The sequence below is a fragment of the Haliotis rubra genome, unplaced genomic scaffold (genome assembly GCF_003918875.1).
Source record: "Haliotis rubra isolate DU_JTF1 unplaced genomic scaffold, ASM391887v1 Scf1055, whole genome shotgun sequence".
Taxonomy (NCBI): domain Eukaryota; kingdom Metazoa; phylum Mollusca; class Gastropoda; order Lepetellida; family Haliotidae; genus Haliotis; species Haliotis rubra.
The window spans coordinates 167,866-312,044 of record NW_025764954.1 but is presented as its reverse complement, the minus strand read 5'-3'; the positions used below and the strand labels follow the sequence as shown (position 1 = coordinate 312,044).

At 40.5% G+C, this 144,179-nt stretch overlaps 2 protein-coding genes and 2 long non-coding RNA genes across 4 annotated transcripts; all 4 read right to left on the bottom strand.

Annotated features, from left to right (window-relative positions):
* Positions 1 to 34,699: 34,699 nt before the first annotated feature.
* On the bottom strand, positions 34,700 to 36,341 carry LOC124277094. The gene is made up of 2 exons (XR_006898746.1): positions 36,291 to 36,341; positions 34,700 to 34,880 (listed from the first exon to the last, which is right to left on the bottom strand). It is a non-coding gene; the product is annotated as an uncharacterized LOC124277094 (long non-coding RNA).
* A 23-nt stretch (positions 36,342 to 36,364) lies between these two features.
* LOC124277100 (BPTI/Kunitz domain-containing protein 4-like) lies at positions 36,365 to 139,997 on the bottom strand (the record flags this gene model as incomplete). The annotated part of the gene is made up of 7 exons (XM_046712759.1): positions 139,925 to 139,997; positions 138,393 to 138,611; positions 42,767 to 42,898; positions 42,055 to 42,153; positions 39,113 to 39,217; positions 37,720 to 37,809; positions 36,365 to 36,507 (listed from the first exon to the last, which is right to left on the bottom strand). Coding segments are annotated over exons 1-7 (825 nt in total), but the record flags the coding sequence as incomplete, so codon positions are not given.
* Positions 54,747 to 84,257, bottom strand: LOC124277082. Its single transcript, XM_046712733.1, has 9 exons — positions 84,166 to 84,257; positions 81,865 to 82,016; positions 80,145 to 80,244; positions 79,211 to 79,276; positions 79,036 to 79,068; positions 78,010 to 78,511; positions 75,404 to 75,423; positions 57,401 to 57,436; positions 54,747 to 56,464 (listed from the first exon to the last, which is right to left on the bottom strand). Exons 2-9 carry the CDS (start codon positions 81,961 to 81,963, stop codon positions 55,503 to 55,505), a joined length of 1,818 nt encoding a protein of 605 aa, XP_046568689.1. The 5' UTR covers positions 81,964 to 82,016; positions 84,166 to 84,257; the 3' UTR covers positions 54,747 to 55,502.
* Positions 139,998 to 141,254: 1,257 nt separating the features above from the next.
* On the bottom strand, positions 141,255 to 143,489 carry LOC124277087. The gene is made up of 3 exons (XR_006898744.1): positions 143,404 to 143,489; positions 142,701 to 142,799; positions 141,255 to 141,361 (listed from the first exon to the last, which is right to left on the bottom strand). It is a non-coding gene; the product is annotated as an uncharacterized LOC124277087 (long non-coding RNA).
* Positions 143,490 to 144,179: the final 690 nt, after the last annotated feature.

Sequence of the window (144,179 nt, the reverse complement as noted above, 5' to 3'; positions counted from 1 at the left end):
AACAACAGGAGAAGAAAAGAATTAATTTTACCTCAGACAATGGAGAAGACTACAATCAATAATTTTCAATGCATGAGCTACGTACTGCCCTTGAGCAAGCTCATGATACTGCAACAGGGGCTGATAATATACACTATCAGCTCTTAAAGCATTTACCTGAATCACGTTTGGAAACGGCTTCTAAATATTTTTTGATGCAATATGGACTTCAGGGAATTTCCCATCTTCCTGGCATAAAGCCATAGTAGTCCTTATACCAAGCCTTGGCCGGATTTATTCCGATCCATCTAATTACAGACTCGAGTCTTTTAACAAGTTGCGTCTGTAAAATCATGGAACGAATAGTAAATAATAGATTAACTTTGGTATCTTAAAACCAACATTCTCATAACAAATATTCAATGTGGTTTCAGGAAAAATCGTAGTACCATTGATCATTTGGTACGTTGAGAAACCTTTATTAAAAATGCTATAATACATAAACAACATGCTGTATCAATATTCTTTGATCTCGAGAAAGCACATACGATACCACCTGGAAGCATGGCATTTTAAAGGATTTACGAGATTTCGGTTTAAGGAGTCGTTTACCTCTTTTTATATCACAGTTTTTAACAGACAGGCAATTTCAAGTCGGAGTGGGTTCAACCCTGTCAGCCCCATTATAATTAGGATCAGGGTGTCCTACAAGGCAGTATTTTGACTGTCACATTGTTTAGTATTAAGATCAACAGTTTATCCATGGTTTTAAATGATTTAATGGATGGGTCACTTTTTGTGGATGATTTTAATATTTCTTGTCGCGGAAAAAATATGCATGCTATAGAACGACAACTGCTGTTGTGTTTAAACAAAATAAATAAATGGTGTCTTGAAAACAGCTTTAAATTTTCTAAATCAAAAACTAATTGCATACATTTCTGCCGTAAATATAAACCACATAAAGACCCAGAACTGTTTTTGAATGGTACTGCCATCAAAGTTGTCAAGGAGGCCAAGTTCTGGGTCTCATTTTCGACTCTCATTTAACTTTTCTTCCGCATATAAATATCTCAAAATAAATACCTGAGGGCACTGGACTTGTTGAAAGTCGTTTCCAGTTCTAAGTGGGAGGGATCAAACAACCCTCCTCCACTTATATAGATCATTGGTGCGATCAAAACTTGATTATGGCTCCATCGTCTATGGTGGGGCCTGCAAAAGCAACCTACAACTACTTGATTCTGTCCACCACCAAAGCCTAAGACTCTGTCTTGGGTCTTTTAGAACTTCTCCTGTTGACGTCTCTATGTTGAGGCAGATGAGCCTTCTCTTACTCAACGCCGTATAAAACTACAATATATTACCAAACTATACTCCAACGAGTCTAATCCTGCATTTAAATGTGCCTTTAATCCTCTTTATGGGGATTTGTACAACAAGAAATCTTCTCTTCTTCCGCCTCTTGGGCTCAGAATTAAGCCATTCATTACTGCTGCCGGCATTGAGCTGGTTAATATATCTCCTTCCCGTCTTCTTTCTTCTCCTCCTTGGAAATTGGTTAGGCCACAAGTCGACCTAACATTAACTACATTTAAAAAATCAGGAACTAATGAATTACAATATAAACAAGAATATAATCAATTAAAAAGTAAATATAGTAATTACAAATCCTTATTTAAAGATGGGTTCAAGGATGGCGGCGCAGTAGCTTGTGCCGCTGTCATTGGATCCAGAACAATATCTTTTAGAATACCGGATAACAGCTCTATTTTTACAGCAGAAGCAAACGCCATATTAACGGCTCTTAAATATATTCAAAGACACCCTAAACATAAACAATATATAAATTTATTCAGATTCTCTTTCTTGCCTTCAGGCCATTAAAAACGTATCGTGTAAACATCAACTTTTAATAGAAATTATTGAACTATATAATGATCTTGCTACTGGCCAATACGACATCGTCTTTAGTTGGTTACCGAACCACGTTGGCATTTCCGGGAACACAATGGCTGATCTTGCTGCCAAGGCAGCACTCAACAAATCTGTGACACCACTTCTTATTCCACACACTGATTATAAAGCTACCATTAGATCTTATATCCGTGATCTGATGCAAAAGAAGTGGGACATCCAAGAAGGTATCAATAAATTACATGCAACAAACCCTTATATTGGCTATACCTACTAGGGTTGTCAGTCCAGATTGAAGAGGTCATCACGCGACGATGTCGTATTGGCCACACACGATATGTTCATGAATACCTATTGAAATGTGAGGATCCTCCGTTTTGCATACTTTGCGATGAAAGAATCACAGTCAAGCTATCACAAGGGATAACTATTTTAAATCACGACCTATGACTGAGTGAGTGAGTTTGGTTTTACGCCGATTTTAGCAATATTCCAGCAACATCACGGCGGGGGACACCAGAAATGGGCCGCGACCTATGAAGGATCTTTTTAAAAATAGCAGGAGTAGTACAGAAACATTCATGGAACTGTCAAGGTGACAGCAATAATCCAATATTGTATGAAGCATTGAAAACTCACCAGCAATTCCATTGAAAACAGCTGTTGAAAGAGCAGGGGTGGTCAGTCAGTCTAGATTGGAAACGAAAGTCTCCACACAAACGTTTTAATAATAAAAAAATGTATGAAAAATTGTTGTAAGCAAGCAGCGAGGTATGGAACTCGTGTGTTACTATTTTAGGGAGGGAATCCACTTCGTGTCACGTGATTCAGAATGGCGCCGCTCATATGCGAGCGATCGACTGAGATGTTTGATGGCTTGCAAATATTTATTTTTGAATATTTTGATAACGAAAATAGGGCGCACATATAGGTATAAGTCCAAACAAGCCATTCATATAAGTTTTTCGTGCGCAATAATCGTTACGAGTGGGCGAAAGTGCGACAAAGGATTTCCACCATTGCGGCCAATGGAGGTGCTGCATAGCGTTCATGTTACTGAACGCTATGTGTCTTAGCTATATATGTAACAGCCTCACTGATGAGCCGGGGCGGCGGGTAGCCTAGTGATGAAAGTGTTTGCTCGTCACGCCAAAGACCCGGGTTCGATTCCCCACGTGGGTACGATGTGTGAAGCCCTTTCTGGTGTCCCCCGCCGTGATATTGCTGGAGTATTGCTAAAAGCGGTGTAAAACTAAACTCACCCACTCACATTTCTGAGTAGAGGTTTTGTGATAGCACGTGGGTCAACATACAGTAACACTGTACATCACAGTGTATAAGGATTTATGCTCATGCATACCAGAGACCATATACCGATATGGTCTCTGTGCATACACACATTACTGAATAATTCATCCAGAATCATACGTAATTGAACTCTCACGACTAATTAGGCTACTGTCCCATGTTTCGTGGCCGTCAATCAAATAGAGGGAAATCCGATATGATGTTAGCATTCCTCTCCAACACCGAGCCTCCTGGTGACAGTCCTTGGTGGTTGTCCGTAGCCATAGTAACCGTCAATCAAAAAGAGGGAAATCCGGTCCGATGTTAACTCTCCCCTCCGAACATTCGGATACTTCTGGTGACAGTTCCTGGTGGTTGTCTGTATCCATGGTAACCGTCAGCTCGTTCTCTTCATGTCTGATTTGCCCCAAGGCGACGTAAGAATATGTACATATAGACAGGTGTCAGGCAGTTTACCACGTCGACAAGAGATGGCGTTGGTTGACACAGAGCTATGAGACGTAAATATTTTCTTTCAAAATCACCTGTTTTAATATATATATAGAAGACGAAAATGAGTAGACATAAAATAAAATTTAGTAATAAAATGTAGTAGTAAAAGAAGCTGACAAAGGCGGAGCAACAGTGATAATGGATTCAACGAACTACAAACACATTGCAATGGACTTACTCCTGGACAAAGGTACTTATGTCCCGTGCAGTGAAAAAGAGTCAGACAGTGTACTTCGGAAATTAAAGAACCTAACCAGTCTGTACTCAGAAGAGCTCACATCAAAGGAATTAAATTATATAACACTTTTTGACTGCAAATCGAGCAATTTCTATTGCTTACCCAAACTTCATAAAAGTAAGGAGATCATAAGACATTGTGAAAGTGCTAAAAGCAGGTATGTTGACATGGAACACCCGGGAGATTTGAAACTCCGACCTATAATTGCAGACCCAACGTGTGCTACACATAGACTCAGTAATTTAATTGATATTTTATTGAAACCAATCTCATCAAATGTTAAAAGTTTTACTCGTGACACCATGCATTTCATTTCCTCTTTACCACAAAACGTTAAAGAAACAAGCAAACTTGTAACATTTGATGTAAAAAAATTGTCTTCAAATATCCCACATACCCTAGGGATTAAAGCGTTGGATTATTGGTTAAACCGTTGTGAAGAACACATACCTGAGAGAATTTCAAAATCATTCATTTTGGAAAGCGTTGAATTCATCTAAAAACCAATATTTTCCTTTTGGACGATAAGTACTATAAACAGATTAAAGGAACAGCATGGGAACCAAAATGGCGCCGACTTATGCGACGCTTGTCTTAGGATATCTGGAGGAAAAGTTTGAGAGGATGTTGCCCATTATTTCATGGAAAATTGGAAAAGATTTCTAGACGACTGCTTCATAATTTGGCCATTTTCTGAGGAGAAACTAAATACATTTTACGGACTATAAAATAGCATGGACGAAAATCTTGTTTTCACTATGGAGGCAGATGAAACTAAAACAGCTTTCTTAGACACAGTGGTCATCAAATCGGGGCGGAAATTGGACACAGAGATCTTCTACAAACCTACAGATACGAAACAATATTTAAACTTCAAATCTTGTCATCCGAGCCACACCAAAATAAGTCTTCCATATAACCTGGCACGAAGAATATGCACAATAGTTTCAAACCAGGACACCCGCAATCAAAGACTGAATGAACTTAGGATGTTTTTACTATTACGGGAATATCCAAAATCTCTTGTTGAAGACGGAATAAATAAAGCTATACAGCTTAATAGAGAAGATCTTTTGACAGGAACGATGAAACAAACCAATGAGGAAAAAGTAATTGCTTTTGTATCTACCTATAATCCGTCGAACCCAAATGTGTTCCAGAACATAAAAAGAAATATGTGCATCTTAGAACAAGATGAAAAACTGAAATCAATGCTGAAATCTAGAAAAAATAATAAGTAGCAAAAGACAAAATCAGAATCTTAAAAAGATACTAACAAAAGCCAAATTTATTTTAAAGAAACAGAATTTATCAAATCCTACTGTTTCTAGATGCAACAGAGGTAACTGTGGAACGTGTCGACATATTGTTGAACGACACTCTGTAACTTTCACGAGACACGGAGAATTCTATGTAAAACAGAATTTTGACTGGTCTTCCAAAAACATAATATATGTCATAACATGCACAGGCTGTAATGAACAGTATATTGGTCAATCAGAAAATTTAACAGCCCGGGTTCGTGTCCACAAACAACAAATAAAGTGTCCTGAAACCCAATGTATCCCACTGAGTGAACATCTAGATGTCTGTGCGAAAGGAAACGATGTTAAATTTACAATATTTCTTTTTTATCAAGTTCAAAATTCGGACACAGTAAAACGAATTCTAAAAGAACACTACTTCATAGACAAGTTCAAACCAATGTTAAAACATTGCAAGCTGTTACCTTGTCGCTCTAGAATGTTGTCCCTGTTGTGACGTCACAATATATATGTAATGACGTCATACTGTAACCGCTACAATCTCCCTGAAGAGTAAAGAACGAAACATGTTGGAGAAAAAGGCATTCTGTTTTTATTTGTGCGGCGTTTATCAACCAACCAGGAATAAAATAAATCGAATTAATTGAATAGAAGGATTGAAATGAATTGAAATTAATGGAAATTGATGGAATTTAATTAGATAATTGAAATTGAAATGAGATGAAATGAAATGACATAAGGAGATGAATTGCAATGAGTTGAAGAGATGAATTGAAATGAATTGAAGAGAGATGATTTGAGATGAAATGAAATGGAAACAAATAAAAAGAAGGCAAAAGAAAGAAAACGAAATGAAAATCATATAAAAAGAAATGACTTGTAGAAATGAAATTAATTGTAGAAATGAAATGAAAAGAAATCAAGTACAGAGAAGAATTAGTGATAGTAATTGAAATGTATTAATGAGATTATTTTAAATGAATTAAAGAGATGAGATTGTAATAAATTGTAGAAATGAAATGAGATCAAATGCAAAAAATGACATGACATGACATGAAATGAAGAAAAACAGTGGTGTAGACTACAGTAAATTGCATTCTGATAAGATTCAGTGGAATTTCATAACACTGTGTAATAGTTGTCACTACTTGTCAGGAATGTATTACTGTTTAAGGTGAGCAACGATGTGGAAGTCGCCAAATTTATATGCTTTGGGGGTGGGGGTGGGGTGTGTGTCAATCGGGATTCAGAAAGCTAAGATTAATCATGCCCTGTGAACACACCTGGATATCAAATCTAGGCCAAGTTGGAAGCTTGACCACAGATGCTGCAAGGTGAATGTTATCACTGGCCTTATTGCTGCTACCACACCTAAATTTATACTGCCTATAATCCCAGTGACGTGTTTACTTGCCGTCAAATGTGTAAGCTGTAACTTGTACTGATTTGTAACCTTAGTCAATTTTACAAACAGCATATATATAACATTTCTTTAACACATACAGATGTTTTGGTTACCTTCTGGCTTCAGCAAGGGGGGTGGGGTAGCCTAGTGGTTAAAGCGTTCGCTCGTCACACCAAAGACCCGGTTTCGATTCAACATGTGGTTACAGTGTGTGAAGCCCATTTCTTGGGTCCCCCACGTTGATATTGCTGGAATATTGCTGAAAGTGGATTGATTTGATAGGATTTGTTTAAAGTGTTTACCTGATAATAGCGCACTAAGAGTAAATAATCATTTCATGTTTTTTCTTTCTTCTGAGAAGTGAAGTTGAAATAAGATTAACAAAATTCCTTCTGCCTGATCTATTAAACGATTCTAAAGAGTCACATCCGTGTAACCATTTATGAGGATGCTTTGAGCATTAAACAAAAATGTTATCTCGTACACTTAAACCTTGCTTATCCGGACAATTGCATTTTCTGAAATATTGCCAGGATTAACGAATTTCCAGAAGACTGAATGACTTACGTCTAAGCTTTGCTAACCCAATTCAGTGGAGAATAGATATCAGAAACTAAGACATAGTAATAATATAATTAGAATTTCATCTGTAAGCACTTACGAAACACGAGCAACTCCATCACTCTCATTACTCAAAGGTCTTTATATCTAATTGACCACTCATCCATAAATCCTTATTTGCTTTCCCCCAAGAATCAATTTCATGAGTAATTGATAACTCATCGATCGTCCAGATCAATGGGGATTGGCTCCACAAACACATCTTCCTCGTATGAATTGATGGATGCCTTGTCACAGGCTTGTACATATAGGCATTCGTGACAAATTCCTGTTATGGAAAGGGGCGAGTGGTGACGAATGAGACATGATCCCGAAACGTCTAGTTCCTGTGTGTTAATGTCGCATGTAGATCTTTGTACATAGAGATATTATTATTTTTATACTAAATCATATATGTATCAGCAGGATGGTTAAAATATAGATCGTGTGTCCCTCAAGCTCTTAGCAAACCCAAGCCATGACGTGCTTAACTGATTGGCCAAACTAACCCTCCAAGTTAAATTCTTTGTTAAACAACTTGCACTCAGTCTGCACAAAGTCACTACAGAGACAAGTTGACAGCCCAGGTTAGTTCCATATGTCTCTATATATTTATATTATTGCATTTATATATTGTAGTACATCCTACCCGTCAAGGTCCGGGTTAGAATATTGATCTTCGGCAACCTATGCTTGTCGTAAGAGGCGACTAACGGGATCAGGTGGTCAGGCTCGCTGGCTTGGTTGACACATGTCATCGGTTCCCAATTGCGCACATCGATGCTCATGCTGTTGATCACTGGACTGTATGGTCCAGACTCGATTATTTACAGACCGCCGCCATATAGCTGGAATATTGCTGAGTGCGGTGTAAAACTCAACTCACTCACTCACTGTAGTGCATTCAACCTGGGTAAGAGTTCCTCCCGTAACCCCCGCCCTAAATGTACTCTATTTATTAGGATTATTTCGAGGGGTTATGGTTTAGGCTTTAGGGTTAGGGTTACTTTAGGGTTGGGTTTAGGGGTAAGAGTTCCTCCCGTTCCCCCCATCCCAAATAATGTTTATAAATTACTATATATCAAAATTATTAACACAACATTTACTAGAGAACTCACAAAAATAACTAAAAATTCAAAAATTAATTACAACATATAGGGTCGAACCACGTTGCGAAGTCGGGGAACGGAAGGAACTCTTTCCGAGTTTTCGGCGTGACGAGCGAACGCTTGAGCTACCCCACCGCCCCCCTTGAAAATTACATTTGCAGTGTTTAAGACAGGTGACTCTTTTAGGACCTCAGGACGTTTATAGATTTGTTGGTGTTGAGACTATAACCCCTCCTACACCCCCCTCCCCCATTGACCCCCGATCCACCCTACACGCCACACGCGTGTATACACTGATATCACACCCACCCCACCCCTTCACGACATGCCCTCTGATATCATACACCATCCATCCCATCCCTTCACGACACTCCCCTCTGATATCATACACCCTCCACCCCACCATCCTTCAAAACACATCCCTCTGATATCATACACCCTCCATCCCATCCCTTCACGACACACCCCTCTGATATCATACACACTCCATCCCACCCCTTCACGACATACCCCTCTGATATCATACACACTCCATCCCACCCCTTCACGACACACCCCTCTGATATCAAATCTCTTTATTCCATTACTGAAGAGGCCACAGGCTTATAGTACAAAATATAAAAACAATAATGGCATACAATCACAATGTTTGCAAACATTGTTTTCTATGTTCAAAAGCATGGTGGATATACATACCAAGTTTACGAATATAAGTTGTATTATTAGAGTTCATTATCAAATTAAATTTAAACATGGTAGGATGTGAATAGTAATATAGTAGAAGTTATTTTGTCCTTTTGTCCCTGTAAAGCGGCACTATTACCATGATCATACCATGATAAGGTATTGGCAAAATGGACCCCCTAGATATTTATATCCTTAAACAACTTCTAAGTAGTCTCCGTTATAAAACCATTTTTCTAATTTGGACAGTTTAACGCAATTCTTAAAGACAACAACCTTTGTTTTATTGGCATTTACATTAAGCTTAAATTCACGGCAATGGCTTTCCAGCAAGGTAATTTGTTTTTGTAGACCCTTCACTGTACTTGAGAACATGATGACATCATCAGCAAACAATAACAAAAAACACCTTAACAATGTCCGGGTGCAACTGAATACCATCTGTACAATTTTGATACACAACTGACGCTAATTCATTTATAAAGAAAATGAACAGAAATGGGCTTAGTATACAGCCCTGGCGTACACCCACATTGCAATCAAACGTTGATGACATAACACCGTTGTTACGCACACATGCTTTCACATTGTTATATATATTACATAATAGTTTCCCCATTTTGTTACTCAAGCCGTTCCGGGTGAGTAGCTTCCATAATTTGTTCCTATCAACCGAGTCGAGTGCCTTGGCAAAATCTACAAGTAAAACATAAAATTTACCACCTTTACGTGAGATATAACCATGTACAAGGCTTTGGAGATGAACATATTGTCAGTGGTGGAGTAGCCCTCTCTAAAGCCCGCTTGTGATTCGTGAATTTTATCTTTCGAATCAGCCCAGAAAATGAGTCTTTTATTAATGATATACAAGAAAACTTTACTAAAAATACTAAGTAATGTGATACCGCGGTAATTATTTGCTAATTTTGGATCCCCACCCTTAAACAGTGGAATGATAATACCAGTATCTCATGCTTCTGAGAAGGCTGCATCTGAAATTCTGAAACTCTGATATTGTTGCATCTAGAATATCAGTTGTAATTTCATCTTCAACATCATTGTTCATAATAAAATCAAAGAAAGGCCTGAACACGTTACCATTAGCTTCTTTCTCAGGGTCTGAAACATTAAATAAAGTTTTGATGATCGTACCACTCATGACTTGGAATAGTATTATCTGTAAAGTTGGATTTTAAACTTTCTATTACTTCCCAAAAACGTTTAGGATTTTCAAGTGACTCTTCTAAATAGCGAAGTTTGTGTTCATGATATTGTTCTTTTTTAACTTTACAAACTGCATTATACTTATTTCTAGCATCCACGTATTCGTGGAGGGAAACGGGTTCCTTATCTTTTCTGAATTTATTCAAAGTCCTGCACCTTTCTTTCTTTTTAAATTCACATTCAGCGTCACACCACTGTTTACTAGTTCTACGTTTATTACCAATTCGTCGTTGCATTCCATCTGCTGCCGCACATAATCCTTTACACATGTAATCTATACTATCATTAATATTTTGTAAATGCAACAACGAAGATTTTTCGAATATCCCTTGTACAGTATCAGAATGTAAATTATCTACAAATGATTGTTTCCTAGCTGTATCCCATATAAAAACTGGAAAAGAAAATATTTGAATTATCCTCGTCCGAACGAACACAAGCACAAGTGTGAGGAGCTTGTAAAGATAAAACAAGTGGAAGGTGCGATGATTCTGCACGAGAAAGTACATTAAACGTTTCACACTGTTGAAAGAGCTCCGGGGAACATATTACATAATCAATCAAGCTTGCCCCATTATATCCAATGAATGTAAAATCACCCACACCCTGATCGCCATCACATCTTCCATTCATTATATAAATGTTTAAGACTGCGCATAGATCAAGTAAACATTTTCCAAAACGATTTACACATTTGTCTACTGAATACCTTTTCATTGTAGAAACATCCGATAAAAGCTCACATGATCTATTATCGGTACCTTCTGTGTTCTTCAAAATACCATTCCCTTTAAAATCAGAATTTGTACCAGTGCTGGCATTAATATCTCCACCAATACATAAATATACGTCCATTTACTTCATAAGTATATCAAATAATCTTTCTTGAAAGATAATGATGTCATTATTACATTGTATTTCTGTTGTAGATCCTTCAGGATGTACATACACACACGTGTATGATATATCCTTATTAATATAAAACGGGGTTTATCAAACAATACAAATATACAGCTTTCAAACACCTCAATATATTGTTTATCAAAATGGTCTTGCATTTAAGTCTTTGCATAACACATAGATTAGTGAGTGAGTTAAACGTTCACATCGGCAGTGTTCAGCAATGTCGTGACTATAGAAATGCAAGGAAGGGGGCATATGATTCCGTTTTATGATCAGCATTTTTTGAAGCGATGCCCCGATGCCCTGATCCCGAGTGAGTGAGTGAGTGAGATTAGTTTTACGCCGCTTTTAGCAATACTCCAGCAATATCACGGCGTGGAACACCGGAAATGTTCGAAATCCAGTAGAAGCATTCCCTTTTTTTCAGTCTTACGAAAATTACGTATTATTGCCATAATATCATTTTGCCGTCCATTGTCTGATCACCTTTTCTTGCTGCTGCTGCTGCTACTACTACTACTACTACTACTACTACCACTACTACTACTACTACTACTACTACTACTACTACTACTACTACTACTACTACTACTACTACTACTGCTACTACTAGGCCTGTGAAGGTCCCGGTTAGAGTATTGGCCTTTGAACAGTAACCCATGCTTGTCGTAGGGGGCGACTAATGGGATGGGATGGCCTGCTTGACACATGTCATCGGTTCCCAATTGCGCAGATCGAAGCTCATGCTGTTGATCACTGGATTGTCTGGTCCAGACTCGATCATTTACAGACCGCCGCCATATAGCTGAAATGTGCGGCGTAAAACTAAACTCACTCACACTCACTCAATCACTGCTGTTGCTATTACTACTACTACTACCACCTCTACAACTACTACCACCTCTACTACTACTACTACCTCTGCTACTACCACTACTACCTCTACTACTACTACCTCTATTACTACTACCTCTACTACTACTACCTCTACTACTACTACTTCTATTACTACCACCTCTACTACTACTACCTCTACTACTACTACCTCTACTACTACCTCTATTACTACCACCTCTACTACTACTACCTCTACTACTACTACCTCTACTACTACTACCTCTATTACTACTACCTCTACTACTACTACCTCTACTACTACCTCTACAACTACTACCTCTACTACTGCTACCTCTATTGCTACTACCTCTACCACTACTACTACTACTACTACTACTACTACTACTACTACTACTACTACTACTACTGCTACTACTAGGCCTGTGAAGGTCCCGGTTAGAATATTGGCCTTTGAACAGTAACCCATGCTTGTCGTAGGGGGCGACTAATGGGATGGGATGGCCTGCTTGACACATGTCATCGGTTCCCAATTGCGCAGATCGATGCTCATGCTGTTGATCACTGGATTGTCTGTTCCAGACTCGATCATTTACAGACCGCCGCCATATAGCTGGAATGTGCGGCGTAAAACTAAACTCACTCACACTCACTCAATCACTGCTGTTGCTATTACTACTACTACTACTACTGCTACTACTACCACCTCTACTACTACTACCTCTACTACTACTACTACTACCTCTACTACTACTACTACTACCACTACTACCTCTTCTACTACTACTACTACTACTACTACTACTACTACTACTACTACTACTGCTACTGCTACTACTATGCCCGTGAAGGTCCCGGTTAGAATATTGGCCTTTGAACAGTAACCCATGCTTGTCGTAGGGGGCGACTAATGGGATGGGATGGCCTGCTTGACACATGTCATCGGTTCCCAATTGCGCAGATCGATGCTCATGCTGTTGATCACTGGATTGTCTGGTCCAGACTCGATTATTTACAGACCGCCGCCATATAGCTGAAATGTGCGGCGTAAAAGAAAACTCACTCACACTCACTCAATCACTGCTGTTGCAATTACTACTGAATTGGGAACCGATGACATGTGTCAAGCAGGCCAGCGAGCCTGACCGCCCGATCTCGTTAGTCGCCTCTTACGACAAGCATGGGTTGCTGAAGATCAATTCTAACCTTTCGAATATGAGGCACCATCCAAATAAAACAGGGTCTAGATATTCGAAGCTCTCTTAGCGCTAAGATAGTCGTAAGTGCCATACATTAATATTAACTTACGACTATCTTAGCGCTAAGAGAGCTTCAAAAATCTAGGCCCAGGCCCCTTTAACTCTAATAGTCCTGCTTGAATGTCAGCATTTGTCGTTGCTGAATGAAACACGTGCTTCGATTGTAATCCTGGAAACAGTTTGTGAAATAACCACTCGCCCCCCAGCCTGTGGCTAGTACAAATCCAGTCGGGCCAGTAAATCTCCACAGTCACTGGCCCGACTGGCTAATGAAATTTCATGTGGTCATTTTGTAAATATATCACTCTCTCCGACTTGTTGAGTTATAATACACTTTCAAATCATGCAAAATTATGGTCTGATAAAGATGTTCATCGTATTAGCAGTTTTAAGTTATTTGAGCATAAACAAAATATTTAAGAAATTCAGACATGTGTTCTTATTTGTTTTTGATAGTGTTTTGATGTTATTTTACCTTTTTGTAATCTTTCACTTAGTTTTACTTAGTTTCTACATTCAAATATCGGGCTAGTGAACTAATTTGTGGGCATAGCTACCCCGAGTGGCTAGCAAAATATGGAAACTTTTTCGCACAATGCCAGGAAACAGTGTTGAAAGCTGGCAGCAAAGTGTATGTTGTCTGACATGTAACCCCTCAGCACTTGACAGTTAGCTAAGACGCAGGTCAGACCGTCTTGCTCTTTTATAGGTATAGCTAACCTTCATTTGCTTCCCGAAACGCCCTCGAATCACGTAGAGAAACAGCAACCGTATAGAAACTCATCACAGCGGAACTCTGTGTAAAAGAGTGGATGACGAATGTGTAAGGCGCTGTGATGGAGTTTGCAGTAAACAACCACCACTCAGAGAGGTCGCGCTAAACTGATATCGTCAAGGTAATAGGTGTAAGAATTGCTCACAATACAAGCATGAAACTTGGCACGCATGTTCATCAAAACCTACTGAACAATTTCAGGGCTGGAGCCACTCGGATTTCAGTGTTGCATAGCAACGGTTGCATCAACGATGCAGTTTCTGAACAATTGTGAGGTGCTATGATTCTGCATCTTGATTCCTTGTTCTAAAATCACTGTAGAAATGCTTAAAGAAGTTATATACTAGCAATATGTGTGATACTGACTCATCTGATGTCATTAAGGCCACCCAAATTGTTGCTGTAATATGGAAACTCCGAGTCAAACTCATCGCTTTCGTTCTTGTTGACGACATCACAGCTCATGTGAAGTAAAAATTGCTAAGAAAAGCTGGTATATCACAGCCCTGCCTTTATTTTAAGTGCAGCACTGCAAGATTGCGACCCCCGAAATCCAAGATGATCATATCTTAGCAAATACAGAACATGAATTCTGTACGCGTTAGTGAAAACTTATAAATAGAGTGAATGTCCGCAAACAACCAGGTCACAATGGTGACATCACTGCTGTGTAACTCAGCATAGGGTTCAGTGTCAGCTGCCCTAGATACTCGTACTAACGGTTTAGACTTGTAGTTGCAGTATAGTTTAGTTAAGTGTCCCAAATGTTGGTAGTTAGTAGATGTAGAGTCGAGCCAAGGGCAAAAGGCTTCTGATGCATACGTTGCAAACAACTCTGAAGATTCCACAGACAGTTTCTCTTTGTCCAAAGAGGCTTCCACTGTTCTGGACAAGTCCATCCCCGAAGGGGCGGTGGGGTAGCCTAGTGGTTAAAGCGTTCGCTCGTCACGCCGAAGACCCAGGTTCGATTCCCCACATGGGTACAAAGTGTGAAGCCCATTTCTGGTGTCCCCCCGCCGTGATATTGCTGGAATATTGCTAAAAGCGGCGTAAAACCATATTCACTCACTCACTCACTCCATCCCCGAAAAGCTGAAAGTCCTCAGTTCATGTCCTGGTACACGAGTCTTGAGCTGGAACTGCTCTTGCTCACATTTGTGCGATCACTACGTACAGGTGACTTTCATTTGTACGTAGGTACACTGACAAAACTGATGCTTTGTTCCTAAGTCTCAAACACACCCACTACGCTGTGAGAGACATAAGCAGCCTAATTCAAACGCATCCAGATGTTGCCCATGAATTTCAGCAAGGAAAGTTTGTTGTGGCCAAAATCCCAGAGAAAATTCTCTCTCATAGCTGGAGTAATGAAGGATGAAGGAGGGATCATAGGACTTACCCAGGATGCACACTCCCTCTTAAGATGGGCAGTGGCAGGACCAGAATTTGTCCGGGCCATCTCGGAGTTTGAAGCAACAATGGTTGGGAAACAACGAAGTTCTGGCCAAAGGAACCATCATGAGCAAACCAGTTCAGCCCAGAGGTTATTTGCTGGACAGGTTCATGCAGTAGTCAGTGTAATGGAGGACACGGGGAGCCCATTTGAGGAGGAAAGCCAGGACCTTCTGAGGCTGCATTCAAAAGACATCACGGACGAGCAGTCCATTGAGTGTCTAACCACTGTAGTATCAAAGGGTCAAGACCAGAATGCAATGTTTGTGGAGGAGCGGCTTAGAACAAATGCCAAGCCAATTACAGCAATGATTTCCAGAAACAAGGTGTACTGTTCAATGTTCAAGCCCAAAGATCTAAGAAATCTGGGGATAAGGTCAGTCTCCTCAAAAGCGAATCTTCATTCTTTGCAAGTCTGTAGGTTGCGTGCCAGACAAGAGATGGTGATTTAGACAATTTTTTCAGTCATGTAAATCACCCTTTCCCTCCATCTCTCTCTGCCTATTGGAAGTTACGTCAGGGGAAGAAATCTGACCTCGTGGCTTGCCTTGAACAGAAATTGGAATCATCAGACGATGTGACACTAGAACTGAAGTGCAAATCATGGATGGTGCGAGACTTTCTAACTTCCTGAGACCTGAGGGCTGCAAGACATTTGGAGACTACGCTGCAAAGGTCTTTGTTCCATACACAAAATAAGGCTCTGAGAGTGGATGTTGTTTGGGATCAGTACTTTGATAACAGCCTCAAGGCACAGACAAGTGAACAGCGTGCCAGTGGCCCTACTCAAGGCAGACGAGTTGGGGTGTCTAGCCCCACAGCAAAGAACTGTCAGCAGTTCCTTCGCCTGAGCAACAACAAGACTGACTTGTTCAAATTCCTGAATAATGAACTAATGGCAAACACATCGGTAGACCAGCACCTTATTGTTACTTATGGTGCCTATGTACTATGCTCACCCCCACGAGACACAAGCAGCATTGCTCCCTGCAACCATGAGGAAGCAGGTTCCAGGATAATGGTGCATGTCAGAGATGCTGTTATGCAGGGCTTCCACGGGTACTTTGTTCTAACGGTAGATACTGATGTGGTAGTATTGGCAGTGGCAGTTGTGCAGCAGCTAGCGCAGACACAACAGATAGAACTCTGGATTGTCTTCGGTTGTGGAAAGGACTTTAAGTACATTCCAGCTCATGAGCTCATGAGATATGTGCTTCACTCGGTCCACAAAGATCCTTGGCATTTCCAATGTTTGCTGTGATACTGTGTCCAGTCTTGTCCAGGTTAGAAAGAAGACTGCACGGAAAGTCTGGGAGACACATGATGAATTCACTGCAACTGTAACTGGGTTAATGACAATTTCAGTTGCTTTGTCTTCGGTAGTAAGCTGAAATGTATTGGTTTTACTGTTAAGAATAGCTGAGTTAGGTGCATTCAATTTAAAGAACAATTCCTACCAAAAATAAAATTAAGACAGGGCTGTGACATACACCTATTACCTTGACTAGCTGTAGATTGCCAATATCTGCAGGTAGATCACCATGTCAAGGACCAAGGGACTTTTCCTACCTGCATGGACACTAGCTGGATTTACACCATCCCTTTAGTCTTTGGCGATTGTAACACAGTTTAGCAAAACATTAAAAAACACATATTCTACGATCAAAAACACGTAGTATGCAGGCGCGTAGCAAGCCAATCTTTTCGTGTATTGAGGCCCGATAGTATTGAGGGCTTGCCCAACTTTCATGGTGATCTGTAGTAAAAGTTGTGTAAAAGCCCGGGCTTTCTTTCATAATGGTAGCTACGCCCCTGGTTTGAAAACAACTTTGAATTAAATGGGACTTACATACCTTCTCAGAGGGACAATCATTTTCAATTACTGATCTGGATGTGCCAATGCCTCGGCTGCACAAGTTGTTGGGAGGCCGAAGTGATACAAGTCTGAGACCTTTACCACTTTGGTGCAACGTGTGCAGGGGTTAGGTAGGGACAAACCAAGAAACATAATCTGGGATAAGTAATTCAGACAAAAGGGATGCGACAGGGATGCAAAAATGCACAGGAAAATTTCCCACGATCTGACTACCGGTGTCCACTGAAGCATCGCTTAGAACACTCCATACATATTGGTCAGGTATAAAAAACAATCTTTAATAAATTTCGAGACGAAATACTTTTTTAGTTTTGGTTATAAAGTGGCATATTCATTTTGAAACTAGAAACCTAAATCATTAAAGGCGCAATTTCACACATTTTTGACAATATTTTGGCCTATTTTATACATGTTAGGGCATTTGCACTCACTTAACCTGCTCCGTACACCGCACGCGGTGTTGTCGCCGTTTGCCGAACTGGTTTCAATCGCAAGTTGAGTTAAAGGATATTCGTAAAGGGACATAACTCTATGGGGTTTACTTGAAATAATGTTCTGCCGGTAGAGGGCACGAAAGGTGATTTAATGCAACGTTGCATTAATTCATTCGAACTTTTTAATTTAATATTGTAATCTAAATTCGTAATTTTGGGGGGAATGGTAAATGTATATGGTAACTTTCCTCAGAGTTGATGGTTAGTATTATTGAGAGAAATGCATTATCTATCTTTAGAGAAGTGTGGTGTGAAATAGTGCCTTTAAACTGGTACTTTGAACATATACAGTCAAAACCCCTTTTTGTCGAAACAGACAGGTGCGACATAAATGCAAGCTGTTCGATAAGTTATTATCTTGAAATTGATAAGTCAACATCTTGAAATTTCAACTTCAATCTTGAAATTTCAACAACACCTATCTTGAAATTTCAACAACAACAACAACCCCCAAAAACACAAAAAAAACAAAAAAAAAACAACAACAAAAACAAAACAAAAACAAAAAAAACAAACAAAACAAACAAACAACAAAACCGTAGATGGGCCTATTATGCCACCATAGTAGCGAGCTTATCGATCTTCAAATAAAATAAAATGATATTTTGTACATTTAACATGGCGGTAAGATAAATGCGTTGTATGCTTCTCCTTCGTGTAATACCTTCTGATGTATGCCTTTTTGTACTTCTACCGGCTCGGGTGACACTGCTACAAAGAGATGTACATCAGACCGTATTACCCGAGGGAGAAGCAAGCAACTTATAACGTCACTGGGTATGGTGTTAAACAGGAAAACGATACCTGACAATCCTTACAATACATTTGTAACATTGACTGCCTTGAATTCTGTCTTAACATTTCTGTGATGTTTGTTTCAGTGTAAGGAGTTATCGGGTTGTTCTGCCTGGCGGGTGCTGTGGGCTTGTACAGTTGCCTCCAGCCCCTGTGGGAGAGAGTGATCAGGTCGGACTGCAGGTGTGGTGTTTGTCTCCCTCGCCTACCCTCAAGTGAAGCATACATCTTATAGTGCAATACAATTTGCTTTTTTTTTGTAATTGTGCTGTCTCACACTATAAGTTGTATGCTTCTCTCGAGGGTAAACCGGTCTGATGTACGCCTCTTTGGAGCAGTGTCACTCGAGCCGGTATTACCCGTGGGAGAAGCATACAACGTATATATACTCATGCCAATAATGGTTGTCACCCCCTTCAATTTTTTAAATTGGAGAGGGGGTGTGGGGTGTGGGTGTGAGGTGTGTGTGGGGGTGGGGGTGGGGAGGGTGACAACTATTATTGGCATGAGTATATCTTACCGTTAAATGTACAAAGTATCATTTTATTATATTTTGAAGATCGCTACCGACTATATGACATGTAAGCAAACTGGCGTCTATCTCTCGACTGGATTTTTAAAATCATTGAAACATATTCTGACAAGCTTAAAACTGCTATAAAAATGGTTAATTGTATTTAAATTGATTCAATGTATAAAATAGTTTTTAAAAAGCAGTGAAAGTCGGTCAAATAAATGTGTACACGGTAAACTCAAAAACAGTTAATCGAACGGTTTTCGATCTCCGTGCACTGCATGCGTCATATTATGACGTCATACGATTGTTAGCGATACAGCTTCTGGGCGGAGAGTCTGGCGATTACCGCGGCAGCAGGTATTATTTTTTCCAGTTGCCACCCTTCTGGGAGGGGTGACACGGAAACTTGTTAAAGCGTCATTGACCAATGAAATTAAAGTATTTTACATGAAGTTAAGATAAAAGTATTTGTAACAATATACCAGCGAAATAATTACTGACCATTTACTGTGCAATTCCTGCTCTATCATGAACAAGTCTTTACGAATCAAATAGTGGTGATACTAGCTGTACACGAAAATGTGAGCGGATCCTGCTCCACCTGTAGCATAAACAAATGCAAAGGCTAGTCAATTGTTTACTGAAATATCACGGGTACATATGGTACAAATCATAATTGGGATTGTATCAGACATCAGTCAACTTTGGAAATGTCCTCATTGCACCTTTTACACTGTATAATAACTGTATGTATACTATTCCCCAAAAGAAACGCATAACCCAGAAATCTGTTTGCGAAAATGTATTTTCAAACATGTATAACTCGTCCACAAATAGACTTTAGTACATGAATTTGTTACATCAGTTTAGAAGGAAACGTCTATACAACCGAGTGGATAATTTTAGATAACGGAGACGTTGAGCGCGATGGTGACCACGTAGCATGGTCCCGACGTCGGGTCTGCTGGCTCTCAGTCCAATCTCTCTCAACCTGTTCTGTACAGTTTGACAGGATATCCTCCGAAGTCTAGACACCCTGGCTGCTGTGCTCTCACCCGTGGCAGTACGATCACACAAATGTCGTACCCGGATGTACCGATCTTGGGCTGCAGTGGTGACTCCACTTGGAGGTCTGCTTGTACGAGGACGGTCATTTGTCATACCTGTTTGGTTGTAACGAGTGCAAGCAGTGATATCGTGCTCAGACTAACATTCAGACGCCTGGCAACAGAAAATTGGTAATCTCTAGCGTGCATTCTTTCACTGGAGATGTTCCGTATCGCAGCGTCAAGACTTGGCGTAGTGATTTGACCTTGAAACTCCTTCAAAACGAATGCTGATTTCCGAAAGTAATCTGGATTTTTATAGCGAGACAGTGCATGCTCTTTGCTGCACAATTTCAACTGGAAGGTGATTTCTGTTGCGTTGTGGCGATGCCTTTTTAATTCTTGTAAGAAATCTCATCAAAATCAACATTTTCAGGTAAAGTCGATTTTTCACTTGTGCAATAATGTATGAAAACAATTGGTAATTAATAGATTTAAAAAAAATACAAAACGCCTATGCGTTTCATTTTTAGGATAGTATATGTTATCAAAATTACTTCAGCGACAGTAACTGAGCGACAATCTAATGTCACGTGAAGATCCGGGTTAGAATTGATCTTCAGCTACCCATGCTTGTCGTAAGAGGCGACTAACGGGATCGGGTGGTCAGGCTCGCTGACTTGGTTGACATATGTCATCGTATCCCGATTGTGTAGATCGATGCGCATGTTGTTGATCACTGGATTGTCTGGTCCAGCCTAGTCTGGATTTTTTACAGATCGCCGCCATATAGCTGGAATATTGCTGAGTAAAATAAACTCACTCACTCACTCACTCTAATGCTACATTGGTAGTATATCAGGGATATCGTGACTTTGTTTCTTTTATGAATATACAACTGTTAAAGTCACAACTTTTATAGACGATATATATACATGTCGACAGAAACAACTAAAATATCACAGATTTACACTTAAAACTGTCATGCAATCATGAATTCTCTGCGCAGCAATGCCATATAAAAATGGTCCAACTGAAGCTAGATCACTAAACCAGACACCGTGGAGCCTTACGGCGCTATTGCTACCCGCATGGACACTAGTTAGATTTACACCATCCCTTCAGTTGTTAACGATTTTGACAAATTTAGCAATGAATTAAAGGAACACAAATTCTACGATTAAAAACATGGTACGATTTTTTAAAATTACGCTTTGAGTGACGCGGACATAGGTACCCTCGGCCAGATTTTACGATCTGTAACAGATCCGCATAATTACTATACACAGCATGCTCCAGCGAATATAAACATCAGAACGATGGTATGGTTATCATTTGCGGCAGTCGACATTTCTCGCCCCGAAGCCATGTCATCAGTCATGAAGCTATACACGACACGGGTTTTATGACAACAACTTGAGAGTTATGATTGAGTCAATTAATAAATCGAGCGCAGTTCTGTCGTATAAACGACAGCTGAAATGGAGGTAGGGTTAGAAAAGGTGACTGTGATTCCAATTGAATTAATGTGACCTGAATTTTTACCTATAGTCCGTTTGGCTCAAAAGCGAACCGATGAATTGCAATCTAGCTCGAAAACTAATAAACATACTCAATGAAACGCTGATCATAATCAAAACATCATACCCACTCATACGCCGCTTTTAGCAATATTCCAGCAATATCACGGCAGGGGACACCAGAAATGGGCTTCACACATTGTACCTATGTCGGGAATCGAACCTGGGTCTTCGGGGTGACGATTAAACACTTTGTTCACTGGGCTACCCGACCGCCCCTTACCAACCTGAAATATAAACACAGACGTAAATACAGATACATGTATTGCACCTTGGATCAGCAAGTCTAACTCTATCTGACCTGCACGGTATGAGATAATGATGCCGTATTTTATCCGACCATCTTTACCAACGTGGCCCTGGACATGGTTAAGATAGTTGATGGTCTGCGGTTCCATACCCCGGGAGATAATATTTAACCACTAGGCTACCCCACTACCCCTCAAACTTAATGAATCCCCACAAGTGTAAATGGGCAAGTCCACTGTGTTTAACATTTGCATGACACGTTATCTATGCCGAAGTTACGTTGGTTGGTTGCTGTCATAAAATAAGGAAACCAACCCGATTACCACCCCCCCGTCCTCCCCAATAAAAAACAACATAAACAAAACAAAAGCAAACACACAATAAATCCAAAAATAAAAAGTATACAAATAAATAAAAATAAATTACATTAAACAAATCAATTATAAAAAAATCTATGAAAGAGAAATATAAAGAATGACGGAAAAGGTTACGCCTCTGAACACAACGAGTGGTTTAATCCATGCACGTGCAATGTATTGCAGGTAACACTCAATGCGAGTGTAAACTGGTTCATTCAAGTTGCAACTGAACTAGGTGAAAAACACATTTTTCACAAGCTTATTTCTTTACGAGGTCATTAGTGAGGTGAGGTGAAATTGGGTTTAACGTCGTGCTTGAGAATATTTCGCTCATATGACGACGTGCATGCGTGTGTATGTGTATGTACGGCTGCTTGTACTAGCCCAGACTTAAGCTGGTTTTATAGTGCTAGCCCACCGAGATACCATGCCGCAGATAAGCATGAATACCCCACTCAGGCACATTATACTGACTCCGAGCCGACCAGTCCTTGTTGTACCCATTAATGCCGAGCGCCAGGCAGGGACCAACAAGTACCATACTTTAACGTCTTTTGGTATGACGCGGTCGGGGATCGAACTCGCGACCTTCTGCTCTCCGGGCGGACGCTCTAACCACTACACCACGGAGGCGGACTACGAGGTCATTAGTGAGTGAGTGAGTCAGTGAGTCAGTGAGTCAGTGAGTGAGCGAGTTTAGTTTCTTGTCTTATTATTACCAATCAGTTTCTTAAATGCCAATCAAAGAAATATTCTGGAAATCGCAATGCATTAACACAGGTGAGTGAGTTTAGTTTTACTCCACTTTTAGCAGTATACCAGCAATACCACGGCGTAGAACACCAGAAATGGGCTTCACACAGTGTACCCATGTTGGCAATCAAATCCTGGTCTTTGGCGTGATGAGTGAATGCTTTAACCATGAGGCTACCCACCTCCCACAAATATTCTTAACCTCGGCCGGTCGGTAGGGTAGCCTACGCTAGGGAAGCCCGGGTTCGATTCCCTAACGTACAATATTCGAAACCTATTTCTGGTGTCCCCGCCTTGATATTGCTGGAATATTGCTCATAGTGGCGTGAAACCTTACTCACTCACTCCTCAACCTTGACACAACAACGTAATACTACATATAAACCTCTCGAAAAACTATAAGCAAAAATCTTTAGACATTACAAAATATTAAGGTCTTTTAGATTTAGGAGATAATTGCAATTATATATCACTGCTATTTATATTTTTGAACAACAGCCAACATCAAATTAATTAGAAAAAAGGGGGACGAGGATCGCCACTCTTCACATGCTTTACCTGGTAACTTTGACATGTCGTAAATCATATATTTTTTTCACTGTGTGACAAAGTAAAAGGAACTGTTATTTTGTTTCACATGCTGGCCATGTTTGACGAAACACGTGGCCTGACATGCATGATATATGAATTGCTCGCTATGTCCTATAAAAGGATTTGGTGTGTTACAACTGCCGTGGACATTTACCATGGCTTCCAATGTGGTGTACGTTCTGGCAATGGCGGCCTGTTTGTCTGCGGAGAGTGTCAACCAAGATGGTAAGTCGAATTATCAGAAGTTCGTGGAGTGCCACTGACAGAAATTGATCAGGGTAGTATGATATTATCATTTTTATTATGGTTTACACCCGTGAAGATCCGGGTTTGAATTGGTCTTCAGCAAACCATACTTGTCGTAAAAGGCGACTAACGGGATCGGGTGGTGAGGCTCATGCTGTTGATCACTGGATTGTCTGGTCAAGATTTAATTATATACAGATCGCCGCCATATACCTGGAATAATGCTGTGGGCAGACTTGGTGAATGACTTCACCTGGTTTACTCTCATCGCTCTACCCTCCAGCTATCAACCTCAAGCTCAAATTTGAATCTTGACATGCATCACCAGAGGATCATCCGATCAATAAATGCATATTAATCAAACCACGACCTCCAGAATTGAGTGGCATATGTAAACGATTGAGAAAGGAACGAGGATGGTGGGCTCTGTTGTCAGACATGTTACTTCTGGTCAGGCGGTCAAGACTCTGGATGTCAACTTTTGTCAACAACTCCAAAGGAATAGGAAAGGACTGGCACAGCAAAAGTATTTGTAGCCTTGACCTGGTTTCAAGCACTTAGCTCTGAGCTCCAGATTTTCTTTAAGCGAAAGTTATACTTGGCCCGAAGTTTGTCTTGAATCTGGGCATTCAGGAGCTTGTCTCGAACTTGCATTCCAAGAACGTGTAGGCCTGATCTTCCACAAGATACTCAATAACTCCTCCCACTTGTAACTTGACCGATCCATCATTAATTACTTTGTCACGTTTCAAATGAAGCAAATGTATTTGTCGAGACCAAATGTCATGCCAATATGATCAGAAAAAGTACTCGAAAAAGCGAACCTGTTGTATTACTGTTATTATTATAATTATCATCATTCCCATAAAGCGTTCACGTGAACATCATGTCACTACGTCCTTAACGACACCATCTGAGTATAATATTAAAATGTGTCTGCAGAATCCCATTGCAAGCCGTTCATGATCCTACATGATGTCTACTCATGCCAATAATGGTTGTCACCCCCTTCAATTTTTTTATTGGAGAGGGTGTGTGTGTGTGTGTGTGTGGGGGGGGGGTGACAACCATTATTGGCATGATTATATTCACACACCGTCGTCACACAGCCGGGCTATTGACGAGTGAAGACGCACACGCACACCTACACACAGAGGCACACACATATACACATACACTCACACACATTCTCTCTCAACGTCACACACACTCTCTATCGACACACACACACACACACACACACACACACACACACAGAGAGTCTCTCTCAGTTATACACACGTTCTCAACCAGACACAAACATTCTCTCAACACACACAGTCTCTCAGTCATACACGTTCTCGCCAAGAAACACATTCTCACCCAGACACACACACACACACACTCTCTCTCTCTCTGTCATAGACACACACTCTCCCACACAAATTCTTTCTCACACATACACACACATTCTCACTTAGACACAGACTCAACGACAGAGACAGCGTCTCTCACACATACACACACATTTCCATCCAGACATCCACACACACCAGACACACACATACTCAACGACACACAATCTCTTTCATCATACACACAATCTCTCAGCGACGCACACACACTCTCAGTCACACCCACACTCTCTGTGCCATACACAGAAAACACACACAGTCTCTCTCATAAACACATTCTCTCTCTCACACATACATTCTCTCCCCCTACACACACACACACACACTCTCTCTCTCTCAACGACACATAAATTCTCTCAGTCATACACACACACACACACTCTCATACACATTCTCATCCAGACACACACACTCTCTCAACGACACTACAAACTCTTTCAGTCTCACACATACTCTCTATTGCACACATACAGACACACACACATTCACACAAACTCTCTCACAAACATAAAGACATGCACTCTCTTTCACACACATACAAGCACGCTCTCTCACACACATACAGACACACCAACTCTCTCTCACACATACACACACATTCTCACACACATGCAAACGCACACACTCTCACACATACAGACACACAAAATCTCCCACTCAAATACACACACACTCTGACACTCAGATAGACACACACACACACTCACACACACTCACACACATACATTGATAAACTCTCTCACACACATACACACAGTCTCTCTCACACATACAGACACACACACTCTCTCACACATGCAGACACATACTCTCTCACACATACAGACACACTCACAAATACAGACACACACTCTCTCACACATACAGACACACACACACTCTCACATACATACACACACACACTCTCGCACATACAGAGACACACTCTCTCACACACATACAGACACTCTCTCTCACATACGTAGACACACACACACAGAGACACACACTCTTTCACACACAGACAGACTCACACACATTTACACAGACAGACCCATTCACACAGACACACACACATTCACACAGGCAGACACACAGATACATACACATACAAATTTATTTGGTCGATATCTAATTAAGAAATACAGTTCGCTCTACCACCATGCATAGTGTAATAAATCACACTTTCGCCTTGAACTATTATGACGTTCGAGTGCTTAACGTCATAATAGTTCTGGGCGAAAGTGTGCTTTATAACACTATACAATAATAGAGCTGAATTCTGCTATTTCTTTCTAAGATGCCAATATTAAAACTTTCTGAGGATAATGACGATTAATCTAAGGCAGAAAACAATGGACGGTGTCGGTGACCTAAATAAGAATCATCGCACAGGGCTAACTGGCGCGCTGTTCTGTTGATCTGTATACCCTCCCTCTCTGCGCACGCACGCACGCACACACACACACACACACACACACACGCAACAAAACAAAACAAAACAAAAACGTTAAGACGAACGTTGTGAGAAAAACAAATGATAAACAGTTTGATGACGGTTTACGTTCGGATGAAATATCTTCTCTAACTTATTTTAATTACATCTGTGATTAACTTAAACCATGTGAACGTCGCATTTCTACTGCCAACGTAAGTTTAGATCAGTACATCCAGACGAAGCTGAGTAGTCAAGCGACATTCCACGATTGCATTGTGGGAATGTAAACATTGCGAACGTTACCGTGTCGCTGAAAACTTGTTAGTCGAATTGAGACATTTAAAACGTCCTAAAACATAAACATAATGTTTCAACCAGTGATGTAAGCTGAGTGAAGCAACTGCAAACAAAGAAATGAGATGCAACGGAGTAGTTTACTGTACAAGGCTGTACGAGGCGATGACAACTGACATGCATCGTGACGTCGCTTACATTGTGACGTATACAAAATTGTTCGATTACGAGAGGGCAGACTAGAATGGCATTACATTGTGACGTAATACAAAAAGTGCACATTATCGTCTGATAAAGTACTGTCGGCGCCTTTTGATCTTTCACCGAAGTATCTTAGAAGTTTGAATATTCATTGGCCAACGTCACTTAAGCTAGCATCTTCGGTTAAATTGATGTCTTTTAAGTAAAAAGTATATTATTGAAAATTTGATTCGCGTTAAACGATAAACAAACAGCATGCTTCTTGTCTGAGTACGACGTTAAAACACAAACAAGTATATGATGTTACGTTAGGATTCCCCAGTTGAAACATATATTTAAACTGAAATCAGTCCATGAAAGAAAGAGGTATAAAACAAAGAAATGTGATGTAATTAACAACTGTATTTTAAAATTAATTAAATTTTGACAAGACTTTATTAATATAATACAAAGGTATCACCATGACAGAACAAAATGCAGTGTTAATACAAACTCAGAGATGTGATGAAAGAATTATTATTATTATTGGATATTTATATAGCGCACATATCCACGCACTAGTGTATGCTCAAGACGCTGGTATTTTCCCCCTCGATCATTGGATGTCAATCTTAACGGCAAGTCGTATTACCAATCTCAGCTCCCCGGGGATTATACAGCCCTTGCTGCCATAAGGCGCACCGAGTTATTGCGGCTTTCCCATCCTTACGAGGTACCCATTCACAGCTGGGTGGACTGGGATACATAGTCACAGTACTTTGTCCAAGTTAACTGCACATTGCTGTACCCGCATCTAGGTGTTTGCATGTATTTATGTGGCCACCATCTGGTCATATACCAACGGATTCGTGGGTTCTTTTAAGTGCACAGTGTTGTGTACTGTACACTAGGGCTTGTGACAACACTGAAAGAGTCTGCACACAAAGTTGACTCCAAGCTTTTTCACCCGGTCACAGGTGGGCTTGATCCCGGCACCTCACTAGCCTGGCGCCTTAACCAGCTCGCCCACCACGCCCCCAAGAATGTATTCCAAATTGGAAGAGTGAATGAGTGAATGAGTTTAGTTTTACGCCGCACTCAGCAATATTCCAGCTATATGTCGGCGGTCTGTAAATAATCGAGTCTAGACCAGGCAATCCAGTGATCAACAGCATGAGCATCGATCTACGCAAATGTATTCCAAATTGGAAGAGTGAGTGAGTGAATGAGTTTAGTTTTACGCTGCATTCAGCAATATTCCAGCTATATGGCGGCGGTTCGGTTCTAAATAATCGAGTCTGGACCAGGCAATCCGGTGATCAACAGCATGAGCATCGATCTACGCAAATGTATTCCAAATTGGAAGAGTGAGTGAGTGAATGAGTTTAGTTTTACACCGCATTCAGCAATATTCCAGCTATATGGCGGCGGTCTGTAAATAATCGAGTCTGGGCCAGGCAATCCAGTGATCAACAGCATGAACTTCGATATACTCAATTGGGATACGATGTGAACCAAGTCAGCGAGCCTGCATTGCTGAAGATCAATTCTAACCCGGATCTTCACGGTTCCATAATTGGTAGAAGGGCTATCCAGGGTTTAGAGTGATAACACAAAATGCTGATCTTTTTGTGGCTCTAGATGTAATGTGAGATGAGAGGCGATAGTTATGCCCCCTTTTCTACCTAATAAATTGATGCTAGAAAATTCGACACTATAAAGCAGATGATTCTGATTACGACACATCTATTGATTCTGACCATACAGCTGTCAGGGAGATAAAGCAAATCTCGATCAGGACATTAATGAGTCTTTCCCGCTGGAGACCCGTGAAGGTCCGGGTTAGAATATCGATCTTTAGTAACCAATGCTTGTCGTAAGAGGCGACTGACGGGATCAGGCGATCGGGTGGTCAGGCTAGCTGACTTGGTTGACACATGCCATCGGTTCCCAATTGTTGTCTTCAGTAACTGACAATGCATTGAACGATGCCAATGGTCAGAAAGGAGTATTCAACATTTCAAACAGACTCATGTACAAGGAGAAGAGAACCAAACTTCCATCATGTTCAACATCATCCAAACTGTGTACTAATCTGGACCATGAAATCCTGAAACACTATCGTCCTGTGTCGAACCAGTCCTACATTGACTGAGAAAGTTGTTGCTCTACGTCTCAAGAAGCGCTTGACATTCCACAACTGCTATGAATTTCAATCTGTAATCGGTCTGGTCACAGCACTGAACATCCTTGAGTGAAGTGCAGATTGACCTACTTAAATCAGTGAAGGAGCAGCAATTCTCATTATTTTAGACCTTTCAGCTGCCGTCGTCACCACAGACCATGATGTCCTGTTCAGAGTTCTAGAGAACAGAATCGGTGTCATAGAAGCTACACTTGAGTGGATCAGGTCATACATGTCATGTAGACAGCATTCAGCATGTATTGACGGCCAGCTGTCAGAAAAAACTGATCTCTCATTCGGTGTATCTCAGGGATGTGTTTTAGGCCCCGTGTTATTTACCGTATATACAATCCCTCTAAGTGACATTGCAAGAAAGCACAACATCCAATATCATCCGTACGCTGATGACACGCAGATATATACTGCCTTTAAAAACACAGTCCGTTAAAGCATCGTTCCAGAAAGTCCAGGAATGTGTTGAACAAATGAGACTGATCGTTTTACGCCGCTTTTAGCAATATTCCAGCAATATCACGGCGGGGAACCAGAAATGGGCTTCACTCATTGTACTCCATGAATGAACCCGGGTCTTCGGCGTGACGAGAACAAATGAGAAGTTGGATGACATGTAACCACCTCAAAATGAAGGAAGACACAATAGAACTGTTGATATTCTGTCGACCTAGAGTCTCACTGCCACAAGTCAAATTTGGCGATTGTGAGATCACACCAAGCTCTGAAGTACGTAACCTAGGAGTCATTTTTGACAGTCAGATTAATTTTGAGTCACATGTCAACCTCATCTCCAAGCAAGCCTACCATAACATCCGCAACCTTGGACTTATAAGACGAGATATCAACATGCACTGGTAACATCACGCCTCGACTATTGTAATTCTCTTCTCTTGGGAATCACAAATCAACAACCGAAGAAACGACGAAGAGGAACACTTTTTTATGGTTAGACAACTTCTTTATTGCAAAAGATGCAAATAATCTACACAAGGACCAGAACACTTCTGCCAGGGTTGTTAGCAAACAAAGAAGTATGACCATATGACACCGGTCCTGCAACACCTCCACTGGTTACCAGTGAGGTACCGTATTCAGTATAACATACTGGTACTGGTGTTCAAGTGCCTGGATGGATCAGCTCCGTCTTGCCTGTCCAGTCTTATTCACAGATACCAGCCACATCGCTCACTCACATCCAAAGAGAAGCTTCAACTGCAGGTACCAACATCCCGCACAAAGACCTTTCGCGAAAGGGCCTTTGAATATGCCGGACCATACTTGTGGAATGAACTGCCAATCCATATCAAATCCCAGACCACTCTCACTGGATTCAAATCAAAACTCAAGACACTTTTTCAACTAAGCTCTTGATCAGTGAAATTCTAGATAGATAGACAGCTAGATAGGTAGATAGGTAGGTAGACAAATAGATGGATGGATGGATGATGGATGGATGGATGGATAGATCCTGGTATTCCATTCCAGATCTTTCTTTCTAAATCTAGCACAAGTCTAAATATAGCACACCACGGCCCCTTACTAAATCTACATGATAAATGTATAACAGATGAAGCATTGTTGCACAAGGTATAACACTGCCACATATGATTGATGACGTATGACTTCAGCTTGTACGAGTGCGACGTCAAACAAACATGCCCATGTCTGATTCCTGTGTGTTCCAGGTTGCTCCCCTTTAACTGCAGTCAATGGTGTATATTTGGATACGTGGAAGTGAACGACTGTCCAACGTGTAGCTGTTGCTCTCTACCACCGTGTCCCCTCCTACCATCGACGTGTGTCCCCGCAGCTTCAAATACGTCAACGGCTGTCCAACGTGCCTTTGCTACTAACGACGACTACAATTATGGTCGCCGAAATATGCATACGGTCTTTGGATGTTTAGAAAATTTATATGCAATTCTTTTGTTCCGAGTGATTTATATATGCAATGTGTTGTTCGGAATGATATATACGTTAAATAGTTATAGTTCTCAATGATTGTTCGGAATGTATAATATACATGTATATGATGATATGTTTTAAATGATTTCTATATGCAGTTTGCTCTTAATGCTGCATATATGCAATAGTTTGCTCAGAATGTTTATGTGTATTCCATGATTTGTTCTGAATGATTTATATGTATTCAAATACCCGCTGAAACATATAACATTATGAAATATAACTTATAAATGACCTTTTCTGTGTGAGATATTCTTTGTGATATATACAATGGACGACTCCATAGGTTATAGTTAGTGCATTCACATCAGGTGTATATTACTTTATTTAAGTGGTTCATCAAGGTAAGTGAGTGAGGAGTGAGTGAGTTAGTTTGGTTTAGTTTGACACTTACTTCATGGAATGTCTGTTAGATCTGGGAAGAAAACATGAAGTAATACTTGTTTCTGTTTGCCAGTTGTGTTAAACCAACGACCTCTGACATGGTGCTGTCAAACCATTGTGGATCTGTCTTACCTGAGGGACCGTCCATAATTTATGGCTGGAGGGTTGGACTTGTGTGTGTGTGTGTGTGTGTGTGTGTGTACAGAGAGAGAGAGAGAGAGAGAGAGAGAGAGAGAGAGAGAGAGAGAGAGAGAGAGAGAGAGAGAGAGAGAGAGAGAGAGAGAGAGAGAGAGAGAGAGAGAGAGAGAGAGAGAGATGATTTTTTCTGGGTCACCCATTTTGTTCTGGGGAAAGTGGGGGTCATCAATTTTGTACACATGTACTAGAGGAGAGGTCAGCAATTATTGTTCATGCTACTCCATAAAAATCATCATCCTTATCCCCCCAACACACACATACACACCATAAATAATGAACGGACGCTAAAAGATGGAAACCTGCACCGCAAACTGACTTGTTGGAGGAACATACTGAGATTATAAAATTTGCCATATTCATTCACATATCAGTGATTTATGTTGTTCTGATTTGTTTGGCTTCTCAAAGAAGAAGGTATGTAAAAGCAACAAAACACTTTCCATTGTCATATTCCGACCATGTTTTGTTTATCAGCAGTGATGATACCAGGTGCCTACAGTGAAAAGGACCTCTTCTGCCCCTCCACGAAACCCAATTATCCTACCTCCACATAACATACAAACAAAATAGACACTCGCCCCCAACCCCAAAAGACAGAACCAAACAAAAACATAAGAAACAAAGTAAAGCAGAAAAAGGACTACATAAAATGTACACACACACCCCACACAAAAGAAAAAATAAAATAAAAATAATAATAAATAAAAATAAATTTTTGTTTGTTGTTGAAAATATTAATAAACAAAATGAATGAATAAATGTAGTGTATGTATGTATGTATGTATGTATGTATGTATGTATGTATGTATGTATGTATGTATGTATGTATGTATGTATGTATGTATGTATGTATGTATGTATGTATGTATGTATGTATGTATGTATGAATGAATGAATAATAATAAAAATAGAAATAACAGACAATAAACCCATGGAATACCCACAGGTACTGAAAAAAATACACAGGGACACAAATAAATCCAAAATGGGGAATTAAACGGTTGACGCTGATGTAGCAAATTTAGAGTGAGTGAGTGAGTGAGTGAGTGAGTGAGTGAGTGAGCTAAATATTAAAGTCACATCTTCACTATTTCAGCCATATCGGGACCACGTCAAATTCAGATCTTCATAAACCATTTTGAAGGTGGTATGACACTTTTAGAAATCTTCGGAGAAAGAGCATACCTCACAAGTAATGGATTGTGCATACCAAATGTTGAAGCTGTTGGTATATCGCTTTATTGTCAGGCAAAACAAACTTCTATTGTGCGGCAAATTTTACCGGCAGGAAGAATGTATTTACCCTTTTTAGTGAACACCTGGTGTCAACTCGAGTTTCAGCGGTCCATTCACATAATTTTCACAGCTGTTTCCTTTATACTCTAAAGGAATATGTGTTCCTGTTGATAGTATGGTAGCCTTTTTAGGGACATGTGTTTTTCTTTCTTTTTCTTGAAATTTCAAGATGCTTAGTTGAAATTTCAAGATGCATTAAGTTGGGGCATGGTGGGCGAGCTGGCTAAGGCGCCAGGCTAGTGATCCAGCGGCCATGACGTGCGGGGTCGAGCCCTTAAGTGACCGGGTGTAAAACCTTGCAATCAACTATGTGTGCAGAGTCTTTCAGTGTTGTCACAGCCCCTAGTGTACAGTACACAACCCTATGCACTTAAAAGAACCCACGAATCCGTTGGTATATGACCAGATGGTGGCCACATGAATACATGCAAAAACCTAGTTGCGGGTAGCAATGTGCAGTAAACTTGGACAAAGTACTGTGACTATGTGTCCCAGTGCATCCAGCTGTGAATGGGTACCTCGTAAGGATGGGAGAGCTGCAATACCTCGGTGCGCCTAGTGGTAGCAACAGTTGTATGATCCCCAGGGAGTTGAGATTGAAGATAAGATGTGCCATTGAGATTGACTTCTAATGATCGAGGGAAAAAATACCAGCGTCTTGAGCATGCACTAGTGCGTGGATATGTGCGCTATAGAAATATCCTATAAAAAAATTAAGAAATGATCTTGAAATTTCAAGATGGTAAGTTTAAATTTCAACTTAGTATCTTGAAATTTCAGCTTAGTATCTTGAAATATTAAGAAAAAAAAAAAAAGACTGAATGGCTCTAAAAGGGTTACGAGGGTATCACAGTTTGAACTGCGCGTAGTTAGGCAGTTTAAACATAAATGCAAAATATAATTTAAGTCAACCCATAATTCCATTTCATTTCGGCTCACCAAGCACATATTTACGGTGGCATAATAGGGCCATGTGGGTTTTTTTCCTTGAAATGTGAAGTAGTGGGTTGAAATTTCAAGATTGTAAGTTGAAATTTCAAGATGGCGATCTTGAAATTTCAAGTTAATAAGTTGAAATTTCAAGATATTTTACTTGAAATTTCTAGTTAACATCTTGAAATTTCAGCTTACAATCTGGAACTTTGAAGAAAAAAAACAGAAAAAAAAAAAGATGGCCCTATTATGCCACCGTACATATTTCCTTGAGGTAATAGTTCTTTCGACACAATGTGACGTGCAATGTGGACCACACGCTTCACGCATGGAACCCGGACCTCTGGTTTAAGAAGCGAACCGTTTGACCGCTGGGTTAGAAGACCGCTCCTGTTCGCTATGTTATAGTCTAAACACCGTTTAACAATAGTCCGTTTTATTACATAGTATTTACAAATACGAGAAGAGATTATTTCACGTGGACTTTATTTAGTATTGTTCATGAAAATAAATCTGAAAAGGTGTCAGTAAAAAATTAAGATTGTACAATATGTAAAAACTTCCACATATATAACACGAAAATATACAAATCTGTACCACAGCAACTTCGGATAATGGATATGCGTCTCGGTTTCTATTCAATAGCAGCTGAAATTTAAAAGTAACAAGGTGAAGAATGACGAATGTCTGGTCATAGATATATGAATTGTTGCTTACATAAAAAGAAACAAAAAAACAACAGAAAAAGAACAAAAACAAAAGCAAAAACACACACACACAAAATACCACAATCATTAGAAACTATAACTCACTCGAACCTGGTCCAGCTAATGAAGTCATTTTCGGAAATCGGAAGTAAGCTGGGCCCCGTCTCGCATATCGCGCGAGCAAAGGGAGCCAGGAACCAGCTTAGTGCCGGAAGTAGCGCATCGCGAGACTTTATAAGCACAGACTGGGAACAGTCTGTAGTTACAAATACCACCCAGAAATGATACTTTAATGACAAAATAAACTGAGCAATTATTTGCACCTTTGAACTGGTGCAACAGGAAATATGAGTGAGTGAGTGAGTGAGTGAGTGAGTGTAATCGTCCTGTCGGAGGAAAGCTAATAAGCCTGTTACTATTGCGAAAAAACGAGTACGGAGATGGAGCCATGGCGAGTCTGGGATTCGATGAACACAGTATCCAGCACGCCTAAGGCACACAACTCTGCACTGCGGATTGCAGTGCCACATGCGGCCCAAGGGTGCTCCCCGAATACAAGTACCATTACTATACATTTTGAAGTGATTCGTATTAAATATGTTGATGTCAATCAAATATAATAAAAAACAAAACCACGTATTTCTGGAGTGAGTGAGTGAGTGAGTGAGTGAGTGAGGTTTTAATTCGCTTTAGCAATATTCCCGCAATATCACGGCGGGGGACGCAGATGTTCCTAAGAATAGAATATATATCTTCCCCTTTATTGGCATGTATTGAGGCCCTCCACTCTGTAGAAAGACTCACACCCAAACTGATACACCATATCATTCAAATGCTGTCAACAACTACATTCTGGAAATGCCCCACGCTTCTCCACAGAGTGAATACATACCATTTGAAAAAGTAGGGGATATTGAATTTACAAGATTGATAAAATGCAAATGATGAAACCAAGGAGGAAACAGATGATGAAGAGAAATCAAGGGAAAATGTGACAATTTATTCCATTCCTTTGGAAAAGTTTCATCTGTATGGATATATATAACTTTTACCCATATGCATTGGCATTGGCTCGTGTAATGCTCGCAAAATGGAATATCCCCTACTTTTTTTGAATGGTATACATACACGTGTAGATAAAACACAACGCATGGTGGGAGAATGTATAGTCACTGACTCAGCATTCACCTGATGAAGGAGCAAGAGTTTGCTCTGAAACGTCGTAAAAAATATATAAAGAAACTGTTATCCATGAAACTTGTCATGTATTCATGTTCGCCCAATTTTAAATGCCTTACAAGAACGTTACGTTTAAAACATCTCGTGTACGTGAACAACGTGCAATACTCACCAAAACGTGACCTTCGTCTGCACATGCATGTCGGACATCCTCTACGACCTCTGTACGGATGGCATACCCTGACAGGCAGCGCCTCCTGCATTGGTTGCTGGACCAAGGGGACACAACCGAGGCTTACAAGAACACGTGGGGCAACCGTTTACTTTCTGCACGCCAAAACGGCACGCCTGGAGCAGGGAGCAGCGTATCTTGGGGCAGGTGCTTGGACCTACAAGTAGAAGAGTAATCGGTGAGTGAGTGTGTAGGGTTCAACAACGCTTTCATAAGTCTTTATGGTAAATTCAAGATCACAGGGGCTTGTAACGCTAAAACTGCCATCAAGGTATGTGCTGTCACTAACGGGGTCTTATCACTATATAAAAGGAAAGGGATGTAACGAGGTCAACACACCAAGTTCGTTTCAGGGCGAATTCAACAATGTTCACTGTATCTGTCCCATTTAAAGTATGCACACATTTCAAGCCAATATATTTACCTACAAAATAAGACATAGAGAACGAAAATCGAAGCATTACTTTGGGAGCTAGGGTCTTCGGAAGCTAGAATAATCGTGATTTCTCGATTCCGATCCAAAATCCCTGCTCAGAATTTGTAGCGGTAACTCACCCATTTTCTTGTTTATTTCACAGTATACACATACGACATGCACCAAAACATGTTGAACTGATGGCGCCTTTCAGCGCGCTAGTCGCCATTCTTTCGGAGACATTTACATCTAACTGTCATAATGAGTTTACGTACATTTATTCATCGCAAACAGAATCATGTCGTGCCCGTTCGCCATTGACGTCCTTGGCCTTAACCTGCCCCGCACTTAAAAGAGCCAGGGAGCTCATTGGCTAAAAATAAAATATGTCCCATCAAATCGCTGACTCTTTTAAGTGCGGGGCAGGTTAAGGCCAAGGTCGTCAATGGCGAACGGGTACGACACAATTCTGTCGATTTTCGTTCTCGATGTCTTATTTCCTCGTTACATCCCTTTCCTTTATATAGTGATAAGACCCCGTTAGTGACAGCACATACCTTGATGGCAGTTTTTAGCGTTACAAGTCCCTGTGATCAAGACGTACTAGTTCTTTCGAACCCACGAGCATAGGGTCTTGGCAAGTCAAAGGGACACAACTCTACTATGCGAATTGCAGACCCTTACACCGACACGAACGATACTTTCAGGCGCATTTGACTGTCTGTGAACACCTCAGATGGGAGCATTGCTTAGGACTTGGGAGTAGTCGCGCTACCGATGCACAAAGAATGAGTGAGTGAGCTTCGTTTTAAGCCGCTTTTATCAATGTTCCAGCAAAATCACGACGGTGGACACCAGAAATGGGCTTGAGACATTGTACCTATGTGGAAATCGAACCAGGTCTTCGGCATGACGAGGATGTCCCACCGCCACACTGTTTAAATTAAAACATACCTGGATTGCACAGACATGATTGACAACCATTGACCATTTTAAAGCCGTTCTTGCATATCCTGAAACAACGGCGCTTTGGACACACTGGACCTGCAATGTTAGAGTGAGTGAGTGAGTGAGTGTTGGTGAGTGAGTGAGTGGCACTTTTAGCTATATTTAAGCAATATCACGGCGGGAGACATCAGAAATTGACTTCACATATTGTAACCATGTGGGGAATCGAACCCGGGTGTTCGGCGTGACGAGCGAACGCTTTGACCACTAGGCTACCCAGGTGTGAGTGCAATCGGACATCACATGTAATATAGCAATACCGCCACGCACCGAATTAGACAGCGCTGGTTACTGTATAAACACATTCAGGGGGCTCATTTCATGCCGAGAACTGTCATTGACAGCTGTCGGATGCACACCTTTTAAATGAGGATAAATGTACTAGTCATGGACGGGACTGAGTTTTTATGCTGCTGTTGACAACTTGCCGGATTGGACAACTGCCGGTTTTGACAGCTTCCACTGCAGATAGAAGGATTCACAATAATCATTTAGATTCGGCTTTAAGAAATTGAATGTTAACGGTTGTAAGAACCGCCACTGGCCCTACAATCAGTGAGAATAGAATAGAATAGAATAGAATAGAATAGAATAGAATAGAATACAATACAATACAATACAATACAATACAATACAATACAATACAATACAATAATTCCGCCAATACAGCTACTGACACATCAGAGAGATAAAGTACGTTATTTTACATAAATTCGTGAATTCACATTTGTTTAAGAGAGATATGGTACTTGGAATAAAGGATGTACGGGCTCTCTTAGTTTTCACAACTGGAACTTTGTAGCGGCGGCCTGAAGGGAGGAAGTTGTATTCCGTTTTTGAGTAGTGAGTTGGGTCCGACATAATTTTGACAGCTTGATTAACGATTTGCCGCTCATATATTGAGGAAATTCAAATTTGACCCCAGCGACTTTACTTTCAGTAAAATGCTACATAAAATGATAATATCACAGATGGGTTAAAATAAAAAGATCTGAGTTCTTGATGACATGAAGACATTGCTGAACTTGTTGAACTAGATTTGAAGCTAAGAGTCTGTGACGATATTTCTTATATTATCATTCAGGACCTTTCGATCTTTCGAACCCGTGAAAATCCAGGTTAGAATGGGTCGTCAGCAACCCAAGCTTCTCGTAAAAGGCACCTAACGGGATCGGGTGGTCAGAGTCACTGACTTGAGTTGATACATGGGAAGGGAGGGGCATCCCAACCGTTGTTCATGCTGTTGATCACGGTTTGGATTATTTACAGACCGCCGCCATATATTGCTGAAAACTGAAAGACAACCAACCAACCACGCTCTTTCGAACAATTTCCTTACCAGAGTTGCAGGAACACGAAGGACAGCCATTTATTATCTTGACGCCATAAGCACACTTGATAGCGACATCTGGTGGGCACCCGACCTTGGAGCAATCGGCAGGGCCTGGAGGAGAAATATATACTGTAGAACAATGCAAGGAGGAGACATATGTACTGTAGAACAATGCAAGGATGAGAAATATATTCAAGGAGGAGAAACATGTAGAACAATGCAAGGAGGAGAAATATATTTGCAGAACAATGCAAGGATGAGAAATATATCCTGTAGAACAATGCAAGGAGGAGAAAGATATACTGTAGAACAAATGCAAGGAGGAGAATATATCCAAGGGAGGAAGAAACATGTAGAACAATGCAAGGAGGAGAATATATTGTGTGTAGAACAATGCAAGCATGGAGAAATATATCCTGTAGAATAATGCAAGGAGGAGGAGAATATATCTGTGTAGAACAACTGCAAGGAGGAGATATATATTCTGTAGAACAATACAAGGAGGAGAAATATACTGAAGAACAATGCAAGGGAGGAGAAACATATTCTGTAGAACAATGAGGAGAAATATATTCTGGTGGTAGAACAACGCAAAGGAGGAGAATATATTCTGTAGAACAATGCAAGGAGGAGAATATATTCTGTAGAACAATGCAAGGAGGAGAAATATATTCAATGTAGAACAATGCAAGAGGAGAAATATATGCTGCAGAACAACAGCAAGAAGGAGAAATATATAACTGTAGAACAATGCAAGGAGGAGAAATATATTCTGTAGAACAATGCAAGGATGAGAAATATATATTCTAGAACTATGCAAGGAGGAGAAATATATTCTAATGGGAACAATGCAAATGAGGAGAAATATATTCTGTAGAACAATGCAAGGAGGAGAAATATACTGTAGAAACAATGCAAGGAGGAGAAATATATTCTGTAGAATAATGCAAGGAGGAGAATATATTCTGTAGAACAATGCAAGGAGAAGAATATATTCTGTAGAACAATGCAAGGAGGAGAATATATTCTGTAGAACAATGCAAGGAGGAGAAATATATTCTGTAAAACAATGCAAGGAGGAGAATATATTCTGTAGAACAATGCAAGGAGGAGAAATATATTCTGTAGAACAATGCAAGGATGAGAAATATATTCTGTAGAACTATGCAAGGAGAAGAAATATATTCTGTAGAACAATGCAATGAGGAGAATATATTCTGTAGAACAATGCAAGGAGAAGAAATATATTCTGTAGAACGCTACAAGGAGAAATATATACCATAGAACAAGCAATGGGGAGAAATATATTCTGTAGAACAATGCAATGAGGAGAAATATATTCTGTAGAACAATGCAAGGAGGAGAAATATATACTGTGGAACAATGCAAGGAGGAGAAATATATTCTGTAGAACAATGCAAGGAGGAGAAATATATACTGTAGAACAATGCAAGGAGGAGAAATATATTCTGTAGAACAATGCAAGGAGGAGAATATATTCTGTAGAACAATGCAAGGAGAAGAATATATTCTGTAGAACAATGCAAGGAGGAGAATATATTCTGTAGAACAATGCAAGGAGGAGAAATATATTCTGTAAAACAATGCAAGGAGGAGAATATATTCTGTAGAACAATGCAAGGAGGAGAAATATATTCTGTAGAACAATGCAAGGATGAGAAATATATTCTGTAGAACTATGCAAGGAGGAGAAATATATTCTGTAGAACAATGCAATGAGGAGAATATATTCTGTAGAACAATGCAAGGAGAAGAAATATATTCTGTAGAACGCTACAAGGAGAAATATTTACCATAGAACAAGCAATGGGAAGAAATATATTCTGTAGAACAATGCAAGGAGGAGAATATATTCTGTAGAGCAATGCAAGGAGAAGAATATATTCTGTAGAACAATGCAACGAGGAGAATATATTCTGTAGAACAATGCAAGGAGGAGAAATATATTCTGTAGAACAATGCAAGGAGGAGAATATATTCTGTAGAACAATGCAAGGAGGAGAAATATATTCTGTAGAACAATGCAAGGATGAGAAATATATTCTGTAGAACAATGCAAGGTGGAGAAATATATTCTGTAGAACAATGCAAGGAGGAGAATATATTCTGTAGAACAATGCAAGGAGAAGAATATATTCTGTAGAACAATGCAAGGAGGAGAAATATATACTGTAGAACAATGCAATGAGGAGAATATATTCTGCAGATCAATGCAAGGAGGAGAAATATATTCTGTAGAACAATGCAAGGAGGAAAATATATTCTGTAGAACAATGCAAGGAGGAGAAATATATTCTGTAGAACAATGCAAGGAGGAGAATATATTCTGTAGAACAATGCAAGGAGAAGAATATATTCTGTAGAACAATGCAAGGAGGAGAAATATATTCTGTAGAACAATGCAATGAGGAGAATATATTCTGCAGATCAATGCAAGGATGAGAAATATATACTGTAGAACAGTACAAGGAGGAGAAATATATTCTGTAGAACAATGCAAGGAGGAGAATATATCCTGAACAAGAAGATATGGGGTACGGTTAGGGAGGATGGGAAGATATGGGGTACGGATGGGGAGGATGGGAAGAGATGGGGTACGGATGGAAAAGGTGGGAAGGGGGGAATACGGTTGGGGAAGATGGGAAAAGGGGGGTACGTATACGGGTGGAGAGGATGGGAAGGGAAAGGGTACTGTTGCAGAAGAAGATGGGAAGGGGAATAGGAATGACAATGCGAAGGATTTGAACAGAAGAGGAACGAAAGAGCATCTGTAGCATCGGTATTATCCATAATATCGAAAATGAATATCACGTTTAGATAATTAAATGCTTATTTGTTTAAAGCAGATGAGCATATCACAATATCGAACACTAGTGATTATTTCAGAAATCATAAAATCATGTCTGGTTGTCAGAAAACACACTCACCAGGATTACACTCACACGTGGGGCAACCGTTCACTTTCTTTACCCCAAAACGACATTCGATTGGTCGAGCACAGCGACGTAAGGGGCAGATTGACGGTCCTGTAATAGTTGATAGACACACCAATAAACACGAACGAACTGGAAATAGGGCCCGTAAGTAGGTCACGGCACTTCGCGAGACCTCAGTACTTCAGGTGACAAACAACGTTTCATACCTTTTCGAATGGTCTCATGGTTGTCGGTTTTTGACAGTAAGGAACCGATAATCCTTGCAGGAATGACAAATTTCCGATCTAACCATCCCCAAGTTAGCCAACTATTCCGACTGTCAACAGCTGTCACAGCCAAGCATGGTAGTACACTTGGTCCGGTGTTGTAAGTTCATATTTGGCACAATTTGGTACTGGTTCTTGAATTTACACTTGTCACTGGAAATCTGGCAACGGAAGTAAGCTGGGCCCCGTCTCGCATATCGCGCAATCAAAGGGAGCCAGGAACCAGCTTAGTGCCGGAAGTAGCGCATTGCGAGACTTACAGACCCTATAAGCACAGACTGGGAACAGTCTGTAGTTACAAATACAACCCAGAAATGATACTTTAATGACAAAATGAACTGAGCAATTATTTGCACCTTTGCACTGGTGCAACAGGATAGATCCAGATATCCTAGCAGCAGGAACATCTGACGGAGGTTACGGTTATAGGAGCTTACCACATGGTCGACAACGACACGTTGGACATCCTCTCTCATCAGGGATATTCCCACATTTACAGAAGATTGCGCACACGGGACCACACACCGGTCTTTTCTGGGACAGAGACACCGCAGGAACGTTAGCTGCACCTGAAATATGAGTGAGTGAGTGAGTGAGTGAGTGAGTGAGTGAGTGAGTGTCATCGTCCTGTCGGAGGAAAGCTAATAAGCCTATCTCAGACTGTTACTATCCCGAAACATGGCGAGTCTGGGATTCGATGAACACAGTATCCAGCACGCCTAAGGGACACAACTCTGTAATGCGGATTGCAGTGCCACATGCGGCCCAAGGGTGCTCCCCGAATACAAGTACCATTACTATACATGTTGAAGTGATTCGTATTAAATATGTTGATGTATAATATAATAAAAAAACAAAACCACGTATTTCTGGAAACTACGGAAGCCATTTAGGTACGTGTGTTTTTTTCTTTCTTTTTTCTTGAAATTTCAAGATGCTTAGTTGAAATTTCAAGACTCAAAGTTTAAATTTCAAGTTAATACCTTGACATTTCAGCTTAGTGCGGTGGCATAATAGGGCCATCGTTTTTTTTCTTGAAATTTCAAGTAGTAATTTGAAATTTCAAGATAGTAAGTTGAGATTTCAAGATGTCGATCTTACAAATTCAAGTTATTAAGTTGAAATTTCAAGATATTTTATTTGAAATTTCAACTTAATGATCGCGTAACAAATCTTGAAATTTTAAGATTCTATGTCGAAATTTCAAGATGCTGTGTTGAAATGTCAAGTTAATATGTTGAAATTTTAAGATGCTATGTTGAAATTTTAAGATGCTATGTTGAAATTTCAAGTTAATAAGTTGAAATTTTAACATACCACTAACGTAATATCTTGAAACTTCAAGATTTTTACGCGATCATTAAGTTGACATTCAAGCAAAATATCTTGAAATTTCAACTTAATAACTTGAATTTATAAGATCGACATCTTGAAATCTCAACTTACAATCTTGAAATTTCAAGAAAAAACAACAAAAACAGATGGCCCCATTATTCCATTATTTCAAGATACCAATTTGAAATTTCAAGATACGATGTTGGAATTTCAAGATAATTAACTTCAAATATATTTTCATGTCGTATGATAACACCACATTATCTTGAAATTCAAGAAAAAAAGGAAAAAAGCATGGCCCTAAAACGCTTCCGAAGGTAACGGTAAACCGATCTCAAATGAATATCAAGGAAACCAGTAAGTTTTCCCGTTACAAATACTTTCTGTGGGAGTAATGATCTCCTTTGCTCTAATTTCACTTTTTGGAAGTGGACCTTGGTAGGCGCTACATAAATTCGCATACATCAAATGTTATGACGGCTCGAACATTAACCTGTATTCATTACCGCCATGTGACGTACGACAAGGGAACGTCAACTATATGTTAAACTGGCTTTTTCCATGTTGTCAAAGTTTCAGATCAAGTTTTGAGTGCCACATAAATCTCTAAATAATAGTTCTAATAATAGTTCTAGTTGACAAAGTGTTGAGAGATCTGAATGAAAATTTCTTCACTATGAGTGAGTGAGTGAGTTTAGTTTTACGCAGCTTTTAGCAATATTTCAGTAATAACACAGCTGGGGGCACTAGAAATGGGCTCCGCACATTGTATCCATGCGGGGAATCGAACCCAGGCCTTTGGCATGAAGAACTATCGCTTTAACTACTAGGCTACCCCACCGGCCCTCTTTGCTGTGAACCATTACCCGTAAAAGGTATAAGTTTAACAGAGTTTGTATCAAATAATGTTCACCTCCTTTTTGTCTTTCACATGCAAACGTAATCAAGATCGGCGGATAAGGGAGGATTGCCATACATTCATGCACAACCACATGTCTAATAACCTCTGTCTTCATCAAAAACCCAATTGCGTAGATTGATGCTCATACTGTTGACCACAGGATTGTCTTGGTCCAGACTCAATTATTTACAGACCGCCGCCATATAGCTGGAATATTGCTGAGTGCGGCAAAACCTAAACTCACTCCTCACTTCATCAAACACCCAAGTCGCGGGTACACTGGAACAATGTGGGGGAGAAACAATAAACAACATAACCCCTTAAAACCTAATGTCCCTCCCTCCCCCAAAATATATAACCCAACAAAAACAAACAAAACAACAACCCCAAAAAAAAGCAAAACAAAACAAAACAAAACAAAACAACCTCAACCAAGACACCGAACACCTCAACACAACAGCTGTGAAAGAAAAACAAATCAAGACAAAGAAAATCCTGACCACCATCCGTCAGTTTGATATACGCGTGTTCGTTTACTGTACATGGTATATATCTATCACTCCCTCCCTCCTCTCTCTCTCTCTCTCTCTCTCTCTCTCGCTCTCTCTCTCTCTATATATATATGTATATGTATATATATATATATATATATATTATATATGTATATATATACACACACACACACACACACACACACACACACACACACACACACACACACACACACACATTATATAAATATTCTGAAGGTGTATAAGCAATAAAGTCCAGGTATTTCTTCTTGCCAAAACTCCCTTATCTAAACAAGAACTTTCGCCGTTCAACGGCTCCTCGGGTGTACTGGTGTCGTCATAGGCGACGCATTACGGTATACAATATGAAAACATGCTCAGCTAATAATCTGTACATATTGAATGATATGGATATTAGCAAAGCAATATATTCATATACAGACCTTGGACTTCCTGCAGCGCCAGGCATACGACAATCGCTGCTGGGATTATAATAGAAACTGCGTGTTTCCAGCATGGTGTTAGAGCAAGGTTGTATTTTCCCTAGCCTGCGTCTTGCTCTCCAGCTCTGCCTCCGCTCCCTACACCCGCAGGACTGTTCTGTGATGATGCTGTGGTGGCTGTTACGTCTCCTTATAATACGTAGGTATCCTCAGTGACCTGCTGATCGTGTTCATTAAAAGTCCGCAAGCTTAACGCTATTTGACAAGGTATTAGTGCGGAAAACGCCCGGAGCGCGTCGAGGGCTTGCCGATTTGTTTGTTTTATCTACGTCATCCGTGACATCCGTCTTTACTATCCATCAACTTACACGCGTGCATCCGGGTGCAAACGTGTTTGTGTACACCCATAGGTCATGATGCCTTTCTGGTCACTGTACCCGTAGAGATCCGGGTTAGAAGTGGTCTTCAGTAACCCATGCTTGTCGAAGAGGCAACTAACGGGATCGGGTGGTATGGCTGGCTGACTTGGTTGACACATGCCATCGTATTCCAGTTGCGTAGATCGATGCTCATGATGTTGATCACGTGATTGTCTGGTCCAAGGTTGATAGTTTACAGACTGCCGCCATATAACTGGAATATTGCTGAATGCGGCATTAAACGACAGACGAACAAACCAATCTGGTTATTGTGGTCTCGATGTCATTTGCGGCAAAAGTCGCAGCAAGCATGCCCATTTTTCAGTCATCTTTCAGTCACCAGAAAACATGTAATGTAAAGAACTCGTCATTACGAGTGAAGGCATAACATTAAGCTGTCAACGTGTGGTTTGCTTGATCAGCAGTTTTCTGTATTATCTAAGGTGCTGATAGGTATTTGTGATTAAAGTCTCTGGTCCAGTGTTGTGACTGCTATGTGTGATATATGAGTTACAATCAATGTATATGCTCAGTAATGGAGTGAGTTAAATTTTAAGTCGCATCGGCGCTACATCAGCCATATATCGACGAGGCAAAGAATAGGAAACATACTGGCAAACAAGGATAAGTTGAGCACCGACCTGACAATTGACCTGTATTAGCATGTATGAATGTCGCCCACTGGCGCTTGCTATTGTCAGCGAAGGGGCCCCAGGTTGTCCGCGACTTGCTACACCGACCACGTGAGAGTCTTATGAGCAAAGGCGTGGCAGCTACGCGCGGAATCAGTTTCATCGTCTACCCTACATCTCCTCTACCTTTCACAAACCAAATGGGTTTGCTCATTGCCGTGCGCCGCCTACTTCTCGTAAACGTGTTCTCAGCGCCGGTCCAACATATCCTTGTTTGCCAGTAAGGTGTATATATGGTGAGTGTTTAATAACCTGATAATGGATTAAGGTTATTGTTGTACACATAAATACTCACTTCGTTATTACAGTCAGTTGTTTAAGTGTTGTCTGTATATAGTTAGGTCAACGTGAGATATAGGTTGAAATATATATATAGTAAGATTCGACAGACAGATTATGAGATTAAGGTATCATCAGAAATGATTTGCCGTCTCTATTCCACCCCTTTGATCTTTGAGTATGGTCGTAACATATTAAAATCAAAATTTCGCAGAGTTCGGTGGAATATGATAATGTTTCAGTGAGCCGATATTGTGGTTAGGTTTTCTTATTTTGCCAACTCAGCTCTTAAAGTATCGTCTCAATAAATTAAGGGAAATGCGCAGAATAGGCTGGAATATACCATTTTACTGAGCAGTTAATGTGGAGAAAAAAGTTATTGTAAAAAATCGCGTTTTTATTCATTAATGTGATGTGGTTTTGGGGTGGACATTTCTAAGTTGTGGTATTTTGTGCACGATTCGTATAAACTCCAAAGACAAGAAAATAATTTATGTAGTAAGTATAAAGATACTTGTTGGAATGTGTGTGTGAAAATTACACTGTTACGATGATGTTGTGTCCAAAGACACATGCCAATTAGATTTTATTTAGAATGTTGACATTTCGTTAAACATAATCCTGATTCTAAGATACATATTCAAAATACAGAATTGATCTGCAATAAAATATATCAGTTACAATTCATTTTGCATAGGCTGTACCCTTACACTTTGAAAGCTTCCTTTGAATTTATTCTGTAAGAAATGTTCAACTGGTGGCTCAGATTGTCACTTATGATTCATTAGCACTGAATTTATCATTCATGAATCTCACAATGATATGTATGTGTAACAGCGTCACTGATGAGCCGGGGCGGTGGGTAGCCTAATGGTTAAAACGTTCGCTCGTCACGCTGAAGACCCGGGTTCGATTTCCCCACGTTGGTACGCTGTGTGATGCCCATTTCTCGTATCCCCTGCCGTGATATTGCTGGAGTATTACTAAAAGCGGCGTAAAACTAAACTCACCCACTCACTCACTCACATTGCTGAGTTGACGTTTTCCTATAGCAGAGGTAGGTCAACCTACAGCAACACTGTAATGTACGTCACATACAAACGTTACTGATGAATTCATCCTGAATCATACAGAGTTGAGCTGTCACGACAAATTAGGCTATTGTTCCATGTTTCGTGGCCGTCAGTCAAATAGAGGGAAATCCGGTCCGATGTTAACTTTCCCATCCGAACATTCGGATCCTCCTAGTGACAGTCCCTGGTGGTTGTCTGTAGCCATAGTAACCGTCAATCAAAAAGAGGGAAATCCGGTTGGTGTTAGCTTTCCTCTCCAACACCGAACCTCTTGGTGACAGTTCCTGGTTGTTGTCTGTACCCATGATAACCGTCAGCACGTTCTCTTCATGTCTGACTTGCCCCAAGGCGTTGTAAGTATATGTACATATAGACAGGTGTCAGGCAGGTTACCACGTCGACAAGAGATGGAGTGGGTTGACACAGAGCTGTATACATGTATATATGTTACAGAGAATGTGTAAAACCAGGGATTTCACGTAATCCCTAAAAGATTAATTGATTTCGTGAAATCACTGCAACCCCCAGGGATTTCATGTATTCCCTAAAATTTCAAGGGATTTCATGAAATTACTGATTTTCATGGTGTTCCATTTCACACATTCCCTGTTAGGATATCAGTGAATGTGTGAAATTAATGTATGTAGCTTAAAACTTTACTGTTGAGTCTCATTTCATCCCTTAGTTCTCTGGAACTGAAAACTTTGACAATTTGACTAAGTCAAGCTAAGAGAGGGAAATCACCGGGTTTCGATAATATTCCAGTTGATGTTTTGACAAATGACATCTGTATAGATTATCTTCATAAACTGTTTTCTACATGTTATGAGACTGGTCATGTACCCTCCAACTGGGCCCAGGGGATCATTACGACTATCCCTAAGTCTGGAGATGACAACCCGAGAGACCCAATGTCTTATCGCGGCATCACACTTGCTACTGCATCTTATTGTTATGATTAATAATTTATCGTTGGATGTTGATACAAGGATATCAACGTTGGGCTTCACACATCGTACCCCTGTGGGGATTCGAACCCGGGATCTTCGGCGTGACGAGGCAACGCTTTAACCATTGGGCTACTCCACCGCCCCATATTCCTTTTGTAGTTTCAAAAGTTATAGAGGTTGTTTTTAGCGATTTCGCTTAGAATCGAAACTGAAAGAATTTGCTTTTACTGTAATGATTTTATTGAAGATGAGTGTAATGTTTTATTTCATTGCCCTTTGTATGCTGATAAGAGATTGCAACTTTTATCTAAATGTACAAGTCTTTTAGATGTTTGGTTTTTTAAATCTGGGTATGTTGAAAAAGTTAATTTCTATTTCTAGCTTGTCCAGGTGTATCGTTTTTATCCGCCAAAACCTGCCTTAATATTCTTAAAAAGCGTACTGCAAATTTGTATATATATTTTATTGCACTTTTAATGTTCAGATATTATACTCTGCATATTGTGGCACAAGTGTCTCTCATAATTCTGTACGGAATGGCTCAACGTTTTACTGTGAAATAGCATTTACAAATTTAGCGAGGTTTTTAAAAACATTTGTTTTCTTTATTGACAATAGACGTTTAAGTATAAACAGATTAGACCATTGGGAAGGAATAGGTATTTTTCAAAGCACATATTTCATGTTTGTCCTCAGCGTCTTCTCTGTGGTCCTAACCAATGTAAATCGATACGTTGTAAATGTTTTAAAGTGCTACTGAAGTGTAATAGCTTGTATCATATCAGTCTATCTTGTCCAAACAAATGAATTTTATCAGCATATACTCTGTACTTGCATTATAAATTTGGTGTTCTCAGTATTTAAATTGAGGCTAATATTTCAGTAATTTTATGAAATCCCTGGGGGTAACAGGGATTTCATGAAATCACTGATTCTTTTAGGGATTAGGTGAAATCCCTGGTTTCACACACTCCCTGTAACATTGAAATTAGATGAATTGAAATGAATTGAGGAGATGAATTGAAAGGATTTGAATAGATGAGCTGAGATGACATGAAATGGAAATAAGAGAAAAGAATGGAAAAGAAAGAAAACGAAATGAAAATATAATAAAAAAGAAACGATTTGAAAAAAATGACATGAAATGAAATGAAAAGATGAAATCAAATGAAATCAAATGAAGAGATGAAATGAAACGAATTGGAGAAATGATTTGAAATGAATTAATGAGATTTATTGAAATGAACTAAAGATTTGAATTGTAATGAATTGTAGAAATGAAAAGAAATCAAATGGAGAGATGAAATGAATTAATGAGATTAATTGAAATGAATTCAATGAATTGTAGAAATTAAATGAAATCAAATCAAATGAAAAAATAAAATAAAAGAGATGAAAAGAAAAGAAATGAAATGACGAGAAATGACCCGTAAATGAAATCAAATTAAAATAAGTGAGCAGACAAACAAACAAATAAATAAGGGTGGTTTGATAAAAAAAATTAAAAGTCACTGGTAACATAACGATAACACGGCTGCATGCACACGCTTAGGATACGTAAACATATAAAAAGGAAACTACACACAATGCTATTCAACCACTGCACCTAGTGACGCTTTGTCGTGACCTTTGATATCGCTGTAGTAATTGTTTGATCGGCATTCTAGAAGTTGGTGAGTCAACAAATGAAACATACAACTTAATGGATGACAACTTCTGGTTTATTTGCGTTGAGCGACGTTTCGATGTAGATTCTTACATCGTTATCAAGCTAAAGGTGAGTACAACCAAATGGTGAGGAGCATATATACATGGTATGTTGTTATAAGCAGCAGATTAACATTAACAACAGCATGTAATAGAAATAACAAGTGGTACATAATTGGAAGAAGCCAGTAGGGAACTAAAAACAACAAACAGCACTAGTGATGAAGCCAATAAACAGGGGGATTAAGTAGTAACAACAAATAGACAGGGTGCTATTGATGGTCTATAGCTTGATTAGTTCTTCATAGGTTGATGGGATGTAGTATCCTTGGTCACGGTTGATCAAAGGTTTGTGGCGGCGGATTTCGATGGTTTCCAACAGTTTTCTTTTTGTGAAGTCCTGATTATTGGTTGATAGGATTTCGAATTCGTCAAACTTGATTTGATGGGTAGGGAACTTTTGCTGGTGATCTGAGAGGACTGATTTGACGTGTTTACTTGCCGTCCATTGAAAGTTCCCATTTTATGCCGTAACTTGTACTGATTTGTAAACGTCAAATATATAATATTTCTTTCACACGTAAAGATGTCTTGGTCACCTTGTTTCAACAGGGGCGGTGGGGTAGCCTAGTTGTTAAAGCGTTTGCTCATCACGCCGAAGACCCGGGTTCGATTCCCCATGTGGGTACAGTGCGTGAAGCCCATTTCTTGGGTCCCCATCGTGATATTGCTGGAATATTGCTGAAAGCAATGAAACTCAACTCACTCACTCTTATTTTAACTTGGAAATGGACAGGTAACAACGCAATGGAGGCGAAACCATTTATTCACTGACAATGTCAAATACAATGTTGAACATACTACCTAAACCATTAGCTTACAGTAAACGTATGACACAAACGACAGGTGAAATAGAGTTAGAGAACATGACATATGGTGATGTTATTGTTGCAGTAGAACACGGTCACATCTATATGCTAGTGAAATGACTGAAAAACAAAATGTTCAGTCTCATCAATATGCTAGAGTAATGATTGAAAAATAAAATGTTCAGTCACATCAATATGCTAGTGAAATGATTGAAAAATGGAATAAAATGTTCAGTCTCATCAATATGCTAGTGTAATGATTGAAAAAATAGAAATAAATGTTCAGTCACATCAATATGCTAGTGAAACGATTGAAAAATAGAATATAATGTTCAGTCTCATCAATATGCTAGTGAAAAAATTGAAAAATAGAATAAAATGTTCAGTCTCATCAATATGCTAGTGTAATGATTGAAAAATAGAAATAAATGTTCAATCACATCAATATGCTAGTGAAATGATTGAAAAATATAAAATCTTCAGTCTCATCAATATGCTAGTGAAATGATTGAAAAATAGAATAAAATGTTTAGTCTCATCAATATGCTAGTGAAATGATTGAAAAATAGAATAAAATGTTTAGTCTCATCAATATGCTAGTGAAATGATTGAAAAATACAAAGTAAAATGTTCAGTCTCATCAATATGCTAGTGAAATGATTGAAAAATAGAAATAAATGTTCAATCACATCAATATGCTAGTGAAATGATTGGAAAATAAAGTAAAATGTTCAGTCACATCAATATGCTAGTGAAATGATTGAAAAATAGAATAAAATGTTCAGTCTCATCAATATGCTAGTGAAATGATTGAAAAATAGAATAAAATGTTTAGTCTCATCAATATGCTAGTGAAATGATTGAAAAATAGAAATAAATGTTCAGTCTCATCAATATGCTAGTGTAATGATTGAAAAATAGAATAAAATGTTCAGTCTCATCAATATGCTAGTGAAATGATTGAAAAATAGAATAAAATGTTTAGTCTCATCAATATGCTAGTGAAATGATTGAAAAATACAAAGTAAAATGTTCAGTCGCATCAATATGCTAGTGAAATGATTGAAAAATAGAATAAAATGTTCAGTCTCATCAATATGCTAGTGTAATGATTGAAAAATAGAAATAAATGTTCAGTCACATCAATATGCTAGTGAAATGATTGAAAAATAGAATAAAATGTTCAATCTCAACAATATGCTAGTGAAATGATTGAAAACTAGAATAAAATGTTCAGTCTCATCAATATGCTAGTGAAATGATTGAAAACTAAAATGTTCAGTCACATCAATTGATATGCTAGGGTAATGGTTGAAAACTAAAATACAATGTTCAGTCACATCAATATGCTAGTGAAATGATTGAAAAATATAAAATCTTCAGTCTCATCAATATGCTAGTGAAATGATTGAAAAATAGAATAAAATGTTCAGTCTCATCAATATGCTAGTGAAATGATTGAAAAATAGAATAAAATGTTTAGTCTCATCAATATGCTAGTGAAATGATTGAAAAATACAAAGTAAAATGTTCAGTCTCATCAATATGCTAGTGTAATGATTGAAAAATAGAAATAAATGTTCAATCACATCAATATGCTAGTGAAATGATTGAAAAATATAAAATCTTCAGTCTCATCAATATGCTAGTGAAATGATTGAAAAATAGAATAAAATGTTCAGTCTCATCAATATGCTAGTGAAATGATTGAAAAATAGAATAAAATGTTTAGTCTCATCAATATGCTAGTGAAATGATTGAAAAATACAAAGTAAAATGTTCAGTCTCATCAATATGCTAGTGAAATGATTGAAAAATAGAAATAAATGTTCAATCACATCAATATGCTAGTGAAATGATTGGAAAATAAAGTAAAATGTTCAGTCACATCAATATGCTAGTGAAATGATTGAAAAATAGAATAAAATGTTCAGTCTCATCAATATGCTAGTGAAATGATTGAAAAATAGAATAAAATGTTTAGTCTCATCAATATGCTAGTGAAATGATTGAAAAATAGAAATAAATGTTCAGTCTCATCAATATGCTAGTGTAATGATTGAAAAATAGAATAAAATGTTCAGTCTCATCAATATGCTAGTGAAATGATTGAAAAATAGAATAAAATGTTTAGTCTCATCAATATGCTAGTGAAATGATTGAAAAATACAAAGTAAAATGTTCAGTCGCATCAATATGCTAGTGAAATGATTGAAAAATAGAATAAAATGTTCAGTCTCATCAATATGCTAGTGTAATGATTGAAAAATAGAAATAAATGTTCAGTCACATCAATATGCTAGTGAAATGATTGAAAAATAGAATAAAATGTTCAATCTCAACAATATGCTAGTGAAATGATTGAAAACTAGAATAAAATGTTCAGTCTCATCAATATGCTAGTGAAATGATTGAAAACTAAAATGTTCAGTCACATCAATTGATATGCTAGGGTAATGGTTGAAAACTAAAATACAATGTTCAGTCACATCAATATGCTAGTGAAATGGTTGAAACATACAATATAATTCTCAGGGTACATACAAACAATAATCAATTACATTAACTGCCGGCAAAGAGCGTATGTAGATGGTGGCTACAAATCAAACAGATATAAAATGCCTATTCGACAGTGATATATTTTATCACAGGTATCATAGTTAAGATTTAGACCTTAGATTTGTAGTGCTTCGGTGACTGTTCTCAGCCGAGTAAATCAAATGTAAGTTTGTGGTGAAATCAAGTTTTCAAGGGTATACATTTTTTGCTTGTAGTTTTTATAGGGTAGTATTGAGTACAGGCAGAGTATCAAACCGTGGAATATGTAACATTATGCTATTAAAAAGTGGTTACACTTAACGTAAATAATACAACTAACAATATATTCATAGGATCAGTACTTCTTTCATATGAGTACAACATTACATAAAGACTGGCAAAATATATTTAGTAAATCTCTTCAATACATTAGAAACAAGATTTGAAGCTTTGCATAGCTGGAAAACATATAACCAATAGCCTTTGCATAAATTTAAGAAGAAGACTATTCCTTAAGCTAGAACAAAGAGGACATTCACGACAGCTATGAGTGAGTGAGTAACTTTAATTTAACGCCTCACTCAACAATATTCCAGCTATATTACGGCGGTCTGTAAATAATCGAGTCTGGACCAGACAATCCAGTGATCAACAGCATGAGCGTCGATCTGGGTAATTGGGAACCGATGACACGTGTCAACCAAGCCAGCGAGTCTGACCAGCCGATCCCATTAGTCGTCTCTTACGACAAGCATGGGTTACTGAAGGTTCATTCTAACCCCGGATCTTCACGGTTCCAAGACAGCTATGATACTCAGAATCAACATATAGTAACATTCAACATGGTCAGATTCATTTTATGTGTATACTCCCCTTTACTCTGTAGTGTGTTGGGGGTAGTATTGAGTACATCTGACTATCAAACAGTGACACATGTAACGCACATTATTATGTATAAAATGATTACACTATATAAAAACAACTAACAATGTATTCATAGTTTCAACACTTCCTGACATGGGCTTCTCACATTGTACCCGTGTAAGGAAACGAACCCGGGGTTTCCGTTTTAACCACAAAGCTACCCCATCAGTAAGGTAACACATTGTGGCCAGCCGATCCTCAGTTGAGTCAGCTCTCACAATGAACAGGTGTTGAGGTCCAACTCTGGTTAAGGATTCAGGCACTAGTAAATCATACATGATTTCTGTATCACACTTTCTGGTTTTCGTGGACCCCATCACACTTGTGAAATGGTCAGTCATGGATGATATTATCGGGAAGCTGTAAACATTTCTTGGAACCATATTTGAGTGATTCAGTGAGTGAGTGTATAATAAACACTTACTACTTAGACTTTAGAAAGAATTCACGTTCTTGAACGAATGAACAAAATCTCAAAACATCCACATTAAGGTTCCTCAGAATACTGGGTCGTCGATTCCTCAATGTCGTTCACTCAAAGGCCTCCTCAATCCATTTTTCGAAGGGCAGTCGAACCAATCTGTTCCCTACAATTTTATATGATTCGGGTCCTTCAGGGTCGTAGAACACACAGCCATTGACATGTCCCACAGCGATCTCTATAACGCAGCCTCCAGTTTCCGTATCTTTGGATGATGCTATGTCAAACACACCAAAGTCTTGAAGTGAAACCTTTGAATGTTTGTTTGTTTGGAAAAGCAATTTATTTATCAGTGCTTGCATTAGATGATCCTTCATACGCTTTTGTAAATCCAGAGGAATCTCATCAAATTTGAGCTTGGGCATAACAACGTACATGGTTCCGCCGCTTTTCTTCTTTGAGAGGGCCGATATATGTTCAGGGACAGATAGTCCAGTCATGTCACCCACTAGGGAATGCAAGAGCTCATGTTCCAAAGGAGGCACGGCATAGCCTTTATGACAATACAACCTCAAAGCTCCTAGATTTTGATGTTGGGAGGAAATACCTCTTAAAGCAGGATTTGCACTCTCTGTTGTACGCGAAGAAAACAGGAGGTGCCGGACTTTCTCGTTTGAGGCATTTCCGAATTTGTCCTCAGACAAAGACGGGAACTTTGTTTTGTAATCAAGCGTGACAAACATATTTGATGGCTCGACGTCTATTCTGAACATATATTTATTGTTTCTGATCTTTTGTGTTTTGAATACTTCACATGGGTCGACATCCTGCTTCAGGATTGAACCAAATATTCGCTTAATAGATTCATGAAAATCCCCGGACTGAGATGTGTTGAATCCATGTACTATAAGAACACCACCATGGGAATTTCTAAAAGCAGTCAGTATCTTAGAGAATTGAAACTTATAATGGGATGCCAAATCAGGGTTCCAATGAATGAAGAATACGTTTTCCAACGTTGACAGATCATCTTCACAATCATGATGCACACCCAAGCATACTTGACAGTCAACTGGGGAAAATATAAACAAAATATCAAAACTACATATAACGTAAATAAGCAGCCTCTCATTTTGCAATTTCTCCTTTGCCAGAACCATTTAGTCACATGAGATATGCCAAACCACTCGGAATGAATCAGATATCTGCCATGTTAATCAGATTCAATATTTACAATTATTATTATTGGTTTTGCGTTATCCTGATTGATTAGATAGGATTGTTTAATTTGTGTACCTGATAATAGCGCACTAAGAGTAAAAAATCATTTCATGTTTTTTTTCTTCTGAGAAATGAGATTAACAAACCTTTCAGCATGATCTATTAAACGATTCCAAAGAGTCACATCCGTGTATCCATTTATACGAATGCTTTTGAGCATTAAACAAAAATGTTATCTCGAACACTTAAACCTTGCTTATCCGGACAATTGCATGTTCTGAAATATTGCCCGGATTAACGAATTTCCAGAAGCCTGAATGACCTACGTCTAAGCTTCGCTAACATAATTCAGTTGAGAATAGATATCAGAAACTAAGACATAGTAATAATATAATTAGAATTTCATCTGTAAGCACTTACGAGAAACACGAGCAACTCCATCACTCTCATTACTCAAGGTCTTTATAATACAAAGCATTCTACAACATGGCAAAGCTGTAAGCATGATTAACGGTACCACAAACATGACATAAATTTACATTGACATAACCCTGCATAAAGTTAAAGTTTTAACAGTCATGTTTCCGTTTACCAGAAACGGTCTGAAAGCACCCCAGGCACTCAACCATTTTGCATCCTGAACGTTTTAGGCCTGGATACCGTCCGGGTATTTTTTATCAACGTCACATTTTTGGAAGTGAATGTCTTCGAATCACCACATATAAAACGTCTGAAAATTGGCATGAATCATTTCACAAATACCATAGGTCTCACTCACAATACTTACGCAAATCAACTTGTGATAGCGGAACTGGGACAGGAACTGCAAATGTGTAAAACGTAACACATTATTTATAGATTGTGTATACTATAGGAAACAGTTAGTTTCAGTCATACCAGTTATGTCTCAGAATGAATTGGACTGTTTCCGGCCACATTTCAAATATAGTTGTGTCATGTTGTAAACAGGAACGATCTTGATTTGTCACTCTGACGTGTCAAATGACAATATCACTCCCCTAAATGTAATGGTTGCTTTATTGCCTTATGTCATAAGGAAATGCAGCCTCAACAACATTCTCTATGCCAATGGAAGAAAACCCGCCACCGTCAAAAACAACAACCCGAAATGTGTCATCAACAAAATTCACTGTGATTGTGGATTCTACATCTTCACATGCACCTAAAAGACAACACAAGAGCATGTGTTCTCAGGCTTTACTCTCTCAGCAAAACTCATACAGAAGTGACATGCGAGATCTAGGTCATGTCTAAAAATAGAACATACTATTTTCGTTAGGACTGATCATAATGTCTGCAACTAATCTAAAGAACTTCTGTTGGATATTACATATCTCCCCTTTTCTTGAGATAATCTCTAAAATATAAAACTTTTAAATTTAATGAAACATTTATCAAAATTCTTGAATTATTAAATAACTAAAATGTTCATTATTTTCTTGAAACTTGAAAACTTAAACTAATCTTATCTGAAACTACCTGATATAGATTCAATCAATTTACTTATAAAATGTTCATTTGAAATTGTCTCTATTGTGTACTACTTTAAACTTATAAAGTCTTTGTCTCTGGTGAGTATCATTTTACACTTTGACTAGATAAACAGTTATTCACATTTTATATCTCTGGTTTCACAGTTCATAGTCTTTCAAGTAGCCTGGTATTTTTTGCGGTCTCACTCTGGTACTACAGTTCGGTGATGTGTGTTTAGTGGTTGTAGTAGATTATCCATTCACAACTCTGGGTTGCTCAAGTTTCTGTAGATTCTCTCCTGGTTAATCTTGTGATGTATTTACCTCTTCACAGCCTGCAGATGATAACACAGTTTTTCTCATCAGACTCATTCTCATGTTTGATTCCTTGTAGAATATCACACAGCTTGTTTTCTAGCACATTGTTGAAGCACTTGAGGTGAGTAGAATTTCTTGTCACTTTTCTCCCATCGGTCACCCTGGCTGCTGTTACAGCTGATCCACAGATGTCTCTAACTTTGTAACACACTGTTTCATAAGCTGTTGACCATTTGTTTGTTTTCTTCTGTTTGAGTAGTACATATTCTCCTACCTTTAAGTCATATTTCCTTGTCTCCTTGTCTGTTTTCTGTTAGGTTTTTTATTCTTTCTTTGTATAGAATCCCTCTTTGTTTGAAAACTGCTGGAATTCATAGGAGTTAAATGGGGGTCCATTGTCACTTTCAATTCTTCTTGGCGTCCAATGATTGGCAAACATTTTCTTCAGTTTGTCTCTGATAGGTTTGAATGTTATAGAGTGTACTCTCTTGACTTCTGGGTATCTCGTTCTCTTGTCTACTGCAACAAGATTATAGTGTCCATCTGGATACGGTCCACCAAAATCTGAGGCGATAGTTTCCCATGGTTTGTCAGGTATTTCCGTCATTTCTACAGGTTCTGGTCGATGTTATTTCTTTGGTTGTTCTTTTTTTTTTCTTTTGTCGTTACTTGACAATCATAACATTTCCCGATGATGTCTTCTACTACTTGATTTATTCTTGTAAACCAATACTTCTCTCTCAGCCTGTTTTTGGTTCTGGTCATGCCGAAGTGTCCTAGACTGTGTGTAGCTTTCACAACCTTTCTCTATAGTGATGTCGGAATCACAATTCTATGCAGTCTGAAAATCAGTCCTGATATGATACTTAAGTCTTCCCTCACCAGATAGAATGGATTGATTTCTTCATCTTTTCTGTAGGATTCCCAATCTCCTTTCGCACTCTCTCCTTAACTTTTCTCAACTGTTCATCACATCTGGTTTCTCTTTTGATGTCATCGAGAATAATGGCATGCTCATTCTGGACAACATCCTTCACCACTCTTTTTGCAGAATCATTACCAGTTGTTGGTACTGGGTGTCCGAGAGAAAGTCTAATGGATCTGCTTCATCTTTCCCTGATTCATACACCAACTCGAAATCCACTTTCTGCATTTCCATTACCCACTTTTCTATCCTTGGTGGCAACGGTGCTGTAGCACGGTTGAATAGGGGTAACAATGGTTTGTGAGCCGTAATTGTCTTGAAGTGTGGTGCACCCAGCAAGTAGATACTGAATCTTTTCTTGGCCCATGCAATAGACAATGCATCTTTTTCTGTTTTGCTGTAACGTTTCTCTGTTTCTGTCATGGTACAGCATATGAAATGAACTGGTTGTAGTCCCTTCTGCGTTCTCTGGAATAATCCTGCTGATAGTCCCTCGTCTGTTCGAACAATTATTGGTTTGGTAGGGTCAAATATGCACTAGTGTCTTGACGTGTGATACTGTTTTTCAGGATTCTGAAAGCTTCTTCCTCAGTCTTCCTCCATCTGAACTTTACATCTTTTTTGGTCAATTCTCTAAACGGGGAAGTCAATGAAGCGTAGCGAGGAATGAAAATTCTCTCAACGGTGCAGTCAATGAAGCGTAGCGAGGAATGAACTTGGACAGTTATCCGATCATTCCCAGAAAACTTCTCACAGCTGTTTTGGATTTTGGTGCTTGACTTTCTTTCACGGCTCTGAACTTCTCTTCAGTCGGTCTAAGTCCATCTTTTGTGAAGAGATATCCATAGAATTCCAGTTATTCCACTCCAAACTTACATTTCTCTCTTGCTCTTTGGAGAACAGTTTCTAACACTTGGTTGCGTTCCTCTAGATTTCTTCCTCCAATCAGAATATCATCTCTCTGGTTTAGACACTTTGAGATATCTCCAAATATTTTGTATATCACCTCATCAAAAAAGATCTTGAGATGCTTTTGCTCCAGACACTAGTCTTTTTGGTCTCATTTTTACCCATGGAGTTGAGAAAGTGGCAATCTCTCTGGGATTTCTGATCTAATTCTGATCTGATCTGATCTGGATTTCTGATCTGATTGATGATATCCTTGTCTCATGTCCATCTTCGAAAAGATTTTGCAGTCTCTGAATTTGTAAGTAAAATGTTCCACCTCTGTAGCTTGCATTATTCGGCTTCTTTTCATATATCTGTTGGGAACTTTCAGATCTACATATGCTCTGACCATGTTGGACTCCAGCTTCTTGGATTCCACGTTGCTGAATCTTGGCTTTGCTTGAACTACTAAAGGTGAGCACCATGTGACAGGTTCAGCTTGCGATACTTCTTTAAACATATCTTCTTTCAGACCCACCTCTAGCCATTTCTTCAATGGTCCTTGTAAGTAATGAGGAACATTATGAGCCTTCTGTGCCACTGGAATGATATCTTCTTCCATATATAATGTTCCATATATCTCTCCGTCATTCTTTATGTCTCTGATACAACCGATCCCTTCGAAAACTTGGTCATACTTGTGTATGATTGCATCAATCTGTTTCTTCTCTGTGCTGTGATTCTGGACAGCTTTTATTTCTAATTCTTCTTCTTTGATCCTGAGGTTGTTCTTCTGAGCTAAAGATCCGTCTTTCCTTATCTCCAGCATTCCTAACTATGTAAGTGTTGTTCTGCTCAAAACTGGAGATGACTTCATTCTGCCTCTTAAAGGTCACATAAACCCTAGGGCGTACAAATACATAAATCACTAACTGGCATCGTTATAAATGAAACCCCGTCATTAAAACTACTCATTTCGACCTTTAATTGACTTAAATCGACCTTTTTGACAACAGTGAACAATTCTCACCCGCGAACGAAATTTCAACCAATGAGAGCGGCGCGCCGTCATATGAGGAATAGCTTTGAGGGCCGATGCAGAATTCATCTACATTTTAGGGGTTAAATGATCTTGTTTACAGGCTTGTATAAACCTGAAATCGTGACAATTGTTGTGGAAAATGAAAACTATATGTTCTCACAATCTACTGTCATTTAATTTTGTCTCCTGCTTTGCCTAGTTTTCCAGTTACAACTTGTTTTCATAGACGATTCTGTCAAAATCGATTGGTGTCGTTAGGCCCTATTTGTATAATGACTGATCCAAATTGATCCCATTTCTGTGTTTTTTTACCTCGATATTTAATCATGTCATGTAAAAATCTGTTTGTATTCTCAAAACAGTGTCGGCCCATAAGTTTTCACATGCAATACAGCAATTAATACTCCCTTGTTGTAACCCGTGTTAGGTGGTATAAACCTACACATGTTATTTGTCATCATTCACTTGATGGTCAGTTAATGAATTTATAACAAGTATAATTAGTGGTAACACACTTAGATTACCCGACAAAGGTTCCCATTTGGCATTTCTTGTGTCTGGAGTAAATATTCAACATTATAAACATCGATCAAAGGATTAACCGATAACACGCTGATTGATTAATTACTTTTATCTTACACAGCGGAATTGTCAAAAGGTAGTGTTTATGTATGTAGATTTACTAATCTATACTGAATACACTCTGTCGTGTCGGTGTCTGCGTAAAAACAACGTCCTTCTTTAAAAGGATTAACCGGCAATACATTGATTGATTGCCCATTATTGGCTAACTAAATTACTGTTTTTAAAGAAAGGCGGACATTATGCAATTAGTTGCCAGGTGTGCTATCTTGGGTGGCCAATGAGACTATACACCAATACCTGAAAAGATTTATCACTTTTCGTATATTAAACTGTTAAAAGACACATCATTTGGAACAGTTTTGTGGATATTGATGGATACATTCCTCGAACAAGGTAATGGCCTGATATTGTTCCTATAACTTTAATCTGTTTTAATTTTAATATTTGCATTTTGTTTTTATTCATTTGTCGTAGCATTCAACAGAATCATTGTTTTCGCCGTGAAGTGTAATGAGACAGACAACATGCACTAGGGTGTGTGTGCGAATTATGATTCACACTGGCAAACTATAAAATGTCTAGATATTACAGTTCTGTTATAAATTCACTATAAGTATCAGCAGATCGTCTGCTTTTTATTTAGTTTCAAAATGCTTACAGGTGTGATAATAAACTAATTAGGATTATAAGACCAAATATAAAGACGCACATTGACTGGTATCTACATAATGGTGAGTGGACATTAACCATGGGAATGTAGCAAGAAATGTATCGCGCAGTATTGTGACTTCGACCCCCCACCTCGCTTCCGTGGAAGAAATCTTTATGTTATAAGTTGTGTCATGCAAAATCCGTTTGGTTATGATTCCAACACATATTTAACTACGAGTAGAAAGTAGTCTTTATTTTCTTACTTGATGAAAACAAACTATAATCTCATTAATTCTAACAGATTTTTTTATTTTTAAAAATGGCGGCGCCCTGTCGGGAACATCCGCCAGTCTGAGGATAAATGGTATTTAGGTTTGTTTTCACCGAGTTACAAAATCAAAACTACTTTCTACTGGTAGTAAAATATGTATTTTATTGATGGCCAATAGGATTTTGCATGACATAGCGTATAACATAACAATTTCTCTCGTGGCAGCGAGGTGGGTGTCAATATAATACTACTTACAATATTATTGTTACTTCGACCACAACCTCACTTCCGAGGAAGAAATCGTTATGTTACAAGTTGTGTCATAGAAAATGTTTATGGTCATCAATCATATGCATTACTACAACTAGTAAGTAGTTTTGATTCTTTAACTTCCGTGAAGCGATCTGAACACAAGTAAGATATCGTTTCAGGCTTCCACAACGCTCGCTTCGCACTCACAAACATAACCCATTTAGCACGAACTGCGGGGTCCTGTGGAAATTTGTGCATGGGGACACCATCGCCCGACCCCTAGGAGCAATTGACGACAAAGCAACGATTCGACAAGTTTTTAAAGAATAAATTTGGTGTTCCGCATAAGACTAACCACAAATCTTTCATATGTAATGGTTAAAAGAGTAACAAAAAACAAAGTTTAATGGTTCTTTAACACAACAAACCTAGTGTGGATTCTTCGAGTTTGATTCCCCACAACTGTATTGAATTCTTCTTTCACAGTCAATTCACTTTGAATCGTGTTCAATTTCACTCTGCTCTCAGTCAGTTTGACTTCTTGATCTGTGCTATGAATGAAGGCTTTAAACTGGTGTTTGTCTATTAGGTTTACATCAGGTCCACTGTCTGCTTCAACCAGAATTTCAAAATTTTCCAGCTTTGCAGGAATTGTTTCACCTGGTCCTCCAGTCTTCTTGACTGAGCTGGTCTGTCTTCCACCGTTTTCTTTATCTCTCTATGATTTTCTCCTTTTTTTCTCTTTTCCCCCTGGGTTTTTCTCTTTTCTGTACTTGATCTTCGGTCTTCTCTACGTCCTCTGCACATGTTCTTGAAATGATTCTCGCGATGACACTTGTTGCATGTTTTCCCGTATGCGGGACAGTTCTTTCCTGGGGGGTGTCGTTCATATTGTCCACAGTATGTACACAATGTCTTTCTCTGAAAGGAATTAGGATTTCTTTTCACTGCCGTCATGTTCATTTATGCTTGACAACGGTACAAGAATCTGTATCGAAACGTCGCACTCACGAATAAAAGAAGTTGTTATCCATAAAGTTTGCTCTATATTGTACTTCCTAACTTCTCAACTGCCACCCAAAGAAGATGGAAAATATCTATTTATCATATCTGTTGTGTACGACACTTGGAATTCGTTGTTCAGTGATACACTACAGCCGTGTAAGAAGTTTGAAATATCGTTTATCTAGGAAAACGCTAAATACTTTATATAAATCCTTTATCGTACCACTTTTTTATCACTGTTGTCATATATAGGATAATTGTACAGGCGATTTTAAATGTACATTGAGACGCATTAAGACCTATATGCGGTGCGGTTCGTGGCACCAGCCACGATAAAATATATGGAAACCAATTATAGCACACTGAAAGAAAGACAGTATCGCTCTAAACTTTCTGTAGAATGTATCTGACTCCTGATTATCTGAAGGATCTTGTACCAGCTATAGTATTTCAACAAAGCAACTATAATCTTAGAAATAATATTTCCATTCAAACTATTAACTGTAGAACGGAAAGATATGTTTACCGAGCGCGATGATGTCGTGGAATTCATTGCCCGATGGAGCTGTTAACGTTATTTCCCTGAATCAATTCAAAAGCATGATAAACCCAACAGAGACTCTCAATTACTTTGATCTAAAGTTTGGGACTAGATTTTGTCAAATCATCCATTGTCGCCTCAAGCTTGGTTGTTGTAATCTAAACGCTGACAGATATATATTGGGAAACAGCTGAGTGTTCATGTGGTCATCATAACGAAGACGCCATTCACTACCTTTTTACATTTAAGAACATCGATGTATTTTTATATTCAAGGATACGATTTGAAAACTACTTCATACGGTAACGGCGCATTGAATAACTCAACAAATAGTGACATTCTGAACTCATTACACCAGTTTCTTTCTAAAAGTAACCGCTTCCAGTAATTATCAACTCTACGTATATATTCAATGTAAGGCAAGTTTTATATAACTTGATTTTCTGCGGCTGCTCATTTTGTTACTAGGCATAACCTACACCATATCGAACATATTTATTATTCAATCATACAGGGACTGGTCGGCTAAGAGTCAGTATAATGTGTCTGAGTGGGGTATTCATGCTTCACTGCGGCATGGTATCTCAGTGGGCTAGCACTATAAAACCAGCTTACGTCTGGGCTAGTACTAGCAGCCGCAAAATACACCTGCACATGCGTGCAATATGAAATATTCCCATAAGTATTTCTTACCCTGTAGGCACGCATTATTTACATGTATGTTACATGATAAAGTTTTTAAAACATATACACCTAAATATTTATAACCCTTGGCTACTTCTAAATAATTGTCATTGAATGTCCATTTCTCAAACTTGGATAATTTTCCACCATTCTTAAATGCGGTACGATCACGTGAATGAAATAACCGGATGTATTGACCCTGAGCGGCTAGAGTGACTCTAGGTCGTCCGGTGCGTGGACGGTCGTATGTTGTACCCGTTTGGTTGTAACCCGTTGTTTCACCAAAAATGTAATCAATTTGATAAAACATAACATTTTCAGGGTGGTCATGTTTTGATGCATGGAACTGTGTTAAATGTTGCCATTAAGAGATTTATGATATATTGGAACATCTGTGTAGAACTAGGTGTTGAATAGTGGATTTAAAACACTCACAAACGTCTATGCGTTTCTTTTTTTGAATAGTATATATAGCCAAAGGTTAGTGTGATTGACATGAAGTTAGATATGTGAATTAACAACTGATAATTTTATGACGAGACATTTGTACTCTTGCAAGAAAGTTATTCCACAATAGAATTGCATATGGCAGACACATGCTAATGAGGTCACAGTGAGAGAATGGTCAAAATGAAATTCACACAGTCAATAACGTGCATGTCCACCATGAAAATTGATGCATGTTTAGCACCTGCGCCTCCAAGAGCCAATCAAACATCGCAAGAAGTCTTGTGGAATGGCATCCCATATGTGTGGAAGCACCTGGCGTAAACCTTGAAGCGTGAGGGGGGGATTTGGCCAACGTCTCAATCTCCTCTCCATTTCGTCCCAGAGACGTGTTTGATGGGGGACATATCTAGGGGTTTAGCGGGCAAAGAAAGGACGTTAACATTGTCCTGTTGGAAGATCATTCCTCGGCCATTCTGCTGGAGAAACGGAATGACGACTGGATTAACAATTTTGTCTCTTTACTAGTGACTCGTTAAATTTCCATTAATGACCATTGACCAGCACTCGTTACCCCACCCCAAACCATCACTCCACCGCTGCCGCTAAAAGGGTCGGGCTCAAGGACACAGTTCCTAACATAACGCTCACCACGTCGCCGGTAAACTCCGGTTCGGCCATCAGTGTGGTGCAAGAGGAATCACATCTTGTCGGTGAAGTGAACATGTCTCCACTCACGTAGTCTCCACCACAGATGTTGTCTGCACCACTGCAGTCGTAGACGTTGGTGGCGTAATGTTAAAATGTGTTGTCTGGCAGGACGTCTAGCACGTATCCCGTTTAGCCGACGAGTGGTCTTTGGCGATATCCTGTTGACACCAGGAACTGTTCGGGCTGTCAGTGTGGCTGGTTTGAATCTTTGGCGCAGATGGGTGGTTCGAATCCAACGATCGTCGTGTGGCGTGGTTACGGGTGAATGGTAACTTCGGGGACGGTATGCAACGACGGTGTTTTGTTGATAACGTCTCCAAAAGTGGCGTATCCGTATGGTGTTCCTGTGCACGTAAAACTGCTGTACAAAGTTGCGTTGGGGTTTTACGGTTTCAAGCATTCCAGTTGCTCGCCATCTTTCATTTTCAGTTAGCCGTGGCATAGAGAAATGCAAGCTGCTTCTTCCAAATTTGTGATTTCGGACCCGTCGACGTCTAAACAATCATTTGTTGTGACAAAGATTCGAGGTTTAAAGCCACAATTTTAAAGGGCATGTTTTATGCCTTTTTTCCCCAGGGACTTCTTGAAAGCAAAACGAAAACTACCGACAGACTGGTAGAAATTAAAGATGCGTTAATCATATTTAGAGTTGACAGTACAACAAACCACAGAAAACAATGAAAAAAAGTAAGCAAACAGTGATAATTATTCCAACAATTGACGTTTTTAATGCATGAACACAGATCGTTACAATCGAACGCAAACCTATCACACGATTTGCACGTGCAAATCGGGGTATGGGCACGTGCAAATCGGGGGACAAAAACATGCTTTCAGGCTTGGTTGACAGTAAAAATCCACTTGAAAGAATGCGACGTTTTTTTGAGAATTGAAAATCGAAGTCGTGCTATTGGCATGCACGAGGTGGGTGGTGGCCAACGTCAGGTTGCTGCACACGTTAACGTCACTCAGAGTGTGATTGGGGGACTCTGGCAGCGGCATGAGGCGACTGGACCTGTTGCTAAGGCCCAAAGACCTGGGCGTCCTAGGGTTACCACACAGAGAGAAGGGCGGTGGGGTAGTCTAGTGCACGTGGTTAAAGCGTTGGCTCGTCACGACGAAGACCCGGGTTCGAATCCCCACATGGGTACAATGAGTGAAGCCCATTTCTGGTGTCCCCCGCCGTGATATTGCTGGAATATTGCTAAAAGCGGCGTAAAACCAAACTCAGTCAGTCAGACACAGAGAGAGCCATTACTACGTCAACCTTGCTCTACCGGTTTCTGACGTCACGACAGTTGACAGATGAACTCTTTAACGCCACCAACGTCCGCATTAGTCAGACAACAGTAAGAAGCAGATTACGTTCAGCTGGTCTCCGTTCCCAACGTCCAGCTGTTCGTCCACCACTGACAGCACGTCACCGCCAAGCACGTTTACTATGGTGCACACTTCATCAGTGCTGAAATCAACGTCAGTGGTCCTCAGTCTCGTTTACTGTTGAAAGCAGGATTAATGTTTCATTTCATGATGGCCGTATGAGAATCTACAGACGATGTCATGAACGTTTTGGAGATGCTGCTGTTGTGGCGCATAATCGATTCGGTGCTGGTTCCATAATGGTCTGTGGTGGAATTACAGCTACAGCAAGGTCACAATTACACTGGGACATTTCACTGCACTGCGCTACAGAGATGAGATAGGGGCTTCAATTGTGGTACCATTCATGGGGACCGTGCGTCACTACAGAGGTCCCCCAATCCACCAGGATGATAACGTTGGACCGCACCGTGGACACGTCGTCAACGACTTCATTCAGCAACGGGGCTTTAGGAGAATGGGCAGGCCTCCTTGCTCCCCCGCCTTTAATCCCTTTTAACACATTAATGGGATGAGCTGGGGCTCCGCGTTTACCGAAGACACTCTGTGCCAGATGATCTGAGGACACTGCAGAGAGCTCTGCTCCAGCAGTGGGATGCCATACCCCAAGCCTTCATAATGAACGTGGTAAGGAGGTGCACACAATGGATCAACAGCAGGAGCGGTTACACCAGAGACTGACCCTGTTCTGCAACCAGGAGTTTTGACTACTGTGTGTGAACTTGCTTATGAAGGGTACCCTTTAAACTGTGCTATTCGCAAGGGCCCTTTTGCATTTATGCGATTTGTTTTGCTATCACTGTTGAAATGAAACTCAATACAATCATTATAAGTTACCATGTCTCTCATATTTGTTTTAATTTCTTTGCAGATCAATATAATATAGGCGACTCTTGAATACTTGCGCTGAGTATACATTAAGTGTATTATATAAAATATCCCAATGCATTAAAAACAATTTCTCATTTGTATAAACCAATGTGTTGATCACATTTATGAATGTCAGCTATATATATTACGCCTGACGGAGGAGTAACCATTTATTCCTATTTGAGTCTTCCTTAATGTTGATCCATACATCCATCAATCAATAAATTCTCTTGTGATACTAGAACTTGCCAAACGCAGTGAGAAGAGAAACAAACAAGCTGTTTACCACACAGAAGTGATCTCAATGTTTATCCACCACATGGACGAAAAACGGCTTTGGAACCCATTGTTAAAATTCTTTCTAAAACCTAAATATAACAACAACGAAAAGTTTCCATGTAAACCTTAATAGGTGATGTCATAGAAAGACGGCAAAACAGCATGTTTAGTGTCCACGACATTGACGTTAAGAGCCCAAAAGTGGGCATGTGTCACAATATCAATAACGGGTACGCCAACCGTGAACAGAGAGCAGACGCATACTGTCTTTCAAAGGGACATGCAAGGCTTGTGGAATGGCTTATCATATTCTCTGCAACTCTGCTGGCAAATCACGAACATTACTTGGCGGATTTGGTACACAGCATACATGTCGCTTTATTTCATCCAGCACATGTTCTATTGGGGAGAGATCCGATAAATATGCAAGGTAGTGCAGGACTTGAATAGTGTGATGTTGAAGATAGGCAATCCTAGCCGTTTGTGGGCATAACCATTTTAGAATGTTGAATGTTAGAATGATGTTGAAGAAACGGAATTGCCATTGGTACGAGAGTCTGATCTGTGTCGATGTTTTTAACAATCAACCGTCAAGCAATTCAGCTTCCCAAATCGACAACAGTTTATGCCATCCATGTGGTCCATCCAGTTTATCGTAATGCACACACACAAATGCGTTGCACGTGCCGTCATTGAACGTAGCACATGTATCTTTGTTCAATCGAATTCACTAATTACTGTGTTTACATCTATATTTCTGTACACATGCAGCTCCAATGTACATTTTCATTTTCTCTGTGCACAGTTTCTTTCTTTTTGTAGCTTGTATATGCGCTTTACTTACCGTTTAGATTTTTACAGTTTATATATTTAATGTCACATCAGTTAAATAAAGGTCAGCACCGAAAAATACCTACTCTCGATTATCCCCAGAAACAGATTCCATTTGGAGTAAAGGGCAAATTTACTGAAAAAACTGTATGGATGCTTCATTCATTATGAATAACCAAGTAATTAGCTTTGGATATATATATCTCACTTTGAGTGATACTACAACAGCTAGCATTAGGAAATGGGAGCAGATATTCGATAACCGTAAAAAATATTGAAATCTGAATTGTGAATATTTATTGGATTACATTTATATAATCATAATTCAGCTTATCGATATGTTGACGTTCCAACATTGATCTGTTTTCCTGTTGCAAATTCAAGTAGAAATATACGACATGAATATGCCATTTTAAAATTAACATTTCATTAATCCAAAGATATATTTGCAGAAAGACATGCCCTTGCTACAATTCTGACTATATCATAAACATATATTTATGAATCGTAATCAAATAGTGATGATAAGATTTACTCGCACAAACAGTGAGCATATGATGCTACACGTCACAAACGCATGCAGAGGCAAATCGATTGTTCAGAAGATAAAGCGCGGGAGTAAACAATACAAAACGCCATTCATCACGTTTTGTCCCTAAACCGTTTGGAATGCGATGGGATCAAATTAGGAAGGCATTTCACTATCACATGTCTACTTTTCTATGCTGGCCTACCTTTAGAATACAGCACCACAAACTTTAAAAATACATCATAATACTCTTTTACGTAATGTAATGTGATTTTGTTCGAAGGCACGTTCTCGAAACAATGCCCTATGACGCCTGCATGGCAACGCGGTTGTCTGGCTCAGCGAGTGCGTATAAGCTCCGCTCACTGATGTTTCATCTCTACGAGCTATGTCATTGCATAAGCCCAACGATGTTGAGAGTTTCCAGTAGTTGTATACCGGCGGATGCGCAATATTTTGCAAGCACCAGTTTGAAATATTTTTCTTTTTTCACTAATACGCTCATATTTATTTGTATTACGGGCTGCTGAGGTTTTATGTTTTGTGTATTTTGTATTTTGCATTTTTTAAAATTTACATATATAGTTTTGTCATTCAGTAATGTGAACCATTAAATAGAAAAGTGCTTTATTAGTATTTTATTTTTCGAAGCAGTAATAATGCATTACACGTCATCGTGTTTGTGCCGGTTCGGTCAATGCATTCTATTTATTAGGATTAATTCAAGGGGTTAGGGCTAGGGCTAGGGCTAGGGCTTAGGGTTTAGGGTTGGGGTTGGGGATGCAATGTAGTAGGTACATGTCCGGTGGTTCGGTCAATGCATTCTATTTATGAGGATTATTTAGGGTTAGGGTTAGGGTTAGGGTTAGGGTTAGGGCTGAGGGTTTAGGGTTTAGGGTAAGGGACCTAATCCAATATAGTAGGTACATGTCCGGTGTAATACGTGAGTATCATTTGTTGTTTTTCCTTTTTGCATTTTAATACTTTTTTTTCACACAAAAACGGGAAGACAAAAACGTCGAAAGTACATTATGAAATGGGTTAATGTAGAAATTTTGGGCTAATGGAAATTGGCCTGGAATTTGCACTCAAGCCTCTTTCACACGCAACAGAAATTTTGTAAAGTAATGATTCGAAGGATAACTCACCCTCGTGCCGTCACTACACAAGCTCATGTCTCCCTCGTTCCTTAGTGCGATCCACATTATCCTCACAGTGTTCCCTACATCACTTTTCTGTCACAAAATCACCGATTTATATAAAAGCGCGTCATTTATGCATGCACCGTGAAATCTACGTCTGACACCTGACGTCAACAACCCTTTTCAGTATGAGGCATATCGGCTCATACCACGCCACACGTTAATTTGTAGATTACGGAATGGGACGAGTGTGCCAAATGGCATCGGATCCATTCGGCAATTGTCCGTAGAATAAAATCAGGAGACACCAAGTCTACCCGTAGCTTTCGTAATTGTCCGTGACCTATTCGTTCATTTCCGTGACGTCACAGGAATGACTCGATAAATTTGCACATTGTGCAACAGTGTGGACGTAGCTCAGTCAGTTAGCTGTCGAGCTAACAATCCGAAGGTCGCGGGTTCGCGTCCGACGGGTTCTCACAAACTGGTTGCTTGTCTTAATGAAACGTGACCTACGGCAGAGATCGAGAAGTTGTGGTGCTGTATTCTAAAGGTGCTCCTCTATGCTTATATTGACACGTGGCAACAGCGTAGCACATATATTATGCATACGTTTACAGCTAATACAGTGGATAACATTATAAACTTAATGTAAGCGTTATATATTATCTACAGGGGTTGAAACTGGTCTCGTGTAAAAATATTGCATTTGCAACGTTTTTAGACATTAGTTTGCAGTAGAAAGGTCACTGACGTTCTGATACAATACTATGGTTAAGAACTAATATAAGTATACCATCTATCATGCTCAGGACTTTCTCCAATCTCTATGATCAAAACGTCAAATATAGGACGGTCCAGCTCAACACCACAAGCACACGGTCGATAAAATCAAGCTCAACACATCGCTGATCCCAAACGCCAGGCCGCCGGAATGTAACCTACTGACATGACAATTAGAAATCAGCTACATGCTCAGCGACCATGTATTGCACTGTTGTGCACATTTTGGTCTCACTTCAATGTTATATGGACTTTCTTGAATCAACACTACGGTGGCACAATAGGGCCATCTGGGTTTTCTTTCTTGAAATGTAAAGTAGTGACTTGAAATTTCAAGATTGTAAGTTGAAATTTCAAGATGTCGATTTTGAAATTTCAATTTAATGTTCGAGTAAAAAATGAAATTTCAAGATACTATGTGCCACTGTACAACACTAATGAAACGGTTGAATATTGCTGTTGCCTTGCCCACAGTGAATCAGGAGATTCAGCTGCAATTATGTTAAAAACAAGACGTAATAGAAATACATCAGTAAAACGTAGCTCGGAATATATACTATCCCAAAAAAGAAACGCATAACCCAGAAATCTTTTGCGAAAATGTTGTATTTTCAACCATGTATAACTCGTCCACAAATAGACTTTTGTGCATGAAGTTTTACACCAGGTTAGAAGAAGGTAATGTCTATACAACCAAGTGGATATTTTTAGATAACGTAGATGTTGAGCGCGATGGTGACGACGTAGCACGGTCCAGACGTCGGGTCTCCTGGCTCTCAGACCAATCTCTTTCAACCTGTTCTGTACAGTTTGACCGGATATCCTCCGAAGTCCAGGCACCTTGGCTCTCGGCTCTCACCCGTGGCAGTACGATCACGCAAATGTAGTACCCAGATGTACCGATTTGGGGCTACAGTGGTGACTCGAGGTCTGCCTGTACGGGGAGGGTCATTTGTTATACCTGTTTGGTTGTACCGAGCTGCAAGCCGTGATATCGTGCTCAGACTAACATTCAGACGCCTGGCAACAGAAGATTGGTAATCTCCAGCGTGCATTCTTTCAATGGCGATGTTCCGTGTTGCAGCGTCAAGACGTGGCGTAGTGATTTGACCTTGAAACTCCTTCAAAACGAATGCCAATTTCCGAAAGTAATCTGGATTTGTATTGCCAGACAGTGCAAACTCTTTGCTGCACAATTTCAACCGGAAGGTGCTTTTCTGTTGCGCTGTGTCGATGCCTTTTAAATCCTTGCAAGAAATCTCATCAAAATCAACATTTTCAGGTAAACTCGATATTTTACTTGTGCAATTGTGTATTTAATCATGTTATCAACACTTTTTTTACATATTTGACGATTGTTGGAACAAAATAGGTAATTCATAGATTATTAAAAATACAAATCGCCTATGCGTATCGTTTTTTTGGATAGTATATTTACAATTGTTGCAAATCCCAGAAGATATAAAATGAATTTTGTAGAATCTTAGAGGTTTCTATGGACACATAATGATATAATCGGTGATGCTCAACAATGATCATCGTAGATTTTACTCACTCACTCACTGAGCAGGTACGATGTCAAGAAAACAATGTCTTTTGAGTCTGTTCAACCACAATTTCAAAAGTAAATTGTACGTTTTTTCGCAAATACTCGAGAACAGAATCATAGGAAAGCATCCTCGTTTACACTGGACTGCATTATGCAAGATCACAGCATGAAAACCTACGTTGCAAAGCAAAGTCAACTGTTGTCCATAGTCCAATTACTTACATTGGTACAATGTATGTAGCCCATTTCTGATGCACCCTGCCCTGATATTGCTAAAGGCGGAGTCAAGTCTCCATAAATCCTGTGAGAATGTGTCGTTTAATACCTACTGTTTATATCTCCTGTGACTGGAAACCCCTTGAAATGTCTTACTGTTAATATACATGTACACATAATCTGTGTATAAAATATGTTTATATGGACACATGAAATATGGGCATGGATTTAATCAGACCAAACAGTTCAAAGAAAATAACTCAATTTTTAGTTGCAATGAATAATGTAATGGATCTGCGACAGGTATTTACTGCAGAACTCCGCGCATCGATAGGTGTCGCTGTTTCAGCGATGATATATGTCAACGCAGTGCTTTGAACTTGCAACACGCTAGTTAATGTTCAAACATTAATTGTCAAGTCTAAATGTAACGCTCAGTTTGAAAAATGAATTCTAAGATATCTTGTATTTACTCAGATGAATAGAACATACTATCTGATAAAAAATATCAGACCATCAGGATGTCTAGCTGTAAATTTAGTCTGTCCGTCAGAAATCTAGCCCGTCTCGGGCGGTCGGACAGGCCTTATTTCATACACTGCATATGGTCAATTATGTACAGGGGTTTCGGGTTGGAACTGGTCCTAGTGTAAAGCTCTTGGGTTTGCATCGAAAGTGTGCAGCTGCAACATTCCAACTCTTGTCGATTTGAACTGTTTTGTTTGATATATTTGTCTCAGATATAATGAGTGAGTGAGTGAGTTGAGTTTTACGCCGCACTCAGCAATATTCTAGCTATATGGCGGCGGTCTGTAAAAAATTGAGTCTTCACCAGACAATCCAGTGATCAACAGCATGAGCATCGATCTGCGCAATTGGGAACCGATGACATGTTTAAGTCAGCGAGCCTGACCACCCAATCCCGTTAGTCGCCTCTTACGACAAGCATGGATTACTGAAGGCCAATATTCTAACCCGGACCTTCGCGGGCCTCTCAGATATAAGTTTAAAAAACCCTGCTAAGTAGATATGAAACAAATGCTAATATAAAAGCGACAAAACTAGTTCTATTGTCATAAGACATCTCTGGCAAAGGCAGTGTCGACTGTAGGGTTCAGACATCATCATGATGTTTCCCTATGTAATTACGAATTATTATCACACAGTGATGATACCAATTGTTCGTGAAAAGCTGTCGGTAAGATACATACGTCTTTTTCTTTTCACAAAATATATCAACGGATAATTTTAACTGTTCCGTACGATTTGCAATTTCACAAGGTAATACATGTAATATTATGTCATAACTAGAGAGTCCAAATGAAACAAGTATGTATTGTACTTACTTTATAGTATCAATGTATTACTATATTGTAAAGTATTCAAATTCAAACCTACCTGGGTAGAACATACGTTCCCTGTAAAATAAAACAAACATAATGTAGATTAGATAAATATGCAACGTATTTTCTGCGGTGCTCATGGAGCTGATAGGTATCGAGTTTCCAACAATACTGGAAAATCCAAGGTCAAACGTTGCATGTAAGTGCACTGCCATTCGTTCCATGTCAACAGTTAAAGCTGATTGCATCCCACCTTAAAATAACCAAACAATCAATTGAACTGTATGTAGCGGGCATACATGGTTCCTTTGTTTGAGACGCCATAATACCCCAGAGTTGAGTCCCTTTCGTACGCCAGAACCCGATGTTTGGGACTTCGCATCGATCACTTTTCTTACTTTCTAATTTTTGTCAACATGATACCCATGCTAGATGGTTCACCAAAGTGCTAAGGGTCTGACCACATCAAACTGACATACCACTATTACCTGGAATATTGTTAAAATGGGATCAATACGCAGCTCACTCACTTCTTCTGAATAAACCTTGATCAGTGACCTATATATTGGTTGTGTCATAGTCTTAAAATCACTATCATATGTCAGTAATACGTTGCGTATTCACATCAATATTTTATTAAACAATCAGCAAAACATTAATATATTTCTTAAGATAAAGTAAACGACTTGCTGTCCACGTAGCTCACCGTCACTTATCAGTAACACTGAATTATGCAACTCAGTCAAGCTGCATCTGCTAGGGTTATGTCCCAGGCTGTAACATGTTGTGCGTGGTCGGGCGCTTCGTCATTGTAAACAGATAATGTCAGATACCTAGTGATATCAACGATTTTAAGTGGTCAGTGCACACCATGACACAGACAGAATTGCAATTGATACACAAAAAGTTAGGGTCAACATTAGGTAACTCAGAATTTCCACAGAAGGCCTGAGTCCCTGTATATGTTGAGTCTAGTAGCAGACACTTTACTCTGCTACGAACAAAGAATCTAAGGGCCTCAGCAGCCTTCTCTCTGTTTTTAAGGTGATGGTCGAGTAGGTCAGCTCTGCCAAGTTAGCCTCTACACTCCTAACTCCCCCCACACACACACACACACACACACACACACACTCACACCTGGCAAACAAGCTCCGTCAGTAATACTTCTTGATACCTTGCCACACGCTTACTGGCAATTTGTTGGAGCAGTACCAGTATAGAGTTGCTAGCATGAATACTCAACAATGGGTCCTGGTATACATTGTTAAAAACAGGCTTGGGTGGCGTTTGCTAATGTCCCGATATTTCCCTTGGAAAACATTGCATTTTTAGTGTTATAACTTTCTCATTAACTTCGCCTACAACCAAAACCAGAGGCTCCTTCATTAGACTCACAGCATTAACGGGTTCGGGTAGAAGAGTTAATTTTGAAAGTTGAATACTTGATACATTCAAGCAAGCTTGTGATATGTAAGTCAGGATATCAGTTATTGGCATATGATAGTACAGGGTCCCCTAGCTTGTGATATGTAAGTCAGGATATCAGTTATTGGCAAATGATAGTACTGGGTCCCCTAGATAGTACAGATTCTTTTGGTTGTAGAAAGCAACTTAGTGAAGATAATGTTATGATCCGCAAAAGCCAAAAACGATATGTTCCTGCTCTACCGGTAGCATCCGCCAATTACACAAATTGCTTGCTAAAGAAAGTTCAAAACACAAACACAGTCTGGGCACAATCGACTCTGGACCAGACAATCCTTTGGCACCATATCATGTTTATCGATTTTGTTATCGATAAGTTGACTTTGAATTCAATAATCAAATGCATGGATTCTGAAGTGGAAAAAGTAACCAAGTGAGAGCAGTTATAACGTTTTATGCCAAACTGACGTTGGACTTGGAAAAATTAATATTATGCTTTTCATGGAACTGGACTTCATTTCACTTGCAGAAACTTCGACCCAGTTAATACTTATATAACGTCAACGCAAGAGACAATCCAGCTTCAATTAACGTCAAAAGTTTCCATCGGAGGAAATCCTTTAGAAGAGATTGTCAAAATGGTGTTGTGCCTTTAGTTATTAAAGGGTTTTCTTTTTAGAGGAATAGTATAGAAGAGATGGTCCATCTTAGTGCCACAAGTAACTTTGTGGATGATCATTTACCGTAATAGTTTGTATATGTTTCACGTAATATGAAGGATTGGTAGAATGGACAAATGTGAAAAATAATGATAGGGATATTCCTTATTCACTTCTTTTTCCATTTACAATGAACTCATTATGAGTGACGGGTGGTATCGATAGAGCAAGATACCTGCTGTCTTCATTGATTATCAGTGATCGGTTGACGGTCATTAGTGTTGTACATTTTGTGGATTCTGTTTCAGCAGATACAGTTTCTGACATTAACGCTCTGAATGTACAGAATATTGTGGATGCAATGAGAAGTCTAGTCTTTTTAGCTCTGATCGTTTGATCCCCGCGTTTAAGTGTATAAAGGTTTCAGCAATCATATGCTTCAAAATAAAACATTTCTGAAAGCATTTCCTTCATATTGCGACTTTTATCATGCATGCGCGATGATCAGAGCGCAGGCAATGGCATGCACACTGCTAACAAATATGGTACACGCAGAAATATATACAAATGTACTCACAGATAAAAAGAATCTAATTCAGACATCAGTTCTTCCTCTAACTCTGGTGATCGAGCTTGTGCGCTTGATGGTGTTGAAGTCGAGCTGACGTTTTGCCCAGTATATTTTGAAGCGGTGTCTGGTTTGCCACTAAAAGTTGGAGTTTCTTTTTCTTTCACTTCCAAAGTACAAACTGGGGCATTTGGTTTAACGCTTTCCAAAAAGTCTTGAAACATTTGTTTCACTGTGTCTTGTTCATTGATCATTTTGTTTCTGCCTTCTTCTGTTTCATGTAGAAATTCTATGACGAGACATCCCTTGTAAATTTTGTACAACAGACAGCCATAACGTTCAATCAACTTTGCAGTTAGGTCCCACAAAGCATCACCGGTTTCTCCATTGATAATTGGTGGTTTGAAACCGTCGAAAATATTTCCAAAGGTCCATATTGATACGAAAGCTTTTTCGGTGTCGACATTTTGACGGTAGTACCAGTCACGAACTTTGGCGTTGGAACAATCAACTGTTGAAAAACAACAATAACAGCACATGAGACCTCCATTTGCTATTATTCTCTATTTCATTACATCAATAATTCGTACTATTTCTAGAAATGCCTTATCTATGTGTTTTCTACAGTCACTGTAAAGATTCCACATTCATTAGAAAGACACCAGGTGACAAACGAATTTTGACTCTGGTGCATTCCCGTATTTGTTTTAAGCTCGCTATTATTCTGTATAGCATGTGTGATAAAACACCAATAATAATTTCCTATGGGGTGAATTTTATGTTTTGGTTTTTCAATTGTTATGAAATAGGCATTGAAAAGGGCTTAAATGTTTCATTACTGCCAAAATAAGAGGGAATATTCGACATGTGAAGCTACACATGGAGATACCTTATACAAAAAGAAGAGTTTTGGGATCACAAACTATTTATCAAACCTCTAACTGTGATAGAAAGTTGCCCGAGGTTTAAGAAGCACACAATCCCATCTACAATTATTATCCTAGAGATATTTGACTTGATATGAATACAACTCACCGTAAATCAATGTCCCTCCATCTTGTGCGGGAACTGAAACATGTTGTTGCAACTTGAAATAGTTCATTGAAAGAACTATCAAAATAAAACACATTTTTGCAGGAATTTCGACACAATGTCTAATCTTTATCGGCGCAAAGCCTTTACTGTCTAAATTAATAATGTGACAATTTACCTGATATCTTAAGTTTTGGATTCGCACCCTCAGTGGGGCTACAGGACAGTCCTCCCCGTTGTTTATCTGCAACAATGATTTAAGCTCGTTCAGATATAAAAACCTTTTCTCAATCATCTCAATCTGAGTAGAGTATAACCAACACGACAGGCAGCTAGGTCTAACTTTTTGATATTTACGTATTGGCGTAAGATTTCATTATTTGACTGTGGGTTGATGAAGTCAGCATACACACATATATTAAGCATATCAGGATAATAGATAATCTGTGGGTGAATGATAATACATTTTCTTGATACTGGACAAAAGTATCGAGAGACAGGAAAGAGACTGACCTTCACGTAACCCAGCTACATTAAATCCCAAAACAGAAACTAAAAAATGTCTTTAGAATATTTCTTAAACTGAACATTCGTGCTGTCATACCCCAAGTGGAATTTTAAAAGAATTCGCTGAAAACTATATGAATGACCCCCAAAACCCTCAGACTAAAATATTCCCAGAGATGTGAAATATATGTCCAATGTTAAAGATTAGAGTTGATTAGTTACATACAGATATAATAAATATTATTGTCTTGAAACTCGTAGCGATTTATAATTATATTTCCTAAAACTGTTAGCTATGTTCTTAGTACTTTCAATATGACGATATATATTTTTCATGATTTTTTTAAGCAATAACATAATTACGATATAAGTAGTCGGGATTATTTTTATCAAAGCACCGCAATCATTACGCGCGTTCTCATTGGTTTGTCGTACTTTCGCACATACCGAGACGGGGACGGGTCTTCTTGGAGGTTACGGAAAGGGGCGAGTGGTGACGAATGATAATCTAGATATGAAAGGGGAACTCGTCTTGCATCCTATAAATATACATGTAGGTATATATAGAACAAAACAGTTTCATATAATACAATAAACATACACACCGCCCTGATTAAATGTAGCCTTTTGCTTTTCCAATTGTGATGCTGTTTCTAACTCTGCTCTTCTTCGATCCTTCCACAGTGGTGGTGTCGCAAAAGGTATCTGGAACCAATTGGAACTTTTCATTAACCAGTCAAGGTTTCTTGTTTCACAGATCCGTTACCCGATCTCATGCCAAGACACTCTCAAGAATTGATTCTTTGATGAAATATTTCAAAACGTGACAACCCATCCAAAGTCCCTGCTAACAATGAGTTGAATTTGTCTGGATTGCATAACCTAATTTATGAAAAAAATTAATTTGATGTATAAAACAAATGCATTAAGCATGTGTATTTCGTTTCGTAACTAAGATAAATTCAGTTTTACATTCGTGAAAATCCTGTCAACATCAACATTCATTAGTCAGAAAATGTTACTGAAGAACTTGTATTGACTGATCTTGACTGATCACGCTATTGACTGACAGCGTGTTTTAATGAATGGGAATAGTTGGTCTGCTGTTTTGATTATGATCACCGTTTCATTGAACATTATATGTTTATTAGTTTTCGAATTAGGTTGCAATTCATCGCTCCGCTTTTGAGCCAAACGGATTATAGTATTCACACCGAAACGTCGCTCATATCAATAATAAAGAAGCTGTATATTCATACTCTCCCCGTTGTTAATGATACAATAGTCAACGTAGTAGAGTTAGATAATCCTATGTTGGTAAAGAAAGGAATGAATGAATGTATGATTGAATGTAATATGAATGAATGAATGTGTAAGATTTTGGGTTCATTGACGTACGAATGGAAATTCAAAAACCGATGTGAACACTGTATGAACCCCTGGATGGGTTGCTTGATTTGTTGGGACATTTTACCTGCGTTTTCCGACATAATGCACACTTTGCACACTGACAAAATAACTGGATTCGAATTCGGACATTGCAGCAGCGAAAGTAGTCCCATGCTAACTTTTGAGTTCCTTCATTGGGAAATGAATGCAATAGCAGTTCACATATCAATCAACCAACCAACCAATCAACCAATCCATCCATCCATCCATCCATCCAGCCAGCCAGCCAGCCAGCCAGCAATCAGCCAGCCAGCCAACCAACCAACCAACCAACCAGCCAGCCAGCCAACTTGCCAACCAACCAATAAATCAATAAATCAATCAAATGAGAAACCTTAGTGGAGGATGACAAATGCTGGGCATTATATGCATGCATGTTTATGTATGTATATATACATATATATGTTTGTATATGTGCATCACAATACAAAATTTCTGTAAATAAAATTGATGTAATGATAATATGGCATTTGATCAATGAAGTAAGTTTTCGGTATCGCCAAAAGTGAATAGGCCATGCCCTCTAGCGGACAACTATTTTCTGAATGTCTGATATCCAAGTGAATGGGGCGTGTTTCATTGTGATGAGCGATGTCGATTGAGTTATTGGTGCTAATGTTTGAATAACCTGTCTGTGAAATGTTATTGATGACATATTTATTTTCAGAATCAATATTCCCTTGCCGTCAGGAGAGAATAAACGGTTTTATGTGAATGAAACCTCGGATTGACACATAGTCCATGTCGGTCTTTACCTCCATAAATTAAGCAAACCAATATTGGGGCTATGTTTCATATGAAGTGAAATCTTCATTCCTTTTCATAAGTTTTCAAGTATTCTAGTGCTTAATATAATCTGTCACTTTCTTTACTTACTCTTTCCCACTTTCGATGTTGCGGTGTCAGGGCTTCGATCATCTGTCGTCTCTGTGTCACTTCCAGATGACTGGGACGTGTCCATGGAGACCACGTCATCCTTATTGCCTGGCAAACTGCCCATCATTGTCGCCAGATATACGTCGGAGTGTCTGACATTAAAAATTGTGAGCGAGTTCAGTTTTATCCCGCTTTCAGCAATATTCCCACAATATCACGGCGGGGGACATCAGAAATGGCCTTCACACATTGTGCCCATGTGGGAAATCGAACCCGAGTCTTCGGCGTAACGAGCGAACACCTTAACCACTAGACTACCCCCGCCCCTTAAAAATTGTGAGTGAATGAGGGACTGACTGAGTTTGGTTTTACGCCGCTTTTAGCAATATTCCCACAATATCACGGCGGGGGACATCAGAAATGGCCTTCAGACATTGTGCCCATGTGGGAAATCGAACCCGAGTCTTCGGCGTGACGAGCAAACGCCTTAACCACTAGGCTACCCCACCGCCCTGTGGGGGAATGAGGGAGTGAGCATGGTTTTCGCAATATTCCAGCAATATCAAGACTGGCGCCCAAGCAAATGGGCTTCAAACGTTGCAGCCATGAGGGGAAACAAACCCGGTACTTGAGGCAATAATTTATAACCCCAACACTTTTCCATCGCCTAAAACAGGGAAATGGAATTATAACCCTCCAGGTGTGGTGTATTTGAAATATATATTCAACACAAACAAAATCCATATTCAAAATTATTGACATTAGCAATGATAAAAAATATTATAAAACACATGTATATATTGAATACGATCATGATTTTGTTATGTGATATTTTAACATTATCTCACCAATACATGTTATTGGATAATTCCACTGTTAACCATCATTGATAGGTCCCACTTGTTGTTCTAACCTTTAGTGTTTACAACACTAGAATACTACGTTCATTTAAATGATTAAAATCTGTAACAGTTTTTAAACAAATACGACTATGAATGCTGTCATAATGTCCAGACTGATTTATCAGCTACGAAAAGAAGTCTTTATATCAATATATTGATTTGAGTTGTCATCTTTTTTTTGTATAATCGTCGTCTTTGGAGAAAACAGCAGTGACACCATTCCTACGATGGTGGACGTGAATGTCACTGATAATTATATACTGAGCAAAACAAGTTCGGATCACGAATATATTTATATGAAATTGCGTGGTCTGTCAAAAAAAAAAAAACATGCCCCAACTTTTCATGACCCTTGAGTTCTTTTTGCAAGTATGGGTTTTATCTACTTTAAACCCGAACACCATATATACCGAACAAACCAAGTCATTGGTGGTGGTGTGTGTGTTTTGGGGTGGGGTGGAAGTTGGGGCTGTAATTGCATCAGTAGTTGCGAGTTCAGTATAAAGCTCTGTATGCTATCCTCTAAACTATCCTCATCCCTAACCGTTTTGATCAGTATAGGTTTTCATTTATCCGAACAGTCCTTCATGCCGAGCAGCAGCATTCAGGGCAACATCAAGTCCCACGCTGAATGTTACATATGTTGCTGTTGTTTTCAATAAGTGTACTACTATTTACCACCCATTACACTAAATACAAATATATTTTAATTGGTCATAATGCACTTCACACATACTCACCGCACACGGTGTGCTAATAACACAAACAGTTTACAATGGAACATGTAGATACAGCTGGTGTAAAGTCTTTAAGAATCGCAAGCACATGCAAGCTGATGACAATGTGATAAAGGCAGATAGTCGAAATCCATAGACAAAAATTTACCGTGGACACCGGTTAGGGGAATCCCCTATTTTCGGTTTCCATTGCTTAATATCCTGTTACCTGACAAGACGTTATTCGAGAGAAAAAACCCAAAGCACGCCGATTTTCACATTTTGAGCAAATAGTTACCACGCATCTGAACAAACGTTATCTAAAAATACATATGACTCATATCAAGGTGCGAATGTGTTCATTACAATAAACATGTAATTAAAGGTGAAACGTGTACCAGGAAGTAAAATCAATGATATGTCAGTGTGTTATGTTTGTTAAAATATTGAATTACCTAGTTTGTGATCTGACATAAAGTCACAACCAATAGTCAAATCATATAATGCTATTTCTTATTGTCGTTTTATTTCAATTAGATCTGTATTAAAAATCCCGTTGCAATTATCAGCTTGATCTGTATTGGTGAAATCGTTATGTATCTACAACATACCAAGCATGATATATAGGACAATCTGCGAAGACTACCGTTAAATTTACCGTTAAATACCACAGTTGCTCTGACCTTGTCTCAGCCTTCCTTCGATATGATCCAGGTGTTGTCTGATTACAGTCATAGACGATGTATAGTGTGTGTGGAAGTGTTGCCAACTCAGCCTTCCGTGTCCCAACTCGTGTAAGCGGTCACGTGATACAACCGGTGTTGTACAGAAAATGTCCCACATCAACAGTAAGGGCAGCATTTATATTTTGTGTTTCTCATTGCCCGACCGACCTTTGTAATTTTATTGCCGACCTCACCCCCACTCCTAATTCTAATATGAATTGCAATAAATAAGAATCAAGAACATTATTCAGATAATGTTGTCTTTATTAAGGCTTTTTGTTTAAGGTGTTTTTTTCCCGACCGACCGACCCATGTTCAGAATTTGTTGGCTACGTGAAACACATAACAAAACGATGCCCTAACCAGGCGTACGGGCTAGTGGGGAAACTCAAGCTCATGTTTAAATTTGAATATGCACCGTCATGGATGTAATCCAATCTTTACACTTTACTGACTGTGCATCGGTGTTAAATAACATGCTTGTATAAGCAGGCATTGTATATCAACCTGTAAACTCAGTTTGTAGTTGCAGTTTCTTTTTAAATAGTCTACATTTTACAGTCAGTGAGTCGAAAGTATTATTGTTTTCAAGATCAGACTGAACTATAAACTGTTCAAGCCAAAAAAATCGAAAACAGCTGAAAAGGTATCTCTCAGAAAATAATATACGCTGTGAGTATAATGGCGTTTTATTGAGTGAAATGGGTGGGTGATTGGTCTTTAAAGTCTGCTTGGTGGAAGTGAATGAGTATGGATTTACGCAGCATTATAGCTAAAACACATGGACTTATCATGAAACGGCCCTCTTATTATCATAAATTTGCGGGCCGCTGCAAATGATATTGGACCGCTCAACCTTAACGACGGGCCACTATCAGTTCTGTTGTCAAGTGACGTCATGGTGGGTGCATCGGTTCATTCGACATTGGCTTTGGACTGGCAGATATTCTTGGTCAAACAAGTCAAAGCAACCCGAATTCCCGCTTTAAATAGCGGTAATATTGGCTTTCTTGCTAGTGCTAACCTTTACAATTGCACTATTAACGTTGTTGTACACTGGCATGGTTTGGCATGTTGCAGGCTGTGGTCTTGTCAAAGGCCAAGGTCGAATATCGTCACTTTCTGTTGTGACGTCACTTGAATTGCTCGATGACGTTATTGCATGCGGGCAGTCAACCCCGTCAGAAGTTGGTTTTGAGTAAACTTACTGTCAAATTCCTTCATTGTTTCCTTTTTCTTTTCAACACAAAGTCCATGTATTTTAGCAATAATAACGGTAATGCTATTTTTGAGGGCATTATCATTTGCAGAAGCCCTCGGTCTTTTTTCAACTGCCCTCCTTCGTCGGGCAGTTAATGGAAGACCGCAGGCTTCTGCAAATGATAATGCCCTCAAAAATAGCATTACCCTTATAATATTCCAGAAATTTCTTGGATGGGGACAGTAGGGATGGGTTTCACACATTGTACCCATGTGATGAATCGAACCTGGGTGTTCAGCGTAACGAGCGATCGCTTTAACCATTAGGCTACCCACCGCCCGTCTGCTTGGGAGGAAATATACCTGGTGTATTCAGTATACATTGCCACATCGGAGACGGGCGAAAAATATTGACTATATAATGTCGAAATTGAACATTGTCCACTTCTAATTGACCACTCATCCATAAATCCTTATTTGTTTTCCCCCAGGAATCAATTTCATGAGTAATTGATAACTCATCGATCTTCCAGATCAATGGGGATTGGTTCCAAAAACACATCTTCCTTAACGTATGGATCGATGGTTGCCTTGTCTCAGGCTTGTACATATACATTCGTGACAAACTCCTGTTATTCCGGGACAAAGCGATCTTCTTGCAGTTACGGAAAGGGGCGACTGGTGACGAATGAGACATGATCCCGAAATGTAGTTCCTGTGTGTAAATGTCGCAGATAGAACTTTGTACATATAAATTTTATTATTTTTATACTAATATATATAATAATATATATATTTATCAGCAGGATAGTTAAAATATAGATCATGTGTCCCTCAAGGTCTCAGCAAACCCAAGCCATGATGTGCTTAACTGATTGGCCAAACTAACCCTCCAAGTTAAACTCTTCGTTAAACAGCTTGCACTCAGTATGCACAAAGTCACTACACAGACAGGTTGACAGCGCAGGTTAGTTCCATATGTCTCTATATATTTATATTATTGCATTTATATGTTGTAATACATCCTACCCGTGAAGGTCCGGGTTAGAATATTGATCTTCAGTAACCTATCCTTGTCCTAAGAGGCGACTAACGGGATAGGGTGGTCAGGCTCGCAGGCTTGGTTGACACATATTATCGGTTCCCAACTGCAAAGATCGATGCTCATGCTGTTGATCACTGGACTGTATGGTCCAGATTCGATTATTTACAGATCCCCGCCATTAAGCTAGAATATTGCTAAGTGCGGCGTAAAACTCAATTCACCCACTCACTGTAGTAACATTCAACCTGGTTCCGCCCGTAACCCCTGCTCTGAATGTACTCTATTTATTAGGATTCTTTCGTGGGGTTATGGTTTAGGCTTTAGGGTTAGGGTTACTTTAGGGTTAGGTTTAGGGGTAAGAGTTCCTCCCGTTCCCACATCCCAAAAAATATTTATAAATCACTATACATCAAAATTATTAACAAAACCTAACACAACAATTTCTAGAGAACTCACAAAAATAACTAAAAACTCAAAAAATAAGTAAAACATATAGGATCGAACCGCGTTGCGTTACCTCTGTTAAGAAGTCGGGGAACGGAAGGAACTCTTTCTCCGAGTTTTCGGCGTGACGAGCGAACGCTTTTACCACTAGGCTACCCCAACGCCCTTCCCCCCCCCCCCCGTGAAAATTACATTTGCAGTGTTTAACCCAGGACCTCTTTTAGCACCTCATACACCCTCCATCCCATCCCTTCACGACACACCCCTCTGATATCATACACACTTCATTCCATCCCTTCACGACACACCCCTCTGATATCATACACACTCCATCCCACCCCTTCTTGACACACCCCTCTGATATCATACACCCTTCATCCCACCCTTTCACGACACAACCCTCTGATATCATACACACTCCATCCCACCCCTTCACGACACACCCCTCTGATATCATACACCCTTCATCCCACCCCTTCACGACACAACCCTCTGATATCATACACACTCCATCCCACCCCTTCTTGACACACCCCTCTGATATCATACACACTCCATCCCACCCCTTCACGACATACCCCTCTGATATCATACACCCTACAACTCACCCCTTCACGACACACCCCTCTGATATCATACACCCTCCATCCAATCCCTTCACGACATAACCCTCTGATATCATACACACTCCATCCCATCCCTTCACGACACACCCCTCTGATATCATACACACTCCATCCCACCCCTTCTTGACACACCCCTCTGATATCATACACGCTCCATCCTTCCCCTTCACGACATACCCCTCTGATATCATACACCCTTCAACCCATCCCTTCACGATACACCCCTCTGATATCATACACCCTCAATCCCATCCCTTCACGACACACCCCTCTGATATCATACACACTCCATCCCATCCCTTCACGACTCACCCCTCTGATATCATACACACTCCATCCCACCCCTTCACGACACAACCCTCTGATATCATACACCCTTCATCCCACCCCTTCACGACACACCCCTCTGATATCATACACACTCCATCCCACCCCTTCTTGACACACCCCTCTGATATCATACACACTCCATCCCACCCCTTCACGACATACCCCTCTGATATCATACACCCTTCATCCCACCCTTCACGACACACCCCTCTGATATCATACACCCTACATCCCACCCCTTCATGACACACCCCTCTGATATCATACACACTCCATCCCACCCTTCACGACATACCCCTCTGATATCATACACCCTTCATCCCACCCCTTCACGACACACCCTCTGATATCATACACACTCCATCCCACCCCTTCACGACTCACCCCTCTGATATCATACACACTCGATCCCACCCCTTCACGACACACCCCTCTGATATAAAATCTCTCTATTCCATTACTGAAGAGGCAACAGGCCTATAGTACAAAATATAAAAACAATAATGGCATACAATCACAATGTTTGCAAACGTTATTTTCTTTGTTCAAAAGCATGGTGGATATACATACCAAGTTTACGAATATAAGTTGTATTATTAGAGTTCATTATCAAATTAAATTTAAACATGGTAGGATGTGAAGAGTAATAAAGTGGTAGATATTTTGTCCTTAAATCAGCATAGTAAGGACATACCAGCAAAAAGCAGAACTCATCGTCAATTACATTAAGTTCACAAAATTTGCACAATCTGTTTTCTCTTGGAATATTATAATATCTGCCCTTCTCGATCATAAGATCATGTGAAGAGCATCTAAATCTGGATAATGAAAGGTGGAATTTTCTAAGATTAATATCGTGTATGTATTGCTCTGTATGGCAGAAAGATTTAAAAGTACTGTAAAAAGTGGATTTGGGGGACTGTATAAAGATGAGTTCCAGGTCTGAATGTACATATCGTTTAATCTTTGCGATAAAGCATTATAAAATGACTTTGGGCAGGTAATCTTTTGTGACAAAAATACATCACTAAAACCACAATGATTTAGTAATTTTCTAACATTCGTTACCCAATTTGATTTTCCGTTGGTGTCAAACAAATACATCATGTTATAAAATTCCTTAGGAAATCTTGATGCAGGCATATTCAAGAGCTTTACCCAGTATTTGATAACCTTTATCTGTGCTTCTAGATAAAGTGGGAAGCGACCGCATTCACCATAGATCATCACATTTGGGGTATTTAATTTAACTCTGAAGACTTTTTTATACGCATACAAGTGAACCTTTTCCAATGCTTCCAACGGAGAAAAACCCCAAACCGCTGCCCGTAAAAATCTTTCGTCCCTGTAAAGCAGCACTATTACCATGATGATACCAATATAACGTATTGGCAAAATGGACCCTAGATATTTATATCCTTTAACAACTTCTAAGTAGTCTCCGTTATAAAGCTATTTTTCTAATTTGGACAATTTAACGCAATTCTTAAAGACAACAACCTTTGTTTTATTGCCATTTACATCAAGCTTAAATTCACGGCAATGGCTTTCAAGCAAGGTAATTTGTTTTTGTAGACCCCTCACTGTACTTGAGAACATGATGACATCATCAGCAAACAATAACAAAAATATCTTAGCAATGTCCGAGTGCAGCTGAATACCATATGTACAATTTATAATTCTATGATTCATTTATAAAGAAAATGAACAGAAATGGGCTTAGTATACAGCCCTGGCGTACACCCACATTGCAATCAAATGTTGATGACATAACACCGTTGTTATGCACACATGCTTTCACATTGTTATATATAATACAAAATAGTTTTCCATTTTGTTACTCAAGCCGTTCTGGTTGAGTAGCTTCCACAATTTGTTCCTATCAACCGAGTCGAATGACTTGGCAAAATCATAAAAGTAAAAGATAAAATTTACCACCTTTACGTGAGATATAACCCTGTACAAGGCTTTGGAGATGAACATATTGTCAGTGGTGGAGTAGCCTTCTCTAAAGCCTGCTTGTGATTCGTGAATTTTATTCATCAGCCCAGAAAATGAGTCTTTTATTCATGATATACAAGAAAACTTTATTAAAAATACTAAGTAATGTGATACCGCGGTAATTATTTGCTATTTTTGGATCCCCACCCTAAAACAGTGGAATGATAATAGCGGTATCCCATGAGTAGTATAGGGAATGGGGGTTTTGGACCAAGTCCAACAAAAGCCTCTGCAAAGCCTTATTTCACAAATAAGGCTTTGGCCGGACCATTGATCCAGCTATCATTACCCCTACTATAAAAAAGTTTGAGACGCCAGCTGGATACGAACGCCCAATGTTATACCTCACAGCCGCACCACTTAACTACCGGGGACATGGCTGAAGTATGTCGGTTCAACGGGTCTATCCTGGGGTTGCATCATCCAATGCTGGGCTGCGTATAAAGTGCCGCTATGCCACGTTTACCTCGATGAAACAGTTTAATGTGAATCGCCTATAATCTCTTTGGTGTTTGTAATAAAGGCTTGCCGGGCTTTTTGTACTCCCTGTTCTATGTACTTTTTTTTCTCATCCTCGCTGATAGCAGACTTACGAGACTTGGATCGAATCTCTTGCTTCATTTTGTTATATTTTTCGAGTTCAGAGAGGATTGAACGAAACTCCTCCTCCGAGATCTTACTGTCAGTGAGTGCCGTGGAAATACGCTCACTTACTGTGTTCAGCTTTGCTTCAGCCAGAACCCTGATCTCATCGTGTTTCAACGCCTTACGATGCAGTCTGCGTGATGCAAACTTAAGTGCCAACCCTAACACCCCTGCCACCCAAGCTGATATTTCAATATCTAGCACTACGGGGGGTAGCCACAATGGTAGCTAACAACCCAACACCTGCCGCCCCTAGGCCCATGCTGGTTGTCATAAGGGCAGTATCAACCCCGTCCACGATATTGAAAGCTCTATGTACTTCTTACATAGTGCTTTACGCGTGTTGTGGTCTTGTTCTAGTTGGTGTTTTACATCACATAACTGCCTCAAGCGGAACCCGTCTACGGTTTCCAGTGTCTTCGCTACTTCCTCTACGACTGGGTATAGCCCATTTCTGTGTGCCTATAATATATTTGATGGAATATTTTTTAATAGGGCTTCACTTAATACTTCGTCAGTGTACTTGAGGCTTATAAGGTTTAGATTCTCGGATATAGAGATACTGGAAGGGTCAATAGGTAACTTCTGTTCTATATCAACATCTAAGCTACTTACTAAGGGGGGTAGTAATCCCAGTAGGTTGTTTTTAAATTGTATAGTGATACGGCAAAATGCGTGTATGGAACGCCAACGTATTCCCAAGCCAGGTAAAAGTTGTAGGTATGTTGGTCGTAACGGGTCGACCGGAAACTTACCCTTGCAAAAGACTTCTATGATGAGTTTGGATCCTGGACTCATAGACCTAATTCCGTCTGTGATGTCGGCGCGGGGGACTATTAACTGGGCACGCCTGGATGAACCTAACATATTGGCCCCCCTCGGCCAAATTGGTGCTTTAGAAACTATCAGCTTTTCAGTTGGAATGAAAGACATGAGCGAGACACCGTTGTTCCTAATTTCAGAGACATAGCCATCTTTGTCTAGTGAGATATAAGGTGCGGTGAGGGTTATATTGATCACCCATTTGAGGCCTTTTAAGCTTACCAGGGTCTGCCGTATGTACACACCGTTTTTTAATAATAGGACGTACGAGTTGTCTTCCTCGCCAGGCTGATCGAATCCCTCTATACCTCCTAGGTCCCTGAGTGTGGGTTTGGGTAGATGATCGGCCATTGCAGCCCGCCTAAACACGTTGTCTTTCAAGTGTAGGACGTATGAGCCACCTTCCTCACCAGGTTGACCGAATCCCCTCCGTGTCCCCTAGGTCGTTAAGCGTAGCGTTGGGACGATGACTGGTCATTGCTATAATACTATTACGAGATAATTTCCAACTGGTTTTCCGATAATAGTTCAGGGGTGAACTTCACCCCCATGAAGTGTATGTTGCCAGGTAGGAAGATCTTGGTTAGTGATATCGTGTTTTCCACGATCACGGTGACACCCTGCAGACTGGTGTTGGAGCAGACACCCACCCGCACATAAACTGTGCAAACATGATACTGGTGTCGTTTCGCCCACCCGAGTTTGATCCCCTTCACGATCTCGACATCACCCTGTGATGGTTCCCCTAGGTAGACTTTGATGATCAGGCAATGATCACGCCTTCGAATTCAGACACCAACTGCAATGTCACGTTTTGCATTCCCGGTTTACTCGATAGCATGTGGGCTGCCATACTGGCGGCTGGGCTGATGATTACGCTACGTCTCTGAGTCGGGACGTAAGCCACGAGTAGGAGCCATTGTTCACGACTTTGTTTAGGTGGTTGTCTTTGTTATCCGTGAACACGTAGGGGGAGCCAAGCCTAATATTGAGAAACCAGTCGTCTTTATCGGGTAACAACACCCACTTGTCATCTTCGGTGAAGACGAGCGTATATGGCTTGTTTCGGGCGACGGTAGTGCTCTCAACATCGCCTAAGTCGAACAGTTTGCCACCGAACGATGGGTATATTATCCATTTATCATCCCCGGTGGTGACAAGGGTGTATCGAGTGTTGATTGTCGCTCTTGTGGTATCTACTATATCACCTAGGGCTCCACCGGAGGGGACTTCAACGCGTTTGTAAATGTTGTTTTTCAGTTGCAAGGCGTACAATTTACCATATACTACGGGAGCGTTGAATCCGCGTGTGTCCCCAAGGTCGGAGATCCCCACATTGATGCATTTTTTCACCCTGGGCCCTTGTGCGCTGGTCGTTTTATGTGAAGCGTTAAGCTGAGGTATCCTATATTGACGGGATTATGATTTATATCTAACACCGATATTATCAGCTCAGGTATGTTGCCCTGAGTCAACCTCTTATACTGCCGCGGTGAAAACGACTCGGTTCTACCGTCGTTGTATTTCTCCATTTTAACCGGCACTGCTCTCAGTATAGTGGAAGGGTGACCCCCTTGAATGTTGTGCGCTGTGCTCACCTGGCCGAGATAAATGTACAGCTCTCGGTACGGTACTAGGTCGGGTAACTTCATGCCTGTGACGGTAGTTGGTGGTTTTATCTCGTCAGGCGACATACCTAGTGTCCTCGCCAATGGTCGACCGAGTCTCAAGGAGTTTCTTCCGTTGTTGATTAACACCACTGTAACGTTTGAGTAGTTAATCTTGAGTTCGGCTCCAAGGGTTTTGAAGACATCGTCGCTTAGCGAGAATACGCTGTAGTAGCCGTCAGTTATCTGGCTGCGAGCTCCACTGACGGACAGATTATTGTTGCTGGCGTTGATGTTAGTCCATTGCGGTAGGTAGGTGATATCGCAGAGTGCTACTTCGAGTTGACCCGATGTATTATCCATCGCGTACGTCAGCTGAACGGCCTCACCGCTCGTTATTCCTGGAAGTGTTATGTACATGTTAGAGTATATATACTCATTATATAATAGTTTTAAAATGTACTCCAAAGGAGTGTCTTACTCCCCTGGAGTGTTTTACCCTAACTGGGCGTAGATTTCTCACCCATGAAGATCGCGGTCGCTGATGGGATGTATTTCGACTCCCAGCTTTTAGATGTGTTCGGCCTGTATAAGCTTTCAGTGACTAATGTCAAGGCAGTCCACGATTGGTTCAACAACCCGATGCAGTTCTGGCAGAATCAAGTCAACTTCGCCGTGTGGTGCGCTACAACGGGGGTGTGGTGTGACATTGGCCGACACTCGGCGTGGGCCGCTGAGTCAGTCTGTATTCACGTTCCACGTGTACTACCAGGTCAGGCGTATCCTTAAAGAGATCAGCTCCCCGCTCCCACAGGACAAGGCGTGGAACGCAGTAAACAACCAGTACGATAGACGGGCCTACGAACGTATTTGCAACGAATTCGAACTAAACCCAAAGACGGATTGGCATTTGCCATGGCCGAACCATCGGTTTGATATTCCATATGATGGGGGGGCGACCCGTGAAAGAAGTCAGTGATGATTTACTGAAACGAGATGTACTACGTCAGGACTTTGCTTTGTCGAGTAATGAATGGAGGGATGCCCGTATGAACTTTAAAGGTGGTGTTGCTTTCACCATCCAGAAAGTGGAGCAGTCAACCGCAGACGGTTGGAAAATGTTCATGCTGGACACGTCGAAAGGGTTTACTCGTGCCGGTGTCACCAGATTGAACGACTCTATTCGAACGTATGTGTGGGCGCTGTTGGGGGCTCAGATGCAAACGCGTTCCAACATCCTTGGTAAGGGGACTGCTTACGACGCTCAGAAACAGTTCATTGTTAACGTTGAGGATGCTATCAATTCTCCAGTTGATCTCCCGAGTGCCATCAAACGCTACCAAGACGTGTTGGAATACGCCAGGTCGAAAGTCGACTACGTCTTCGACGTGGGGCTGTACATGACTCCGAGTGATATGCAACTGAGAGTAAAAAAAGTGGTGGGCTACAACAACGAAATAGTCATAGCCACGGCGGACCAAAAGTTGGGAGTCAATTTTGATGTTAACACCCCCCACGTCCCACCACCTACGACCGGTGAAACGGGTATAGTGGCGCCACCCCCGGAACCCAGGGTTCAACACACACACCCACAGCCCCAGCCTGCACAGCAGCAGCACATCGATCATAAAACAGCTATGGTGGTTGGTGGGGTAGCTTTGGGACTTATTTGGTTAAAAATTCCTTAGCCGCTCCGTACACCAAACCCGCCACGGCGACAATGGTTGCCCGCAGGTTTTGACTAAGCCACATGGCAGTTTTAGCCAGAGCACCCAGCAGCCATGACACGATGCTACCCAGGATGCCGGGCAGGGCTTCGGCGGCCTTACCAGCCAGTTTAGCCAGGGCCTCCCCGAGTTTTTTTATCCAGGATTTGACGCCCCCACCACTTGGTGTGCCACTGCTGCCGGCAGGCATGGGGGTACCCCCTGTCAATGACACCACCAGGGTTGATATGATGAAGCCCAATGCAGTCAGAATGCTGGCGATGGTGATCCCTTGCTCCCGGAACAGTATCCGAATCCTGTCAGCTAGCGTGGTGTCCTGGTAGAGGACTCGATCAACAGTTTCCCGCGCACGGCTGACCTGGGATCGAAGCTGGTCTCGGAAGGAGGATGCCGTTTCCAGCCGGGTCTTCCTTTCCTCTTCCAAATTACGTATTCGTTCCCCGATGGTGGCTTTCAGAGACTCGTCCTCCGTTTCACCGAGTTTGACCTTTTCATGGGCGATGTGGTCGTCTATCGCGTCCAGTTTGGCCGTGTTGTTCACGAGATGTCCGCGAATGGTTTGCATGGCCTTGTCCAGCCCCCGTAGTTCCTGAACGGTAAATTCGAACCCGGGTAAGGGTTTGTTATGGTATGTGGCCAACAGCTTTTCAATGTTATCAGTCATGTCTTGATCCGATGTGGCGCCCCTGACGTCTTGCAGATCTTGAACGGCCTCCTTGGGAAGGGCTTTAGGCCGTGCGCCCCCGTAATCTATGAAGCCTAGTTCATCGCGGATAAAGTCACCCCCATGGCGACTGCCGAGTGTTGATAAGGCAAGCGGTTCTCTCGTGTGCTTATTCATGAGATCAATCTCCGGGCAACCCCTCAGTCGCAGCGTGCCCTTGCCATCGACAAAAAACTTGGAATAGTCTCGCCCCCACGGCTCTACGTAATTTTTATCCCATTTTTAAGCCATCATAAAACCCGTTGACGGCCTGCTTCACGAGTTCGTTGCCTTGCGCGAATGGGGTTTCATCATCCTCGAATGCCTGGGCACTATCATCCCATATATAATCCATAGGTATGTCCTCATGACCGCCTTCAGCCATTATTTAGTATTAAAACTTATATATTTCATTTATATAACAATGTACGGTAGAAAACTAGATCCTTTCAGAAGATCAAGAGAGCCTCTAGGCGTCAGAGCCGTGCGCCAGTCGGTGACCATCATCAACAATCCCAGCAAGATAGACCAGAACCAAACGCTGCTGGTTAGATTCCCAAACCTTGGTGAGAATGACCTCATTGTACCAGGCACGGTTCGACTGGCGTTCAACCTCACGCTGACCTCCACCAACGACAAACGCGAGCTAGTGCGGAACGTAGGTCGAGCCATCATCAAGAAAACCACCATCAAGATCAGCGGTAACGAGGTGCTGAGCATCGACGACAGCGACGTGTTTCACTGCTATGGGGACCTCTGGAAAAGCGAGGGAGAACGCGTCAATGACGTGTACCAAGGTATCAGCAAATCGACCCGGTTGCGCATGGGGTATGGCTTCACGCAAGACCAGCTAGACAAGATTACGGACGGTGAAAAGGCCATCGCTCAAGCATCCGGGAACAGGTTCTGCGTGCCGCTCGACTTCGAGTTGCTCACGGACACGCGCCATTTTACCAGGCCGCGCTGGGTGATAGGCTTGAATACGAGCTAACGTTTAACGACTACAGCAAAGTAGTGCGTACGCCGAACGGTGATGAGGCCAGTTACACCATAGACAACATCTCTCTGGAGTTCGACATGGTCACTAGCCCGGAGCTGGCCAGGCAGGTTCGAAGCCAGTACTCGGGAAGATGGCCATCCTGTACGATCGCATACTGAGGCATAGATCAGTCGTGCGAGATAAGAGCGACACTGTGTGGAATATCAACCTGAACGTGCCGGCGCGATCGATGAAAGGTATCCTGGTCGTCCCAGTGGAGGATTACGAGCCGTTCCGAAGGGACAGCGAGAAGTTTTTCAACCCCGATATTGAAAAGGTGGAAGTGACCATAGAGGGCGTGCCCAACCAGCTGTTCAGTCATGGTATGAGGGCATACCAGCAGTGGGATGAGATAAAAAAGCTACCGGCTATCAAACAACACCCATACATAACCAAGGACCTGGACCTATCCTCCGTGCAGATCGGTGAATACTTGACCACCAAGTATGCACTATGGTTGGGCATGCGATCCACGGATGACGATAAACTGCACGGTAGCGGCCGCCGCATAGACAACGGCAGCGAGGGGATAACTATCCAGATCACCAAGAAGGCTCAACCCACTGGCAAGTGGAAATTATATCTGTACGTTATTATGGACGCGCAACTTAATATAGACAATGGGAGATTCGTGCAAGCCATCTATTGATTTACCCCGCGACCCACACTGCGCCATAGTGTGTGGGCAGACTGGCTGTGGGACGACCGTTTTCGTGCTGGACATGTTGGAGGGGTACTACAGGGATGTGTTCGACAACATCGTTATCATGTGCCCTACTCTGAGCATGAATAAAACGTACACGGAAAGACCTTGGGTGATGACGGACCCGGACGTACACAAAGTCGACCCGGGAATACGCCTGCAGGACTGGTTGAAAGCTCTTCATGAGAAATTTAAAGGGAAGTCGACACTGTTCATACTGGACGACTGCAGCGCTAATCGCGAGATAACAAAAAAGAGAGACATGCTATCTTACCTGGCCTTCTCTGGCCGACATGCAAATCACAGTGTCTGGGTGCTAACGCAGAAGTTCAACTCGGTGTTGAAAGACCTCAGGGTGCAGACGCGATGGGTGGCCTTATTTCACTGCAAGGACAGGGATTCGTTCGAGGAGTGTTTGAGAGAGAACGATGTGATGAGTAAACATGATAGGGAACGTGTGAAGAAACAGCTCGCTGAAACTAAACATGCTAAGCTCGTGCTCAAGACCGACCAACCCGTGGCTTATAGGGTGTTTTAGCTTAGCAAATGCTTAATAAAGCTTAGCAATGCTTAGCTCTTAACGTTTAGCACTTATCAGTTGTAGCTATGGTATTTGTCGTGTGCAACTTAACCTTCATTTCTCTGTGTTTCGCCTATATCGTATATTATATAGTTAAAACTAAAACTTACTTATCACATTATAAGATGGAGTGTGATGAACTGCTCGAACAATTGTTGGTGCCAGGGGACGATGACAAGCGAGAGAAACTGGTGGCGTTGTCTGTTGGTGGCAAAGCCAAACATTACTTTGGAGACTACACTCCCGATAAAATTCACAAAATGTCAGCCAAAGAAATCGATAAGCTTCACGCTAGATACGAGTCTAGACTCGGGGCAGAAATGACAAAGACAATATGATCGGCTATGACCCAGATATACACTAGTATTGCGTGGTACTTCCTTCCCATCCCCCCGGAGCGCCGACTTTACCTGTGGGAGGACCTCGAGAAAGACCCTTTTATCGAACACGCCTTAAGCTCTATCAGCTGCGAGCTGTACAACAAATACGGTATGTTGTTAGCCCCGGTGACGGCGGCGATTATCACCGCAAAGCATTGCCAATTTGAGAGGAAAAATAATAATAATAGTAAAGATGGATGCTGCACAGGAGGAGACACCAAAGTTGGGGGAACCCAAACTGGAGGAGGCCCCACCCCAGACCCCTTCAGAGGTGACCCCACCCCAACTGGAGGTGACAGTCACCAGGCAGAAGAATCCTAAGCTGCCGGTGAAAAAAGGTGGTGTAACCAACATAAAATTATCACGGTGACTCACCCGGCTCGACTCTTGTTGGTTGTAGGCGTAACTGCTGCCGTGGCTATCTCATGGTTATATACACGACACAGTGAGGGAAACCCTCACAGGGATCCCGGGGATCCCCCACAATTAGAGGTCAACCCACATATCATGTTATAATTTAATATTTTATATCATATACATAATGTCTGAGGGGAAAACGTTCGTCAACGACGCATACCACGCCACAGTGGTCGCCAGTCTAGCTGTAGGATACGCTCGGTTGACCAAAATGGTGCTTAAACAACCAACTATCAAGCTAGATTTCAACCTGCAGGATATGGGTATGCTCATAATGAACCTTGGTATGGCGATGGCTACAAAAGACATCCTAGTAAAACAAGGGATACTACCTGAAAATATTATGAAGTAAATACAGGAAGTCTACGATCGCCATGATGGTTGGTGGGGGCGTTAGTAAATGCCCTAGCATTTTCCGGGAGTAATTTCCTCTTCTCGAAACTACGAGAGTCACATGCGGCTGAAATACAGGCAGAGAGGAGGCGACATGACCTCGCTATTGAAAAATTACAGACGGCACAGGCCGAGTACGCTAAAAAACGCCTCCAGAGGATCGATTACAACTCAGGCGTGAGAGCCATGCCGTTCAAACATTTCACGATGTCGATAACGCAGCGAAAGAAAACTACCTACTAACTGGTAAACAGCTGGGACCCCTACATAAGCCCACACTCGCTCAGTACTACACACCATCCAAGCGGCAAATGGACCGTGAACTGGTCTTATCGCGCTGGGTATAGCAGCGACTGCGTTGGTTGCGAAACAATTAGACTAAATACTCATATAAGTATGCTAAACATGAGACCTGCTCCATACCGATGCTAAATACATACTTATGGGGAAGAAAGAAGCCTGTGGTAGGAGATGCAGGACTGAGGGGTACTGTTGTTTCCACATGGGAAGTCCTAACTACTCGTGTTCTGTGTGTGGTATCACCACACAAAATGACTGTATTACCCAAATGTACTAACATTAGGGAATATACGTTTCATCCGGCGGCCATATGAACAACGTTTGAAATCTACGTATCATCTGGCTGTCAGATTTACACACGTTTAAAGGGGTGTTAAAATAAATGAACGCTCAAGTCTGTATTTACTTGTATTTCACAGGTGTGTAAATCTGGCCATTATTTTCATGTGTTTTCTAGCATGTGTAACGTATGTAAATGCTGTGATTGTAGGACATGCATTTCAATACCTTTGAAACCTCGTATGACCAGGGTTAGGTTTGTCATATATTTAGTACACGCGTAAATGGTTGGTAATGGGTAAATATAGTGTTACAAGATTGACACTACTTTAACATGTATTTCAATGGTTTTCTGTAATTGTAATGTAACTGTCACATCGGGTTCGTTAGCGCGTCGGACCACGCCATAATGCACGGAGATCATTAGAAACACATGGCGAAGTGATAGCCATGACTGAGCACCACAATAAACGTGCCTGCCTTTCTTGACAGCCACATGATGTCTGTTTAAAAGGTTACAATATTGGGTCTATGGGCCGGAGCGATATGCATGTTAAAGAGTGTGTGTGTGCATGTGTGTGAGAGGGAGAGGGTGTAGGATGGGGTAGGCCTAGGGTGGGGTGATGGCGGTGGGATACTGATAAGCCTTTCTGATCAGTAGGTAATACCGTTTATACTTTTTTGTAATGGAAATTACATTATAGTTTAAATAATTTACCTTAGGTACACTTCTTATATATGACATACAAGGAGAGACAGCTTATTGCAATAAAACACAGACAGATGTGTTCACATAGCTGCACAAATTTCATTATCTATACTTTCGAAAAAGATGATTACAATGTATTACTGATGTGTAGAGCTGTGCTTCGTAGTCTAAGTGGAGAGACGATACATCCTGATACCAGTTTAATGAGGCGAGACGATATATCATGAGTGAGTGAGTGAGTTAAAGTTTACAGTCGCAGTGGCAGTATTTCAGGCATATCGTGACTACAAATAGTTATAAATTCATTAAAACCTGTGTTACTATCACACACACACACTTAAAGAGCTGTTGATCTCATAAAATTTCAGCATTTCATGTTGAAGAAGGTACAGTCAAACATGTTCAGCACACCTTAAAATACATTTGAAACTGAAGTTTCCTTTGGGAAGTTGTGTTTCCACACCAATTCTTTCACAAACAGTTCAACGTAATTTATATCAGAATTCAGAATCACTGAAAAAACTATTTAAGTCTGCTGTCTAAATTGTATCTTATCCTCGTTCTCTTTCTTAACAAAGCTAAGCCATCATTCATAGTTGTGAATAAATGGTGTTATTTGTCAAACAACTAAAACATATTTCAATTGCTTGAAGACAAGTATTGTACAGTTCACAGAGTTTGAAAAATGTTCACACTCTATCACTTCTACACCAACTGCTTTGTTCATGTAACAGATACAACCAAATATTCCTACTGTCCAACCAGCATTAGAATGAGGTGCGCGAAAGACGCGTTTGTAAAGGAGAGCTGGGAGCGTGTCGTGAACTGATCCACTACCTACTCGAAGGGGGAACAGGTGTGAAAACTTTGGGCACGTGATTTTTCTTATCCTTACAGTAATCACTCTCTGCGCAATGATTCGGAAATGCCGTGTTTCTGCTCGAGCATGTGTATACTAGTATGTTGTAAAGTGGACTGTTAAAAGAGTATCAAACTCTGCAGGTATTTGAAACTTATCATGTCGCACTCTAAATTGGGTAAACGGGGTCAAGTCATTCCTTCACAAACACGTGAGATTGCCTACAATGTCATTCAGTACATGTGTACTATTTCCGACAGCACACACAGTGCACTCAAAAAAGCCAGCGATGCTACTGGTATATCTGTCAGTACCTTGCGCAAAATAAAGGACGAAGGTAAACAGGGGCGTAGCTACCATTATGAAAAAGGCCCGGGCTCACACATGATTTTGAAAAGTTGGGCAAGCTCTCAACACTAACTAAATACTAGTATAAAGCTTTGCAACCTACCGGGCTTACACGAAAAAAATTAAAATTCTTTCTTCATTTATTTTTCTTTCCTTTCTTTACACATCGATGTATTAGTTTGAACACTTCGATGTATTAGTTTGGACACTTCGATGTATTAGTTTGAACACTTCGATGTATTAGTTTGAACACTTTGATGTATTAGTTTGAGAAAGACATTGTCAACGTGCGATGTATGCACATGATACTTAACACTGACGTAGTTTCATAGGGGTCGTGTTGAACATTATTTTGGTCTGTGTACCTCAATGATAACTGTGCTGAGCTATGACACATCTGTGAACTGTTAATCAGTGTAATGGCATGTTATGGCTTTGCCGGGTTTAAAAGAAACCAAGTCAGAATCTCGCTGCTGGAATCAAGAGAGCTACGTGCTGTTGTAAGACCATACCCCTCTTTTTATACCTGAACTGGTATACATTTTCTGGACAAAGAGCTAAGTCATATTCAAGGTTGCGGTACTTCTCATATCTACATGCACAATTGTCCTAAAGGTGCCTCCACATGACGAATGTGAACCTTGCTCTCTCCTCTCGGTGTTCATATAGTATATTTGTTTGTCACAGGTGCAGTAGTTAAGCTGTCGAATGGTGTTTACAGGTTATTCATTGAATACAAAAGATGTTTACCAGTCGTTGTCAAGTTAAGATGATATGTGCTCAGTGTAGGTATTTATGAAATATGGAAATCCGTAATGGCTATATTGCACCCGCAAGCAGGACCATATGAGTGTAAATAGTATTAACAGGGCACACAAAGGGTCCTGTGTAAACTCAACTGACACCTTTCACACCAAAGTGTGACGAAGGTGGGTTACTTAGAAATACTAAGCTGTATACATGGTATACAGCTTTTGTCTGGAGTGACAAAAGACTTAGTGAGTGAATACGTAAATATTGCTTAAAGATTAGTCAGCAGTATTTGCAGCTAAGTTTGTAAGAATTTATGGCGAAACACTTAATTGTGTATGATTATATCAAAAGTGTGATATTTATCATCCAAAATGTCTTCTGGTTGAACTACGGAAACATAAACGACCCACTCTACTAAAATTCATTGTGTATGTAGAATATTTGTGCATATAATATATTGTGAAGCGGTTGCAATGGTATGTATGTATGTCCGCCCACGTGTTCGAAATAAAGCACTCATACACTCACTTGACTTACTATGGCATGTTTGAACAAACACAGCTGTTAACCTTGATGATCTTGAAGAATATCTCATTTGTAATCGGTGTGATGCTCTGAAACTATAATACGATAATGATCACGTGAACAGCTACCTTAAACTCTTTGTGATTTTTTCATTTGTTCCCATAATTGAATACAAGCATATAAAGTAAAGCAAAAAGTGTACATATGCATGATCAAAGTTCATCAACTGATGGCATGAAGAAATTATAATGCAATAAAGTTATTCAAGTTTGATTACAGATTAAGTCAGAGATTGAAAACTGAGGATAAAGGAAACCATTTCTCTGAAAATTATCAAAATTATTGTTCCTTCTGGATATGAATTTTTCAACCGTGTAAGTGTCTTTAAAATTTTTAAGACATTATTAACTTTGGAATTCTATTCTTTAAAGTGTAAGTATATATATATATATATGACTTTTAGCATAAAAGATTATATGATTTAGCAATGACTTATTACCAAAAACCAAACCAAACCAAAGTCTTTCTTATTTCAAATTTCTGTTTGTTTTGGATTATCCAGTTTTCAAGTTCTTTCCAGAAGGTTTGGGTTACAACACATTCCCAATATACATGACAATCATACCTTTACAATTATTCAGTTTTGAAAACGTCTTTCATTGAGGACTGCTTACACTGGGTGCCGCTCCTTTGCAACACGACGGACAACATTTTGTCCAGGTTTTCACGGTCGCCATTGTTCTCATAGTAGCCGAGTGGGCCTTTGAAATATTTGCTTATGTTATCAAAGCTTACTTTGGGATTTTGTTCTTTGTAAAGACATATCTCTTTCTTTTCCTTGGCTGTCACTGCGTAGCGCTTGCGTTTAGTAGGTTGACTAGCCAGTTGGTGATCAATTGAAAGACCAACTGACTTGAATATCCACACACTGCACTTTTTTTTACTTCGACTGAATAAACAACTTAAAGGTCACATGCAACCAAAACATCAAACATAATTAAACCACAATTATCACTTCTTCATGACATATAATATGCTGATTATGAAAAAAACAAATAAACAACATCATTAGCGTATAATTGCAAATCAAAAGTGCAACATTTTGTACTTGGGTTTACCTCCCTCGAAACGAAGCAGCCGGGATACCGAACCCAGTCAGAGCGGGTGGGTGTGCACTCAAGTGTAACGGCTGGTTCATTTGCAGATGCCGCCCTCATGCACGGCTCATTGTGTGTGTGTATATAGAGATGTTGGGTTTTGTAAATACATGCTCATTTTTTTGTGTATAACATTTTGCAATCAACAGACATCATAACATGTCATGTGTTCAAGTATCACACCTGCCTGTTTGTATAATTACATAATGTGACAGAGACCGAACTCGGGCCATAAATCAATGCGTTTTGTTTATGGTGTATAGCCTGATAGGTGTTAAGTTCAAATTGCATGTGGTCAGTGATAGCAGCTGTGTATTGAATATTGTCATTAGCAGACAGGCAGGCAGACACACAGGTGTCAATAAAACAAGACATTGAGTTTTGTCTGTGACAACGACATATCCATATCACAGTTAGAAATTCTGTCAACGCTAAATAATGACATTGCTTTTAAGTATCGAACTGAGAAAGTGTCTCGGTAAGAAGAACGTATGGTGAAATAGACAAATGAAATTATATAAACAGTTAATTTACTGTCATAACATACAAAAAGCTCGCGCCTGTGAGATATCAACAAAACATTAGAAAGATAGCTCACACCAAAGCCTTCACCGAGTATTCACCTGACAACCCGCTTCCAAGCTGCGCGAACCTATTTACTTGCGCACGTGCTATGAGCGCAGCCCAGCTGTTGACACCCGTTTTCCCCAGAAAAGTCTGGGGAAAATTAGTGAAACGTTTGAACTCCGATTTCGCGCGTTTTTTTCATCTCGTTATTTTTCATCTTTATAAGTTGAATTTGCATTTTTGACGATTTGTTTCGGTATGTCCATACCGAAAGGTATCAGAATCTGCAAAGTTGTGTTTTACGTTGCATGTGACCTTTAAGTAGTATCGGGATATATCTTCTCTTGTGGCGATACATCGATGTATCACAGCCCTTGTGATATTAATATCCTGATGTATTGCCTAAATGTGTTTTGTATTGATGCATTCGTATCGCATAGTTGACTATGCAAACATCGATACTATCGATGAATCGTTACACCACTACGTCAGATGGCCTCTTTTGATTCGGAATACAGATGTTGTCCCATACGGACGTTTTCTCAAATTTCAGTTACCCGACGGAATATACTGTACACCTATTTTGAATCCATCTCTTGGGTAGATTATAGAAAACTGTAGTAATTGCAATTAGTTCATAAAGTTAGATGACTAAGCAGGTTCTGTAATTATTGAAAGCTTACTACCTGACATAATTTATGTTGCTTATGCGTTTTTAATTTTTGCTTTTTGCTGTCTGATTTGTTATACATTATATAATAATGTTAATCATTTTGGCATCCCAATATCATGGAATATAATGTGAACTTATTAATCTATCAAAGTACCGAAACGTTTTTTAAGTATGCTTTACTGTTATTGGGTGAAACTGTTAATTAAATGTACCTCCGTACAAAATTTCCAGAAATTAATAGAAACTGAAAATTGCTAAATAAATGGAAAACTACATTGGGTAAAGATTGCAAACAGCTATTATTTATATACCTGCTTTAAATTATCAGTGTGCAGATCATGTCACAAACATAAAAACTGAAGGATGGGTGTGGAAAGAGTGGGGGAAAACACGTGCAAAGTCTCTGAGTCAGCTGAGATTATCCTTCAAAACATCATATGTACATTTAACAATCACTTATCATTAAGTGCAACAAAAGCATTACAGAAACGCCATATTTCCACCTTTGGCTGGAGTTCTAAATATTTGATACCGAAAGCCTGTCAGTTAACTCAAAGGAAATAACCCTTGTGTTTTACAGTGATGGCTTAATCATAGTCACAATGAATTATAGGCTCCTGTGCGTTTTCGAATGTGATTGAGTCAGTGAAATACTAATATTTACCAAATCAAATTCTAATGGAGCTTTTCTTCAAGCAGTGACTTAAAGCCATACATAGCTAGACTTGCTTAGATTATAGACTTCATATAAGGCGTCATAGATATTTCACAAGCATGGTACATGACCCTTAGCCTCATTAGCTTATTGCCTCACCACTTGCGAATTAGGCGTTGGCAGATGTAAATGTTACTGAAGATGTTGGTCCCCGCCAGCCGCCGGTGTTTGGTATTGTTTACTCTGTAACCCGAACCCGTTTTAACAGACGGTGAACCTGGGAATATCTAGATATCCTTCATTTAGGGTGTAAGCGTTACAGTAAGGGCTGGGCGGAAGGGAAAATAATATCGTTCTCTGACTATGATAAAACAGAGACTATATAATAGACTATTGTATGGTCTCTGGATACAGATTGGGATATGGAAAACAAAACATTTCGACAACAGACCATTGTTTGAGTCTTTTAATTGTAAATATGATTCCAATAGCTTAACCTAGATTTCGATATCCTTCGAATGTACATTTGGTTGAAACTGGAAAGTATACTTGTATCCCGTGACAAGAACGAATACTTAATAATTCAAAAGCATAACAGCACGAGTATCCATTTTGTCTTTTGCCTACATACGCTCAATCACATGAATTGTGTTTCCAGGTTACGGAGCATCAGTGGTTTAGGGGCCCGTATTGCAATTCTCGTGCGTTTCCATGTGTTTTTGACGCGGCATGGACGCCCCGTAACATCACTATTTGATTATGATTCACAAACACATGCTCAAGATATGGTTGGAATCGTGCCATGGATTAGCAGATATTTATCATGAAGGTTTTTTATGTAGGTGGTTTGAAACGCGCTTTGACAAAGGCCTATAGGTTCGATAACATTAATATGCGTTTTACAGCTTCTTTTCTCTAAAGATGCTCACGCCAAAACTGATTTAAATTCTAATCGCAGATAAAAGAATAAGACAATAAATAGTATGCCAAATTATCGTTACCATGACAACCCTGTGACATTTCACCTTATGTAAGAGAGAAATAAATACGATGCTGGGTATAGCAGTACTACTGCAGATGATAGTGTATGTCGTAAATGTCAATAAGTTGCTGCAGCGCTATCCCTAATCACTGGATATCTATACAATTATACGTGTGATGGAGGAGAACCTGCGTCGTTACTTTTCTCAGTAATCTGAATACATGTATGTAGCGTGAAACAGGCAGATACCTATAGAACAAAGTATTTGCCCTACCTGTAACAACCATGTCCCGAGTCTATAAAGGGGATATAATGTGGGAATGAATGACATGTACTTTTATCTGGGCCCGTTTATGATGATACATATTGCGATCTTTCACAATAATCTCACTGGCTATCAGATTGAGGGTACGTTTCAAACATGACCGGTATTTCTATTATTGTATTTATACAGAAACATTCTTCGAACTTTTTCCATATACGTCCGCCAGATACATTGCACACTACCCTTTCTCTTGATCTTCTCAAACGACTGTTGCAAGTTCGAAGAATCCTGGTCAAAGTAGAAAAGTCTTAAGACTATTCCCTACAAATCTGTAACTTACACATTGAACCATAAATGGGTAGAGCTTCCGTTCGGGGGAATATCAGGAAGACAACGATGCCATTATCTCCAATGTTGTAGAAAGCACTCCACGTACTTAGGAAAACAATAACCCACTGAGATATTGCATTCTTGCCGGAATCAATATTTTCGGCACCTCTCAGATCTGGACTTGAACATGCGAGGTCTGCGTCTATGTCAGGTTGAAGGTCTGCAAGATGTTAAGCAAAACTGGGGCGTAATAGTCATAGGCCTGCTCCAAACAACGGAATATATATCTTGTTAGAAGGACTTCTCCGACATGGAAAATTGCAGCAATGCAACATCACATTTACTTGTGAAACATTTGCTTTTGGACTCAGAGGCCCAACATGCCAATGGTATACTCAGAGAACGCACCCGCCTGTGCCATCCGGACATAATCGCTACACGATAAAAACTATTTTTTGTGTGGCGTTATTACACCAAAGGCTGAGCGGAAGGAGAAATAACATGGTTCAGGCACTGTGAGACTATTAAGAAAGGTCACATGCAGTGCAATAATATTCCAATTATGTTCTGCCAAAACTTATTTTACAGTACTCATGCGCGAACTGAAGAGACTTAAGAAATTACGAGTTGGTTCGTGTAGCGTATTTGGTCGTGCTCAAAGAGAGATAGACTAATGCTTAGTCTCTGAATATATATAATTTTGATAGAAACAAACAAGCCAATTTAAATGGAAAGGTGCCCCAGGGAGACTAGAGATTCAGAACCTGTGGAAATCTAGACTTGCTTTATTTAGGGCTTTAGCACCGCAGAGAGGGCTTGGCAGCAGGGAAAATATGTGGTTCAGGGACTGTGAGACAGACTACAAGAGAGATAAAGTGCTATTCTGTTGGGACAGCTAGGGACACTTGCAAGGACGAAGGGGCAGCTCATCGCCCTTTTGTTCACCACTCACAAAATTTGCCAACACCGCAGACAAAGCGTAACTGATACTGGCAACACGTGCGAGGGCAGCTTAATAAGCCATGTTAGCTTGCGTAATACCACTTTCTTAGTCAGGCTCTTTTGATGATAAGAATAATGAGGTCACGTGAACGTTGATTTCAAACGTACTAAAATGTGTGAAAATGAAATTACATGAACCAAGTAATTCACATGATGGAAACAAATGATCATCTTGCTTGAGCACAGGTAACATGAAGGTGTATGAACCGTTCATATACATACCCCTGAAATCCGGTATGATACATAAATATCTAAGGTGTGTAAACATTTGCACATGTGAAAATTTACAAGTGTTTCCCCACCTAAGTAAATTAACATGTTTCCAACCTGGGTAAACTTAGAACGAAATCGTAAATTTCAGCACCCATTGAAATTCAAAGGAATCCATCAGAAATACTGTAAGATCACGTATTTCCTGGGGTATCTGTTTTGCAATTCATGTTTGGAAATACCTGACAATCCGGTCATGGCATACATGAACGAGGTTCTTGTGCATACGAAAATGTACGATGAGCATATGTTTCAAAGGTATAGATTCATATGAAATATATGCCCGAAGTTAGGAAATATCTGAAAACATACGTAAATCCGGTCATGGCATGTATTTCCTACTGTATTTACGTTTATTTCAATGGTTTACTATCCGGTTTTTGGTCCTGTGTATAGGGGTTAAAGGGCACTACTGCCTATGTAAAGCTCACGGGGCGAACGTAGTCAGACATCACCTCATCTACGCGAATAAAAAGGCCTACATAAAAGAACGTAGGCGCCTCCTCAAGATAGACCCCCAATTAGAGACTGTAAACACCTAGGTATAACTATGTTTGTGGAAATTGACCCCAGGGAAAGTATACCCGGCATCGAATCTCTGGTCAAAAACATACTCAAAGATGAACTGAACTTATGGGGACGCTTCAGATTTCAGGTCATATTGGAAGTGGTATGGATTAAGGAGGGTGTTAAGTATACTCGCCCCTTCACATGTGGGGGTGACATTACGACTCAATACCAGATAAATTGTTTTACAAGTATACAGGAAAACATGTACAACTTCAAGGAATACTATATCCAACAGTGTAAGTACTGGATTGAAACGGCCCATCTGGTGATTTTATGAGCGCCTCACTATTTTTTACCTTTATGGCAGCCAAATTAGAGATTGATATTCTTAGGTGTGTGCAACTATGACTACTATTCGCGAGCTTAAGCAGATCGCGAGACAGAGAGGTGTAATTGGTTATTCTCGAATGAGGAAGCCAGCCTTGTTGAGATTACTTAACATACAAGCCCCTCCTACGGTAAAACAATTAAAAGTCCAAGCAAAACAGCTTGGGCTCACGGGTTATTCAAACCTGGGGAGAGCCGGGTTAATCGCATTGTTATCACATGCCCTCGTAGCGCAACCTCCCACTGTAAAACAATTAAAAGCCGAGGTACGCAATTTGGGTTTAGGGGGATATTCCCGTATGAGGAAACCACAGCTTGTAGAACTATTACGGCAGAATAGAGCTTTTGACCTACAGTTCGTGCACACTGAGCAAGCTGTAGGTAACTATTTGAGAGGCTGGCGTATGCATGTTGATAGGAACATAAACATCACAGATATCAAGCCTCTGATAGCTGATAAAATAAACCAGGAACTAAACGATCTGGGAAGTATCAAGTTTCAGATCACAGTGAAAATGTCACTCGATAAGAACACGGGGGGAGGGGCCACTGAGTACGTTCAGCCTTACTTCCGAGGTAAACAAGAAATCCTGACCCATAAAGAGACCATGGACGCATCAATCACTACCAGTTTTCAGCAGATACGAGAATACCTAGAACGCTACACACACTTGGGGTCCGGGTGGGCTGTAGATAAATCGAAAATGTCTATCTAGACATAGCTAACTACGTGCCGTTCAGAGGCGGGTCATACCTAGACTTGCCCCCCTACTACAGGAAAAAACATGCCATGGTCAACGTCAGGAATAGAGGAGACGATTGCCTGAGGTTAACTATCAGGTCAGCCTTGTTTCCAGCTGACACTCATTCAGACAGGCCTTCTACTTATCCCCAAGACGATGGGCTCAACTGGGATGGTATAGATGAACCAACCCCCATATCCCAGATAACTAAAATAGAAGAACAGAATAATCTAGCTATAAATGTCTTTGGGCACGAAGGTAACATAACAATAGTGCACAGAGTCAGTCCGTTGGGGGGACCCCCTTGCGTTATCAATATATTCATGATCCAGCGAGGTGATAAGTACCACTACACATGGATAAAACACTTTAGCAGGCTGTTGTATGACCAATTGTCACACAGAGAAAAGAGCCACTTCTGCGAACGGTGCCTACATGGCTTCACACAAGCTGATTTATTAGAATCCCACCGGGAGGATTGCCAAGGTGTGGGGCAGACGGCTATACGAGTCGACATGCCTTATATCATATACGCCGACTTTGAAGCCTTGGTCAAACCGGTTGAGGATCCCACAGGTGGGGTTGTTGGGGGGTCCTCCCACAGGTGAGAGCTTCACACAGAAAACACAAGAGCATGAAGCCTGTGGGTTTGGATACGTGGTCGTCTGATGTGATGGGGAAACGAAAACTCCGGTAGTGTATAGGGGTCCTGACGCGGCTGAAAGGTTTCTAAAGTGTTTGCAGGAGGAAGAAAAAATTATTAGGAATGCACTGTATACAGTCGCCCCCATGCGTATGACCAAAGCCGACCGGCTAGACCACGCCTGTAGCACTAACTGCCACGTGTGTGACTCACCACTTAACGGTGATTCGGTAAGAGATCACTGCCACATAACCAGTAAGTATAGAGGCGCCGCTGTAACCTTAAGCTTAGAATCATCCCTAAGACAATAAACATCCCCGTGGTCTTTCACAACTTGAGAGGGTACGACTCTCACTTAATCATGCAGGCCATCGCGAAAATCAATGGCAATATAACGTGTATCCCCAACAACATGGAGAGATACATTTCCTTCAGCTTAAACGGCCTTAGGTTCATTGACTCGGTTCAGTTCCTACTGTCGTCACTCGACAGTCTGGTCAAGGCCAACGATACCTTCCCTATTACCGATCGATACACAGACGCCGAGACTAGACCCCTGCTGATGAGGAAGGGTGTGTACCCCTATGAGTACATGGATGGTTGGGCCAAGTTCGCCGAGACCCGACTACCCCCCATCAGAGAATTTTACAGCAATCTGACCGTCTCAGCAATATCCCAAGACGATTACTCACACGCTATTAATGTATGGAATAAACTGGGTTGTAAGAATCTGGGTGACTATCACGACCTGTACTTGAGGACAGATGTACTGCTGTTAGCCGACGTGTTTGAGACGTTTAGGCGGACATGTTTCAAGCAGTATAAACTCGACCCCGCATGGCATTACACCAGCCCAGGTCTGTCGTGGGATGCCTTGCTTAAAAAGACTGGAGTTAAGTTGGAATTGCTTACAGATAATGACATGCACCTATTCATTGAGAAAGGCTTGCGAGGCAGGATCTCCATGGCAACCAAACGATACGCGAAAGCAAATAATCAATACGTGAAGGGCTACGACCCGAGCAAACCAACCAATCACATTCTCTACCTCGAGGCCAACAACCTGTACGGCTGGGCCATGAGCCAGTATCTACCCACAGGGGGATGTGAATGGGCGTCACATGAGATCGGCCGGGTATCTTCCGATTTCGATATTATGAGCATCGCACCAGATTCAAACAAAGGTTATATCCTCTAGGTTGACTTAGAGTACCCCAAGGCATTACACACATCACACAACAGTTACCCCCCTGGCCCCCGAACGTATGAGGGTTAACCCAGACTGGATGTCTGAGTACCAACATAACTTGTTAGGTGGGCGGGTGGCAGACGTTGAAAAACTCGTGCCCAACTTAATGAATAAGACCAAGTACATCGTTCACTATCGCAACCTACAGCTGTACCTGTCGTTGGGTATGAGGCTGACCAAAATACACAGGGTGCTCATGTTCAACCAGAGCCCATGGATGGAGCCATACATCAGAATGAACACAGACCTCCGAAAGCTTGCCACCAGTGACTTTGAAAAAAATCTCTATAAGCTCATGAACAACTCGGTGTTCGGTAAGACTATGGAGAACCTGAGGAAACGCGTGACCGTGAAGCTGGTTCGGTCGAATGAGGAAGACAAGCTCAGGAGATTGATAGCCAGTCCGGCATTCAACCGTAGCAAGATATTCACCGATGACCTAGTTGCCCTACACATGAAGAAAAGCCACATAAAATTCAACCGGCCTGTTTACGTGGGGATGAGCATCCCCGATTTATCCAAACACCTGATGTACGACTTTTACTGCAACGAGCATAAGAAACAGTACGATGACAGGTGTGAAGTGCTGTACACTGACACGGATTCCCTGCTGATGGAGATTCGAAAAGAGGACGTGAACGAGGACACCTCGATTTATACGACACCAGCGACTACCCCAAGTACCATGCCATACACAGCACGGTAAATAAAAAGGTCCTTGGTAAGATGAAGGACGAGTGTGCTGGCACGCCCATAGCCGAGTACATAGGTTTGAGGCCTAAGATGTACTAAGATGAAGGCCGACAATGGTGAGATCCGGAAGGCGAAGGGTGTTAAGAAGTACGTGGTTAAACAACACATCAAACACGCCAGATTCAAGGAAGCCCTGTTCAAGACCCGTACCTTTAGGCATAAAATGAACACGCTTAGAAGTGATGGGCATAAGATATACGGACTGACTATAAACAAGACGTCACTGTCGCCGATGGACACTAAACGTTGGATAGCTATTGATGGGATAAACACGTACGCGTACGGGCATGAGAAAATTGAACCAAGAACATAGGTGTATATATACCACATGTCACGGAACCAGAGAAAGTTTGAGGCTATTTACTATAGCCCGCGTGGGTACTGGAAAGGAGCTAGTGCTGTACATAAGCTGGCTAAAATGGCGCGAGTGGCCCCGGAGGAGGCCAAAGCGTGGCTTGAAAAAACAAGTCCTGTGGCAGATCTATTTACCGGCACCACGCTACGTGCCTAGAAGGAAGTTTGGTATTAACATACCTAATAGCGTTCACCAGGCCGACCTCCTATTCCTACCCCACGACAAGAGGTACAAGTATGCCCTAACCATCGTGGACGTAGCCAGTCACTACAAGGAAGCCGAACCCTTGACCGCGAAAGATTCTGCCCAGGTAGCCAGAGGATTCGAACGCATATACAAACGTAGTCCGCTGACGTGGCCAACAGAGCTGCAAGTTGACCCCGGGCGGGAGTTCATGGGTGCCGTGTCACACCTGTTAGACAAACACGATACAAAGGTCAGGCGTGGCACGGCCGGAGCCCATCGCAGCCAAGCCATAGTTGAGAGATTCAATAGAACTTTAGCTGAGCGCTTATTCGGTCATCAGTATGCGAGGGAGATGGCCAACCCGGGAAAGCGATCGACTGAATGGGTCGTGAGGTTACCTAAGGTGGTGTCAGCAATCAACCATGAAGCCACCCGTCTCACCGGCAAGAAACCGGTAGACGCTATCAAACTAAAATCAATAGTGGCAGAGTCGGCTGCTCCATTACGAGGGAAAGAGAAACAGATACCAGATAGGGCCCTAGTGAGGTATCTATACCAGCCGGGGGAACACGAGGGTGATAGCCATAAGCGAGCCACTGACCCAATATGGTCAGTTAAAACTTACAACATAGATAAAGTGGACATGAAAGCCGACGAGCCTAACTTGTACTACTTGAGGGATGGGCCAGGTAGAGGGTTTGTTAGAGCGGAATTAATCCCAATATAGTATCCTGTCAACACGGCATGTCACATGATCAGGAAAGTGCTAGTTCGCTATCTCAGGATAGACCTGTTAACCCAACCTACTTCAGCCATGTCCCGGTAGCTCAGTGGTGCGGCTGTGAGGTGTACATGTGGGGTTCGTATCCCGCTGGCGTCTCAAACTTTTTTATAGTAGGGGTAATGATAGCTTATTTGTGAAATAAGGCTTTGCAGAGGCTTTTGTTGGACCTGGTCCAAAACCCCCATTCCCTATACTACTCCATGCTTCTGGGAAGGCTGCATCTGAAATTCTGAAACTCTGAAATTGTTGCATCTAGAATATCAGTTGTAGTTTCATCCTCAACATCATTGTTCATAATGAAATCAAAGAAAGGACTGAACACGTTACCATTATCTTCTTTCTCAGGGTCTGAAACACTAAATAAAGTTTTGATGATCGTACCACTCATGACTTGATATAGTATTTTCTGTAAAGTTGGATTTTAAACTTTCTATTACTTCCCAAAAACGTTTAGGATTTTCAAGTGACTCTTCTAATAAGCGAAGTTTATGTTCATGATATTGTTCATTTTTAACTTTACAAACTGCATTATGCTTATTTCTAGCATCCACGTATTCGTCGAGGGAAACGGGTTCCTTATCTTTTCTGAATTTATTCAAAGTCCTGCACCTTTCTTTCTTTTAAATTCACATTCAGCGTCAAACCACTGTTTACTAGTTCTACGTTTATTACCAATTCGTCGTTGCATTCCATCTGCTGCCGCACATAATCCTTTACACATGTAATCTATACTGTCATTAATATTTTCGAAATGCAACAACGAGAGATTTTTCGAATATCCCTTGTTCAGTATCAGAATGTCAATTATCTACAAATGATTGTTTCTTAGCTGTATCCCATATAAAAACTGGAAGAGAAAATATTTGAATTATCCTCGTCCGAACCAACACAAGCAAAAGCGTGAGGAGCTTGTAAAGATACAACAAGTGGAAGGTGCGATAATTCTGCACGAGAAAGTACATTAAACGTTTCACAGTGTTGAAAGAGCTCCGGGGAACATATTACATAATCAATCAAGCTTGCCTCATTATATCCATTGAATGTAAAATCACCCACACCCTGATCGCCACCACATCTTCCATTCATTATATAAATGTTTAAGACTGCGCATAGATCAAGTAAACATTTTCCAAAACGATTTACACATTTGTCTACTGAATACCTTTTCATTGTAGAAACATCCGATAAAAGCTCACATGATCTATTATCGGTACCTTCTGTGTACTTCAAAATACCATTCCCTATAAAATCAGAATTTGTACCAGTTCTGGCGTTAATATCTCCACTGATACATAAATATACGTCCGATTACTTCATAAATATATCAAATAATCTTTCTTGAAAGATAATGATGCCACTGTTACATTGTATTTCTGTATTACTATACCACGATGATCCCTCAGGATGTACATACACACAAGTGTATGATATATCCTTATTAATATTAAACAGGAGTTTATCAAACAATACAAATATACATCTTTCAAACACCTCAATATATTGTTTATCAAAAGGGTCTTGCATTTAAGTCTTTGCATAACATATAGATTAGTGAGTGAGGTAAACGTTCACATCGGTAGTGTTCGGCAATGTCGTGACTATAGAAATGCAAGGAAGGGGCATATGATTCCGTTTTATGATCCGCATTTTTTGAATCGATGCCCCGATGCCCCGATGCCCCGATGCCCCGATGCCCTGATGCCGAGTGATTGAGTGAGTGAATGAGATTAGTTTTATGCCGCTTATAGCAATACTCCAGCAATATCACAGCGTGGAACACCGGAAATGTCCGAAATTCAGTAGAAGCATTCCCTTTTATCAGTCTTACGTGTGAGTGAATGAGTTAAAATTTAACGTCACATCGGCCATATTTCAGCCATATCATGACGAGACCAATTAATTTTATACACAGTAAGTAATGGTCAACTGTAAAACTCTGTCGACGAAGGACAGTAAAACAACTAGAATATCACAATTACAACTAAAACTAGTATGGAGAGTTAAAATTGATAGAACTATCTGGACAATACAATATAAAAAATAGCTATAGATCGCCAACACCAGAAGGTAGATAACCATACCAGGGACCATGGGGACTTACAGTACCTTGACTACCTGCATGGACCCTAGTTGGATTTACACCATCCCTTCAGCTGCTGGCGATTGTAAGAAATGTTAGCCACAATTAAAATGACAAGAATGCTACGTTTAAAAATCCTGGCAAGTTTAAATGGACTTTGAATATTTTGTGGCCTTCGTACCCTTTCAGGAGGACAATAATTTTACACTACTTCAACCCCCTTTGAGGGTACAGCCACTAACAATCTCAGTTACTAATCTCAACTACCAATAATAAAATATGTATCTATTTACAAATCATGTAACAAGTTTAATTCTTTTAAAAAGGCAATTATTAAATGAGAACTTATATTACTAAAAAGATCCTTCATATTTTTTACTTTGAAATAGATATCCCTTGTGATGGAATATTCAACACAGTCAAGCAGGACATGCTTGACCGTGATTCTTTCATCACAAGGGATACAAAACGGAGGATCCTCACCTTTTAATAGGTATTCATGAGTATATCTTGTGTGGCCAATACGACATCGTCGTATGATGACCTCTTCAAATCTGGACTGACAACCCAAGTAGGTGTAACCGATAGTTGGTTTTACTGCATGTAATTTATTGATACCTACTTGGCTGTCCCACAGTCTTACGAAAATTACGTACTATTGACATAATATCATTGTGCCGTCCATTGTCTGATTACCTCTTCTTCCTGCTGCTGCTGCTACTACTACTACTTCTACTACTACTACTACTACTACTACTACTACTACTACTACTACTACTACTACTACTACTACTACTACATTACTATGCCCGTGAAGGTCCGGGTTAGAATATTACTACCTCTACCATCTCTACTACTACTACTACCTCTGCTACTACCATTACTCTGCTATTAGTACTGCCACTACCTCTACTACTGCTATCTCTACTACTACTACTACTACTACTACTACCACTTCTACTACTACTATTTCTACTACCTCTACCATCTCGACTACTACCTCTGCTACTACCATTACTCTGCTATTAGAACTGCCACTACCTCTACTACTGCTATCTCTTCTACTACTACTACTACCACTTCTACTACTACTATTTCTACTACTACTACTGCCTCTACCATCTCTACTACTACTACTACTAATGCTACCTCTACTACTATCATTACTCTACTATTAGTACTGCTACTACCTCTACTACTAATACTACTGCTGCTGCTTCAACTACTACCACTACTACTACCACCTCTACTACTACTACTACCACCTCTACTACTACTACTACTACTACAGCTCCTTCTCTTCCTCCTGCCTGCTATTGCTGCCCCCTTCAGGGTTTATTACGGCGATATGTTACATCTGGACCCGTCCATCCAATGATTGATGATACAAGTATCGATCTACGCAGTTGGGATACGATGATATGATGAAATGGCAAGAGTTGTTAGGTGCTACATATGTGGCTGTGTATAAGTATATTTGTGCAATTAATGGTCATTCTTCTGAAGTGTTTTTTTCTTGTTGAGTTTTTATCATTAATGTAAACATAATAACTGAGGCAACAATAGCTCTTATCTCAAACAGCTATTAGAAAAGGATAAAACACTGAATTCCTTTGACCCTCCCATAAGTTAAAATGCTTCAAAGAAACAATTGGTTGTATAATAATAAATAATTCGTAAAAGGTTTGTGAGTACCTAATTGGACTTTTCTCCACGAACAGTTCAACTTGATTTCTAGATTTTACATAATGAATATTTTCAATATTTGATACCCATTAATTTCGGTTACATGGATTAGCTGATAGCGCATTGCCGGGAGAGCCACATCCACACGATCACTCAACCATGACGATTGCCGGTGGACCCACACCGTTTTCAAATCTGTTTTTCTTAAATGTGTCTTTTCCCAGGCTATAACCAATTGACTAGCTCGGGCACTTGGGAGGAAGTGCATTTTATGTCCTAAACAGGAAACACTAGAGTAGTAGAGACTTGGCAGAGTAGAGATATAGAAGAGAAGTGAACAGTTAGTTAATAAATCTAAAACATACATTATTTAGGGTTATGACTGTCAAATGTGCTGGTGAAATCCTGACCATAACAGGAGATAAGTTATATATAAATGTTCTACATAGACTATTATTTTAATGTGATATGTAACAAGAAAAGAAATGTGTGACTTGTTGAGATATAATAAACTTTCAAATCATGCAAAATTATGGTCTGATAAAGATGTTCATCGTATTAGCAGTTTTAAGCTATTTGAGCATAAACAAAATATTTCAGAAATTCAGACATGTGTTCTTATTTATTTTTGATAGTGTTTTGATGGTAGTTTACCTTTTTTGTAATCTTTCACTTAGTTTTACTTGGTTTCTACATTCAAATTTCGGGCTAGTGAACTATTGTGTGGGCAACTAACTTTCAGGCATAGCTACCCCGAGTGGCTAGCAAAATATGGAAACTATTTCGCACAATGCCAGGAAACAGTGTTGAAAGCTGGCAGCAAAGTGGGTGTTGTCTGACATGTAACCCCTAAGCACTTGACAATTAGCTAAGACGCAGGTCAGACCGTCTTGCTCTTTTATAGGTACAGCTAACCTTCATTTGCTTCCGAAACGCCCTCGAATCACGTAGAAAAACAGCAACCGTATACAAACTCATCACAGCGGAACTCTGTGTAAAAGAGAGGATAACGAATGTGTAAGGCGCTGTGATGGAGTTTGTAGTAAACAGCCACTACTCAGAGAGGTCGCGCTAAACTGATATAGTCTAGGTAATAGGTGTAAGAATTGCTCACAATACAAGCATGAAACTTGGCACACATGTTCATCAGAACCTACTGAACAATTTCAGGGGTGGAGCCACTCGGATTTCATTGTTGCATAGCAATGGTTGCATCAACGATGCAGTTTCTGAACAATTGTGAGGTGCTACGTTTCTACATCTTGACTCCTTGTTCTAAAATAACTGTACAAATGCTTAAAGAAGTTGTATACTAGCAATATGTGTGATACTGACTCGCCTGATGTCATTCAGGCCACCCAAATTGTTGCTGCAATATGGAAACTACGAGTGAAACTCATCGCTTTCGTTCTTGTTGAAGACATCACAGCTCATGTGAAGTAAAAAATTGCTAAGTGAAGCTGGTACAGCCCTGTCTTGATTTCAAGTGCATGTCTGTATTTTAAGTGCATGTGCCCAGCACTGCAAGATTGCGACCCCCCAAATCCAAGATGATCATATCTTAGCAAATACAGAACATGAATTCTGTACGCGTTAGTGAAAACTTATAAATAGAGTGAATGTCCGCAACAACCAGGGCACAATGGTGACATCACTGCTGTGTAACTTAGCATAGGGTTCAGTGTCAGCTGATCTAGATACTCGTACGAACTCTTTAGACTTGTAGTTGCAGTATAGTTTAGTTTAGTGTCCCAAATGCTGTCTAACAGACCCATGTCCATTAGCTGGTTAACTGTAGTTGGTAGTTAGTAGATATAGAGTCGAGCCAAGGGCAACAAAAAGGTTTATGATGCATACGTTGCAAACAACTCTGAAGATTCCACAGACAGTTTCTCTTTGACCAAAGAGGCTTCCACTGTTCTGGACAAGTCCATCCCCGAAAAGCTGAAAGTCCTCAGTTCATGTACTGGTACACGAGTCTTGAGCTGGAACTGCTCTTGCTCACATTTGTGCGATCATTACGTACAGGCCACTTTCATTTGTACGTAGATACACTGACAAAACTGATGCCTTGTTCCTAAGTCTCAAACACACCCACTACGCTGTGCGAGACATGAGCAGCCTAATTCAAACGCATCCAGATGTTGCCCATGAATTTCCGCAAGGAAAGTTTGTTTTGGCCAAACCCTAGAGAAAATTCTCTCTCATAGCTGGAGTAATGAAGGATGAAGGAGGGATCATAGGACTTACCCAGGATGCACAGTCCCTCTTAAGATGGGCAGTGGCAGGACCAGAACTTGTCCGGGCCATCTCGGAGTTTGAAGAGCAACAATGGTTGTCAAACAATGAAGGTCTGGCCAAAGGAACCATCATGAGCAAACTAGTTCAGCCCAGAGGTTATTTGCTGGACAGGTTCATGCAGTAGTAGTGTAGTGGAGGACAGGGGGAGCCCATTTGAGGAGGAAAGCCAGGACCTTCTGAGGTTGCATTCAAAAGACATCATGGACGAGCAGTCCATTGAGTGTCTAACCACTATAGTAGCAAAGGGTCAAGAACAGTATGCAACGTTCGTGGAGGATTAGAACAAATGTTAAGCCAAATACAGCAATGATTACCAGAAACAAGGTGTACTGTTCAATGTTCAAGCCCAAAGATCTAAGAAATCTGGGGATAAGGTCAGGCTCCTCAAAGCGAATCTTAACTCTTTGCAAGTCTGTAGGTTGCGTGCCAGACAAGAGATGGTGATTTAGACAATTATTTCAGTCATGTAAATCACCCCTTCCCTCCACCTCTCTCTGCCTATGGGCAGTTACGTCAGGGGAAGAAGTCTGACCTCTGGGCCTGCCTTGAACAGAAATTGGAATCATCAGACGATGTGACACTAGAACTGAAGTGCAAATCATGGATGGTGCGGCACTTGCTAACTTCCTTAGACCTGGGGGCTGCAAGACATTTGGAGACTAAGCTGCAAAGGTCTTTGTTCCATACATAAAAGAAAGGTCTGAGAGTGGATGTTGTTTGGGATCAGTACTTCGATAACAGGCACAGACAAGTGAACAGCGTGCCAGTGGCCCTACTCAAGGTAGACGAGTTGGGGTGTCTATCCACACACCAAAGAACTGTCAGCAGTTCCTTCGCCTGAGCAACAACAAGACTGACTTGTTCAAAGTCCTGAATAATGAACTAATGGCAAAGACATCGGTAGACCAGCACCTTATTGTTACTGATGGTGCCACTGTACTATGCTCACCCCCACGAGACACAAGCAGCATTGCTCACTGCAACCATGAGGAAGCAGATTCCAGGATAATGGTGCATGTCAGAGATGCTGTTATGCAGGGCTTCCACGAGTCTTTGTTCTAACGGTAGATACTGATGTGGTAGTATTGGCAGTGGCAGTTGTGCAGCAGCTAGCGCAGACACAACAGATAGAACTCTGGATTGTCTTCGGTTGTGGAAAGGACTTTAAGTACATTCCAGCTCATGAACTCATGAGATATGTGCTTCACTCGGTCCACAAAGATCCTTGGCATTTCCTATGTTTGCTGTGATACTGTGTCCAGTCTTGTCCAGGTTAGAAAGAAGACTGCACGGAAAGTCTGGGAGACACATGATGAATTTACTGCAACTGTAACTGGGTTAATGACAATTTCAGTTGCTTTGTCTTCGGTAGTTAGCTGAAATTTATTGGTTTTGCTGTTAAGAATAGCTGAGTTAGGTGCATTCAATGTAAAGAACAATTCCTACCAAAAATAAAATTAAGACAGGGCTGTGACATACACCTATTACCTTGACTAGCTGTAGATTGCCAATATCTGCAGATAGATCACCATGTCAAGGAGCAAGGGACTTTTCCTACCTGCATGGACACTAGCTGGATTTACACCATCCCTTTAGTCTTTGGCGATTGTAACACAGTTTGGCAAAACATTAAAAAACACATATTCTACGATCAAAAACACGTAGAATGCAGGCGCGTAGCAAGCCAATCTTTTCGTGTATTGAGGCCCGATAGTATTGAGGGCTTGCCCAACTTTCATGGTGATCTGTAGTAAAAGTCGTGTAAAAGCCTGGGCTTTCTTTCATAATGGTAGCTACGCGCCTGGTATGAAAACAACTTTGAATTAAATGGGACTTACATACCTTCTCAGAGGGACAATCATTTTCAATTACTGAACTGGGTGTACCAATGCTTCGGCTGCACAAGTTGGGAGGGAGCCCGAAGTGATACAAGTCTGAGACCTTTACCACTTTGGCGCAACGTGCGCAGGGGTTAGGTAGGGACAAACCAAGAAAGATAATCTGGGATAAGTAATTCAGACAAAAGGGATGCGACAGGGACGCAAAAATGCACAGGAAAATTTCCCACGATCGGACTACCGGTGTCGACTGAAGCATCGCTTAGACCATTCCATACATATTGGTCAGGTATAAAAACCAATCTTTAATAAATGTCGAGACGAAATACTCTTTAGTTTTGGTTATAAAGCGGCATGTTCGGTTTGAAATTAGAAACCTAAATCATTAAAGGCGCCCTTTCACACATTTTGGACAATATTTTGGCCTATTTTAAACACGTTGGAGCATTTGCACTCACTTCACCTGTTCCGTACACCGCACGCGGTGTTGTCGCCGTTTGCCGAACTGGTTTCAATCGCACTTTGAGTTAAAGGAAATTCGTAAAGGGACCTAACTCTATGGAGTTTACTTGAAATAATGTTCTGCCGGTAGAGGGCACGAAAGTCGATTTAATGCAACGTTGCATAAATTCATTCAAACTTTTTAATTAAATATTGTAATCTAAATTCTTATTTTGGGGAGAATGGTAAATGCATACTCTCCCAAAAAAGAAACGCATAATGAAAATAGCAATTTCATGTAGCAATGAATTAAAACGTGATTCAATTTACAAAAGGTTTTGCTCTGTTTATGAGTCCTATGGTGTTTATGTTTTGAAACATCACAACAAAACGCACCATCCGTAAAATACCCGTATTTAACAGCATGATTTTCAATTTCGGCGTGTAGTGTCACAGAATACACAATTCACATGCAATGCACGTGAAAGTTGGGGATCAGATGGTCTCAATGATGGGTATAAAAGGTTGATCGCTGTCTGTCGATTATTCACTGTATTTGGAATATTGTTGACGAACATCGTCGACATCGAGTTCAATGGTGCACCAACGTTCAGGCCTACCGAATTGGCGTAGAATCTGGTTCAGTGATGAATCACGATTTCTATTTGAACGACGCGATGGAAGAATGTGGGTGTACAGACGTCGACGTGAACGTTTCGCCGACGCTTGCGTTCCCAAGGTGGACAGATTCGGCCGGGACAGTGTTATGATGTAGGGGGCGATCACCTGCCGTAGGAGAAGTGATATCCATGGCAACCTGACAGCTCAACGGTACTGTGACGAAATCCTACTCCCACACCTCCTTCCCCCGACTTTAAACCCGATCTAACATCTGTGGGATGCCCTGGACAGACGGGCGCGACGCTGTAACCCTCAGCCAAAGACACTTCAGCAACTCGCACAGGCACTACAGGCAGAGTGGGCTGCGATTGGGCAACACGAGATTCTGAGACTTATTCGTTCGATGCCTAGGCGATGCCGTGCAGTTCTGGATGCCCATGGTGGTCACACGAGGTATTGACTTCAGCGCCACCACACGTCTCTAAGTGACACTCAAACTGACTTTCCTCGAGTTGGTGCCAAAGACGGATAAATCTGCATTCCAATTGTGCAATTTCGCTATACAGTATTTTATTGACTCATAAAGCCTACAAGTTGTTTTAAAATAAACATAAAAATACAGTTTAAATTCCTATATGCGGGTCTTTTTTTTGGGAGAGTATATATGGTAACTTTCCTGAGAGCTGATGGTTAGTATTATTGAGAGAATTGCATTATCTATCTTTAGAGAAGTGTGGTGTGAAATAGTGCCCTTAAACTGGTAATTTGTACCCTTTTTGTCGAAACAGACAGGTGTGACATAAATAGGTCAAACTGTTCGATAACTTATTATCTTGAAATTTCAAGATCAACATCAACATCAACGGGTTGTTCTGCCTGGCGGGTGCTGTGGGCTTGTACAGTTGTCTCTAGCCCCTGTGGGAGAGAGTGATCAGGTCGGACTGCAGGTGTGGTGTTTGTTTCCCTCGCTTACCCTCAAGTGAAGCATACATCTTATAGTGCAATACAATACGCTTTTTTGTAATTGTGCTGTCTCACACTATAAGTTGTATGCTTCTCTCGAGGGTAATACGGTCTGGTGTATGCCTCTTTGGAGTAGTGTCACTCGAGACGGTATTACCCGTGGGAGAAGCATACAACGTATATATCTTACCGTTAAATGTACAGAGTATCATTTTATTATATTTTGAAGACCGCTACCGACTATATGACATGTAAACAAATTGGCGTCTGTCTCTCGACTGGAGTTTTAAAATCATTGAAACATATTCTGACAAGCTTAAAGCTGCTATTAAAATGGTTAATGGTGTATAAATTGAGCGTGCAAACGATTCAATGTATAAAATAGTTTAAATAAAGCAGTGAAAGTCGGTCAAATAAATGTGTACAAAATGAACTCAAAAACAGCTAATCGAACGGTTTTCGAACTCCGTGCACTGCATGCGTCATATTGGGACGTCATACGATTGTTAGCGATACAGCTTCTCGGCGGAGAGTCTGGCGATTACCGTGGCAGCGAGTAATATTTTTTCCAGTTGTCACCCTCCTGGGAGGGGTGACACAGAAACTTGTTAAAGCGTCATTGACAAATGAAATTAAAGTATTTTACATGAAGGTAAGATAAAAATATTGTTAAAAATATGCCAGGGAAATAATTACTGACCATTTATTGTGCAATTCCTGCTCTATCATGAACATCTCTTCACGAATCAAATAGTGGTGATACTAGCTGTACACGAAAATATGAGCGGATCCTGCTCCACCTGTATCATAAACAAATGCAAAGGCTAGTCAATTGTTTACTGAAAATCACCGGTACATATGGTACAAATCATAATTGGGACTTGTATCAGACATCAGTCACTGATGCATCAACCTAGGATATGTCCTCATAGTACCTTTTACATTGTATAATATCGGTATGTATACTATTCCCCAAAAGAAACGCATAACCCAGAAATCTGTTGCGAAAATGTACGTTCAAACATGCATAACTTGTCCACAAATAGACTTTAGTACATGAATTTGTTACATCAGTTTAGAAGAAGGATATATCTATACAACCAAGTGGATAATTTTAGATAACGGAGACGTTGAGCGCGATGGTGACCACATAGCATGGTGCCGACGTCAGGTCTCCTTGGCTGTCAGTCCAATCTCTCTCAACCTGTTCTGTACAGTTTGACAGGATATCCTCCGAAGTCTAGACACACTGGCTGCTGTGCTCTCTCCCGCGGCAGTACGACCACACAAATGTAGTACCCGGATGTATCGATCTTGGGCTGCAGTGGTGAGTCGAGGTCTGCTTGTACGAGGACGGTCATTTGTTACACTTGTTTGGTTGTAACGAGCTGCAAGCAGTGATATCGTGCTCAGACTAACATTCAGACGCCTGGCAACAGAAAATAGGTAATCTCTAGCGTGCAGTCTTTCACTGGCGATGTTCCGTGTCGCAGCGTCAAGACTTGGCGTAGTGATTTGACCTTGAACTCCTTCAAAACGAATGCTGATTTCCGAAAGTAATCTTGATTTTTATCGCCAGACAGTGGATGCTTTTTGCTGCACAATTTCAACTGGAAGGTGATTTCTGTTGCGTTGTGGCGATGCCTTTTAAATCATTGTAAGAAATCTCATCAAAATCAACATTTTCAAGTAAAGTCGATTTTTCACTTGTGCAATAGTGTATGAAAACAATTGGTAATTAATAGATTTTAAAAAATAGAAAACGCCTATGCGTTTCATTTTTGGGATAGTATATGTTATCAAAATTACTTCAGCGAGAGTAACTGAGCGACAATCTAATGTCACAGACCCGTGAAGATCCGGGTTAGAATTGATCTTCAGTAACCCATGCCAGTCGTAAGAGGCGACTAACGGGATCGGGCGGTCAGGCTCATGTAATCGTATCCCGATTGTGTAGATCGATGCGCATGTTGTTGATCACTGGATTGTCTGGTTCAGACTGGATTATTTACAGACCGCCGCCATATAGCTGGAATATTGCTGAGTAAAAATAAACTCACTCACTCACTTTAATGCTACATCGGTAGTATATCAGGGATATCGTGACTTTGAAAGTTGTATATTCATAAAAAGAAACATAGAATGCCATATACAAATGGGCCAACAACTGAAGCTAGATAACTCAACCAGACACCGTGGAACCTTACGGCGCTATTGCTACCCGCATGGACACTAACGATTTTGACAAATTTAGCAATGAATTAAAGGAACACAAATTCTACGATTAAAAACATGGTACAATTTATTAAAAATATACTTTGAATGACTCGGACATACGTACCCTCGGCCAGATTTTACGACCTGTAACAGATCCGCATAATTACTATACACAGCATGCTCCAGCGAATATAAACATTAGAACGATGGTATGGTTATAATTTGCGGCAGTCGACATTTCTCGCCCCGAAGCCATGTCATCAGTCATGAAGCTCTGCACGACATGGGTTTCTGACAACAACTTGAGAATTATGATTGAGTCAATTAATAAATTGAGCACAGTTGTGTCATATAAACGACAGCTGAAATGGAGGTAGGGTTGGAAAAGGTGACTGTGATTCCAATTGAATTAATGTGACCTGAATTTTTACCAAGCTGTTTGCTTGTTGTTTTACGCCGCACTCCGCAATGTATCAGCTCTGTGGCAGCGGTCTGTAAATAATCGAATCTGGACCAGACAATCCAGTGATGAACAGCATGAGCAGCGATCTACGCAGTTGGGATACGATGACATGTTTGTTTGTTTTAAACATATCTTATTGTCAAAAAGACAAAGGGATTGGGTACAAATGCATTACTTATGGTCACCATCTCGCGATGATATGTGTCAACAAAGTCAGCGAGCCTGACCACCCGATCCCGTTAGTCGCCTCTTACGATAAGCATGGGTTGCTGAAGATCAATTCTAATCCGGATCTTCGGGGCGGTGGTGTAGCCTAGTGGTTAAAGCGTTGGCTCGTCACGCCGAAGACCTGGGTTCGAATCCCCACGTGGGTACAATGTGTGAAGCCCATTTCTGGTGTCCCCCGCTGTGATGTTGCTGGAATATTGCTAAAAGCGTCGTAAAACCAAACTCACTCAGTCAGTAATCCGGATCTTCACGTAGTATTTCGATATGTGATGGCTGCGTTATGTGAAGGTCGAATACAGAGGTTGGACTTCATATATTCCATTCGTCTAGTGATTAGAGTACGAGTATCCGAAAACTCTACAACAATTGGGCAACTCGTCCGTCCTATATTCAACCTAACAATAATACATCTGGTATTAGGTAAAGTTTGTTTTATGCTCAGTGTCTTTAAAAAGGATTTTAGGGTGTCAAATTTAATGAGTGAGTGAGTATGGTTTTACGCCGCTTTAGCAATATTCCAGCAATTTCACGGTGAGGGACACCAGAAATGGGCTTCACACATTGTACACATGTGTGGAATCGAACCTGGGTCTTCGGGGTGACGATTAAACGCTTTATCCACTGGGCTACCCGACCGCCCCTGACCAACCTGAAATATAAACACAGACGTAAAGACAGATAAATGTATTGCACCTTGGATCAGCAAGTCTAACTCTATCTGTCCTGCACGGTATGAGATAATGATCCCGTATTTTATCCGACCATCTTTACCAACGTGGCCCTGGACATGGTTAAGATAGTTGATGATCTGTGGTTCCACACCCCGGGATATAATATTTAACCACTAGGCTACCCCACTACCCCTCAAACTTAATGAATCCCCACAAGTGTAAATGGGCACGTCCACTGTGTTTAACATTTGCATGACACGTTATCTATGCCGAAGTTACGTTGGTTGGTTGCTGTCATAAAGTAAGGAAACCAACCCGATTACATCCCCCACACCCACAATAAAAAACAACATAAGCAAAACAAAAGCAAACACACAATAAATAAAAAAATAATAAGAATACAAATAAATAAAAATGAATTACATTAAATAAATTCATTAAAATTGTATTTAAAAAAATCTATGAAACAGGAATATAGAGAGTGAGGTTAAGCCCCTGAATACAACGAGTGGTTTAATCATGTACGTGCAATGTATGGCATGTAACACTCAATGCGAGTGTAAACTGGTTCATTCCAGTTGCACTGAACTAGGTGAATAACGCATTTTTAATAAGCTTAGGGGGTCATTAGTGAGGTGATGTGAAATTGGGTTTAACGTCGTGCTTGAGAAGATATCGCTCATATGACGTGCATGCGTGTGTATGTGTAGGTGCGGCTGCTTGTACTAGCCCAGACTGAAGCTGGTTTTATAGTGCTAGCCCACTGAGATACCATGCCGCAGTGAAGCATGAATACCCCACTCAGACACATTATACTGACTCCGAGCCGACTAGTCCTTGTTGTACCCATTAATGCCGAGCGCCAGGCAAGGACCAACAAGTGCCATATTTTAACGTCTTTTGGTATGACGCGGTCGGGGATCGAACCCGCGACCTTCCGCTCTCCGGGCGGACGCTCTAACCACTACACCACGGAGGCGGACTACGAGGTCATTAGTGAGTGAGTGAGTGAGTAAGTGAGCGAGTTTAGTTTCTCGTCTTATTATTCACCAATCAGTTTCTTAAATGCCAATCAAAGAGATATTCTGGAAATCGCGATGCATTAACGCAGGTGAGTGAATTTAGTTTTACTCAACTTTTAGCAGTATACCAGCAATACCACGGTGTAGAACACCAGAAATGGGCTTCACACAGTGTACCCATGTTGGCAATCAAATCCTGGGCCCCGTTTCACAAAGCTCTCGTAAGCCTAAGATCTCGTAACTTTCCTCGTAGCATTCATACCTCCTACACTGTAACTTAGGAGGTACGACGCTACGAGAAAAGTTACGAGAACTTAGGCTTACGAGAGCTTCGTGAAACGGGGCCCTGGTCTTTGGCGTGATGAGTGAATGCTTTAACCACGAGGCTACCCACCTCCCACATATATCCTTAACCTCGGCAGGTCGGTAGGGTAGCCTACGCTAGGGAATCCCGGGTTCTATTCCCTAACGTACAATATGCGAAACCTATTTCTGGTGTCCCCGCCTTGATATTGCTGAAATATTGCTAATAGTAACGTAAAACCTTACTCACTCACTCCTCAACCTTGACACAACAACGTAATACTACATGTAAACTTCGCGAAAAAACTATAAGCAAAAATCTTTAGATATTACAAAATATTAAGGTCTTTTAGATTTAGGAGATAATTACAATTATATATCACTGCTATTAATATTTTTGAACAACAGCCAACTTCAAATTAATTAGAAAAAAGGGGGACGAGGATCGCCTCTCTTCACATGCTTTACCTGGTAACTTTGACATGTCGTAAATCACATATTTTTTGGGCTGTGTGACAAAGTAAAAGGAACTGTTATTTTGTTTCACATGCTGGCCATGTTTGACGAAACACGTGGCCTGACAAGCATGATATATGAATTGTTCACTGTGTCCTATAAAAAGGATTTCGTGTGTTACAACTGCCGTGGACATTTACCATGGCTTCCAATGTGGTGTACGTTCTGGCAATGGCGGCCTGCTTGTCTGCGGAGAGTGTCAACCAAGATGGTAAGTCGAATTATCAGAAGTTCGTGGAGTGCCACTGACAGCAATTGATCAGGGTAGTATGATATTATCATTGTTATTATGGTTTACAACCGTAAAGATCCGGGATTAAATTGGTCTTCAGCAAACCATACTTGTCGTAAGAGGCGACTAACGGGATCGGGTGGTCAGGCTCGCTGACTTGGTTGACACATGTCATCGCTTCCCAGTTGCGTAGATCGATGTTCATGCTGTTGATCACTAGATTGTCTGGTCCACACTCGATTATTTACAGACTGCCGCCATATAGCTGTAATGTTGCTGACTGCGGTGTAAAACTAACCTCACCACTCACTCACTCATGGTTGACAAATGTCATCGCGAGAAGGCAACCATAAGTAGTGCACTTGTCGTAAGAGGCGACTAACGGGATCGGGTGGTGAGGCTCATGCTGTTGATCACTGGATTGTCTGGTCAAGATTTAATTATATACAGATCGCCGCCATATACCTGGAATAATGCTGTGGGAAGACTTGGTGAATGACTTTACCTGGTTTACTCTCATCGCTGTACCCTCCAGCTATCAACCTCAAGCTCAAATTTGAGTCTTGACATGCATCACCAGAGGACCTCCAGAATTGAGTGGCATATGTAAACGACTGAGAGAGGAACGAGGATGGTGGGCTCTGTTGTCAGACATGTTACTTCTGGTCAGGCGGTCAAGACTCTGGATGTCAACTTTTGTCAACAAACTCCAAAGGAAAAGGAAAGGACTGGCACAGGAAAAGTATTGGTAGCTTTGACCTGGTTTCAAGCACTTAGCTCTGAGCTCCAGATTTTCTTTACTTGGCCCGAAGTTTGTCTTGAATCTGGGCATTCAGGAGCTTGTCTCGAACTTCCATTCAAATGAAGCAAATGCATTTGTCCAATCTAAATGTCATGCCAATATGATCAGAAAAAGTACTCGAAAAAGCGAACTTGTTGTATTACTGTTATTATCATAATTATCATTATTCCAAAAAAGCGTTCACGTGAACATCATGTAACTACGTCCTTAACGACTGCATCTGAGTATAGAGAGTAGCGCCAATAATAATATTAAAATGTGTCTGCAGAATTCCATTGCAAGCCGTTCATGATCTTACTTGATGTATACTCATGCCAATAATGGTTGTCACCCCCTTCAGTATTTTTTATTGGTGTGTGAGTGTGTGTGTGTGTGTGTGTGTGTGGTTGGGGTGGGGAGGGGTGACAACCATTATTGGCATGAGTATATTTACACACCGTCGTCATACAGCCGGGCTATTGACGGGTGAAGACGCACACGCACACCTACACAAAGAGGTACACACATATACACTTACACTGACACACATTCTCTCTCAACGACACACACACTCTCTCGACACACACACATTCTCTCTGTTATACACACGCTCTCACCCAGACACACACATTCTCTCGACGACACACATATGTACAGTCTCTCTCAGTCATACACACTTTCTCAGCCAGACATACCCATTCTCTCAACACACACAGTCTCTCTCAGTCATACACACGTTCTCATCAAGAAACACATTCTAACCCAGACACACACACACACACACACACACACACACACTCAGTCATAGAAACACACTCTCCCACACAAATTCTTTCTCACACATACACACACATTCTCACTTAGACACAGACACTCTCTCAACGACAGAGACAGCGTCTCTCTCACATATACACATATTCCCATCCAGACACACACACACATACACAATCAACGACACACAATCTCTTTAATCATACACACATTCTCTCAGCGACGCACACACACTCTCAGTCACACACACACTCTCTGTGCCATACAAAAGCACACACACAGTCTCTCTCATACACACACATTCTCTCTCTCATACATACATTTTCGGCCCCCCTACACACACACACACTCTCGCTCTTAACGACACGGAAACTCTCTCAGTCATACACACACACACACACACTTTCTCTCTTCATACACATTTTCGTCCAGACACACACACTCTCTCAAACCCTAAACACTCTTTCAGTCTCACACATACTCTCTATCGCACACATACACACAAACTCTATCACAAACATACAGACATACACTCTCTTTCACACGCATACAAACACACACTCTCACACATACAAACCCACGAAATCTCTCACCCACATACAGACACACACACTCTCTCACACACATCCAGACACACACACTCTCTCACACACATACCGACACACACTCTCACACACACATTCACACGCTCACGCTCAGATAGACACACAGATGCTTTTTCTCACACACACACACGCGCACACATACACACACTCTCTCTCACATACACACACATGTTCTCACACACATACATACACACACTCTCACACACATACAGACACTCTCTCTCACATACATAGACACACACATATAGAGACACACACACTCTTTCACACACACACACATACATACACAGACATTTACACAGACAGACGGACACATTCACACAGACACATTCACACAGGCAGACACATACTCCATCACTCACTCACATGACCAAGGTTCTCAAAGCAAGTTTATTTGGTCGATATCTAATTAAGAAATACAGTTCGCTCTACCACCATGTATAGTGTAATAAAGCACATTTTCGCCCTGAACTATTATGACGTTGGAGTGAATATCACTTAGTAATAAAGCATATTTTTATTAAGGCAGGGTTATTAACAAAAATACGTTTCTTTTCTTGGTACATATAACATTGAAATAACAGTCTATGTAGAACATTTATATAGAACTTATGTCCTGTTTATGTTCAGGATTTCACCAGCACATTTGACTGTCATAACCCTAAATAACGTATGTTTTCGATTTATTAACTAACAGCTCACTTCTCTTCTAAATCTCTACTCTGCCAAGTCTCTACTACTCTAGTGTTTCCTGTTTAGGACATTAAAAGAAAGTGCACTTCCTCCCAAGTTCCTGAGCTAGTCAATTGGTTATAGCCTGGGAAAAGACACATTTAAGAAAAACAGAGTTGAAAACGGTGTGGGTCCACCGACAATCGGCATGGTTGAGTGATCGTGTGAATGTGGCTCTCCCGGCAATGCGCTATTAGCTAATCCATGTTACCGAAAATAATGGGTATCAAATATTGAAATATTCATTATGTAAAATCTAGAAATCCAGTTGAATTGTTCGTGGAGAAAAGTCCAGATCGCGCTAATTAGGTACTCAAAAACCTTTGAAACATCCTTGAGTGAAGTGCAGATTGACCTACTCAAATCAGTGAAGGAGCAGCAATTCTCATTATTTTAGACCTTTCAGCTGCCGTCGTCACCACAGACCATGATGTCCTGTTAGAGTTCTAGAGAACAGAATCGGTGTTATAGAAGCTACACTTGAGTGGATCAGGTCATACATGTCATGTAGACAGCAGTCAGTATGTATTGACGGTCAGCTGTCAGAAAAGACTGATCTCTCATTCGGTGTACCTCAGGGATGTGTTTTAGGCCCCGTGTTATTCACCGTATACAATCCCTCTAAGTGACATTGCAAGAAAGCACAACATCCAATATCATCCGTACGCTGATAACACGCAGATATATATTGCCTTTAAGCCTCTCCAAACACAGTCCGTTAAAGCATCGTTCAAGAAAGTCCAGGAATGTGTTGAACAAATGAGACTGACTGAGTTTGGTGTTACGCCGCTTTTAGCAATATTCCAGCAATATCACGGCGGGGGACACCAGAAATGGGCTTCACTCATTGTACTCCATGTGGGGATTCGAACCCGGGTCTTCGGCGTGACGAGAACAAATGAGAAGTTGGATGACATGTAACCACCTCAAAATGAAGGAAGACACAACAGAACTGTTGATATTCTGTCGACCTAGAGTCTCACTGCCACAAGTAAAATTTGGCGGTTGTGAGATCACACCAAGCTCTGAAGTACGTAACCTAGGAGTCATTTTTGACAGTCAGATTAATTTTGAGTCACATGTCAACCTCATCTCCAAGCAAGCCTACCATAACATCCGCAACATTGGACATATCAGACGAGATATCAACATGCACTGGTAACATCACGCCTCGACTATTGTAATTCTCTTCTCTTGGGAATCACAAATCAACAACCGAAGAAACGACGAAGAGGAACACTTTTTTATGGATAGACAACTTCTTTATTGCAAAAGATGCAAATAATGTACAAAAGGACCAGAACACTTCTGCCAGGGTTGTTAGCAAACAAAGAAGTATGACCATATGACACCGGTCCGGCAACACCTCCACTGGTTACCAGTGAGGTACCGTATTCAGTATAACATACTGGTACTGGTGTTCAAGTGCCTGGATGGATCAGCTCCGTCTTGCCTGTCCAGTCTTATTCACAGATACCAGCCACGTCGCTCACTCACATCCAAAGAGAAGCTTCAACTGCAGGTACCAACATCACGCACAAAGACCTTTCGCAAAAGAGCCTTTGAATTTGCCGGACCATACTTGTGGAATGAACTGCCAATCCATATTAAATCCCAGACCACTCTCACTGGATTCAAATCAAAACTCAAGACACTTTTTCAACTAAGCTCTTGATCAGTGAAATTCTAGATAGATAGACAGCTAGATAGATAGGTAGGTAGGTAGGTAGACAGATAGATGGATGGATGGATGGATGAATGGAAGGATGGATGGATGGATGGATGGATGGATGGATGGATGGATGGATGGATGATGGATGGATGGATGGATAGATCCTGGTATTCCATTCCAGATCTTTCTGTCTAAATCTAGCACAAGTCTAAATATAGCACACCACGGCCCCTTACTAAATCTACATGATAAATGTATAACAGATGAAGCATTGTTACACAAGGTATAACACTGCCACATATGATTGATGATGTATGACTTCAGCTTGTACGAGTGTGACGTCAACAAACATGCCCATGTCTGATTGCTGTGTGTTCCAGGTTGTTCCCCCTTTAACTGCAGTCAATGGTGTATATTTGGATACGTGGAAGTGAACGGCTGTCCAACGTGTAGCTGTTGCTCTCTACCACCGTGTCCTCCTCCTCCCATCGACGTGTGTCCCCGCGGCTTCAAATACGTCAACGGCTGTCAAACGTGCCATTGCTACTAACGACGACTACAATTATGGTCGCCGAAATATGCATACGGTCTTTGGATGTTTAGAAAATTTATATGCAATTCTTTTGTTCCGAGTGATTTATATATGCAATGTGTTGTTCGGAATGATTTATACGTTAAAAAGTAATGGTTCTCAATGATTGTTCGGAATGTATAATATACATGTACATGATGATATGTTTTAAATGATTCCTATATGCAATAGTTTGCTCTGAATGCTGCATATATGCAATAGTTTTACTCAGAATGTTTTATGATATAAGCCATTGTTTCTTCTAAGTGTTATGTGTATTCCATGAATTGTTCTGAATGATTTATATGTATTCAAATACCCCCTGAAACATATTACATTTTGAAATATAACTTATAAATGACCTTTTCTACGTGAGATATTCTTTGTGATATATACACTGGACGACTCATAGGTTCTAGCTAGTGCATTCACGTCAGGTGTATATTACTTTCTTTAAGTGGTTCATCAAGGCAAGTGAGTGAGTGAGTGAGTTTGGTTTAGTTAGACACTTACTTCGCGGAATGTATGTTAGATCTGGGAAGAAAACAAGAAGGAACACTTGTCTCGTTTGCCAGTTGTGTTAAACCAACGACCTCTGACATGGTGCTGTCAAACCATTGTGGATCTGTCTTACCTAAGGGACCGTTCATAATTAAGGCTGGAGTTTGGAGTGTGGAGTGTGGAGTGTGGAGTGTGTGTGTGTGTGTGAGAGAGGGGAGAAGAGAGAGAGAGGAGAGAGAGAGAGAGAGGATGATTTTAAGGTGGTCACCCATTTTGTGCTGGGGAAGTGGGGCCCCTTTTTAGTGAACACCTGGTGTCAACACGAGTTTCAGCGGTCCATTTACATAATTTTCACAGCTGTTTCCTTATACGCTAAAGGAATATGTGTTCCTGTTGATAGTATGGTAGCCTTTTAGGGACATGTGTTTTTTTCTTTCTCTTTTTCTTGAAATTTCAAGATGCTTAGTTGAAATTTCAAGATGCATATTAGTTGGGGGGCATGGTGGGCGAGCTGGCTAAGGCGCCAGGCTAGTGATCCATGACGTGCCGGGATCGAGCCCTTAAGTGACCGGGTGTTAAAAGCCTTGAGTCAACTTTTGTGTGCAGACTGCTTTCAGTGTTGTCACAGCCCCCAGTGTACAGCACACTAACCCTGTGCTCTAAAGAACCCACGAATCCGTTTGGTATATGACCAGATGGTGGCCACATGAATACGTGCAAACACTTAGTTGCGGGTACAGCAACGTGCAGTAAAGTTGGACAAAGTACTGTGACTATGTGTCCCAGTGCACCAAGCTGTGACTGGGTACCTCGTAAGGATGGGAGAGCTGCAATACCTCGGTGCGCCTAGTGGCAGCAACAGTTGTATGATCCCCAGGGAGTTGAGATTGATGATAAGATGTGCCGTTGTGATTGACATCCAATGATCGAGGGAAAAGATACCAGCGTCTTGAGCATGCACTAGTGTGTGGATATGTGCGCTATATAAATATCCTAAGATAAATATCATTAAGAAATGATCTTGAAATTTCAAGATGGTTAGTTTAAATTTCAACTTAGTATCTTGAAATTTCAGATTACTATCTTGAAATATCAAGAAAAAAAGAAAAAACCCGGAATGACCTAAAAAGGGTTACGAAATTGATATTACAGTTTGAACTTTAACGCGTAGTTAGGCAGGTGTAAACATAAATTCAAATATAATTTAAGTCAACCCATAATTTCATTTCATTTCGGCTCACCAAGCACATATTTACGGTGGCATAATAGCCATGTGTTGTTGTTTTTGATATGTCAAGTAGTGACTTGAAATTTCCAGATTGTGTTGTAATTTCAAGATGGCGATCTTGAAATTTCAGGTTAATAAGTTGAAATTTCAAGATATTTTACTTGAAATTTTAAATTAATGATCGCGTAAAAATCTTGAAAATTCAAGATACTATGATGAATTTCAAGATGCTGTGTTGAATTTCCCCAAGTTTATAAGGTGAAATTTCAAGATACTAAGCTGAAATGTTAACATACCACTAACGTACGATCTTGAAATTTCAGGATTTTTACGCAATCATTAAATTGAAGTTTCAAATAAAATATCTTGAAATTTTAACTTATTATCTTGAAATTTCAAGATCAACATCTTGAAATTTCAGCTTACAATCTTGAAATTTCAACAACACACACACACACACGCACACACACACAAAAGATGGCCCTCTTATGCCACCGTACATATTTCCTTGTGGTAATAGTTCTTACGACCACGCGCTTCACGCATGGAACCCGGACCTCTGGTTTAAGAGGCGAACCGTTTGACCGCTGGGTTACAAGACCTCTCCTGTTCCCATATGTTATAGTCTAAACACCGTTTAACAATAGTCCGTTTTATTAAATAGTATTTAAAAATACGAGAAGAGATTATTTCACGTGGACTTTATTTAGTATTGTTCATCAAAATAAATCTGAAAAGGGGCCACTAAAAAATTAAGATTGTACAATATGTAAAATCTTCCACATATATAACACGAAAATATACAAATCTGTACCACAGCAACCTCGGATAATGGATATGCGTCTCGGTTTCTATTCAATGTCAGCTGAAATTTAAAAGTAACAAGGTGAAGAATGACGAATGTCAAGTCATAGATATATGAATTGTTGCTTACAAAAAAAGAAACAAAAAAAAACAAAAAAAAGAACACAAACAAAAGCAAAAACACACACACACACAAAATACCACAATCATTAGAAACTATAACTCACTCGAACATGGTCCTGCTAATGAAGTCATGTTCGGTTGAGTGAGTGAGTGAGTGAGTGAGTGAGTGAATGAGTGAGTGAGTGAGTGAGTGAGCTCGCTTCAGCAATATTCCCGCAATATCACGGCGGGGGACACAGATGTTCCTAAGAATAGAATGTATATCTTCCCCTTTATTGGTATGTATTGATGCCCTCCACTGTGTAGAAAGACTCACACCCAAACTGAAACACCATATGATTCAAAATGCTGTGTCATAACTACATTCTGGAAATGCCCCACGCTTCTCCACGGGTGAATACATACCATTTAAAAAAGTAGGGGATACTGGATTTACAAGATTGATAAACTACAAATGATGAAACCAAGGAGGAAACAGATGATGAAGAGAAATCAAGGGAAAATGTGACAATTTATTCCATTTTCTTTGGAAGAGTTTCATCTGTATGGATATATATTACTTTTACCCATATGCATTGGCATTTTGCTCGTGTAATGCTCGCAAAAGGAATATCCTCTACATTTTTGAATGGTATAGATACACGTGTAAGATAAAAACACAACGCATGGTGGGAGAATATTATAGTATCTGACTCAGAATTCACCTGACGAAGGAGCAAAAGAGTTTGCTCTGAAACGTCGTAAAAATATATAAAGAAACTGTTATCCATGAAACTTGTCATGTATTCATGTTCAGCCAATTTTTAAATTCCTTTCAAGAACGTTACGTTTAAAGCATCTCGTGTACGTCAACAGCGTGCAATACTCACCAAAACGTGACCTTCGTCTGCACATGCATGTCGGACATCCTCTACGACCTACTGTACGGATGGTATACCCTGACAGACAGCGCCTCCTGCATTGGTAGCTGGACCAAAGGGGACACAACCGAGGCTTACAAGAACACGTGGGGCAACCGTTTACTTTCTGCACGCCAAAACGGCACGCCTGGAGCAGGGAGCAGCGTATCTTTGGGCAGGTACTTGGACCTACAAGTAGAAGAGTAACCGGTGAGTGAGTGTGTAGGGTTCAACAATGCTTTCATAAGTCTTTATGATAAATTCAAGATCACAGATCTCAAGACTTGCCAAGACCCTATGCTCGTGGGTTCGAAAGAACTAGTACGTCTTGATCACGGGGGCTTGTAACGCTAAAAACTGCCATCAAGGTATGTGCTGTCACTAACGGGGTCTTATCACTATATAAAAGGAAAGGGATGTAACGAGGTCAACACACCCAGTTCGTTTCAGGGCGAATTCAACAATGTTCACTGTATCTGTCCCATTTAAAGTATGCACACATTTCAAGCCAATATATTTACCTACAAAATAAGACATGGAGAACGAAAATCGAAGCATTACTTTGGGAGCTAGGGTCTTCGGAAGCTAGAATAATCGTGATTTCTCGATTCCGATCCAAAATCCCTGTCCAGAATTTGTAGCGGTAACTCACCCATTTTCTTGTTTATTTCACAGTACATACGACGCAATCTCAAAACATGTTGAACAGATGGCGCCTTTCAGCGCGCTAGTCGCCATTCTTTCGAGGACACATTACATCTAACTGTCATAGTTTACGCATACATTCATTCATCGCAAACAGAATCATGTCGTGCCCGTTCGCCATTGATCCCTGGCCTATAACCTGCCCCGCACTTAAAAGAGCCGAGGGAGCTCTTTACCGGCTAAAAATAAAATATATGTCCCATCAAATCGCTGACTCCTTTTAAGGTGCGGGGCAGGTTAGCGGCCAAGGTCGTCAATGGCGAACGGGTATGACACAATTCTGTCGATTTTTGTTCTCTATGTCTTATTTCGTAACGAACTGGAGTGTGTTGACCTCGTTACATCCCTTTCCCTTTATATAAAGTGATAAGACCCCGTTAGTGACAGCAACAATACCTTGATGGCAGTTTTAGCCGTTAAAGCCCCGTGATCAAGACGTACTAGTTCTTTCGAAACCACGAGCATAGGGTCTTGGCAAGTCAAAGGGACACAACTCTACACAGCGAATTGCAGACCCCTTACACCGACACGAACGATACTTTCAGGCGCATTTGATCTGTCTGTGAACACCTCAGATGGGAGCATTGTTTAGGACTTGGGAGTAGTCGCGCTACCGATGCACAAAAAGAATGAGTGAGTGAGCTTCGTTTTAAGCCGCTTTATCAATGTTCCAGCAAAATCACGACGGTGGACACCAGAAATGGGCTTGAGACATTGTAACCTATGTGGAAATCGAACCAGGGTCTTCGGCGTGACGAGGATGTCCCCACCGCCACACTGTTTAAATTAAAACATACCTGGATTGCACAGACATGATTGACAACCATTGACCATTTTAAAGCCGTTCTTGCATATCCTGAAACAACGGCGCTTTGACACTGGACCTGCAAATGTTAGGAAGTAGAGTGGAGTGGAGTGAGTGTTTGGTGAGTGGGTGAGTGGCACTTTTGCTATATTTAAGCAATATCACGGCGGGAGACATCAGAAATGGACTTCACATATTGTAACCATGTGGGGAATCGAACCCGGGTCTTCGGCGTGACGAGCGAACGCTTTGACCACTAGGCTACCCAGGTGTGAGTGCAATCGGACATCACATGTAATATATCAAAATCGCCACGCACCGAATTAGACAGCGCTTGTTACTGTATAAACACACATTCAGAGGCTCATTTCATGCCGAGAACTGTCATTGACAGCTGTCGCAAAGCTTTTAAATGAGGATAAATGTACTAGTCATGGACGGGACTGAGTTTTTATGCTGCTGTTGACAACTTGCCGGATAAGACAACTGCCGGTTTTGACAGCTTCCACTGCAGATAGAAGGATTCACAATAATCATTTAGATTCGGCTTTAAGAAATTGAATGTTAACGGTTGTAAGAACCGCCACTGGCCCTACAATCAGTGAGAATAGAATAGAATAGAATACAATAATTCCGCCAATACAGCTACTGACACATCAGAGAGATAAAGTACGTTATTTTACATAAATTCGTGAATTCAAGTATCTTCACATTTGTTTAAGAGAGATATGGTACTTGGAATAAAGGATGTAAGGGCTCTCCTAGTTTTCACAACTGGAACTTTGTAGCGGCGGCCTGAAGGGGGAAGGTTGTATTCCGTATTTGAGTAGTGAGTTGGGTCCGACATAATTTTGACAGCTTGATTAACGATTTGCCGCTCATATATTGATGAAATTCAAATTTGACCCCAGCGACTTTACTTTCAGTAAAATGCTACATAAAATGATGATATCACAGATGGGTTAAAATAAAAAGATCTGAGTTCTTGATGACATGAAGACATTGCTGAACTTGTTGAAATAGATTTGAAGCTAAGAGTCTGTGAGAATATTTCTTATATCATCATTCAGGACCTTTCGATCTTTCAAACCCGTGAAGATCCAGGTTAGAATGGGTCGTCAGCAACCCAAGCTTCTCGTAAAAGGCACCTAACGGGGTCGGGTGGTCAGAGACACTGACTTGAGTTGATACATGGGAAGGGAGGGGCATCCCAACCGTTGTTCATGCTGTTGATCACTGGTTCGATTATTTACAGACCGCCGCCATGTATTGCTGAAATTAAAAGACAACCAACCAGCCACGATCTTTCGAACAATTTCCTTACCAGAGTTGCAGGAACACGAAGGACAGCCATTTATTATCTTGACGCCATAAGCACACTTGATAGCGACATCTGGTGGGCACCCGACCTTGGAACAATCGGCAGGGCCTGGAGGAGAAATATATACTGTAGAACAATGCAAGGAGGAGAAATATATACTGTAGAACAATGCAAGGAGGAGAAATATATACTGTAGAACAATGCAAGGAGGAGAAATATATTCGGTAGAACAATGCAAGGAGGAGAAATATATTCGGTAGAACGCTACAAGGAGAAATATATACTGCAGAACAATGCAAGGAGGAGAAATATATTCGGTAGAACAATGCAATGAGGAGAATATATTCTGTAGAACAATGCAAGGAGGAGAATACATTCTGTAGAGCAATGCAAGGAGGAGAATATATTCTGTAGAACAATGCAAGGAGGAGAAATATACTGTAGAACAATACAAGAAGGAGAAATATATTCTGTAGAACAATGCAAGGAGGAGAAATATATTCTGAAGAACAATGCAAGGAGGAGAAATATATTCGGTAGAACAATGCAAGGATGAGAATATATTCTGTAGAACAATGCAAGGAGGAGAAACATATTCTGAAGAACAATGCAAGGAGGAGAAATATATTTTGTAGAACAATGCAAGGATGAGAATATCTTCTGTAGAACAATACAAGGAGAAGAATATATACTGTAGAACAATACAAGAAGGAGAAATATATCCTGTAGAACAATGCAAGGAGGAGAATATATTCTGTAGAACAATGCAAGGAGGAGAAATATATTCTGTAGAACAATGCAAGGAGGAGCAATATATTCTGTAGAACAATGCATGGAGGAGAAATATATACTGTAGAACAATGCAAGGAGGGGAATATATTCTGTAGAACAATGGAAGGAGGAGAATATATTCTGTAGAACAATGTAAGGAGGAGAATATATTCTGCAGATCAATGCAAGGAGGAGAACATATATTCTGTAGAACAATGCAAGGAGGAGAAATATATTCTGTAGAACAAGGCAAGGAGGAGAATATATCCTGTAGAACAAGAAGAGATGGGGTACAGTTAGGGAGGATGGAAGATATGGGGTACGGATGGTGAGGATGGGAAGAGATGGGGTACGGATGGAAAAGGTGGGAAGGGGGGAATACGGTTGGGGAAGATGGGAAAAGGGGGGTATGGTTGGAGAGGATGGGAAGGGGAGGGGTACTGTTGCAGAAGAAGATAGGAAGGGGAATAGGAATGACAATGCGAAGGATTTGAACAGAAGAGGAATGAAAGAGCATCTGTAACATCGGTATTATCCATAATATCGAAAATGAATATCACGTTTAGATAATTAAATGCTCATTTTTGTAAAGCAGATGAGCATATCACAATATCGAACACTAGTGATTATTTCAGAAATCATAAAATCATGTCTGGTTGTCAGAAAACACACTCACCAGGATTACACTCACACGTGGGGCAACCGTTCACTTTCTTTACCCCAAAACGACATTCGATTGGTCGAGCACAGCGACGTAAGGGGCAGATTGACGGTCCTGTAATATTTGATAGACACACCCAATAAACACGAACTGGAAATAGGGCCCGTAAGTAAAGTCACGGCACTTCGCGAGACCTCAGTACTTCCGGTGACAAACAACGTTTCATACCTTTTCGAATGGTCTCATGGTTGTCGGTTTTTGACAGTAAGGAACCGATAATCCTTGCAGGAATGACAAATTTCCGATCTAACCATCCCCAAGTTAGCCAACTATTCCGACTGTCAACAGCTGTCACAGCCAAGCATGGTAGTACACTTGGTCCGGTGTTGTAAATTCATATTTGGCACAATTTGGTACTGGTTCTTGAATTTACACTTGTCACTGGAAATCTGGTAACGGAAGTAAGCTGGACCCCGTCTCGCATATCGCGCGAGCAAAGGGAGCCAGGAACCAGCTTAGTGCCGGAAGTAGCGCATCGCGAGACTTATAGGCCCTATAAGCACAGACTGGGAACAGTCTGTAGTTACAAATACCACCCAGAAATGATGCTTTAATGACAAAATAAACTGAGCAATTATTTGCACCTGGTGCAACAGGATAGATCCAGATATCCTAGCAGCAGGAACATCTGACGGAGGTTACGGTTATAGGAGCTTACCACATGGTCGACAACGACACGTTGGACATCCTCTCTCATCAGGGATATTCCCACATTTACAGAAGATGGCGCATTACCGGACACACCGGGTCTTTTCGGGGACAGAGACACCGCAGGAACGTTAGCTGCACCTGAAATATGAGTGAGTGAGTGAGTGAGTGAGTGTCATCGTCCTGTTGGAGGAAAGCTAATAAGCCTGTCTCAGACTGTTACTATCCCGAAACGAGTACGGAGATGGTGCCATGGCGAGTCTGGGATTCGATGAACACAGTATCCAGCACGCCTAAGGGACACAACTCTGTAATGCGGATTGCAGTGCCACATGCGGCCCAAGGGTGCTCCCCGAATACAAGTACCAATACTATACATGTTGAAGTGATTCGTATTAAATATGTTGATGTCAAATATAATAAGAAAACAAAACCACGTATTTCTGGAAACTACGGAAGCCATTTAGGGACGTGTTTTTTTTCTTGTTTCTTTTTTCTAAATTTAAATTTCAACTTAATATCTTGACATTGCAGCTTAGTACGGTGGCATAATAGGGCCATCGTTTTTTTTTGTTTGTTTTTCTTGAAATTTCAAGTAGTAACTTGAAATTTCAAGATTGTAAGTTGAGATTTCAAGATGTCGATCTTAAAAATTCAAGTTATTAAGTTGAAATTTCAAGATATTTTATTTGAAATTTCAACTTAATGATCGCGTAACAAATCTTGAAATTTTAAGATTCTATGTCGAAATTTCAAGATGCTGTGTTGAAATGTCAAGTTAATGTG

Coding starts and splice junctions, on each gene's coding strand:
- LOC124277082 (XM_046712733.1), bottom strand. CDS start 81,963: ATGACGTGGTCTCCATGGACACGTCCCAGTCATCTGGAAGTGACACAG. Junction 79,277..80,144: donor GGCTACATTTAATCAGGGCG/GTGTGTATGTTT, acceptor TCATTGTTGCAG/ATAAACAACGGGGAGGACTG. Junction 79,069..79,210: donor TCCAAAACTTAAGATATCAG/GTAAATTGTCAC, acceptor AACATGTTTCAG/TTCCCGCACAAGATGGAGGG.